The following is a 104462-nucleotide window of genomic DNA, read 5'->3' as shown; positions in this document are numbered from 1 at the left end:
CTACAGTATTCTTCCCCTGGAGAAGAAATCCAATAAAATGATAACAGCCCCCCCCCAAATCCAATTGGGGAATATTTCAATGAAGTTCCTCTACCTGTGGGCAAGACAAGCATGTGTGCAAAATGCAAACACTGCAACAAAGATATGCAATACCTGGTGACCCAAATGAAACAACATAATGAGAAGTGCTGTGATGAAAACGACAAAAGGAAAATGTTTGATCGGGCAGGATCTTCAGGCTGGACGGTAAACGTTTTGTCTTTATTATATTTCTTAAAGACTGTCTTGAGGAACTGTAATTTTTAGCAAAATTATATGTTACTGCATGATACTGTCATTTTGTTATATATTTTGTTATATATAACATGTGGACAACATTCAAATGTTTAATAAGTTTAATGTACAGTGGTGCCTCGCACGAGTGCCTCACAACGATAAATTCACACGACGATGGCTTTTTCTGAAAAATTTGCCACCTCACACAATGTTTCCTATGGGGAATATTCGCACAACAATTTTGGGACCATGCTTCACAGAACGATTGCATTTTGGGTCCCGTTTCACTTAACGATGTTTTCAAAAAAGAGCGGGAAAGGTGGCTGTTTGGCAATGCTAATTTGTTCTTCTAACTGCCTGTACCCAGGATGCATTGCGCCTGTGCAGGGAAGGGATAAAAAACCTTCCCCGTGCATCCTGGGTTTACTTTCCCACATGCAGTTCAAAGGTTGGCTTTGCCTCTTTGCTCTGTCTTGTGGGTGCTTTCTGTGCTGGAGAACTTTAAAGGTAAGCTTGCATTTCTTCTCCTGGGTGGGTGGTGGGTTTTACAGTGTATCTGTACTATATTGCAAAACTCTGATGATTTTTGCAAGGGGGAATTTGGGTCTGTCTGGCTTTGGTTATGGGGTTTTTTTCATTGGGGAAATTGCAGGGGGTTTTTTGGCTGGGGGTTTCTGTGGATTTGTGTGGAATTTGAATGCCCAAGTTCAAACCTGATTTTAATTTTTTTTCCTGCATGCTGCTTCTTGGTTGGGGGGGTTATGCTTTGTGTGTGTAGAATTCTGCAAGGAAATGGTTGCTGTTCTCTTGTGGCCATGCCTGCCTCTGGGATTTGGATGCCCAAGTTCAAATCTGATTTTAATTTTTTTTCCCTGCATGCTACTTCTTGGTTGGGGGGGTTATGCTTTGTGTGTGTGGAATTCTGCAAAGAAATGGTTGTTCTCTTGTGGCCATGCCTGCCTCTGGGATTTGGATGCCCAAGTTCAAATCTGATTTAAAAAATTTTTTAACTGCTGCCATGCTGCTTCTTGGTTGGGGGGCTCTATGCATCTCAATGGGGCAGAAATTTTTTTACCAAAAATTAACGAAGACTCAGAAACTGTTTTAAATGCTTGGACTCGTTAGTGCAGCTTGTGAAACCTTTGCAAACTTAATCTGGCTTTGTTCTGAGTCTTCGTTAATTTTTGGTGAATTTTTTTCTCCCCCATTGAGATGCCTTGAAGCCTACTCAATGCATTTGAATGGTGGATACATTGTTTCACACAACGATGTTTCCTATGGGGAATTTCGCTTAAGGATGGCAATCCGTTCCAATTGGAACGGATTACAGTGGACCCTCTACTTACGGAATTAATCCGTATTGGAACGGTGGCTGCAAGTCGAAAAGTCTGTAGGTCGAATCTCCATTGACCTACAATGCATCGAAAACCAATTAATCCCATAACTGGCAGTTTTTATTCTATTTTTGTTCCATTTTGTTTTTTTTCTGGTCTGTAAGTCGATTCTCCGGCTGCAACTCTAATCTAAATTTTGTGGCCAGAGAAGTCTGTAACTCGAAAAGTCTGTAAGTCGAGCCGTCTGTAAGTCGAGGGTACACTGTATCCGGTTTTCAATGCATCTCTATGGCAAATGGTGTTTCACAGAACGATGTTTTCACAGAACGTTTTTTTTTTTTTGGAACCACTTAACATCGTTGTGCGAGGCACCACTGTATTCGCGAAGGCAAAGTAAGTTTGGTCACTGACAATGCTGCAAATGTATCCAATATGAGAAGAAATGTAGAAAAGCAGCAAGGGAATACGGTTGCAGTGCTCATTTGCTGCACCTCCTAGCCAAAGACTTTAGTATTACAGAAATAAAAACTAAAGTTGTTGAAACTGCTAAATACTGTACAGTGGTGCCTCGCATTACGTTAATTCGTTCCAGCAAAATCGCTGTAGAACGAAAACGTCGTAAAGCAAAAATAAAAGAGCCATTGAAACGCATTAAAACCTGGCTAATGCGTTCCAATCGGCTAAGAACTCACCGTCCAGCAAAGATCCTCCATAGGGGCGGCCATTTTCGGGTGCCTGTGCAGCGAAAAATGGCTTCTAAACACAGCGGGGAGCCATTTTGAGCACCCAGCGGCCATTTTGAAAACCTGATGATCAGCTGTTTTGATTGTCAGGAAGCGAAAATCAGTTCCCGAAACAGGGAACCGATCATCATGCAGAGAAATTCTGCCATTCAAAACATCGTTTTGAGATCACTTGCGATCGCGAAAACCTCGTCGTAATGCGGATTAGTCGTTAAACGGAGTGCCCGTCTTGTGAGGCACCACTGTACTTCCGTAACAATCATTTTGCAGCACCATCTCTGAAAAGAATGGGTGGAACCAAGCTAACACTTCCACAAGAAGTTAAATGGAACTCTGTAGCGGACTATTCTCAGCCGGATATCAAGAACTGGCCTATTCTGATGATAGTTTGTGAACAAAAATCCAGGAGAAAATAGATGGTACTGTCATGGCCAAAATCCTCAACATGTGGCTTAAGAGAAATGTTGGACATGTTTAGCATCCTGAAACCCATTTTTTCCAAAAAAAGAGAGAAAAATAGATACATTATTGCTAATGGTGTTGAAATTTGGAAAGAATTGAGTGAACACTTAAAAACAGAACTACATACAGACAGATTTAACTTACAAGTATTCAAAAACCCAAATGGGACAAGCATTGTCTCCAGCTCATTTTTCTCACAAATATTGTCAACATCTGGTACCAGGGTCAAATCTTAAGTGCTGAGGAAGAACAATTAGCTATGGCAGGAGTATCCAGCAATCCATCCATCTGTAATACCAATTACAGTGGTGCCTCGCTTAACGATGTTAATTGGTTAAAAAAAAAAAAAACATCGCTATGGGAAAACATCGCTAAGCAAAACACCATTTCCCATAGGAATACACTGAAAACCGGTTAATCCGTTCCAATGGGAACGGATTACCGTCCTTAAGCGAAAATCGCCATAGGAAACATTGCTAAGCGAAACAATGTTTTCCCCATTGGAATGCATTGAAGCCTATTCAATGCATTCCAATGGTTTTGCGATGTCCGTTTTCGCTATTTTTGCACCCCAGGGGTGCAAACTTAATTTGGCTTTGTTCTGAGTCTTCGTTAATTCCCCCCCCCATTGGAATGCATTGAACTGCAGGCTTGCAAAGGTTTTATAAGGTGCACTAACGATCCCAAGCATTTAAAAGTTTTTGAACATTCTAAGACACTTTAAAAATAGCGAAAATGGACATTGTTAAGCGAAACAGGGGGACCTAAACTGTCATCACTAAGTGAGGCAAGGTCCCAAACATCGCTATGCGAAATTTCCCCATAGGGAACATCGCTAAACGGAGCGCAAAATCGCTCCAAAAACCTCATCGCTAAGCGAATACATCGGTAAACGAGGCAATCGCTAAGCGAGGCACCACTGTATAATAAACTTCAGAGCTAAAGGGGAACTATTCAAGAAATACACATTTGCTGCTGATGTTTTAAAGAAAGTCACACCAGTAAGCTGGTTGAAGTCACTTAAGCACTTGGTTTTAGAAATTGTTGATTTAACTTTTGATTTAACTTTTAACAGAAGTAGCTTCTTCTGCTGGCATAGAAACAGTATTCGCTTCCTTTGGACTCATTAATTCATTCTAAATTGAGAAGTCGTTTAGGATCTGATAAAGCAAGAAAGCTTGTTTTTCTTTTCCAAATTATGAACAAATGATGAAGATGAGTGAGCTACGGAGGACAGCATTTTAAGTTTTTCATTTGTGGACCAGGTTGATAGCCTACATTTTTTTAAAATGATGTTTTGTTTAACTACATCAGTTTACAAACATGGATTTTAAAGCAAATGCGATACATGTGCTATGTTATTGTTTTAGTTAAATAAAACTATTTAAGGTTGTTCAAATATGAATGCTTAACCTATTAAATTGGAGACAGTTCACCTTGCAATAATTTCATAATCGTCTACAATGTGTTTCTAATAGTACAACCAAATCAGTAAATTTTTGACATAACTGTAAACCTAATTTGATATTTAATATGTACCATCTTCATCTGGTGGCAAATATTAAGAATGTACGAGGAAGAATGAGTTTTTATGTAGAAACCATATTTAAATCTATTCTTACTGACTAGTGATTTAAACCAAATCTATTTAAATCACATCCACCCTCCTCTTAACTATACCCTCCTCTTCCTTCCACAAACCTCCAGAGCCTCAGTGGACTTATAGCAAACTATTCATTCATTCTCTTTCTGTATCTCTTAATGCAGGTATCCTTTTTGTGTGTGTGTTTAAATGAATCCTCTTTTACAATTTACAATTATTTTAGCATTCTTCTTATTGGGATTTGTTTGTTCTTACTCTGTAGAATACAGTGGTGCCCCGCATAGCGCCGTCAATCCGTTCTAAAAAAAACACCACTATCCGGATTCCTCGCTATGCGGGGCAAAAAACCTCATAGGAACGCTTTAAATCCCATTTAATGTGTTCCTATGGGGAAAAAACTCACCGTTCAGCGAAGATCCTCCATAGTGCAGCCATTTTGGCCGCCTGTTAAACGAGGAATCAGTCCCAGAAAACAGCGGGCGGCCATTTTGAAAACGCCAATCAGCTGTTAAAAAAAGCATTGCTTTGCCATGATCGGTTCCCCAAGCAGGGAACCGATCATGGCAAAGCACCACCAGCCAGCCAGCCAACCCCAGACGCCCGGTCTCCATGGCTGGGCGAGAGCGAGGGGGAGGGAGCGTGGCTGTCTCCAACCAGCGAGGGCTCGGAGGCAGGCAGCCGGAAGGGGTGTGCCACTGACCGCCAGCCAGCCCCGGACGCCCGGTCTCCATGGCCGGGCGAGAGCGAGGGGGAGGGAGCGCGGCTGTCTCCAGCCAGCGAGGGCTCGGAGGTAGGCAGCCGGGAAGGGGTGCGCCAGTGACCGCCAGCCAGCCAGGCAACCTCAGATGCCCGGTCTCCTTGGCGGGGCGCAGATGGGGCGAGGAGGAGGTCTCTGGCGCGCCACACACCCCCGTCCAGCCGCTGCCGCCCTGATTCCAGGCGGCTCCTCTGTAGCGCTCTGGCTCGGTGCCCGCCCGCCCCAAGAGTGCGGGCAGGGATCGGGGCCAAGCCCTTCGCCCCTCCTTCCCTCCCTTCCCCCCGAGGCGCCAATCACCCCCGCTTCCCCCCGCCTTTTTGAACAGCTGACTGTCGGGCCTCTGGGCTGCTCCCGGAGAAGTGCTTCGCCGCAAGCAGCCCAAAGGCCCGCCGGTCAACTGTTCCAAAAAGCGAGCCTTTGGGCTGCTCCCGGAGAAGCGCAAAGCCCGTTTTTTTGAACAGCTGACCAGTGGGGCCTTTGCGATAATTATGGGGGAGTGCTCCCCTGCGATCATCGCAAAGCGAATTTTCCCCATAGGGGTCATCGCAAAGCGATCGCTCTTGCGATGGTAAAAATCCATCACAAAGCGATTTCATCGCTAAACGGAGCGATCGTTATGCGAGGCACCACTGTATATTTATTTTAATTCTATTGCTGTACTCTTTACAGTCACCAAACTTCTCATAAAGACTTCAAGTCCTCTGCAATTCAAGACATTTGGAGTAGTTTTCTGCAAAGTTAAGATATTCAACGAAAGGTCACTATTCAACAACTACCTCTCCACTGAATCAAACAACCTCTCCTAACTGGCAAAGCAGCATTGGATAATACCTAGAAAAGTTTCCTTTGCCAAGAAGCACATTTACTTAAAATAATTCAACGTACTTGAAAGTATTACTTGAAATATTTTCTGCTTTGTATTCGCGAAGGCTTTCACGGCCGGGATCTAATGGTTGTGTGTTTTTCGGGCTCTGTGGCCATGTTCTGAAGGTTGCTCTTCCTAACGTTTCGCCAGTCTCTGTGGCCAGCATCTTCAGAGGACAGCACTTTGCAACTGGGAAGCGTTTGAGGCCCAGGTGCTGACATTAGGGTCATTCCATGTCAAATCAACCATGAGATGTTTAAAAATATTTTTTTCCAGATTTTTTGCTCCACCTGTTACTGAGATATTGTATTTTCAAAATTGCAAATAAAATAAAATAAAATAAAATCACTAGCTACCATAACTTCAAATGTCATTTAGACACCTATGACAGCTACAGAGCTGGGACAGGTGTCTTTTTAAAGCTTATGAATATGGCTTTCATTTCATAAACAACATGATACAATTTTACATTTTCAAAAAATGGACACATTTAAAAAATTTTAAAATTTGAGTTTTTAGGGAAAGGGAATTTTTTTAAAGTTTTCAAAAAATTCACTTAAAGATACATGTTGGATGCTTTTGTCATCTCGTGTGGTGATAGTCAGCCAAGAAAAAAAAGTCCTTAATCATTAGGTATAGAAATTTTGGTGTTTTCGGGGCTAAGTCAATTTAAATCCTTGTCACTGCCAACAAGAAAATGTAAGTTTTATATGATACCATTGATATACCAGCCTGAAATTTGGATTGACTGGCTACAAAACATGTATCTTTAAGTGTGAATTTTTAAAAAACTTTAAAAAAAATCTGTTTTCACAAAAACTAAATTTTAATTTTTTAAAGTATGTTCTACATGAAATGAAAGCCCTGTTCATCCAGGTCTGTAGCTATCATAGGTATCTATTAAATGACATTTGAAGTTATATCTCAGGAACAGGTGGACCAAAAAAATTTGGAAAAATATTTTTAAACATCTCATGTTAAGGTACAAATGTATTAAAAATAAACCACAAAGGTTTCATCATTAGTTGATTTTACATGGAATGACCCCTTACCAGATCATTCCACAGCCAGCTGGGAATCCATCTGCACTGGGATCCAGATACGGCCACTGGGAAGAGTTCTTAGTACTGCTGGAGGAAGCAGCCTGGGTTCACCAAGATGAGACGAGGCAGTAATGCTGGAAAACTAGCAACAGGCACACTGCTGATAAAAGCAACAGGGTCAAGCTGCCCCATCTCAAGGACCTCCTGGGTAGCACAGCAGACACCAATCAACTGGTCCTCCCATTTCTCTTCATGCCACTCCCCGCTGTGCAAAGACTTTGGCTGTGCCTCCAAGGAAGAGTGCCATACATGTGGGGCAGATGTCACTAGTGGGGACTACTGTGGTGTAGCTGGGGAGGGTGCCCAGGCTACTTTACTTCAGGGACAGCCGAGTGCTTCTATCCAGCATCCTTGTTGTGGCACTTCATGCCTTGCTCACCTACACTGGGTTCTAGAACTGGTGGTGGAGACGGGGCTACACTCCTCCCACTGAAGGCCTGTTGTGGACCAGTTCTGTTTGTTTGTACTGTTTGGGAGTGCAATCCACTCTCTGGTGCACTAAAAGTTTCAAAGTTTTATAGTTCAGCCATACTGACTTATGTTGGTCTTATAAAAGAGTTTGTTTCTGCAAACATTTGCTACGTCATGCTGGTGGTGCTCACAGCTTCACAATATAGAATTTTAAAACATCCATGACTCCTTTTCAAGGTCTGCCTTTGCAGTTACATGTGTGATCACTGACCTTACCAGCAGATTCCGACACCAGGGCAGTATTCCTTATTTGTGCTAAAACTCCTTACTTTATGGCTTGAGCATGACCCACAGGGGCTCTCATTCTTTTTTGGTCCTGGAATTAATCCTCAATTCCAAGCAAACAATCACTGCTTTTTTGCATAAGAATTTTTAAAAACCTGTTTTAAGATTACATTTATATGACAACTTTAGTACGTTCTCACAATTTTTTAATAAAATGTAGCCAAAAGTAACTATGTCCCTTCGAAGTTGAGAAACAATTAACAGCAATACAGCTATTCTTTTACTTATTAAGTAATAACATTTGGGCAGAATAACAATCCAAACAGATACATGAAGAGTTTGTGTTTATTTGTCTACATTCAGCATAACCCAGATGTGCTGTCTGAATGACCCAGACATAGAAAATCCAATCTTTCCCATGAGTTTTAAAATAAAATCCTCACTTATAAAACTGAAAAACACTAAAGCATTAAAATACAGAAAGCTTGTTTAAACTCACTTCACGAAAGCATTAGCAGAAAATATCCCTTATCTATTTAAAACCATGCTGTGTTTAACACCTGAATGCCATTTAAACAGAAAAGGGACAGTGAACTCATTCTATTTTGACAAAAAGTTGAAATGGTAAACTAACAAACCATTAAATACACCATTAAATGTCCAAAATACAGCTAAGTATGGAATTACAGGGTACTCAACCATTAGTGACTGATATCACGAAGAGCACTGCAACATGGAAACAGGGTTTACATGTTTACTGTGATGCAATAAAACTCAATATTCAAAGGGTATGCAAGTTTAGAAGATAAAAGCTTCACACCCACCACAAACAGAATGGTTTATCTATACTGATAGTTCATGCTGTGGTCATTTCTGCCATAGCCAGCTTGAGGGGCTTGGTAGGAATTGGGAGGTCCACTGTAATTCTGGTTGGCAGCTGGGGCATTGTAGTTTGACTGAGAGTATCCACCTATAGGGGAAAGGGGAAGAGAGGTAATTTAAGTCAGTATAGCTACTGTACTATCTTGCTTATACAATCCAACCTCTCATATCTACATATACGGGGATAACAAAACTGAATAAAGTGACCGAGACCGATGCTGCCTCTCCCAAGGTTAGTGAGTTGCAGTGATCTAGACATTTTTCACAGTGCAAGCTCCAATACTCAACCTCATCCACCCACCACCCACCCTCTGACATGCATAGGGGACTGAGAGTGGTACAGTCTATTACCAAATCAGACTTGGGATATGAAAAGTGAGGGTCTTCTCATTCTCTAAAGTCAAAAGTGAAGTAAGAGACTGAGTCCCCTCATTCTTTCATTTTATGCTGGTGAACCTACGCAGAAAATCAATATTGATACCACAGAAAATGGCTGGTTAGAAAGCCCAATTAAAAAGTGTTTGCTGCCAGATACCAGATCTTATTCACCAATGCAGAAACATGTAAATGTTGCATGTCTCACTCTATACTAACCTTGCTTACCTTGGTAAGATGACCCTCCACCCCCTGCTCCTCCCCCATAGCCACCGGCATTGTAGGAGGCACCTCCTGAACCATAGTTGTTTGCGCCGCCGCCTCCACGTCCACCGCCACCACCATAACCTGAAATTAAGACCACATGCTGAGATGTTCCACATCAGGCTTGCCTTCAGAATCAGCATTAATTTTATGACAACTGTCTTAAGAGAATATTAGTACATTGGATAACTAGGAATCAAAAATGAATCAAGATGCAGTTGTAAAAACTCCAGTTATTTACTTTATTTATATCCCACCTCTCTCCCAGGTAAAGAGATTCAAGATGCCCCCAAATAACTAGGTAACAGACAGCTTAGTTTATTAGTGCAGCTTCATCTACTACAAACCAGACTGCAATAGCAACTGTTGTTTAAGCAAAATTTCCTAACATAAAACTTCACTAGGTTTGTATCTAAAAATTCTTATCCAGTGAAGATCACCACTTATGACTACCACTGGCTGAAGTACTCTTCAAAACATAGCTTCCACTTGACTTAATTATGACAATAAACCTTTCACAACTCTTACCCGCCCGCCCAAGCCACCCTCCAGGAACTCACTGAATTTACTTTCATAGTTGTAGTCTGATCCTCCGCCACCGCCACCAGGAGAGTTGTATGAATTTGAGTAGGAAGCGTAGTTGCCTTGGTTATATCCCTTCTGCTTGCCTTGAGGTGGACCATAATTGCTATACTGGTTCTGATTATACGACTGCTGCTGCTGGCCTTGATGTGATTGATATCCTGAACCATAGGAAGGCTTCTGTTGTCCTCCATGTTGCTGTTTCTTCCCAGCATGTTTAGGAGGAGCAGGAGAGCTGTAGTCACCACCCTGGTAATATGAACCATAGCCGGAGGAGCCACCACCACCTCCTGCATTGCCGGAATGACCGCCATTACTATAGAACTGACCTAAAGAGAACATTCACAGAGTTAGACATCTGCAAAAGTGATAAAAAAATTCATATTACTTCAAGCTATTATGTACTAACTAAAATATGATGATGAAAGTTTAGCATACCTCATTGGGTTGCTCCCCATACTGTAGGCCAAGCCCACAGACTATGCAAACACAGTCTGAAACAACCTGCCTAAGGTCTGAAACCAGTTTACAGCCCTGGTGAGAAAAACTGTGTAGCCTAAAATGATTGACATGGCATTTGACATTTGCTATACATCCCACATGTGGACCTATTGTGGCCAACCACAAGTGTAGCCAAATTATGGTGACAGTTCAAAATGTGAGATGTTACATATGTAGGTTAAATTACATTACCCTCCTTAAACTCCTGCATTTAGCTAGAGAGGCATATCTAACACAGCAATTTCCTAATTTTGGTTTCTTCCACTCATCAATTTTTGATGTTGTAAAATCAATTATAATGGCTATATAGTTAAAGTGAAAAAATGTATTATTTTAAAGTTTGCTACAATACTAAAAGGACAGATCCTACTTTTAAAGAAAAACCTTCTGGTGTGCAAAATGAATCAATGATCCTGGAAGTAAAAGCAGGGAAGAGAATTTGGAGAAACCTACAATTGTATGTTACTAATTGTATGTAAAACAAGTTTACAGAGCAAGTTGCTTCATTCAAGTATCATTATTCAATCTGTAAAGACCCTGATTCCATAAGTGAAGTTTAACCCACATTTAAGAGTGGTTTAGTTTTTTACATCTGCCAGAAAACTGCAGGCTATGCTGGCTCAGACTATCAATACAGAAAAATTAAATCGGCTTGCTTCAGTATTCAGTCACTAAACTATTTTAGAACACAAGGCAGTCTTGAAAGCTGTTCAATATAGGCCAGACATTTCATCAATGCACTGCTGCGACAGATTCTTCTTAATAAAACACAATGTAAAACATAAGGTTCAAACATGATGTTTACATTCTCTAACATTATGCTTCAGTAACAAAGGTGTCATTTCCTATGCCTTGTTTCTATCCATAAAGAACAAAGCTTCATAGGAATTGTTGGTTCAGTAAAGCAACATATGCACGGAACATTTTTAAGAATTACAGCCGGTCTATACAACATAGTGCACTCTAGGGAAACACTTGTCTCAAAAACAGAGACTTGATTTTAATTCATCATTTCAACCAGCCTACCATTAAAACAAAGAACACTCACCACAGTTACTTTCATCATTATTGAACCCCAAAATGGTAATTTTCACTTAGTTTCGTCTCAAACCTCATTACAAGATGTTCTTTTGACATTCAGAGTCTCTCCAGCTAAACCATGACCCATTATCTTACATCCTTATCTACATTTACCAAGTTGAGAATACTAAGGTCACTCAGAAAGTAATAAAATTAAACACATTTAATACTACTGGAATAAAGAGGGCTGAACAATCAATTTATTAAAAATCTTAACTACTAGTTTATTCCCTGTGCCTTTCACTGTTTAGTAGTTTCCATTTCCTTTGACATTACATACATCTTCTGGGGACATGAGCTGCAAAAAAAGGAAAAAAAGCTACAACCTATAAGGATTGCAACCATCTTGCAAAGCACTTTAGGCCTTTTATCTTTAGCCCCCTCCCCCCAAAAAATAAAACCACTGGAGCTAATCAAACCATTTAAACTTTAGAAATAACACAATCCAACAACTCTGGCACAGGCCATAGGTCCTGTATGTTACACCAATACAATAAAAGCACAAAGGATGCAGAGATTAAAACCAACACATACTATTTCACAAACAATTGAATATTATGCATGCTTAAAACATTGGGTTTTGGCAGATTCTGAAATATTAAAATGTCTAAGCGGCATCAACCCACTTTTTGGGACTAAAAGGGCCAGGTTTTTTTTTACAAAGTATGTTGTAAGTTAAGACAAAAAGTTAACACACTTTTGCATGTTTTCTAAAAATAAAATGATGCTTTCTATAAAAAAGCAAACAGGGCCTTTTGCTTGTAAGCAGAACAGACTTGGCTTTTACTGTGCACAATGCACAAAGACATTCCTTGAATTTAGCTCCCCCATAATGTACATCAATATGACCAAAGGCAAGTCACAATAAAAACTGCCACTGCTTGTAGGCTAACAGTTTCAGACAAGCTGCGGTGAAAAGCCACTGTTGAGAAACCCAGTGAAGCACAGGGACACAGCACGAACACTTTGGGTTTGGAGTTCGAGAAAATTGGAGTAAAAAGCTGTTTTATGTGCAATACTTTTAGATGATCTAGGAAGACCCAAAATCATGATAGCCGTAGCAGTCTGTGAAAAAGTCACCTACAAAAGGGGGAGACAGAGCAGAGGAAAAAAAATTAGAATTTTTGAAGATGGCAAAATGTGCCACATTTTTAAAAAAATATTTTTTATTTCTCTGCTCCCGTCACCCCCTCCCAACAAAAGTCTCATAACAAAATTGTATTTTTAGGGAGATTGTTTTACAAGAATGGTGTATTGCTTCACTTGGCTTAAAGCAGAGAAATTTTAAAATAAATGATTCCTCATTTCATTACGCATCACTAAAGCTGAACTGAATTTTGCTCCCCCCAGGTGTTGTGCTCAGCTTTTTTTTCACAAACACTTACTATAGCCCGCAGTTGCAGAATTGCCACCATAGCCATAACTTCCATATCCTGCACCTGAAAGAAAATGCAAGAATTGTATCACAGAAAATGAATGATTTAGCAAACCAATTTTGTAAATTTGTACAATGGAGGCAACTATTTGCACAGAAAATGGATTCTAATAAGCCAATTCAGCATATGTGACTCACCAGCATTCATGTAACCCCCATGATTGGCACCACCAAATCCACCTCTGCCTCTACCACGGCCTCTGATATTTCCTCCTCTACCACGACCTCGCATGCTTGGAGGAGGTGGCACTTCAGTATGCATAGGGCCTCCCATACCATAGCCTGGATTATGCTGTGAAAAAGTGTACATTCAGTCATTACACAGATTCACTTATTTCCTTAACTTTTATGGTTGTTTCATCTACAATCATTCTGCATGACTGGCTCAATATGTATACAAATATGTGGAATTGCCAAAGCTTTAGCTATTGCCTCATCATCAGATTTTATGGACTGTGCTGAACAAGATAATCTTTTACCAGTGCCTTGTGGTTAGCAGACATCAAATATATGGGAAAGGGGGCTGCAGAAGGATTATTATGCTCTGTGTTTTATCAAGCTGCAGCACGCACACTGACCTTCATTGGAAATTTGGGTCCACCACGTGCTGGCATAGGGGCCCTTTTTTTCTTTTGTTCCATTGGAAGAGGAGCATCTGGGAAAAGCTTCTCTAATGCAGCCAATGCAGCATAGGCCTTTGCCACTTTTTTGTTTGAACCGGCTCCTTGAAACTTTTGGCCATCAACTTCAACCTTTGAAAGAAAAAATATCAGAAAAAGAGTTACAATTTTCTAACCTGTTGATTTATTGAAAAAGCAAAATTCTGAATGTAGTTCTATGTATTCGTCATCTCACCTCCATCACAAACCGCTTGTCATGACTACCACCAGTTTCTGAAATCAGCTCATATTTTAAACCACGCCGTTTCTCATTTAGCTCCATAACTGGGTTTTTTCCATGCTTTGTCAGTATTGGTCCCTGCTGTTTCACATTCTAGGAAGTTAAAAAATTACGGCATTGATGCATTCATATACTAAAGCAATGCAGGAAATAAAGGGATGGGGAAGAAGGCTTCAAGGACATTTCCAGCAATTATGGAAGATCCAAGCCCAAATGTTTTTCCAGCTAAGAATTCCAGAATCCACAAACTTCTCAATGTTTGACCAGGAGAAATCTTTGTCATGATTAATTAAAGCATGAACAAAAACTAGTCACTGTGCCCAGGAATAAAGGAAAGAGGCACTGACATTTTGACAGGCCATGTGAAATATTCAATGGGGGAGCAACACTCTGGCAATGCAAGACTCGTAACATGCATTAAAGAAAATAGAGAGGAAAAACTTCCAGGCAACCATGGAGATCATAACAGAAATTTACATTGGGAGAAGACAAAAAGGTCAATGATATAACATGTGCAGAACAGATAAAGGGGAAAGCATATAAGAGAAGACAGGCAGTAAGACAGATGCCTTCAAAATGTAGAAGCTTAGCAATTATGTACAACCCACAGAAAAGCAGTATCTGCAGTCAAAGATAGAGGTAGAAACAATATTCACCTCTGTTTGCTCTGAAGGAGAAGCTGCACTGGGTGTACAAACAGTTTCCACTACAGGAGGAGTAGTAACAGCTACTGGCTTCTGATCTGTTTCCTCTGCTGATTCATCACCCCTCTCTCTGCCTTCCACACCTGTAGGCAATCCCATATCTTGTAACACCTGAAAAAAGAAGAGCAGTTATATTCATCACAATGAACCCCATTCTGAAGCTTCTATAAAAATTCAATGATTACCAAGAAATGTTCAGGAACAAATTAGCCAAAGGACACAATTTATTGGTTGATGCACCAGACCAAGTACAGTTTCAATTTTCACTTTAGAACAGTATTGTGAGCTTCCAAATACAGACAAACCATGACTGAAAGAGTATGACTCCATTCTTGCCTGAACGGCACTCCAGCTTCTAGGTAAAGTAATTTCCCCAGGCAAAGCTATAACGGTAACTAGTTTGTTGGTCACACCAAACCACAGTGAGCACAACTGCACTAAGTAAAATCCACATGAAAGCACACTTCATTTTTGAATGATTCCTGGTTGATCACAATGTCTCATTGAATCACACTAAAATATGTTTAAGCTTCCCAGAACATGGTACGAGATTAATCATATTTTTATTGTTTAAGAATGCAGAAGTTTATGGCCACCATCTTACCTTTACTGCTACATGCAGCTTGGCTGTTTTTTTAGAGGGCCCTGAAGCTTCATATGTGATGCCATCAACTTCCACAGACATAGTAAATATAGGAGCATGAACTGGACCTGTCTGAGACACCAATTTGTACTGAAGTCCTGGTTTCAGTTGATTTAGCTTCATCAGAGCATTCATAGCTTGTGGAGGTTCTGATTTCTCTTCTGAAGAAAAGAAATTCTTGTCAGATACTGACAATACGACATAAGACCCTACACAACTGTGTTGTGCTGGTGAAGAGTCCTGAGCTTACACCAATCAAGCAAAACAGCCAGACCATAAAGATTTGCCATTTGTTTCCATGTCTGATAATCATCCAGTTACACAGCAACATGAATCCTAAATGATGTTTTAGGAAACACCTGAAAAACTAAGTATACCTACCTCTTGCCAGCTCAATACCTTTTTTCTGAATCTTCTTTTTCTTTTTGCTTGGAGACTTCTCTTCTCCATCTTCTTCCATAGGACGTTTCAATGGAGTGACAGCATATGTGGTGCTAGGGGGAATCTGAACTGTAAGCACAATTTTAAAGCATCAGTAGAAATGCCTATACATTTCCTGATAGAAACAAAGGAATTTTGACAGCATTAAACATTTACCTGTGTAGTCAACTGGGTTTTCATTTTTTGGTTTCTTCGGCATCTTTGATGGCAATGGGTCCATCCCCAAAACCTTGTGAAGCTGGCCAAAAGCAGCAAGTCTTAGAGCATGCTAGAAAGATAGATTGGGTTATTACTGAGGTGCCCAACTTCATCTCTACCTTCTCCCACATTCATGGTACATAAAACCCAGTCCCAGTTTTCCAAGCATAAAACTTCTGAAACCACCAGCATCAAAAAGTCTGTAATGTAATCTTTTAAAACCTGACACCTTGTATCTGACAGATCAACAAAAGCCTCCTACATTACTGAAATGGGACCCTTTTCCTGTTTCATATAAAAGTCAATCTTGTTGATATTACTAACTATCATTAAGAACTCATTTGGTTTGGTAACATCTGTAATCAAAACTATACCTGAGCACTCTGTGTGATATCTTCCCTTTGTTGTCTGTCTAGATGCCCAATAGCATCAGTGGCTTCTTTTTCACAAGGATCATAAATACCAGAACCATCTGAAGGCAGGAAACAAGGAAGATATGCAGAGAATTATCCTAAGGTCTCTATGTAGACTCAAATATTCCCTTAGCATCACCTAAGACTCAGCAATGTAAGCAGCCCATCTGAAGTTCTTGATCCAGTGGTCAACAATCTGTTTTAGTCTATAACATAGACCATTAAGGGAAGCAAAGCAGAAAGGCTGCCAGTCTTCAAGCACTCCAAAGGCAAACTTACAGCCTGTCACATCCCATTAAGGGAATTCAAATAATGAGTCCATAATTTTAAGAGCAACTTGTTCAATTTATTGTCCCTACACATCAAACCTTAAGTAAAATAAGAACAATATGATTATGTCTAACTTGCACTGGGGACACAAAGTTTTATTTTCTGTTATTTCCATTGGTTTTCAGCTGCAGTTACTTCCACTGAAATTTCTCAAGAATCAAGAACCATCTAACCTGGCATAACTATCCCTGATGCAAGGCATTCAAGAACTCTTCTCAAGGCCTCACCAGCACCCATTGGCCGATTGGCTGTTCCAATGGATTTCTCACACAGTAACTCAAGAGGCTGAAAAGACATTTCAGAAATTTTAAAACAGGTTTCAATGAATAATGCAGTTGCAGGTTAATAACATAATAACAAAATATCAAGTGACAAGAGTACATATCACTAATTTAACAATGATTCTGCCTTGGCTTGTGAGGCTGGCCTCCCATAAATGCCACCAATTCACTCAAATATATAATCCAGTGAAAACACAAAGACACACTAGAAAACTGAACTTAGACCTAGGAGATCACAATATAATCCTACACATACACACTCATTGGCCATAAAGCTTAACACCCTTTCTGTAAAATAGGAATCAGTAAATAAACATTTTAATATATCTCTGCATTGCCAGTACAACATAAAAAATAGAAATAACTAGCTCTTCCATAACACAAAACATCCTACTCACTGTTTAGTCTCCAGCAGACATGGGCCATTAGTATTTCTATCTCTAGGGATACAAATATGGCCCCCAAGCACCATAGGTGCTGCAGGGACCCCAATTCCCTCTCCAAGAACCGATCAATCCACTCACCATATAGTGCTGGGGTCCATTGTCATCAGCAACACACCAATCCAGAAAAGAGGCCAGCTGGCCCTTCCCCCCTCCAGCCAACTACTCATTGGCTGAGCAGGAAGACTCCCTGTCCCACCTCTATGCCAAAGTGGTTGGCTGCATGGGGGCGGTGGTGTCCTTCTGAGACTGGGGCACAGATAACGACGACAGACCCCAGCACCTTGTGGAGCCCGGTGAGTGAGCTGGCCGGTTCTGGGGGAAGGAATTGAGCACCCACAGCACCTGTGATGCCACGGGTCATATTCGTATCCCCAGAGACACAAATACAAATAGCCCATGTCTAGTCTTCAGAGACACAAAATTTTAATATAATAATCAGTAACTTGGTAAGGCACATATAAATATGTGCATAATCGAATGTTGCACGTGAGGTCTGTGGGCCTTAATGCTACAGATGATTTTACCCTCCTGAGTGAAATAAAAAAGTTCTCCATGTTGGCTCCAAAAGCCTGGACAGTAATATGGAAACTGACTGATAGTAGATGTGGTCAAATATCAGAATCAAGTTCTTCATCACCAAAAAAGCTGGACCTGAAGATTTATAGATCTTAGCTTAATTGCAAGGCTTTACCACACATCCTGTAGCCTTTCCATTCATTAGCAGATGAATTTCAATTTTGTTTTAATTATTTTTCAGTAAACTTTAGCTATCTCTCCTGAAATTCACATACAGTGGCAGAAACACTAGTTTCTAGATTCAGTTTCACATGGATCGTTTTCAAGCAAAACCAAAAGAAAGCAAAACAAAACACAGGTATTCTATGACAGAAGATTTTAATTGTCTACCAAAGTAGGTGACACTTCAGTGCTGTATGCAAAGCACAGGACATTAATTCTGACATTAAGTTTTTAAAACAGACCTCACTCAGGAGAGGAATGATGATACTGCAGGTTGGTAGAGTTAAACAAAAGATTTATAGCTACTCAAAATTTTACATTTCATAAAATTAATTATCCCACCAATCAAACAACCCCTACCCTATGCTATCCACAGAAGCTCACATTCCACTAATGCCGGTGGATACTAGCTATATTTAATTTTACTTAAGACCAACGTCCTATGCTATCTTGGATGGATGAGGTATTTTCTCTACTCATTTCTTTCAGATTTAATTTTTCTTTGTTAAAATAATTGCTATATACTGTATTTAGTCATGCTTTTAATTTGACACATCTGCATAATAAAAGGAAAATATCTCTCATGATTACCCATCCTCTAAGTGGAGCCCAAGTAGGAACACGAGTACACAGATCTCTCAGCACTCTGATGACTATGACACATGACTTCAAGCCATTTGCCCTGGCCTAGAACAAAGTAATAAGCAAGACATGTTCAGTAATAAATACCATTACCAAATAGAAACAAAATATAAATTATTGTAGTGCTACTTTGTCAAGGGTAAACTATGTATACATCTGAAAAGCTTTTTAATTTGGTAGGTTTTTTTTTACTGTGTATGAAAACTTACTCTTAACACAAAGCAGCAGCTAGGTATCTACTTCATTTCTTCTTTGAAAAATAAATTCATTCAAGTGCTTCTTTAGCAACTGTGCATTTAACAGATGCTAAATTCTGCACATCTACAGCTCAGTATTAAAACATCTTTATAAAGTTAGGTAATTACAACTTACAAGTTTTCTACTTAAAGACAAATATAAGAACAAAATGCAAACCTGGAACCACTTGGCGTGTCGGAGTGACGCCAAGGCAGCAAGGCATTTCTGCCTGTCCAGAACGTCCGGTGAGTCGTTGACTGATAGCGTTTCTATTCGTGGGTGGAATAAGAAGACAAGGTACAGTTTGACCAAGGGGGTTCTGTCGTGTGGAGAGGGGATGAGGCAGTTTCCTAAAGGGCAGGTGAGGCTCCCAGAATTCTGATCTATTGCCCTGCATCTGAAAGTATAGCCTTAATACACTTCACTTCTTCACCCTTACATAACTACATAAGGACAACAATATGAGGCCCTCCTACACAGGCAAAAAAATTAAAAAAATCAAATAAAATCCGACAGGGAAGGTCAGAAAACCCAGACTATTTTAACCAGACTACAAAAAGATATAGAACTACACTAATGAACAGAATGGAAGGATAAAATTAAGATTCCCACTCTATTGTCAGTAAAAGTGCATAACTAAGGACGTTTCTAGAAGGGAACCCCCTCCGCCCACAAGGCTCGACTGCCCTGGCCCCAGCCCATGACAGAGTGCGTCCTGTTGGTCAAAGGTCCAGCGTCCCTAAAATCGACAAACTAGAAGGCTTGGTAGATGTGGTCAGATATCAGAACCATAAAACAATCAGAGAACAAAATTACATCAAGTCTGTGCTGCAGCAAAAACTGAAGATAGGAACAAGTCAGGGTTTTAGATAAGGCTAGTTCAAACATCTAAAATAGATCCTTTCAGAATCTATATATGGTTCACCTGGCAAAATTACTGTAGTATCACTTATTAAAATATGATGGCGATAAGGGTGAATTCACACATACCAGATTACTGTGCATGCATGAAGACAACCCCCTATCCCAAAACACACACCTCTGAACAGATGATCTGTAGTATTTACCCTGAAATTAGGTGCAAATCACCAGTTTGAATTTCTGTTGTATAAATGCATTAATCGGCCCCCATACAATTCTAAATAAGAAAAAATGATTAACTTTATCCAAAACTCTGTTACTCTACAATTCAGCAAAACAAGCTGAACCCCCCCAAAAAACATTAAAAGCCACTAATCATTTTTGCTGCAACACAAACTGTTTTATGTAATACATCCAATTTTATGAACATGCAGAAGTCATTTCAATTAAGACTTCATTATTTTAAAAGACTTCAGGTCATAATGTTTGCACCCACCATTAAAATCAGATGAAAAAACACACAAGCAAACAAGTGCAATCATACAAGGGCTTAGGCCACACAAAAAGGCCTAAACACCTTTAAATTTGGAAAGCAGAACTCAGATTATAGTAGACTATAATAATCTACAACCACGATAGTGTATAGAGCTGTGATGTGTTGTTGGTTTGAATAAAAATGCTCTGACTAATAAGAAATTAAACATCACAATGAACAGCGAAGTCAGTCCGGAAATTCATTCTGTGGCTTTTAGTAGTTTCCAGTCTTCCATACCTCCAGCTAACATTTTTTCCATTTCTTCTCTGACAACAGGGGATGTCAAGTGGATTGTAAGTGTCAGTGGAGGCTCTTTTGTATTCTTTATGATAATTGCAGCATCACTGACAGACTGAATAATTTCGTATTTATCTTCAGTAATAGTCTGAAAAAACAAAGCAATATAACATAATTTCTCTAGATTCTTTCCTTCTTCAAACACCCTCATTATAAATTTGGAGTAACTGCATTTGTTCTCAGCATAGCTTACGTAGCCAAAAGTGATTGATTTCAGATCAATTACTTCAGGAATAGCCATCTTATCCAGCAGAAGCTCCATGGACAAGTTCCTAATGGAATGAACCCTAATGTACCACTTCTTCCTATGTTTCACACTGGCTAGAAGGACGCTTTCCCAATGAATGCCCTTATTTAGCAAAAAGAGTGATACAGACAAAATATAAAACAAATTCCAGTAGCACTACTGATGGGGGAAGAAGGTAATACCAATTTCAGGCTTCTGCTTATCCGTTGCTGTGGAAAATTAGCATGTGGACAGCAAGACAGTTTTAATTAGGAACAGACACATCCAAACTTCCAATACATCTACTAAAATTTTCAAACAGTAAGTAAGGTAACAACAGGTAATGAAATCATTAAAGATGGAATTTTCAGATTTTTTAGATTACAAAATAGCACAACTCAATTCTGGGAGTTCTAACTACCTAACAAGAATCTTTTAAAATAAATGTCAGTCACTTGGGAGAAAAGCCGAAATTAGAAGGCTTTGAGGCTTAGTCAAGCCAAGCTCCACCCAATCTTCCTGCTCAGAAAGAGTGCTCCCAGCTAGCAATGGAGCAGGAACAGGAAATTTCGCTTAAGTAAAAGTCTTCTAATTTAGGCCCTTCTTTTGGGTGCATCACATTCAGGTGTATGTAAGATGCCTGTAAGACAGGCAGAACTACCAGAGTGAAAAATTAAAGCATATATCATCCAAAACCCTAATCCCTAGAAATCATCCTAAGCATTTTCTCCTATATAGCTAGTAATGGCACACGCACAAGAATGTCTCAATAATATTCTTCTACTTAGCTTTTTTTGCATGGCCCTCCTGCTTAGCTTAAAATAACCTTGGATAACAAGGAACCCTTAATAACTACAAAGGGCACCAGAAACTTGATGCAAAGAACTGTCCAGTAGCAGGGAAAGTACAGTCATGGCCAGAAATATTGGCACCCTTGCAATTCTGCCAGCAAATGCAACCCTTCTCTTAGAAAACTGTTGCAGTTGCAAATGTTTTGGTACTCACATGTTCATTTCTTTGGTTTGCATTGGAACAATACAAAAAAAAAACCCAAGTCAAATCTGATCCAATCCCACACAGTAACCCAAAAATGTACTGGCCAAAATTATTGGTACCCTGTCTAAATTGTAAGAAATAATTGCTTGTCAAGCATGTGATGTCCCTTCAATTTGTATTTAGACACACCTGTCACAAGTAAGGTAAAGGTAAAGGTTCCCCTTGATAATTTGTCCAGTTGTGCCCAACTCTAGGCAGCGGTGCTCATCTCCGTTTCCAACCCATAGAGCTAGCGTTTGTCCACAGACAATCCTCCATGGTCACGTGGCTAGCATGACTAGACACAGAACGCCGTTTACCTTCCCACTGATGTGGTACCTATTTATCTACTCGCATTTTTTGCATTTTGCATGTTTTCGAACCGCTAGGTTGGCAGGACCTGGGACAAGCAACGGGGGCTCACTCCATGATGTGGGTTCGATCTTACGACTGCAAGTCTTTTGACCTTACAGCACAGAGGCTTCAAGAGGTTTAATCCGCAGCGCCAATATAGTAATCACACTTGCAATCAGTTAAGATGGAGAAAAATTCACTCAACCTTTGTGTTGTGCGTCACACAATGAAGTGTAAAGAGTTGTTTCTGGATCTGAGAGAAAAATTGTGGGAAAACATTGACAATTTCAAAGACTGTCAAAGTCCATCTCCAAAGATCTTAAGGTTCCTGTGTGCAATATCATTAAGAGGTTTACAGCCCATGGCACTCCCTGGATGTCGACAGAAGAGCAAAATTACTGAAAAATTACAACGAAGTGTTGTTCGAATGGTGGATACCGAACACAGATTAACTTCTAAATAAATTCAAGCTGATCTGCAGATACAGGGTACAACAATGTCAGCTCGCACTGAAAAGAGATGCTATGGTAGGAGACCCAGGAGGACACCACTGCTGACACAAAGGCATAAAAAAGCAAGACTGGAGTATGCTGAAACCTATGTGACAAAGCCACTATCCTTCTGGGAGAACGTACTGTGGACAGATGAGACAAAAGTAGAGCTTTTTGGTAAAGGATGTCATGGCACTGTTTACAGAAAAAGAAATGAGGCATTCCAAGAAAAGAACACAGTCCCTACAGTTAAACATGGTGGAGGTTCAAAGATGTTTTGGGGTTCCTTTGCTGCTTCTGGCACTGGATGCCTTGACTGTGTGAACAGTATCATGAAATCTGACGATTACCAAAGAATTTGGGGGCACAACATAGTGGCCAGTGTCAGAAAGCTGTGTCTCCACCAGAGATCCTCCAGCAAAATAATGACCCAAACCACACTTCAAAAAGCACTCAGAAATTGTTACAAACGAAGTGCTGGAGAGTTCTGAAATGGCCAGCAATGAGTCCACATCTGAATCCCACAGAACACTTGTGCAGAGATCTCAAAAGAGCAATTGGGAGAAGGCATCCTTCAAATCTGAAGGCCCTCGAGCAGTTTGCAAAAGAAGAGTGGTCCAAAATTCCAGTAGAGAGGTGGAAGAAACACATTCATGGTAACAGGAAGCAATTGATTTCCGTTATTTTTTCCAAAGGGGGTGCTACCAAATATGAAGTTAAGGGTGCCAATAATTTTGGCCAGTGCATTTTTAGGTTTCTGTGTGGGATTGGATCAGATTCGACTTGTTTGTGTGTGTTGTTCCAACGCAAACCAAAGAAATGAACATGTGAGTACCAAAACATTTGCAACTGTAACAATTTTCTGAGAGAAGGGCTGCATTATCTGACAGAATCGCAAGGGTGCCAATATTTTTGGCCATGACTGTATGTAGCAGATCCAGTACTACAGAACTGTGAGCCTGCCAATTATCCTACACGTGGGATGCTTTGAATACAAGACACCTTACTGGTTTGTAACATACACATTTGCAACCTATTTAACTGTTATAAATATGACCATAACAAGTATATTTAAAGGAGAGTGCCCACCTTGATTCCCTTTGTTATGTTGTTCACACAGTGCCAGGTCTGAAAAGCAGAGGTTCCTGCTATACAGATGTATGAACCCTAGGAAATCTGGGCCAGGGTCAGGCACTCCTTCCTTAAGTATCATCACAGCATCAGCATTTTTAACACTCAAATAAAGCCTGTTAAGGATGTATCATGCGGTCTAACCATTTCATGTGGCATTTTAAATTGGACCAGCTCTGTAGGCACAAAAGCATGCATTCCATCTAATCACTGGCATGGAACACCTCAACTCAGTAAATCAGGACTACAGTTGGAAAGTTATATGAAGTAAAAAAAAATTATCTATAACTGCCATCACATAAGCTTGACAACAATTGCTTTTCATACTCACAGCAAGCTGTGTGCCGAGATTGTCTGCTACTTTTTCCAAAAGACCAACAGTGGGCTTTTCCTTGCATAAAAGAACCAATTCAAGGTCCAGGTCTCCCTTGAGCAAGAGTCCCTTTGCTACAAGACCAACCCGCATCACTCCACGAAGTGTCCTAGTCAAATTCTCTGCAGTTTTCTGCTCACTGTGAAAAGTTGAACAAAATGTGTACTGATCAAGAGGAATATCCTTGAAGAGATTAATTTTTCCTTTAATGTATTAAGATTTTTTTAAAAATCAAAGTTTCAGGATAGAAGATAACATTGGGGTGGTATAAACAATTAGAATATGTATTGCATCTGATTACTGCCTTCTTTTTGTATCTGTATAACTTATTGTGTTAGCTTTCAAATATTGTGGTCCTTTTTTAAGAGAAAGGCAGGGTAAAAATATTTTAATTTAAAAAAAATCACCCTTCACATACACATTTTCTATTTCTCAAAGAAACAGCAAGAAACAGATGTCTAAGGCTAAACACCAAATAAAATTTTAATGTTGACTCTTTTTCAATCAGTATAACATCTAGGAAACTGAGTGTCCTCGAAACTCTGGAGAAAGGCAGTGTCACACTACTTTCTGCGCCATTCCAAGGCTTATCACAGGGACCTTTCCCCAGTCCTTTAACACTCAAAGAGCCCTCCACAAGACTGTATCCATTCCTGTCAAGGGAGGAACACATTCAATGGGGATCGCAAACTTTGGGCAATTATAAAGTTCCATCAATAACTGCAGAATTCTGGTTACAGGTAATCCTGGGGAAAATACACAAACACACCTATTTCCAATTACTGATCTGGGAGGAGGATTTCTATGACATGTCATATTTTTCCTGCAGCCTATGTTTGAACTTATACTGTAATTGTATTTGGATATGTTTATTAATCTGGTGAGAAAGGCCAAATTACTCATAAACATAACATATTTAAACTTGCTTATGGTTTTGAGTATGGTTTGCAGAGAAAGTGTGAAATGTCATAGAAATCCTCCCCTTAACTGATTACTGGCTATTGTACAATACAGAGCACAGTAAGCAAACTACATCTGCTCATAGCAGATTAAGGAAAACTGGCTTGAAACTTTTTTCAGAGGTGCCTTAGACCAGCTAAGTCAGCTGTCTTCGTGCTAGTCATCACCCACCATTCATGGCTCGTGACAAGAAAATACAAGTATTCTGCACCACTGCACAATGACAAATACAAAGACCCATTATTCTCTCTAATAAGTACCAGTCCTTCTTAAAGTGAACAGAAATATGAGAGCAGCCATTGTGGTTGCTATATTGGCAATACTGAATTTTCAACAGGTTGTACACATACCTGAACAAGTTTAAAGCTAGTCCAACATGGACCTGTTCAGCAGTTTGGCAGTATTTCCCCCCAAACTGGCAAGAGACTATGACTAGTTACATTAAAATGCGGTTCCACCTCCAATACAGTGGCCAAATCCTGCTGGAAAACAGTGCCTCCATCAGAGTTCCTACTCCTGTCCTATAGCTTATCCAGCTCAGGTGTAATCAGTTTCATTCTGTGATTCTTAGGACAGACGGAGGAACTAATTAACTACCAAAAATCTTCTGGTAGCAATGATATCATCACCATTAGGCAGATGTAACTTATGCAGCAGGATTTTGGCCACTATGTTTGTTGTGTCACTAAATCCTTGCTTCTTGTGTCATTGTAGAACTAGAACATTCTTTTCCTTACCAAACCAGCTGATAAGGAATTTTCTGGGCTTTTAGTAACACTGCCAATTTTGCAAGAAATACGTATTGTGCAGAATGCCTATTTTGCACAATACTGTACGATTCACAAAATGTACAAAACTAATAAGCCTGCTCCTTCATTTAAAGATTGGAAGCGCTAAATGGACTAATAGCACATTTCTTATCAGCCAGACTTTCTGTGGTTTGCGTGCTTTGCTACTCCGAAGTAAAAGACACTAAAGATATTTTACACCAATTACAGAGACCTTAAATGAAAAGGAAAAAAAATTAAGCTCTTTGCCTCACTCTCAGCTGGAGGTGAAGAACTTCAGAGCTTTAAAATTCCTGGTAGAGCTATTTTGTAAAGATAGCATACATTTAAAACAATGACAAAATCTGCAAGCAATCTTTCCATCCCTTGTTTGAATAAAGAGTTTCTGCTTTTAAAGTTAATAAATAGACAGAGAGGACACTTTTATGTAGTATATAATAGATTTCACATTGCAAAACAAGTGAAATTTCATACATCTCAACTGTTCTCAAAGCTCCAGTATTCTGTTCCAAACCACTGTCAGTATTTTCAATTATTTTACAGTTCTAATTCGCAACTGTGGAACATTTACAATATTTGACACTAGTAGAACTGGTTTAATTTCCCAAAGTAATTCACATATACAAGCTAGCTATAATAAGAATCATGTATTGCAAATCAAGATTACAATGCCCCATATTAGAGAGGGGGAAGCTGAGGATGAGAGGAAGTATCTTCATAGGCTATACAATACAGTGGACCCTCGGCTTACAGACAGCTCGAGTTACAGACTTCTCCGGCCGCAAAATTTAGGTTCGACTTGCAACCGGAGACTCAACCTACAGACCAGAAAAAACCCAAAATGGAACAAAAACAGCCAGTTACGGATTAATCGGTTTTTAATGCATTGTAGGTCAATGGAGACTCCACCTACAGACTTTTCGACCTGCAGCCACTGGTCCAATACAGATTAATTCTGTAAGTATTTTATGATTATTTATATTTTATATTGTCCTATTTTATGTTGTAAGCCGCCCCAAGCAGACATGGTCTAGAGGGGCGGGGTATATATTTAATAAATAAATAAATAAGTAGAGGGTCCACTGTAAGTTCCTGTCCAGGACTTCCTAATTTGCCGCTAATTATCTTAATCACTGTTACAATAATTACACCATATTTATCCTTGTCCTACTTACTGTCCCAGGAATTTTCATTTCTAACGAGATATAGGCTGAAATCCAGTAATGTAAAGTTAGATTGCAATGAATCTGATGATGGTCTCAACCACCACCATACTTTGGCAATTAGAAGTTTCCTTTCCGCCTCCAGAAGGTTTCTAGGCTCGCTCAGAATTCCATTTGATCCTGAGGAAGACTTTAGGGACTGCAAGTCTTAAATGTCTAAAATTCACCATCACCAGTCACTACGGCAGGACCTGTGGCATTTTCAAATATTTAAGACTCTCTCACATCCTGCTGTTGCCAAAGGCTTCCCCAGGACCAAAGGGATCCTAAAAACTTTGGAGGGGGGAGGAGGAAAGTTTTAATTACCAAAATACAGCCATGGATGATGACATCATTAGATTTACATGACATAAATTTACACTATTGGATTTCAGCCATTATTTTCCAGCATCAGTTAGTAATATAAATGTAGCAGATAAAATTAACTATAAATACTTTTTAGTTCCAAACATAAAATTTAATTATACTAGATCACACCCCATCCACTTAGAACACTAGATTTCTACCATCACCGTCACCACTCCGCTAAATTTCCTGAAAAACATTAAGTTTATAATACTACCATTATTGGAAGAGATTCTAGGCTCACTCCCTACATAGAATAAGAAAGCTGCCTCATCAAGAAGTACTGCATGTATTCTTAACTGTTTATAGATGTTGTGGTCATACTATTCCTGACACTCTATTCTTGACTTGAACAAACAGTGTACGCTATGAGAATGCTGAATAAAAATTTAATCTCATAATTCATGCTTTTAACTACAGTACAGTGGTGCTCCACTTGACGACAATAATCCATTCCAGGAAAATCGCTGTTGTTAAGTGAAATTGTCATCAAGTGAAAAAAAAACACCATTGGAATGCATTGAAAACCCGGCTAATGCGTTCCAATGGGGAAATACCTCATCGTCCAGCGAAGATTGCCCATAGAGAATCACCGATCAGCTGTTTAAAATTGCTGTCTTCTGAAGCAGGGGTCCAGAAGGCAGCCATTTTGCGAAGGGAGGGAAGCCATTTTGCGGAACCAGAAAAATAGTTGTTTTGCGAACAAACGGTTCGCGAAGCAGGCTCCTAATCAACGTCAAGCGAAAAAACCCCATTGGAACCATTGTTTTGCAATCGCAAAAAACTCATCGTAAAGCGATTTCATCGTCAAGCGGGGCACCACTGTAATATTAATTACATATACCTACACCTTGCCAATTACACTAACAATCTTAGGCTGCAATCCCATAACCAATTACTGAAAAATAAACTGCACTGAACTTAGCAGGACTTACTTTAAGCAGGCATGGAATTCAGGAATATCAGTAGCTTACTGGTCAAGGGAGCCAAGCATCCCCTCCAGTATGATATGCATGTCTCAATTTATCAGATGATGGAGAATGTAAGATTGGATAAAGAGCTTGCTCTTGCCTTATTTGTTTGTTTGTTTGATTAGTTATGTCCTACTAGTGAGATTCCAACAGACAACTGGTTAGCTATTGCATGATCTGAAGAGAATTCTGGACTAGTCAGGCCTTCAGTCTAATCCAGCATGTTCTTGTGACATGAATAGATCTAGGCAATATGGGATTCTGTGCAAATCCCTAGAAACTATTGCATGCATTGATGGAATGCTGTGGAACATTCATGAATATCCTATTTTGCTAAATTAAATAACCAGAACAGTGGGCAGCAGCACCACAGCCAGGCTTTACCTCTCCTTCACTATTACAACCAGAGGCACCTTCAGAGACACAAACAGAAGAAGAGGACGAGACAGAACGTTATGCCTTCCAATGAATTGGTAGTGGATTGCAATAGTCACCTTTGGTCTCCAGTACTTAGAAACTTGGTTAAGCGAATAACTTTTCAACATGAATGAAAACAGATAATCTACCACATTACTTACCTTCCTTCTTTGTTTTCTTCTTCAACTACTGTCTCCATGGTCTCAGGTTCTGGCTGTTGCTCACCGCTGCCTTTTTCTTGCTCATTAATCCAGTCAGACACAGCTTTCAGCGCACGTTCAGTATGAGAGACCATGTTCTGAACTGCTGTCAGTTCTTCTTGGGTCGGATAAACAGCAGAATGTTTTGCCATGACATGGCGGTCATCATTCACAAAAATACGCATTGGTCGCTGAAAGTAAAATCAAAAAATTAATGACCAATAAGTGATATTGGTTTTGACTTCCAAATGGCAAATTCTTACCATTTTTGCTTCGAAATCGTGGCTGATTCAAAAAATTTCCTTCTTCCAAGTTCTGCTGGTACTTCTATTTCTAGTATTCTGAAGATAAAAAGTTACCAATATGTATTACAACATTATCTAGATCTGCAATAACATAGCACAATATTAAGCATCTACGCTACAAGAGAAACTCCTTTAGTTTCATAGTTTTCAAGTACATACATATAATAGGAAAAAGTATGTTTATAACATTAAAATACAATTACACATTGTATACATTTTCAGAAAATTAAGAAATGAACTTTTGTATCACATAATGCTAGATTATTCATCCAGAGATATGAAATATGCTTATTCCTTACCCATGTCACTATTCGGAATCAGATGTAATAATATCAGAGTTCCATGAGAATTCTGCATTATGACATTCAAGCAGCATGCACTAGCAATGCACTACACTATATACTGCCTTATATAATGTAAATTTATATTTACATGTCATTTTATGTACAGTGGACCCTTGACTTACAGACAGCTTGACTTACAGACTTTTTGAGTTACAGACTTCTCTGGCCGCAAAATTTAGGTTTGACTTGCAGCCTGAGAATTGACTTACAGACCAGAAAAAAACCAAAATGGAACAAAAACGGCCTGTTACGGGATTAATCGGTTTTCAATGCACTGTAGGTCAATGGAGACTTAACTTACAGACTTTTTGACTTGAGAACCACCTTCCAATACGGATTAAGTTCTCAAGTCACGACCCCACTGTATGTATTTGGAAGCCCCCCACAAGACCAGATAGGTGGCATATAAATAAATAAATAAAAATCTCCTTCAGCTGACCAACTCATAAGTCTTTCCACTGATGAGCTGTGAATTGTGTATATGAACCAGAAACCCTGTCGCTCCCTGGGTAAGCCAGAGTTCGCAGTTCAAACATAATGATATACAAACCAAGGTGGAAGTCCATTCACTATGCAGGACCAGCCATCTGAGATTGCCCAGCATGTATGACCATGCTGTAATTCTGTATTATTTTTATATGTGCTGGTTACAAATGAAATATATGGAAACCATGAAATCAGAAGCGCTACCTGCTTTGGTCCACTTCTAGTGAAGCAATTTTGATACATTTTTTAAAATAACTTAACTGAAGCACAACCAGAAATTAATGTAGTATACTTGTGTATGTAAATATTAAAAAGAGGACTAATATATATATACTGTATAGTATAAAAGTTAACTGTGTCTAATATTTTAGCTAACTTTGAATATCAGAGCCACATATCTATAATACAATTTAACTTAGAGTTGCCTGCACCAGAGTGGATTTGATTTACACCACAAGTTAAATTTTACGAACCAGACATTTTTGGATGATTTAAAACAAAAAAAATATACATTTTTAACATTTAAATAATGATTTAAATAAGTTTGCTTTTTAAAAAACCAATGACTTTTATCCACCCTATTAGCTTGAGAATATACTGCTTTGCTTGGTAGAGACTGAGTGGAGTGGTAGAGCAATAGAATATAGTAGTGGTAATGTTCTTGCACTGGTGCTGTTGAAGCAACAAGAGCTATGGCTGCAACAATCCACAGTCACAATCTTAATCATCTCATAAATTAAACAGTACAAGACAGCCAGGTACAGCTTGTCTTATATTCAAGTATAAAACCAAGGACATAAAAAAGTCAACTTTAAGTCATTAAATTAAATTGTTCTGCATTTTATTAAACTAGTTAAGGTTGCGAAGCTGTCCAATGACAGTAAAAGCCTACATTCACTAGCCATCCCCAAAAATTGTTTGGTGGGCCTGATTTTATGTTCCCTTTGCTTCTTTACTATTGTTTTCTCGTTGAACTACATTTTTTCTTTTTGAGGGAAGGAATATTTCATTTTCATAACTGTGTTTTTCTTAGTACAAAAATACTAGTTTATAGCTTAGCTTTAATTGCTCAATGCATTATGCTATACAGTACTTTGTCCAGCACATCTAGTTCATGTACTATTCCATAACAATTTCTAACATTAGAAATCATTACATACAGTATATAATTACATTTTATAATTACATAATTTATTGTAATTATTCAATTCAACCACTAACTCTTTGACTTGGTGCCATTTTATGCCCTACAGAATATTTAAGTTATTCAACAATACCACTTCCTCCCACAGTGCCACTGTAAAACATACCAGACAAAAAAACGAAAATAAAATAAAACAAGACAAAAACTTTGTGGCATCATAATGATTAACTGCTATATTTTAGTAAGAGTTTTCATGGATCAAGTTCACCTTCTTGGACATAAGAGTGGGACTACATGGCAAAAAATTATACATGATCCAAAGATAGAGGGTTGTTGGTTAGCAAATACAAACTGCAAACTAAGAGTTAATGTGGCATTTCACACTTATTAATGATTTAAGATCCCTGTTTGATACATATTCAGTTTTTTCCTTTGATGCTTTGTTCAGTAAAATGGTTGGCAGGTAAAGGAATCCCAGGGTGCAGATAACAGCAAAAACAACATAATCATACCAGAGACATGATAATTAGTTGAGAATCCCTAACTTAGAAGTTTCTTCTGTAAAACTGGTTGGGAAGGAACTTGACTTTAGCATGGTACCTACAGAATGAGATTCCAAGTCAAAGTCCCTCTAACTCCAGTGGTCCCCAGATGTTTTTGAACTACAGCTCCCAGAAATCCTGGCCAGTATAGCTAGTGGTAGAAGCTTCTGGGAATTTTAGTCCAATAACATCTGGAGACTCAAGGCTGGGAACCACTGCTCTACACAAAAGCAAAGTCATAAATTTTTGTAATTCTATATAGTATCATTTTATATAAGTAGTAAGTGCATATATCAATAAGTCTGCATTAAAAAAAACTTATAAGATTACCGGTAATTCCCAACCAATGGGCTAGAGAAAGAACCTCTGCTCATCGGAATACACTTTTACTATGCATTCTGCTTAATAAAAGGCTACCAACTGCAAGAGAGGGAAGAGTTGATGGACTCTTGAGCAGTTTCGTATCTGCAGGAAAGTAACAGCGCACAAACTTGCCACGAGTTTCCTCACAAGAGAAATGTACCAACCCATGCTGCATTTTAAACCACGTGTAAGGGGCGCCGGGCCCCAGAAACTGCCTGGGAAAGCTTAGTTACCAACAGAAAGAAGGAACACATAAGGATTACACAATAATTTCTGGTGATGGGGTAAGTTTTTTTTTAAAACCCTGCTAGGCATGGCGAGGGGGGGGGGAGAAAGAAAATTAAGTAACGGGGGAGAGAAAGGAAAGGCCGAAATCGAGAGCGAAACAAAGGAGGAGCCTAGAAGGCCGATCGAAGGTCGGAAAGTGCCATGAGGAAGACATCAAAAATCCCCAAACCCAACATCCGCTTCCCCTCAAAAGGAGACCGGCCGCGAAGGCAGGCCAGCGAATAGAAAGGCAACCTTCTCCGAGTACCGGGAAGAGCACAGGCGGGAGCATCCCTCCTCCAGCCACGTGAACCGCAAGCACCCCAATGGGGCTGGGACCAGGAAAGGAAACAGACCGCAGGAACGCGGACACCTTCCCCTCCCCTCTACCCACCGCCCGTTTTCCGTCGAGCTGCCCGCGCGCCATTACCGTTCTCTTCTTTCCTTCTCCTCCCCCCCCCGCCCGCAGGCCCAGCCGCCGCCATTTTGTCTCCTCCACACAATGGAGCGCGCGGGAGACGGAGGAGCCGACGGAAACGACGCTTCTTCGCCTCTAGCAAAAGCGCTCCTTCCCCCTCCTCCCCCCCGTCTCCCTCACGAAACGGCTAACCTCTCTCGGCGCTGTCGTTTGAGAAGCGGCCTTGTCTCTCGTGATTCCTTCGCCCGCACGGGGCTCCTTGTTCACCGAGCGGGCTGAGCCCGTCGACGACGACTTGTTACCCACAATCCCCCCCCCCACACGAACTGGTGCCGGATGAAGCCACTCGAACCTCGGATTCCCGCGCAGAACCGGCACCCGCGCCCGCCTGGTCGAGCTCTAACTGCAGCGTGGGGGGGAGGGGCGGCACGAACGAGAAAGGAAGGGCGCCGGACCACGTGGTCCACGGCTGGTCGTTTCTTCCAATCAGCAACGAGAGAGGAGGTGCGGGCTGAACGTCTCGCGCGCCGGCGGATTGAAAGAGTGCGTATCTTCTCCCCGCCCTTGCTCCGGCCGCCATCTTGTTTTTCCTTCTGAGTCGCTGCGCGGATGCCATCGGGAAGGCGGGCCGGCGCTTCAAACGTGTTGCCGTCGCAGCTCCTGGCCCCCGGGTGTGTGTGTGTGTTTTCTTTGGGTGGCCGCTCAAAATTTTTCCCCCCTCATTGGGAACTATCAGTTTAGGTCGGAGAAAAATGATTACAGGAGAGGTAATAATTGCTTCTGTGTGGAAGGTAACGAGGCTAGAGTGAGTTTGCAGCGGGCGAGAGGCGCCGGGAGCCCTCCTGCTCACGTTCCCTTGGAAACAGATTCTGTTTTAGTCAGGGACGCTTACTCCCAGGGCAACGTACTGGCACGGGAGCAGTAAAATCTCGTCACTTCTCGACCCTCTTCACTTCGCTCCTAACTTCACATCTCTTGTCCCCAAGTGTTCGTATCGGACTTTTTGTACGATTCCTAAATTGCGCACTTCAGACTATCGTATCTGAATAACCCGCAGACTCAATGAAAAAGAGGTGAGAAGTTAAAATGCAAAGGCTTATGGGGTTTCAAGCGCTGCTGTACAGGAGGTATCGACTTATCTAGTACTGGGGGTTTTGCCCCTGCTAGCAACGCTGTTATGAAGTGGCCAGTATTAACAGAATGGTCGGTCAGTCCTTTCTGGACGCCGCGTCTCAGGTCTGTTTGCAAGGCTCGCCTCGCTTCCGAATCACGTGTACTTTATTGAGTGTAGCTGATCTTCGTCCAGCACTTCCATCTCTCGTCCACAGGAGTGTTGTATGCTGACGATAAGTTTGGTAGTCCTTAAGGGCCACATTGTTCGAAGACAAGCCCGGCATCTCTGGCCCGCTACTGGTGGCAGCGCCGCAGCCCGGCCGTGTTTGTCTTCTGGTTGTTTCCTGTTGCAATTCCTGGTACAGACGCGGAACGAACCCGCAGCGAGGGCAGGCACCAATCCAACAGGAAAACTACCCGGGAGCGTGCCACCCTGGTCATCAATGGGCAGAAGTCCCATTTTAGATATATTCTGTTTTATATCGTGGTAATTTTGAACGCAACATTCGTTGAAATACGTCTAATTTATTTTCTTTCTTTTTTTCCCCCATGTACTTTTGTTTCACTATGCTTTTAAATTATTGTGACTTTGGACTTGTATAAAAATTTTAAAAAATTATGTGCCTATGCATGGTATCACTGCCTTAAAAAAATGTAATTTACAAAAAGCAGATTAATAAAACGGAGTAAAAATATAGAGAAATTGGATGGAAGTGGAGTTGTCAAAAGCTCACATTGAAACACAAGTTAGTCTTTAAGGCGCCATAATGGTTTCGTCTTCTTTATTTTTCTTTTATTTTGCCTGATAGGCAGTAAGCCATTGAACTTCTGAGACATATTTTGGTATAATAAGTACTCTTTTGATTGTACAGTACTGAAGACCATAAGATGAGCTCTCTGAATCAGACTGAAATCTTATCTAGTCCTAGACTCAGTTTTCCACAGTGGCCGCCAGATGGCTTTGGCAAACCCACAGGCAGTTTCTCAGCAAGCTGTACTGAGTGTAGGGGAGATAACACAGGGCCATCTGACTGATATCTACTGTATTCATAATATGAAGTTTTAATGCTGAAGACAGGTAAAAGAGTCAAACAAAAAGAAATACTCTCTAGTTTCTGAACATCCATATGCAATTATTTTTGTCGTTCTTTAGTCGTTTAGTCGTGTCCGACTCTTCGTGACCCCATGGACCAGAGCACACCAGGCCCTCCTGTCTTCCACTGCCTCCCGGAGTTGGGTCAAATTCGTGTTGCTAGCTTTGATTACACTATCCAACCATCTCATCCTCTGTTGTCCCCTTCTCCAATTGCCCTCACACTTTCCCAACATTAGGGTCTTTTCCTGGGAGTCTTCTCTTCTCACGAGATGGCCAAAGTATTGGAGCCTCCGCTTCAGGATCTGTCCTTCCAGTGAGCACTCAGGGTTGATTTCCTTCAGAATGGATAGGTTTATTCTCTTTGCAGTCCAGGGGACTCTCAAGAGTCTCTTCCAGCAGCAATTTTTCGGCAGTCGGTCTTCTTTATGGTCCAGCTCTCACTTCCATACATCACTACTGGAAAAACCATAGCTTTGACTATGCGGACTTTTGTTGGCAAGGTGATGTCTCGATTTGTCATCACTTTCCTCCCAAGAAGCAGGCATCTTTTAATTTTGTGGCTTCTGTCACCATCATGGAGCCCAGGAAAGTAAAATGTCACTGCCTCCATATCTTCCCCTTCTGTTTGCCATGAGGTGATGAGACCAGTGGCCATGATCTTAGTTTTTTTGATGTTGAGCTTCAGACCATTTTTTGCACTCCTCTTTCACCCTCATTAAGAGGTTCCTTAATTCCTCCTCACTTTCTGCCATCAGAGTGGTATCATCTGCATATCGGAAGTTGTTGATATTTCTTCCAGCAATCTGAATTCCAGCTTGCGATTCATCCAGTCCTGCCTTTCGCATGATGTATTCTACATATAAGTTAAATAAGCAGGGGGACAATATACAACCTTGTCATGCTCCTTTCCCAATGTTGAACCAATCAGTTGTTCCATATCCAGTTCTAACTGTTGCTTCCTATCCCACATATAGATTTCTCAGGAGATACGATGGTCAGGCACTCCCATTTCTTTAAGAACTTGCCATAGTTTGCTGTCCACACAGTCAAAGGCTTTTGCATAGTCAACGAAGCATATTAGCTATTTGCTCTCTAGTTCCTCTGCTCCTTCGAAATCCAGCTTGTACTTCTGGGGGTTCTTGGTCCACATACTGCTGAAGCCTACCTTGTAGGATTTTGAGCATAACCTTGTTAGCGTGTGAAATGAGTGCAATCGTACAGTAGTTGGAGCATTCTTTGGCACTGCCCTTCTTTGGGATTGGGATGTAGACTGATCTTTTCCAATCCTCTGGCCACTGTTGGGTTTTCCAAACTTGCTGGCATTGATGTAGCACCTTAACAGTGTCATCTTTTAAGATTTTCAATAGATGCCCATCTCCTATTTGACCACATCCAGCTTGCCAAGATTCATAGAGCTTATATTTCAGGTTCCTATGCAGTATTTTTCTTTGCAGCATCAGATTTTCCTTTCACTTCCAGGCACGTCAGCAGATGAGCGTCCTTTCGGCTTTGGCCCAAGCACTTCATTAGCTCTGGAGCTACTTGTACTCGTCCTCCGTTCTTCCTCAGTAGCATGTTGGACGCCTTCCAACCTGAGGGGCTCATCTTCCAGCATCATATCTTTTAGCATTTTGTTTCTGTCCAGAGTTTTCTTGGCAAAGATACTGGAGTGGCATTGCCAATTCCTACTCCAGGTGGATTAAGTTTGGTCAGAATTCTCCACTATGACCTGTCTGTCTTGGGTGTCCCTGCACGGCATAGCCCATAGCTTCTCTGAATTTCTGAAGCCCCTTCGCCAAGACAAGGCAGCAATCCATGAAGGGGACGTGCAACTATAGTGTAACTTTAATAAAGTCAACTGATATATATTGTCTTCCCTATTAGTTTTTTGAAAGGATGTTAATCCAGAGAACTTCAGTTTAAGTAATAATCATGGTGATTATCAACAACATTCTACATTGGGACAATTTCTCAGTATCTCCACACAAGTCACAATGGTAATATACAGTAATCTTCATATCTGGGAGCACCCCAGTTAAAGGCAGAAAAGTTAGCCATTTGTGCTTCTAAGGGATGAACATCTTTTTTGAGGGTTGCTGAGAAAGGTTGCCCGTCCATGCGGGCAACCTTTGGAAAATGTTCAGAAACTTTGGCAGGTCCAGAAAGCTGCAGCTAGATTTCTGGGCACAATTCAAAGTACTGCTTTTAAGCTATAAAGCCAGCCCTAAACAGCTTGGGTCCAAGCTATCTCACAGACTGCATCTCCCTTTAGGAGCCTGCCAAGAAATTAAGATCATTGGAGGGGGCCTTTCTCTCAGTCTCATCCCCTTCACAAGAGTGTTTGGTGAGGACAGGGGAGAGCCATTCTCTGTTGCTGCTCCCAGACTCTGGAACTCCCTCCCATAAGAGCCAAGTTGGCCCCATCTTTGCTGACCTTCTGCAAGTGGGCAAAGTCCTTTCTCTTCAGGCAGGCTTTAGTGACTCGCTGGCTGTTTAAAAAGGGATTTTTGTTGCTTTTAATGTGTTTCTAAAGTAATGTTTTATCTACTATTTTATATTTGTCAATTCTTTTTTTAAAAAATTGTTATAATTTATTGTTTTTAGCTTTTAATATTGTTTTTAACCCTGTACACCACATGTAGTCCTTTTTAGGAGAAGGTGGGATATATTTTAATTCTCTTTTTTCTCTCTTCATAAGGATATCCCCATGCAAAGTATTATTTAAATTATTTTTACTCTTTTTCCTTCAAAGAACCCAAGGCAGCTTACATAACTAAAAGACAATAAAATATTAAAGCTAGCAACATTGAGTATACAGATATTTAAAAACGTCAAACAAATGTCATTGTCAGTAAGGTGGTAAGACTGCCTTCCCTTGAGTGAGCTGCCCTCCTCTTCCCCATCACATAAGGATATGAAACGTCCAGCTCAGCCATTGACGTTAGGCTATATGACTGGGGAATAGACTTCCCACCAGGGGCCCAAAGCCCTGGAGCAAGGAAGACACTGAGAGCCAGGAAGTTGGAAGAGGGAAGGACCAATGGGAGGAGAGGAGAAAGAATTAGAAAAGACTGGAGGGAGGGGAAGGGAGGGTAAAATAGGGGAGAGAATAGAAGGAAGGGGGTTGTTGGAGACCAAGGTTGAAGCGGAGTATGAAAAGGTTGAGCTAGAGGATCTTTGGCATGGAAAATGGGTTATGTTCAGAATATTGAAAGAAGAGGTGGAAATGACGAGGAAAAGGGGAGTTTCCTTGAAACCTTACTGGGGTGAGAAAGAATTGAGAACAAAAAGGTTGAAAAGAGAAGCTAGGACAAAGACCTGAGGACAAGTAACTAACTGAAAATGAACAGAAGTTGAGTCCAAGAAGGAGGTAAGTCCCAAGGAAGAGAAGTAAGAATCTACTCTGAAGGAGGAGCCAGTTATGGAAAGGGATTGGGCACATCATCCTTGCTGCAACAGTCTGTGTGAACCCTCTTCACCCTCCATCCGACCGGGAGCAGCTTTGGGGTGGCTAGCTGTTACATCAAGGTGTTTCGTTGATAACAGACCATGAGAGTACAAACAAATTTTGTTCCTTGATGTATGTTTGCAAACTGTTGAAAGTGCCAGTTGAGTAACCACTCTAGTTGTTAAATAAAAATGTTACTGTTAAATCTGAATCATCATCTGTGAGGATAATGGAGGGGATAAATTGGGGTGTCAGTCTAGAACTCAGTTACAAACATACAAAAAACCCTGCAAACAAATACAAAAGTAGAGATTTCCTTCCTGGGAATATGAATTTGCTTGTTTGGATTCCAGATAGAGGGATGGCTATGGCATGTACTTCTACAACAATCTGTTTCCCAGATACGTGGACTAGAATTTCAGTTAAGAAAAAGGAATATATGTATTTTAAAGGAAATCCTACCCAAGTTTAAATTTGGGACAATGACTATGCAATGCTTTGGTGAATTTCTAACAAAAATGCATTTGATAAATTTCACTATACAAGCTCAAACGGAAGAAAAATAAACAACATATGTACAAAACAAAATATTTAATATTTCAGTTATAAAATACTTCTGAGATACAAGGATGTACAGGAGACTATAGAATACAGAAAAGCAAAAAAAGTTAAAACTTCTGAAAGCAGGCTTTATCATTTTCTCTGTAGAAAGTTGCCATTATCTCATTGGTATATAACCAATTAATTTGGGACTTTTTACATTATCCCTGCTTTCTTCTTTTACTATCATGTCCTTGCATATATTAGGTTCTGTTTCATATCAAAGCTAATTTATACCTCACCCTTATTGGTTACAATTTTTTCCCAAACACACAACTTTTTCCCAAATAAAAAAAATGTAGACATTTCTTCAACTGAAAGCTGCCATAACAAATTTGGCTCATCTCCTCTGAAGAACTTAAGCTATTTCCCAGTTTTCTGCCATTAGCAGCCCCAAATGTGCATAACTAAAAATATTTTCTTACTAAGATTTTACTAATGACCCATAACCAAAACTAGGCTGCAAATGCTGACTGGCATGGAAGGACAACCTAGATATATTTTTTAAAATAAATAAAATAAAGTCTCTGTAAAGTCACCAGATTGTATTTTAACTCTTCCTTGAGTAACCTGAACTTTTAAGGCAGGAATGGGCCACATTTAGCATGTGAGCCACATGTGACCCTCAGGGCCGTTTTTGCAAGCCCCTCAAATATTTTTAGAAAGTTAATTTTTCTCAGAAAATCCCCTTGTGCCCTTTAAGAACATGGGGGGGGGGAGTATGTCATGTTTTGAGGGCTCCTTGAACCTCTGGTGCCCCCAGTCCCTCAAGAACTTACAAAAAAAAAAAAAAAGGGCCAGTAGAGGGGTCAAGATTGATTTGTTGTTGTTAAAAAGATTTTTTTAGTTAAATCAGGTTTTCAGTTAACAAAAAACTATGTAGCAAATTTTAAGGTAAATAACCACTGCATTAAAAATATAAAAGCAAAGTAACAAACATTTAAATGTGCAAATTAGTCATCTTAGCCCCACACCTTCTGGAGTGTAGTCCTCAGCAACATTGCTAGGAAATCTGAAGCATATTTTTTAGCCTTCTTGAGATAATCTATTCCTGCTTGAAGGTGTTCATCTGAAGTAGCCAAGAATTACATTGAAATAAGGGGTTCTCTATAAGAACAGAAGTTTTTGGAATACGTAGTTAACTAAATCAGTTCAGTTGCTATTGCGTTTTTTGTTTCGGCGGATTGCGCAGAACTGGCAGAATGTCTCCTGTCTGTATTAGTAGACAAGAAGTGTTACGCCAGCACATCAGACAGCTAATTATGAGCAGGATAGCATTGCTTGGTCAGAAACGGCACATTTTAATCCCACGTATCTTGCTCTTTAAAGAAAGGAAGTGATAAATTCAGACTGGTTTGTTTTCAATACATCTTTTGTATGCTCTCTATGAAGCACAGGCAAAGGAGGACAGTTATGCATCTGTTTGTTGTTTGTTTGTCTTCTTCAAGAGCTTTTGCAGGTTAGGTGACATGAAGTAAGGCTTTTCGGCAGAGCCGTCATTACGTTCCAAATCTTCCACTGCAAAGAGATACAAATCCCGCCCCAAGCAAAAAAAAAAGGGGTGAGAAACTTATGCCTTCGAACCACCAGGTGGCAGATATCCCAACAAGAACCAAGTACATAACTGTATATAGTATAGGCAATTAGAAACCCTGACAGCAAGATGCAGGGTTCAGAGTAGGAGGATTCAGAACCTACTGCTCCATCTTTACATGATTCCAAAACAAAAAAATGTTTGTCATCATGACAAAAAAAAAAAATTAAGGAGAGTTTTGTTAATTCTGTCTGGGGTAACAAATCGGGTCATTCAAGGCCATGACAGAAGTCGAATGATGATATACATACTGTATTAGGGAAAAATCTGACCTGGGCTATTAACAATCTTAAGTAGTAACATCACATCTTCCCTGGTTAAATCCAAAATTCTTACAGTGAAATTTTACTGCTGCAATGAGAACAAGGTAGTCATTTGAGCCTTACAATGAATGGTAAATAGATCTGTGTAAATTCTCAATAGCACCATTCCTCTGGCATTGCATTTAATTCTGGGTGGGGCAGCTGTGGTCTTTCAGATATTACTAAACTACAATTCCCATCAGCTTCACTCAAGGCCAGGCTAGCAGTGATTGACGGGAAGTAGAATTCCTCCTAATTTAACAACATGATTTTGGGAAATTTAGCAAAATACTTGAGACGGAACAGGCAGTTTTTGGATTTTTTGGGATGTTATTAGATAGCATCAGATATCTGGCAAAGTAATGAAGGGCATCAGGAGCTGCCATCCAACAATATCTGAAGTCACAATTTGTCCATCCCTGTCCAAAACAGATGAAGGACTAACAGTTCCTCACATCTGCCTTTAAGGAAACAGAAAAGCCTGAGAGAAGATCAAGGGTTCCATTTTCACCTTTGTAACACTGAATCACATTTTTTCTCTGGTTTCTCTTTATTTTGACAGAAATGGCAAGGAAGAAGATCTTTTCACACAGGAAAGCAGAGAAGTGGCAGATAACCAAAGTTAGCCTCTCTGTGCATGCACATTGACTGTAACACCAAAGGTAATGGTAGTCAATTATTTGTAGTTTTGCTTTGCTTTGCTTTTCCACTCTGCAAGCTATTATTTACCTATTTTACTTAATACTGAACTTATTCATGCATTATGTTTTTCTGCTAATAGTCCAAAATATTTGAATGACAGAAAAGATACTGGCTTCTTTGTTAGCCATCTTGGCATCCGCACATCTGTCCATCCCCTCTTTAAAAGATCTCTGTTTTTAAGTTGCAGTTTGAAACAAGAGTCTAGAGAGGGCATGGAAACCTGTGTTCTCCCAGTGATGCTAGATTAGAGAGCCTATAGCCCTAGCAAGCACCACTGATTGTGAAGGATGGCCACACATTCTTCCCTGTGTAGATTTTCAGGGTTCGATGGCAGTCTGAAAGACGACACAGTGCTTACAACATTCACACTCAAGATTCATCTGATAAACAGATTGCAAATGCATGTAAACATGTTTGGCCAGAAGCACCAGTGGGAGAAAAGAATTGTGTGCTTGTTATGGGAACCAAAACCTTTCAGATTTTCTTAAACATTTTCGAACGTCAGGCTTGATTAAGCACAGACATCGTTAGGCAGAGCCACTGGTCTCCTGATAACACAAGGACACATGGAATAGGGTCAGTATTTGAAATCCTGAGAATGACCAACGTGTCTGCAGGACACCTGTGTCCAAAGTAAGAATAAAAATAAGTGGGACAACAAGTGATTAATAAAATGTTTACAGATAATAAAATGTTTTTGCTATTTCAAATTGTTCAAGGTAATCAAAATTTACTCAGATAATGTTCCTTCTGATGCCCAGACAGCATGCAGCTGGGAATCTCTTTAATAAGGCACTGACTTTCCTAAGACAAGATGTTTTAACATTGCCTAGTGCGAAATACAGAGCATATTAAGCATTCTCAAAAAAATTGTCTAATACATTAGACCCATAGTATGGCTCCCTTTTCTTTTTGCCTGCCAGGCTCCATCATGACACTTTGCCATTAGAATTCCCTATGGTTCAGAAGGGTGCTAAAGTGTCCTTCTCCATTACACTGCCCTGCAAACTGCCAGGCCTGGGTGACTCCTTCCCTTACAGAAAGGGAAGAGGAAAAAGGCCTCCCCCTCCCATCCTGCATAGATGAGTATTAGCAGTATGCTTCCATTGGCAATGGAAGCAGCAGCAAATAGGCACCACAAAATGGCGGGGGTCCTCTGCAAGGCCTGTGTAGCCCCCCCCCGAGGCAAAAAGCTCAGCTCCAGAATTAGGCTGAGATGTTTGTGTCCAACCTGCACATACAATTCATATTCAGTGTAGAATTAATCAATGTAAATTCTGTAGTTCTCTGTCCTGGGAATTAACATGTTCCAGAGTATAGGCTAAGCTAACAGACAACAGTAAAGGCATCCTTTAAACAAGTGTTAGCAGGAGAACTTTCTTTGCATCAAGACAAGCTTTATAAAAGTTATGAAGAAGCAAATGTAACTGTATCTCAGTCAGATTATTCTGTAAGCATCAATACTCTGTGACATGCCAGAAGTTCAGAGTAGTTCATTAAAAGAATAGTTAGCTTCGAAGTTGCACAGAATGCTGCTTTACATCAAAATAAGAAAGTGTAAATGAACATAAATAGGCTTCATAAATTGCAATTTATTGAGAGATATGGCCCCTGGGTGCATAAATTGTTATGTCTGTATAGAAAAAGTTCCAAAAAGTTGAAGCTGGAACTTTAGGATTAGTAATAATTATAATAATGATAATAACAATAACAACAACAATACACTGATTTTTAACTGATACTTTTTTTGGGTTAAAACTTGTATCTGTTATATAATACCAGTCAAAGGCTGTCTTGTAGTAGTAGTAGTAGTTTACTGGGTTTTCTAGGTAGGTAATACTCAGAAGTGTTTCACCTTTCCCTTCTTCTGAGGTCACCCTGGGACTGCACTACTTGCCCATGGTTACATAGACTGGCTTTTCTTTCAGGAGGCACAGTGGGGAAATCAAACTCCCAACTTTGGCTCCACGGCCAGCTACCTAAACCACTGAACCGGCCAGCTTGGGCAGAAATCTGAATCCCTCCGTGCCTGCTTCTCGAGATAGAATTTCTCCCCCCCACCAACACAAACTTATTTTGATCTGAAGAAGAATTTTGTGCAACACAAAGCTTCCCACTTAACCCCTCTCAGCTTATCCCAAACAAACATCCACAAAACCACACCAACACACCACACCAGCAGCTCCTGTTTCTCTTTGGAATCCCAAAGCAATCACATCTGAAATTCACAGAGACGAGAGAACTCCTCTGTCCCACTTCTGCCTAATAAAGAGAAAAGGAGCTAGGAAGTGGACAATATGTAAATGCCTGCAGCATTCTGTCTGTACTGTATGCATGTGTGTCGTTCCTACTTTTATAAATCTGTTTGAACATCCAACCTTGCTATCAAGATGACATCTTGAGGAGAGCAGAAAACACTACATGGCGCAAAGGTGGGGACACTTGGCACTTTTCACCATTAAATGCCAGCTACCCTTCTCTGGTGCAGTAATCTCTGCTGAATAGAGGCTGCCTACAACAGACCACAGTCTTCCACTTGCCCGGTGTAACCATTGCAAGTGTCTACAGTTTCCCAAAACATCCAGATCAGAAGGTCTGCACCCACACTCAAGGGAGCCATGAAGGAACAGACCCTTCCTGTGGATTAGACAGGTGCACATAACGCTGGCAGTGGGAGACCTACATGGTTTGCCCTTCCCAGTTGGTGCCCTTGTCCCTATTCTTGGCTCTCCGCACTTTTTGAAGATTCTAGGCTTGCTTTCAGCAGGATTTCACGCAGTGCAGGGGACATGTAATAAGGCCGCTCAGGAGATCCATCGTTTCTTTCCAGATCTTCACCTTTTGGAATCCCAAGAACAGCAACAGAGAAAGCGGCCATAGAAGGAAGACGAAGAGAAGCAAAGCAAAGCAAAGCAAAAATAAAGACAAGGGCAAAGGGGTACAAAGCAAAAGGGAAGAGAAAAGAGGGAAATTTGAAGTTAGTTTGCAATTAGATTCCTCCACCCAGAAAAGAACAAGACAGATCAGACAGTTACGTCCTTTATGCTATTATAGAGTATTCTTGCCACTACAGCAGAGGCAAAAGAGTTTCTAGATGAATGAATGATAGACATGAAGAACAAAAAGTTAATGGCTACAAAATCATTTGAAGAATTAATTCTTACTCTCATGCTGTAAGAAAGCTAAATGTACGTCACCTCTTAGCTAAGGAAAACTGCAGTTACATAGCCACTGACGGCCAAGCTGATAATACTTTTACATTTATCCCAGACATCTCTTGCGCGTGCCCCCTCGGGAGGCTACATCCAGCCATCTGAGAAACACTGATTTAATTACATGATATTAAGATATCTCACCCACATGGAAGCTCCCTGTCACCGAGAAAGCAAAGCAGAAGAGAGGAGGACCTTTACCTCGTCTTCAACAAGGTGAAGGGAAAAGGACCCCGTGCTAAGAAAGATATCGCTTAATCTTTTGACAGCTGCTTCAAACACATCCTTTACAGGGAGGGTGGCCTCAGGGTGCCGATGTGGTCCATAACATCTTCATACCTCCTCCAAAAATGTAATTCATTTTAAAAATAATCTTTTGCCAAAAGATTCCCTTGGCCCTACAGATGGCACGAAGGCCACTTTGGTCATGTTTTGAGAGTTCTCCTAGCACTTCTCTCCCCTCCACTGACCCCCCACTCATTTTCAAAATATTTGGTCGATAGAGGATACAAGTGTGGTTCCCCGTGTGGTGATCGACTAGGACTCTGGAGAACAGGGTTCAAATCCCTGCTTAGCCATGGAAACTGACTGGGGGAGTGAAACTGTTAAACCACGCCTTAAAATACCTCACTTGCCTTGAAAGCCCTGTTACGGTCACTCCAAGTCGTTTCCAACTTGACAGCATGTATCAAGAACAACAGAGGATACGAGGGGATTCCTCCAGTACCCCCAACATTTATACAGTGGGGTCTTGACTTAAGAACGGCTCGAGTTAAGAACATTTTGACTTAAGAACCGCTCTCATAGGAAAATATTGACTTGACTTACATACTTAGATTTGAGTTACGAACTGAAAAAAAACCACGTGGGAGGCAGGGAAAGTGCAAAATTTGAACTTTCAGTTAACTGTTGGCCAGTGAAAAAGGTGCCTGTCTGCTTCCTCACTCCTCCCAGTGTTTAGAGAGTGGATTGGGAGACAGTCTTCAGACTGCCTGGACTGTATTTTCTCTGCCTTCCCTGAACCTTTCTTGACCTAAGAAAAAAAGAAACAAAATATCCCCCTCTAGTGGTCGAAGGCAGAATAGCAGCTTCCCATTAGTTTCTATGGACGGAAAAGAGCCGATACGGATCAAATGGTTTTCAATGCATTCCTATGGGAAATGCAGATTTGACCTGAGAACTTTTTGACTTGAGAACTGCCTTCCAGTACAGATTAAGTTCTCAAGTCAAGACCCCACTGTAGGAACAACCTCGTGGCGCAGTGGTTAAAATGCTGTACTGCAGCTAAAACTGTGCTCACGACCTGGGGTTCAAATCCCAGGTAGCCGGCTCAAGGTTGACTCAGCCTTCCATCCTTCCGAGGTCAGTAAAATGAGTACCCAGCTTGCTGGGGGGGGGGCAATGTGCAGCATGCATAATTAAATTGTAAACCTCCCGGAGAGTGCTTGTAGCGCTATGGGGCGGTATATAAGTCCAATAAATAAATAAATAAATAAATAAATAAATAAATAAATAAATAAATAAATAAATAAATAAATAAATAAATAAATAAATAAATAAATAAATAAATAAATAAATAAATAAATAAACAAACTAACTTGGGGAGATGTGAGAGAAGGTATGAATGTCCAGACTGAATGGATGCATGAACCCCCTTGGCCCTCCAAGGACCACCTCTTATACATTGTTTAAGAAGACTTGTGGCACAGTGGTTAAAATGCAGTATTGCAGTGAAAACCTCTGCTCGTGACATGAGTTTGATCTTGGGCTCAGGTAGCTGGCTCAGGGTTGACTCAGCCTTCTATCCTTCCAAGGTTGGTAAATTGAGTGCCCAGCTCACAGAGGCAGGGCAATGTGTAACCTGAATAATTAAATTGTAAACCGCCCAGAGAGAACTTTAAGCGCTATGGGGCAGTATATAAGCAGCACACTTTGCTTTTGCTATTTGCTACTTCATCCAGCATCCCCTTGCACAATAGACTTACAACACTGGGTTGATTTTATTTTAAGGAGATGCTATAAGAGTCATGGGAGCAGAATGTTAGCATTAGAATATGCCCATTCCTCCTTTAACACCTCAGAACAACACCTCTGTTAAGGTTTGTATAACTTGCAAATTGTTTTTGATTAACTGGTTGATTAAGCAACAGTGAATTCAAACCGTTCTGAATATGCAAGTATACCAGGGTTGGTCTGCACATTGTAAATTACTACTTTTTATTAATGCATCTTTAGTGATTCCTGTTGTATCAAGATAACAAAATAGAGAGTAGCCAAAAAATAAATAGATGTATCCCTGGCTCTCAGATGCACTGATTAAAATTTCACTTATCTTCAGTTGATGAATTTTGGAATGAAAACTTGTATAACTACTGAACAACATATGAGCACTAGGAAAGCAGAACAGGGGCAGAAATGACACAATAAGTGGGTTGAGAGTCATTTTACAATATAAGCAACTCTGGTCAGAATGCCCTGCTCCATATATAGCTATTGACACTGTAGGCTCCCTGTCCCCTTTTGCATCTGCCCAGGTGTTCCAGGAAACAAATTACTAGGAAAAGTTCACCAGTGCGAGAAGAATGACACAGGGTACCCATCATGGCATGGCCACAATAAAACTGTAAGTCTTTAGAGATGCACTGTATGGACCTTGTTCTGAAACACATTCACATGTCTACCACTATGGAACAAAGCAGAACTAGTGCTCTGTTTTTTGGCAAAAGCAGGGCCAACTCAGGACCACCCTTCTCCAGTCTGAATCTTGTCCTCTGAGGCCCCTACTGGCCATACCTTTAAATAAACAGAGAAGATATAGGAGGCACCGGGGAACAAAATAGCTGACTAGAGTTGACATATAGATACTCTTTGCAGTCTAGTCACATGGGTTGGACAAATAAGCTCACTTCATAAGACCGTCACCTCAGCTGGATACTTACAAAAGCAGAGAAAGAGTGTGTCAACACACATGGCATACACACTGAAGAATCCATGTGCAATGAGATAGGAGCCAACAATCACAGTCTACAATAAACAAAACAAAAAACAACAAAAAACAATGTATTATCTCAGTGCTGTAGCCTTGTTAGCTTGCAATTGTGAACAGGGACTGGTAGTCAAATAGCACCCTCTCTGAGTTAGCAAGAATAGAACAGTGAATTCATACAACCCAGTAGTTGACCTTGGACATCTTTCTTTTTCCCCCCCTGTAACTCTCAGCTTAGGCTATCTCAGAAAGGGATGTCGAAATAACATGGTTAATAGAGAATACAGTGCACACCACCTCAAGCTCCTTCAAGGAAAAGCAGGATGCAACTCTTAAGGAAAGAATAAACAAGTCACATTTAACATTTAGCTACTAGGAGTTACTAACCAGAATGGGGACCCAGTAATAGTTGAGAGGTGGTGCTGTATCTTGAATCACTTTTATTCTCTGGGTGAAAAAGAAGAAGGCAAGTATACCTAAAGAAGAAAGGTAAAATTTGTCATTTCAAACTTTTCTGGTTGACTTCCAGTTAAAATTTCTGAAACCACTACATTCCTCCTCCTCCAAAGCAGTTCTGTCTTGGCCCAACCCATTCCTTCAATCTGATCCCGACTTCCCTTCCCCTTCTCATTTCCAACACTGTTGAGTCACACACCCCCATGTTATTACTGGAATGTGTGGTGAGAAAAGAAAGTCAAAGATGAACAAAAATGGAAGGTATAGATCAACCTTCTCAAATTTAGTACCTTCCCAGTTAGTTGGATTACAATTCCTGCTGCCCTAGCAGCAGTGTTATAGCCAGGATGGGAAAGGCTGCCTTTAGTCCCTTCACATCTGCTTCAAATCCATCCTTTGAAAGAGGTACAATGGTATCAAATGCAAGTGTGTCTACTAGGTGTTCTGTGAGGGTGCTTTCAACTGATGAAGCGGCCAAAAAAATGATCAACAATTTAAATTGGATGAAATCCAAACACAGAGGCCAGCACAAGGACCTATAAATAAAGCAGACGTGAGAACAGGGTAATAACAACATGAAGATCTTACCAACACTTCCTACAATAAGGAGTTTGCCAAGGAAAAGCAGGAAATCGGTGACTTTATCCAGAACAGCCACTCTGAAAAGAGAGAGAAACAGTAATTTCCCCATATCCTCACAGCTGGAGGAGTATGTCAGAAAATGTTCCAGCCATGCCCTCAAAAAGGCCGAGCCCTTGGACATTTGAGCGGCACCAGCCCTTCTTACTTGCTGGGCAGAACTAACAGGCTTTTGCCCCCGCTGGCATCCTCTGCACATTCGTCCCCATGCCCACCTGTAATGCTGGGCTTCGCCCTAGCTACTTCCCTCAAGGAATCACACTTCTTCGAAACATGTCTCATTTAAAACAGGGGGCCCAAATGGATTTGCTTCACTTGAAACCACCAGATTTGCATGACACAGATTCATGCCTGTGCTGAACCTTCTCGGTACAAAGAAAGAGGGCCAATCAAAACCAAGATGCCTCCTGTTTTCCTTATGCTACGATGGCACAATTGGCACTCCACAGGCCACATTCCTGCATCCTTTTTCAGAGGGTGCTGCTTGGGCCTTTTCCAGTACTAAGGCAGAGAGAGGATATGGCCATGCCCTCTTGACCGAGGGGCTTCCTGGCATTTTAAACTTGGTATCTGACGGGTTGGAAGCTGTTCCTTTGGCATCAAAGGGATACTTCAATCTAGGGTTTTGGGCAAGACTCTCATCGAGACACTTGGGTACTGGTGGTTGCTGAACATTATAGCCAGAGGTAACTCACTCTCAGGGCGCAATGCCAGGGAAGATCCAGCTGTTCCCCGGCCTAATAACGCGGTGTGTCCCCATATTAAAGCCTCCAAACTAGAATAACAGCAACCTAATGACAAATAATTGCCCAGCTTCTCACCTGATGATGTTTCGCATGAGCAGTAAAAAGGCATTCCTCGCAGAAGTGCAGAAGTTGGTGCCGTAGATGGCAATCTGGGGGTTGAATCACAGAAGAGGAACACAGCCATTATGTCAGGTCTTGAGGGTAATACTAGTAGCTTCTGATCACATGTCCCAGTCCACTTCCATGTAAAGCAAGGGTGCATATGCTTCAGATGTCCGGCATGGGGCCAGTTCTTCTTGCCCTGGACACCGCAGGCCACATGGGAAGGTCAACTCCATTGCAGGGGAGGTAGGGAAACAACAGGTTTTTTTTTTTACAAAGCAATGTGATGGGCATGCCTTGTTTTGGGGAAGAACAGCATCTCCTGCAGGTACAATTCCCCAGGGAGGTGGGGCTTAGGGGCCATAAAATAATCCTGTGTGGCTTGTGCATGGCCATCTTATATCAATGCCTAACTTGGAGCCAAAAAGACAATTGTCCAGGTGGACAATTCTCCTTCCCCTTCCTTAAGGGGGTGAAAGTTAAAGGAGGGATTGTGGCCTCATCCCAAAGCTCTGTTCATCAAATGGATGGGCCAAATTTGCCTCACAGGCTGGCTGATGTAGCCAAATGGCTTGGAAATAATCACCGGGGGAGGGTGTATCTAAAAATCTGTTTCAGTTCTACAGGTGAACGAGAAAAGGTTGATTTCCTTACCATAATGTATGCATTCCTGTTCAAGAACTTGATGAACTTCTCCAGGCACCAAAAGCAGCATTTGAGACAAGTCAAGAGGAACTTGGCAAACCTGTTCTCTGCAGCTAATATAAGAAGAGCAATATAGGAAAGGAAGTTGTTTATCTCTCCATTTGTCAGAGCGGATAAAGCCACATCTACATAATTTGTTTACAGGCACAGAACTTTGAATGAACTTTACAGTCAGGGAAACACAACTCTGCAGAACTGACTTTATGCACAAAGGAAAACAACAACGTTCAGACTCTCATCATTAAAAAAAAATCCACACCTACAAATATGAAAGTTATTACTTTGATCCAAAGTTAAGTGATAAGGTGTCCCTGAACAGTGAGGGCAATAGGGGCAATTCTTACTTGTTTGAAACACACAGAAATTAACAAAACAAAACAAAAACCAGAATCCCCCAGAGAAATCTCAGAGTCTCAAGAGCAGCCTGCAAAAATGACTTTGTTTGGATTAAAGCTTCAAGAATGTCCCGATCAACATGGCTCTCCCGAAGTAACCCCTCCAAGCTCCCGTAGAGAGGCTGGGGCACTCATCTCTTGGGGAACTTTCTGTAGTACTTTCCCTTTTGACCTGCAGGTCTGTTACTCTCCCTGGCTTTGTTTTTGCTCATATTCTGAATACAGGCAAAAAGAAGCATAGAGCATGAGAAACATACCTACAGGTTCTTGGCGAAAGGTTTCCCGACATTACAAAAATTCACGCTTCAAGATGTTGATTTGAGCAAGTGGGTATTAGAAACACATCTACATCACTGAATTGCAGAATTAACTTTTTTTGGCACAACTATGGTTCTGTTGGGTGAAACTTCTAGCCAGTAACCTAACCAATGTCTTGAACTAGGCATTTCCTCCAGCAGGAACCCAGGATTCAAAAATCTTTCTGTGAAATTATAAGATGGGTGGTTTAATAATCAAAAAGGAGCCCTAGGGCTTTGCAGTTACTTTGCCAGTGGCAAAAACCTAGTCCAGGAAAAACTTTTGAAGATGGATGACTGGGCCAGGTCACGTCAGGATGACATCCAACCTGACCAACGCATGGCCACTCCTCCCTCTCAGCATGCCTACTGCACCACCTGTCCCCATCCAGTACCTTTCAACCTATGATCCAAGTATTCCAGAAGGACACGAATGATCTGGACAACAGCAAGAATCAGAGATCCAAAGGCCAGCGAGCCAGTATGATACCTGCCAGGGAAAATTATGGGCAGAGAAAATGCATTAATGGAGGTTTCATAATAACTCAGAATTCCTGCCAGGGATCCAGATTTTCCACAAAACCATTCTCTCTTCTTCCAGAGATCGAGGCTACTGGCTGTCCACAATAAACACGTGCCCCCCTCCCCTTCTTTTAGGCTCCTTTATTACCTGAGTGCACGGCCAAAGGAGGAAAAAAGAGGGAAGGCCGGCATATCATCAGGTTTCTTGAAGGCCCAGTAGTAGGAGGCAAAGGCTCCAGCCAACGTGACTTGGCCCAAGGCAATGACAAAATTGGCTAGCCAGAAGAACATGAAGGCATTGTAGATCTGGAAGATGATGAGGTACTTGTGATAGGCTGTCTCACCGCCATAGAAGGCAAACTGGCAACGAGCATCTCGGCACTGCTTGGTGATGTTGGAAGTATTGAAAGTCTGAAAGGAGGGAAGAAAGAGTAACTTTCTAAACTCTGCCTGGCCCAGGCAGTGATAGACCCAATCAGGCACGCTCCTTGGGAAGGAACGATCACATGTGGCTCTTTGTTTCACCTCAGAAACAGGCATGGGCATTTGGATGCCTCTTGCTGGAGAGGAGGACAATGGGGCAAAAGCCACCGTTTGTTAATTCGGGGCTTCTGGGTGTTGCAAAAATAACAGGAACCGACAGACTTCACCCAGTATAAACAGAGGAATAAAAGACTCAACTCCATTGTCCAGTTATCCTTCACTTCAAGATTTCTTCCTCCTCCTGCCATTTACAATGTTAAAAAAATATGGGACCATGATTTTATCATGCCGTCTACTGTGGGGAAACTCAGGAAGGGCCATGGGGCTTCTCTCCTTTTATCCATGGAACAGCCCTGACAGGCAAAGTAAGGCTGAGTGCAAACTAATTTGTCCAAAGTAACCCTTACATGTTTTGCAAATTTACAGGGATCAGAACTCATTTTTGCACTACAACTGTACACAGAGCTTCCATCATTTCATACCCCACATGGAAAAGTTTCCCTTTTGGACTGCAACTCCCTGATTTTTAGTCCAAATAGGTAAACTTGTCTCAAAACATGGTGTAAGATTTAATATCTTAGAGTAATGAAGACAGTTTTAAGCACACAGCTAAAATATAAAGCCACATCTAAAACTTGCCCATTAAACAATAGTGAACACATTACCGATCTTCCACAGAAAGATCATGCAAATGCAACGCCTTTAAAACCTCTGTTCTCAGAATCTATATACAACTGTGGATAGATTGGCAGGATGCAGGGAACGTTTTGAACGTCTCTGCTCCAAATCCATCAGAGTACCGTGAGCCAGAATCTATATTACCCAGGAGGTTAGAGGAAATGAAGGTGGGATGGGCAGCCCATAGATGCTTCCAGCAGCTCAGATTCAATAGGTGGCTCACTGCTCCATTCTACACACAGTTGTGGCTTCTGAACTATCTTCCAGGAGCAGTACCATGAAGAAAGCATGGCAGTAATTCTGGAAACATCTCCCCTGTCCCATTAGGTGGTTGAAACTGTTCCATTAGTAACAATTTTAGATTGCTTTCACCTCTGGATTGCACGTCTCTCCAGCATATTTGCATTCTGTCTCGTTAAACACCTTGTAGACAGCTTCATTGGAGGTAGACAAGAAACTGGAAGCAGTCAAGGAGCTCTGCTTTATAGAGTTTTACAGCCCACTCCCACCTGGCTCGCTGAGCCTCTAAGAAACAGTCAGCTTGCTAGGATTGCCCCAGTCATCTGTTTGCCAAGACCAGAGTGTGGGGCAAGGGAGCGGAAGAAGGATACACAGCTGTGCTGGCCCAGTAAGCAATGCAAAGACACACGAGGAAGAAAGTGCAGAGGGGAAACAGCAAGGACGTCATGATGTGACCAATGGCCCTGCCAAAGAGATCAGAAAGAGGGGAGTCAATTTCAAGGCCTCACTTATAACAAAGCCTACTGCATACTTTACCAGGTGTGGCCTGGCTTCTTGACACACCTATACCCCAAATCATTTTTCAATTCCAGCTAACATGCTACTATCTTGTTTGTGTACTGTTGCTACTCCCATGTCACAATTCTGTAATAAAGGGATGTCTTGCAATCCTTTGCAAATAAAAGTAGCACTTTGTATTTGAAATAGGCACTTTATCTAATTGTTTCTAGACAAGAGAAGAAAAGTACGTCTAGAGCCATTTCATTTATCTTTTAATGCTTGGTGGTCATGCCAGATTTTCCACTGGTAAAGGATCAGAGGCAACAACTGATCCTGAGGAACTGAAAGCATGTGTGTGGGGGGTGTAGGGTGTGTGTGTGTGTGTGTTTGTGTGTAAAAGCCAAGCCTTTGAAGAAAATCCATGTGGCCCATCCTCATGTTAACCTCACCTGCTGGCTTCCTTGATCAATGCAATGGCAATGAGGATCCTCTTGCGCAAAAAGATCAGCAGTAGGATGATGACAACTTCCAGAATACAGAGGATGATCACTGGATGAGAAAACAGAGTGAGGTGTGCGGGGAAGGAAACTCTTGAAGAAGAGGTGCCGTGCAAAACCTAATGAACACTAGTTCCACTGTGAAGAGGGAAAACCAGAAACTGCCAACTCTGAAGGACTTTTGAAACAACTGAGTCAATCAAGGTGAGCAACTGTGGTCCTGCTTTGCAGCTCCCATTAGCCTGCTGTATGGGACCGCAGGTGTTCTAGTCTAATAACATCTCAAGGGTTACAGCGGCATACCCATACATGGAGGCTAAGGAAATCCTCCTTCTCTTCTCCCTTCTGGTCTTTCAGAACCACATAGGAGTGCTTATCTTACAAAAAAGGCACTAAGGGAGACAGAACAGGAGACTTACTGAAAGCTAGCCAGGTTTGCTTCAGATGGAGATAGACACGGAGATCTGTCTGGAACCCAAGCTCCATCAAGGAAACATCAGACCCCGCTTGTCCTTTCAGCTGGGCGTACTCCATGTAACAATGGAAGATCCCTGCAAGAGGAAGGCAGCAGTAAGAGTGAAACAACTGGGGACAGGGCTGTTAGCCTAAATCCACTTGTTAGATCCAACTAAAATGAATCACTTAATTACAATTTGGCAAGTTAACACTTACATCAGTGTTACTGATTCAATGGATCTACTCTAGTTAGGACTAACAAATGGATTTAGGGTGTATGTCTACCAGCTGGGTGGCAGTGAACAAGCTCTCCACTGTCATAAGAGGAGGGGGACACTTCAACACCAAGGGTTTGCAAGTTACAGATGGAGGTAGAAATGTAGCTTCGGGATCTAATACTGATGAGAGGCTGTGAGGTTCCATTAGGTGTCCACTTTACATGCCAGATTCCTGGCTTAATCAAACTCACCGTATCCAAGCACCAGGATCACCAGCACAATCATCACCCAGACCATGATCCCTGCCAGGAACCGAAGCAAGACAATAAAGATGAGACTGACCACCATAGAAATCACCAGGCCTCTGCAGAGAGAAAACCACAAAGAAGTTCTCAGCTAACTTTTCAGCAAAAAACATTACTGGTCTCCATGTTCAGTTATCTTACATGCCACAAAGAAGCAGGATGGTGGAGTAAGAGGTGCAGGAAGTAATGGGTGCTTACTACCACACTCACTATTATATAGTTATATGCAACATATCTGTGAAGATTCTCAGTCATCCAGGTATGGTTATCTGGAAGTTGAGTCATGGCAACTGGACTTCTTTCTTGTTAGGCTGAAATGTTTCGCTACTCATCCAAGTAGTTTCTTCAGTCTGAGGAGAGTTGGCAGCAGACTCCTGAATTTCTTCTCCTTCCATAATCTTATTGAATAGTAATCTCAATTTCAGTATTAACATCTTTTTAAAATTTTATAGTGCTCCAGTCCCAACCTATCCATTCCTGGTGTTTTTCCTATCCTTAAATTCTTAATGTCTTCTATTTCTTCTTCTTTCGCTAACTATTCCATCAAATTTCTATCACTCTCTTGAAGTTTTGTTTCTAATTTTTTTTCTATGTATGTTTTAACCTTAATCAGTGACTTGCCACTGTTCCTTCTAACCCTAATAGATTTCAAATTCTGCAGTATCTATAGAAGCAAAATCAGGTAAGTTAATGAAGCAAAGCTATTCCAAGTAGGGATGTATAGATGAACTACGTATATGAAGCTCATGATTTAATATGACTCCACATATGCTTGATCAATCTGCCCACTTTGGCAGGACAAAACAAGACCCACCAGCTTAAATCAAACCAGTCAAAATGTATCTACTCCTGGCTCACTAGAAAGTCAGCTGACACCCCAGATCTAATTGTACACAGGTCAATACCTGCACAAACACACTCGCCGCTCTGTCAGATTGATGTAGAACCCTTTCCTCCCAATGCTAAGCAAGTCCTCATCTTCATGCTTTAATGCAAGCCTGGCTCATATCAATTCACCTTCTTTAAGAAGCTGATCACAACAAGCCTATTGAAGGCTCCCGGACCTCAAGCAAGAGAGCAAAAACTAGCACATGCTACAGAAGCAGGCACTGGGAGAACAGGACCTCTTTTATTGCACTCCTTAACTTTTTCCCCCCTGATTCTGCCTTTGGGAAAGCCCAGGCACTGATTAATTCTGCAATCTGTACATCAGCTTTGCTTACATTATTATCCAGTACCAGGAAACGGTGTAATCTTCAAAAATCTTCATAGCCACTTGTCTTGCTTCCAGAACCACATTTGCCTTTCTGAAAATGAAAACAGGCAGAAGTAAGCAAAAGGGAGGTACATTTCCATTCCGCCTGATATAGTGGCTCACAAGAGCATGAAGTGGACTCTCCAAATAGAAGCATGCACTTTGCCTTTTCCCAGGCCAGGCTTTGCACCTTTGGCTATGCCCTGCTCTTCTGCTGCAGGCCGGCAGAAAGCTTTGTTCCTTGTCTAGGCCACCCACGCCTCTAACTTCTATGTTACTCTAAGCTACTTTTTAGCTGTCACCTAGAGGAGGGCTAGGGAACCTGTGGTTCTCCAGATATATTTGAACAACTCACATCAGCCTGACCAATAGTCACGGGAGATGGGGGAGATGGGATGCTCCAAATTGTAGTTTTTGTTTGTGGCCCTCCAGGCATTACTGTACTGCAGTTTTCAGTATTTTGCATCACTGGCTAGGGTCACTAGGGCTGCTGCAGGTTGCAGTCCAACATCTGCAGAGCCACTGTTATCTGCCCCTGGCTTACAGGCTCCACTGTACCTGACCCAGTGCTTTTTGCAAACTATGAAATGATTGCTCTAATATTCTCGAAGGCTTGCTCTAGTATTCTTGACTGCTCTAGTACTTAGTTTGTTTTATGCTGACTTAAAACAGTGGAGTTGGAATGAGAGCAAGCAGCACTAGCTAAGTCAACCATCTTGATTTTGTTTTCCTTTATTCTCGGGAAGCCTTAATTTCTGTTACATATTCTTGGCCTGACAGAAATGTACCTGATGATCCACAGATCATTGAAGAAAGTTGCAGAGTTCAAATGCAGGCCTTCTATGCCCAAAACATAGCCTGCTCGCCTCTCCCAATACTGCATCCCACTATGTTTCTTACTCTCACCCTGCTTTTTGAACACTTTCACTGCCTCCACACATCACGTATTGCACAGTAATTCAAACACAAGATGCCAAATTAAATGGAAGAAGCTCTTGCAGATTTGGATACTCTCCCAGTCTAAGCAAACTAAGTTTGTAGTTCCCACAGAACATTCCAGTTAGAAGGACAGACAATTTTCACAGCTCCAAGCATCTTTTAAGCAGGGTGGAAACTGAGAACATTTTTCCATAATACACCAATTCTATACATATGTGACTTGTGATAACTGTCAACATACAATTTTTCACTTGGTATGAGGGATAGGAAAATGAAAAAAGGACCTCAATGCTAAATTTAGGCATCACTTAGAATGTTAGGTCAAAATTAATTAGTCAAAGGTAATGTTGATTTTTTAAAAAATAATTACCCCATAGCCCCAAATCCAAAATTAAAACTCTAAAATACTTATGGCACTTCTCCAGGTGTCTGGACTATACTGCAAGTTAAAAACGATTGTTCTAAGAACAATTTAGCCACTGCTAGGGTGTGACTATATAGCAAAGGAAATGAAAATTCACTTGCATTCACTTGAGAAGTCACATCAGGGAATTTAGGTCTATGTGATTTAAGTGGCCACACAGAAAGCAGAAAGGATCTGTTTTTTAAGAAGTCCAAGTCCAAGCAGCAGAGACGGAAACTACAGATCCTGGGTGGGGGGAACGACTCCAGTCTAATTTGTGTCATGTGCTCAATGGGGGAAAAAAGTGAATCAGACTGCCCCAACCCCCTACTCTTTCCCACTTTTTTTTTATTAATGTGGTCATAAGCCCTAGTTACACTTCCCTCCTTCCAGACACAAACCTTGGCATAATGACGGGAGTTCAGTGTGCCTGGGAAGCTGACAGCAATGCCAATCATGATTGCAGATTTCGTTACAAGTCTGGACTGCTAACAAAGTCACTCAAGGCATGAGCTAACAGGGTCACCCAAAGCTGAGACATCGGACTAAGATCATCCACCCTCTTCAGGATTAACAACCACATGAACGGAAGAGAATTGGTAATTGCAGTGGTAATGGAACATAGAAATTCCTGAAGGGCAGCTACTGGGCAGAAACAGCAGCAGAAGGTGACACTGGTGGAAGATCTTTTGCAGACAACAGCAGAGAAACTCAAGCTAACTCTTGTTCGTACTGTGCAGAACAAGACAATGATAAACCACTTTCGAACATGTTATAATTTGAAAACTTGTTAAGTCAATCCATTCCATATTTAATTTCTCTCTTTTCTGGTTGCCTTCATCTTTCTTCAGCATTGTTTTCTTCCTACTATTATTGTCTTTTGTAGTGAAGCCTAATGTGCCCAAAGTATGATAGCCTTAGATGAATCATTTTTGCTTCTACAGAGGTCCTAATAGGCAGCTTTTAAAACTAACTTTTTAAAAGCTGGCTACCTGCTGTAATTGTATAGAGAGCTTTCCTCAGCCCGTTTCCTAACTGCCTACTGTTACAATTTTTCCATCTATGACTCTCTCACCCAAAAAGTTTCACCAAAAAGTTCTGGGGACAAACAACATAAATAAGAACAACGTAAAGAAATGGAAAAAGAACAAGGAAACCCTGCAAAACGTATTCTTCTGGAATAATTTGGCACTCCTAAATCCTCATCGGATCCCGTCCCCAGAAAACAAACTTACTAACAACTCACCTGGCACCTTCCACAAGATCTGTCACATTTCTTGTCTTTCCACCTCCACTTCCATCATCGAAGGTAGTCTCATTTCCAACCATGATAACTCCTTTCTTGGCGCTGATTGCAGGTAAACATCTACGAGCCACTATGAATCACAACCCCGAGAGAGAGAGATCTGAGCAGCTGGGGAGACTGACATCCCTGCCGCACTCTGCCAAGGAAGCTCCCTACGGCCAAGAGGATAAGAGGAAAGCCACAGCTGCCACACGGCCTGGCAGAGAAAGAGTTCTGCTGGGCAAATAAAGAAGCAATGCAAGGGGGCAGGCCTCTTTGTTTGTGGTATCTTTGGCTGAAAGGTAAGGGAAGTCTGTATCTAGGTTGAACAGGAAGCAATCAAGCACTTTCCTAAGTCAGTTCTTTTAGGACAGGGGTCTAAAAATGCCTTCAGGCTATGCACTCCATCAGGGCTGGGCTTGAGTATCTGATGTAACCACTGGGAGCTGAGAGTCAGGCCTGCAACAGGTAGGAAGTACAAGTTGGATGTGATTGATCTAGGATGAGGAAAGTTTAAGTGATTGTGCTGAGCTTTTTATGTACATTACCAGGCTGGAAGGGGCTTTGGCGCTTGTCTTTGTCCAGCACTGAGTTACTCCCTCAGCTGACATACTAGTGTAAGCCTTGGTGCCAGGGTGGAGAAACAGGGAGAGATAAGAGGCAGCATAGATGAACCATGTCCGCCTATTCAATGTTAATAACTTGTGGACCTCTCAAGCACCATATAAAGCCATTAAGCATGTCTAATAGTGTGATCAATTGATAATGCATCTGACTTTCATTAATTAACTACAGATTGGACCACGGGAAGTACCCTGTCTATTGCTATTCAGAAGGCCATTCCAAGGCCATTTTTTTGCCACCTTGCCTATCTTAGTCAAACAAAAGTGACTACTGGGTAGGGGTAGCGGACATACAAACCCTAATGTTCAGCATGAAGCAATGTCTGAAATGGCGCATGGAAACTGAGCTCAGTGACGTAGCACCCTAATGGAGTACGGCTTACACATTGGTTTTTATTTTTTAAAAAACAATGGGAACTACCTATCTGTCCTTTATTACCGCAAATGTATTAACTTCACACACCAATACACAATTCTGGTAACTTCCCCAGGAATTAAACTAATTAAAAAAAAAAAAAACTAGACCAGTTTTGACCACTAGGTGAGCTGGGAACCTCCATGTCAGTTCATTACCCCCATGACAACTAGAGGTATCATTTCAGATGATAAGTGACCAAAATACACACAAGGCAAGGCATGTACTGCACCCTGAGGTTTTGCACTAGTCTGGAAGAGGCTGGCTGATACTTCAGGGAATTTCTGCAAGTTCAAACTCCAGTGATCTCTATGTAGGCAAAAACCAGAAAACTAATCCATTCTGAGAGATCCAAATGGAATCTCTAAACATTTGGAGAGACTTCTCAAGAACGCAGTTGGGTACGATGCCGTTGGAAAGATAATGAAAGCAACCAAGCTAAGTTACCAAATAGGGAGCAAAACTGCAAACTCAAATCCAGCCAAAGCAAAAAGCATCCCTGCAGAGCCACAGCAATGGGAGTCTCTGTGTGGAAAACCCAGATTTTGTCCAATTGTGGAAGTGGGTGCCAACTGCAGTGGTTGTTTGTTTGCAAAACAAGAATCAAGTCCTCAGGCCTTCTCCCCTGGCTTACTTTCCCAGACAGACTTACCGGGCCTGCTTGGAGTGAGCATGGCAGGACAGTCACCGTCTCTCAAAACTTCAGTTGCGCTCTGGAACAGATTGAGGGATTAAAAGAGAGAAGGTAGCAATAGTTAATTCCTTGCCCAAGAGAGAGATTCTACACACAGAGAGTTGGACTTGATGGCCGTTTAGGCCCCTTCCTACTCCAATATTCTACAATCCTTCCGAGAGGGACAAAAACAAAATGAAAATACAGCTCCACATTTCAACTAGGTTCCTTGTCATCTTGCTCATCATATGGCACACTCACCTTCTTCAAATCTTTAAATCCTGGAACACAAAACTGCAGATAGTATTCCTTGAGGTCCTTGGATAATATTTCACTGGTTGAAACTTGTAGGTAGGTGAGATATTGGTTGGGGCACTGGCTGACACAGATCTGAAAGAGGCCAAAGAAGTCCCACAGTGTCTCAATGTAAACCTTGTTTATCTAGTAGGCATCAGCTGGAGTGAATTTACAGCATGGGGGAAAATTCCTTTAGCTGGTAAACATACAGCCCTTTTATAAAATGTGCAGTACAAATTCCTACGAATACCCCCATCTCTAGTTACAATGCTGAACTAATTTGTTTGTTATATTGGTTTAAAAAATTCTAATCCACTAAAAAGGCAGATGTTTTAGAAATGCCACTGTGCTACAAGTACATAATTATGCTACAATTATAGCGGGGAAATACAGACTTTAGCACAATCTTTGAAAAGGCGCTCTTACATCCCCAGTGAATATCCGGCAATATTAAAACAATATGTTGGTTGTTGTGGGTTTTCAGGACAAAGTAGAACTGAAAATGTTAACAGATTTAGCATGTTTGGTTTAAATGTTATATTCCAGGCTTTATGTAGAAATTCTTTTATTGGGATATTTGTAATGATGAAAAGAGAACAGCTTAACTTCCCTTATATCTAAGAAGCTCCTGTAGGGGACAGTGTAATGAAACATGGGGCATCCAAACAAGAAGTAAAAATTTCTGTTTACTTGAAAATTATGCAAAAACTCTAAGCATGCAGACTATATTATAAATAATAGATTCTCATTCTTAACGTGCATAGATTTTTCATGAAGATTTTCTGGAAACAGACTTCTGAATGAATAAAGTTGCTTTACCAAAATAAAAATACCCAACACAGAAGAAGCCATGTTGACTGATAAAGTCCAAAATTCATCTGTTATGAGGATCATCCTACCATTGGTAACACTGGCCAAAATCCTGTTGCACAACTAGCAGTAACTATGAAACTACTGAGGCATCCCTGCCGCACTTATCCCTGTGCTTATCCCTGAAGCATTTCTGTCAGTGCATTGTGTAATTGGTTGTGCTGGGGATGTGCAACTGATTGTGCAATCACATGGCACAATTCCTTGTAGCCAGACATAACACCTGGCACATTTATGCTGGCGTGACTTTACATTATGCCATTCTATGAATGGAATACTGGCCGTTATGCCTGTGGATAGGATACTGGCCTTCGAAGCTTGTTACATCGTCCAAAAAACCAGATGTCCATAGTACGATACACCTTATTAATCATACCAAATTTTTTTTTAAAGGATAGGTCTAATTACTTTGGAGTTGGCATGGAGAAAATAATGAGTGCTCAGCGACAGAGCACTTGGATAACTAACACAGTGGTTCCAGCACAGCTGATGATGGAGGCTTCTGGGAACTGCAGTCCAAGAAAACTTTGGTTACCCAAGGTTGGGAACCACTGAACTATCACATCTGCCCACAAACACACATAAGGCTGTTGTGGGTTTTTCGGGCTCTTGGGCCGTGTTCTGAAGGTTGTTCTTCCTAACGTTTCGTCAGTCTCTGTGGCCGGCATCTTCAGAGGACAGCACTCTGTCCTCATAAGGCTCCTCTTGCTGTCATGATGGAGGAGGCAGGTAATCTGGGAGTGTATCAGACCACTCATTAATCAGATTCTGGACCTCAATACAGTGTAATTATGATTTAACTCCATTTGGATTATAAAAGTCTAAAGTGTTCAAATAAAAGCGGCACCTCAATGAAATAAATTTTAATCATTTCACTTCTTAAGCAAGATTTCTAAAGCAAGAAGCATACTGTCTGTTAAATGCTGTACATGTGTGCCAAAGAAGGAATCCTCTTAAAAGAGCATCAGACTTCCTTTGTTAACCAGGTCAGAGTTTTCAAGGCTGTTGGGTACCCCCTGCCATGGGCTCTCCAGCACTATTGCACCCCATCTTTCTTCTAGTGAAAGCATCTCTCAACCTCCCCAACACTTTAGATATTAGGTATCGGATGACACTGCACATTGGCCTGCCTATGTTCAGGAATCATTGAAAGAAAGAAAGCTCTCATCTTCTTTGTTGTTCCTAAAGTTACCAAGTGCAAATGTCTTGAAACTGTGACCTATCTGGAGGGAGAACATAAAAGGCTATGCCCAAATGGAACTGTACCTGCGTTGTGGGACACTGAAATTCCAGCAGCACCAAAGGGCTGGCACACTTCATGATGTTGAAATAGAATAAGTAGGGTTTGTTCCTGAAAGCAGAGGAAAGATCTATAAGAACATCTTATTGCACGTATAAGATGTTCAGTGCAGGTGCAAATTGACTCATGGAGTATAAAACAGTACAGATGCTATTCTCTCCTCTCATCCACCCAATACGTGTTTAATGCTATCTCTTGTGACAGCAAAAGGTCCTGGAAGTGCTTTAAACAAATGAGGAATGCCCTCTGACCAGTGATAATATTTAGCCAAGCAACGGCCATAGAATTCTGATGTGGTTTTCCCATGGTGAGTAAAATGCACTCTGCACATGATCAGAGACCTACCATACCATCATTTACTCATGTACATTTACATTACTTGAATTTGTTGTCCTGGTGCCCATTTCAACTGCATTGGAAAGGCTGATGAGGTGAGTAAAGAGAAAGTTGAAGAGCCCAACAGGTTGTCAGCACGGACCTATTTCATCCCTGCCAAGTTTGGCCCAAAGTACCATCCACAGCAGACCATGGCTGAGAAGAGAGGAAAGGAATGTCTCTCTGCCTAAATTAGAGTTAGTTTCCTGACTTCATTTTGGCACATGGCATGAACAGCCACAACTGCCCATGCTAACTAACCACAAACATGCAGGGGGAGTGTGGGGGGAGAGTGCTTTACCAGCCCTGCAAAATCTTGCAAATGTAGAGATCAAGGAACATTCCAGAATATCACATAGTGGTGTTACCGTTTCATTTGATGAGCTTAATGAGCTACCTCAAGAGTAAGACAAGCAGGATATTAGGTTTTGCTATTTTGGCACTAGGACCAGCATCAATCCATACCAAGAAAACAAAGTTAACTCTTCCCTACCCAGAAGAGAAAGCAGAAAGATAAGGATAAATGGAAAGACGCAATCACAAAATGCCCCGTTCTGACTTCATACCAAGTGGCCAGAGCCCTATTATTTACATACACTGGCGTAAGTGCAGGGTGTAAACTGCAGCGACAAACTGCTGCTATTTAAGGGTCACCCCTTTTCGTACCCCAGTGGCAAGACTTGGTGCCCAATGAGGAATACAAGCGTACAACTGATGGCAATCTGCTGCAGCAATTTATACCATTATACCTACACTGGAACCTATAAAAGAGGAGGATTCTGGCCAGTGTTTAATTCACCATGCAAGGAGCCATACAGATAATGAGAGGATTTCTACTAGATACTTACTCATTGATGGTTCCCTTCTGGCCACAGAACTGCCCACGACTATCTGTTGGATAGATCACCTTCCGGGGATCTCCTTGAGTCCATGCTAAAGAAAAGAAAGAAAACCACTGTCTGACTTGCAGTGCCACCTGTGTTCCCAGCCACTACTCTGAATTGTTAAGATGCATTTTAACCCTCAGAACAAACTCATAAAGTGAGGCATGATTCTATCCCAGGCCACCCAGTGAAATCAACACTATTTAAACCCAACTTAAAGTCTTTGTTCATTCCGTTACACTAGCTCTCTGTCAACCTCCTTTTCCATCATTATGCAATGATTCACCAAAATTAGAGGAGCTGCTTGTATCATCCCATGTACCCCCTATTTTGGTTTGAAAGATAAAACAGGATCATGCACAACATCACAACAATTAACTTGCATTATAAATTAGAACCCTCCCACAGAAGAGAATGCAAGGGGAGATAATAAGAATATATTTCATGCATGTTTCATATTTATAGAAAATATGCATTCCTTACATTTACAGTAGACTTTATTAAATAAAGGAAGTCATTCTCCGTCATGGCTGTGGATATATGCTATACACACAAATACACCCACCTGCTCGCACTCAAAAATATAAGAAAGACCACCTTTAAGGGGCTTCTCTCAGGAGGCGCACAGGACCCCCCTTGCCATTCATCTTTCAGCCTTCAGTCCAATTCCCTATATGCCCTTTAATAGGTCCAGGCTGTTTACTCTGCCAAAATGTCTCAGTCACTGCCTAAATTTCAGTTGGACACTTTAGACAATTCTGCCACCACCATCACCATCAGGCACTGGTGGAGTAGCTGAAAGCAGAGCAATTCAAACTGACTGAATGCCATTTTTCAGATTTGCTGGTAGACGAAGGGGTGCCCTTCCAAGACAGAGATTTTAAATGAAGAATGCCCATTGCAATGTTTGTATAAGGGCCACATGGAGCAAACTAAAGTTACTCTTCTCTGCACAGAAGACACAAAATGGAGGGACACGGGTAATTTAAGTGAAAAATAAAAATACAGTGGTCAGATACTGGGAAGGTTGTTGCAACGGATTTTTGTTATGTGAAAAATGGACCTAACCATTCATTTAAATTGAAAAAGCCCCCTCTGCCTTCTATTCTGCAGAAAAATAGATTTATTTTTTTAAAAAGGAGGGCATTGCAGGGGCTGCATTCTGGTGGCCCCTCAAAACATTGCAAACATTGCCCCCAACCACTTTTAATATTTGGCATGACTGGGGACCCAGAGATGCAATGGGCTCATAAAAATGGCATGGAAGGGTTGCATGTGGGCCACAAATAGCATGCTGTCCACTCCTGAACTAAAGAAAGAAGAGTCTTTTAAACACCTTATCTACTTTTGATTGGTTTTGCATGTTTTTTACAGCCATGCACATTAGTGCCTGTTGAAAGCTTACACTTCTCCACCCTACCATGAAATAGTCACTCTTCAGCAAAATGGCTGTTTCCTAAAAGCCACCGAATGAACAAGAGCTGCAGCATACATACCCACGACGCCCACGGCAACATAGCCCACGATGGCAACCAGGAGCAGGATGCAGCAGATGATATCCGTGCAGCCCCTGAGCAGAAAATGAAACAGCCATTAGGAACTGCCCCAGAATCCCAATTTCCTATTCCTCTGAACCCAAGCGAGAACTGGTCAGTAGCTTGGGGAGGAGGTCATAATTCCTTCTCCACAGGGCAGATTTGCAGCTTTTAAAAAATGATACCCTCAACCAAACAGAATTAGGCACTAACTGAAAAGATCGGGAAGAGATCCTGCACCTCCTTTTTATGACAACCTTTCAAATATTTGAAAAGGGCTATCTTATCTCCCCTCAGTCTTATTTTCTCAAGGCTGAACAGCTCTAGTTCTTTCAGTCTTTTCTCAAAACGCTTGGTTTCCAGTCTCCTGATCATCCTTGTTGGCCTCCTCTGAATTTGTTCCAATTTGTTAACATCCTTCTTAAGGTCCAGAACTGGACACAATACTCTAACGGAGGCCTAACCAGTGCTGAATAGAGGGGGATTAGTATCTCGAGGTATTAGGAGACTATACTTCTGTTTATACACCCTAAAGTCACATTTGCCTTTTTTGCAGCCACACTGCATTGTCAGCTCATATTAAGCTTGTGATTTATTTATTTATTTATTTATTTATTTATTTATTTATTTATTTATTTATTTATTTATTTATTTATTTATTTGATTTATACCCCGCCCATCTGGTCTAAAAGACCACTCTACAATAATTCCAAGATCTTTTGCATTCATAGTATTACTGAACAAAGTATCCCCCATCTTGTAACTATGTGTTCCACTCCATGGGTGTAGATGTTTGCACTTATCCCTGCTAAATTTCATTTTATTGTTTTCAGCCCAGTGCTCAAGCCTATCCAAAGCATTTTGTAATTGTATCTCACATACAATTCAATTGCTTAATTTAAATTTTAAAAAAAGAGTCCATCTGCAGCACAGGTAATGAGTGGGAGAAAACAACTCTATACCCAAAATGGTGGCAAATCCACCCATCCACTGTAAAAAGCAAAGCAAAGCGTGCTGCTTATATACCGCCCCATAGTGCTTCAAGCACTCTCTGGGCGGTTTACAAGTTAATTATGCAGGCTACACATTGCCCCCCCCCAGCAAGCTGGGTACTCATTTTACCGACCTTGGAAGGATAGAAGGCTGAGTCAACCTTGAGCCGCTACCTGGGATTGAACCCCAGGTCGTGAGCACAGTTTTGGCTGCAGTACAGCGGTTTAACCACTGCGCCACGAGGCTTTTTTTTTAAAAGTGCAAAATGCAAAGCAATAATTTCCAGAGCACGGAAATAATTATTTTCTAGACTACAACTTTCAGAATGCCACACCAGCATGGCCAATTAATAGTCCAAAACAACCCAGAATATTTCCAAGCTCTGGGGAGGATGCACAGTTTTCATTTATAGGTATGTCTGTAAACATTCTATGTTTCTGATTTATAATTCCAGTTTTCAAACAGAGTGTGGTATTTTTGCACTCTTAAGTACTAGAACCCAACAACTTTTTAAAATTTTAGTCAGAATCAGAAGGAAATTCCTTGAAACTCCTTAGTTTCATCAGGGCTGTCATGACAAGATAGGGCACTAAATTCATATTTTACCATTCCCATTAGACAAAGGAAGTGACTCTAGTTTGTTTTTTGTTTTGTTTCTGCTTTGATCTCTTCCAGAAATTGTGTCTGAACCATGTGTTCAAGCCATCTGTAGCTTATTTGTTCTCATAATTCTCACCTGCATCTGTAGCAGTCTTAGACAGGGAGTTAATTAGTGGACAGTTTTTTTCCTTCTGAGTACTTTGATTCCATTCCATATATTACAAATACATATTTTACACCACCGTTCATTCATATTTGAAAAACAAAACAGAAGTCTGTCTCTTAAAATCATGGTTATTTTAAAATAACATCTGTGTGAAACAGCAACACTACTAACCTTTGGTAATTGGTTTGGAAAGCCACAGAAATCCAGCAAAAAGTTACAGATAGAACAGGTCCTTTGAACCAGTGGGGATGTCATGAGTTAACTCCTCTTTTAAGTTCCATGGATTACCTTTTCTAGTTGTGACTTACTACTAGGTTTCAGCCACCATTTTGGTAACAAAGGTGATGAAACAGATATGCACCCCATGAAGGAACACTTAAAAGGAAACAATAAATAATTTATTTATCTATTACTGGCAAAATTTGAATTTAAATATTTTCAATCTTCTGTGGCATATACTACCCTGTGCTGATAAAATTTTTACCTCTTACAGCTATGCCGGATTTCTGGGCAATTCCGGGAGCTATAGGGCAGGATCCAATCCAATATTTATACCTGCAAAAGTTCAATGGCATAACTCGAAGCAGGGAACAGCCAGCAACTAGTCCCCAGCCAAACTGCTAGTAAAGTGCCAAGTCTGGCTTGGGGACTAGGAATTTGACTAGGATTTGTCAGTTAGTGGCTATTAGAGAGGGGAATAGCCACTAACACAACAGTTATACCATTATTCTTTACACCACAGGTGTAAACGTTAAACTGGATTTACATAATCCGGCCACTATCTTTAGAAGCTCCTTTCCCAGCCCCTGATTATTTGTGTGCGTACCTTTGCAAGAAGGTAGGGGCAATATGCCAAGGAACATCCTACCAGGGACATGGTAAAAAAGACAAAACTCTGGCTACTGGGCTTCATGGAAGTTGAGGTGCAGCAAGGTGCTGCTGACATGTGAACTCTGAGGGACCCACTCATTTTTCCCTGGAAGATCCTCCACAGGGGAGAGTTTGGTTGTTTGTGTGGAACTCAAATAGAGCTTAGCACTTAAAGATATAAAGATTCATCTGGATATCTTTGTATAAATGCTTCACACCTCTTCCAGACAGAACAATAAGTTATGTGTCACTCTTGGGGAGACATTTTGCTTTTGTCTGTGGAGAGGAATGTTTGCCATGGAAGAATGGGCTTTCTTCTAATTCCTCAGAGTTCACAAGCCAGCAGGTTGCATGGGAGTGCTAAAGAAGTGGTAAAGGGTTGGAACTGCAACATGACACCACAAAGGCATTCAAACACCCTGATGAGGAAGAAGTGTTTGGGTGCAAGGATCAGCATTTTCAGAAGCTTAACTTGCCCAAAAGCAGGGCTAAGAGTGGAGATCTCCCTTGGTAAAGGGCTGCTTCCTCCTGACACATTATAGGGAAGATAGCTATACCAACACGAGAACATTCACTGTAGTATCACCAGCAGATTACTTGCTTTATGTATACATTTATTGATCCAATTCATATCCCATGTTTCTCCTAGAACAAAGGCTGAAGGTAACTCACAACAAGATTAAAAACATGTATAGTTTAAAAACTAAGGATAAAATACCATGAAACAAATTATAATATTAAAATACTGTTGAATTAAAATGCATTGTAAACAAACAATTATGTTTAAAAAGCACAGCATGATACTAAAAGCCCTTCTCAGAAGCTGCCCAACTGCTCACAGCTTACCTATCATAAATAGGGCCTTTGAAACTTGGGTCATATTTTTGAGGTGTCCCTAGGAAAGAAGGAAAAGAAAATATTGAGTTCAACATTTCAGATGGCAAGAAATTGGAAACTGGGTGATACATTGGGAACCAAGCAAAAGGTTCCTGGCAGATTATGCCTTCTTTCCCCCTGTTCCAGAATGCATGGAGGTGAACAGACAGCGGCATTATATTATAGGTTAAGAGCAGTAACATCTGGCCAGCACTGCACTTTAGCAGACATGACAAGCATCCTTTGCATCAGCTAGGCAAATAACTTCTTTATTCTCCTGGTCTCTTCAGAGAGTGGATGAACTACAAAGGCTGTACCTGTTAAATGTTTCTTCAATGTGCATTTTTAGATGCTCAGGTATCTCCAGTCAGACTGTTTTCTGGTATTTTTATCCAAGAAACATGGAAACCATGGCCAAATGTACAGGAGGGGGAACTCTGCACTATAAATAGTTGCATCAGATAGGACATTTCCACAGGTATGATAAGTGGCATCACAGAGATGTAGAGATGAGAGAAACTACTGCCGCCATCTTCAAAATCCATCTCATCTGTGAGGCTTATTTATGATCCTCCTTTATAAGTTTCGCTAAATCCAAAGGCCAAGCCACAGGAGACCAGCCCCTAAAACTCTTAGCATTAGTACACACCTTTGCTCGCAGTCATACCTTCGTCCTTGAACCACTCCTATACTTTCCTTCTCTGTTGCCGCTTTGTGACTCACCCCACCCCCAGGTCTACCGTGCAAAAGTCTGGAGTTTTAAGACACAAGCCTCCCACACCAAGCTATTCCATGATATCTAGTTTCCTTCTTGCATAAATTTCATATTTGAGTGCAAACTCTTCAGCTTTTTATATGCTAAAGGCTCAAAGTCACCAATGGGCTCCCCTTCCTTTCCTCCCCCATGTACACAAATTGATTCTGAATACTCAGAAGTGGTTCTTCTGGGAACAACCCTGGGACTGTGCAGCTTGCCCAATGCTACACAAGCTGGCCTCTTCTCCTACAAGGCACAAGGGGGAATCAAACTCCGGATTCCTGGCTCTGCAGCCAGATGCTCCATCTCACTGAGCAATCCAGCAGATAAATTATTTAATACTGGTGCAGATGATTAGAGGAGTTATACAAGCTATAACAAGAAATGGCAAACAAGTAATTGTTCTGGAGATATTTATTTGGTATGCTGGGAACTAGGTAGATATGTAGAAAGGAGCAAAATATTTTAGCAATTTTCCTGCCCCGACCAAGGAGCAAGTAAGAGGGGTAAGACACCCAAGACACCTTCCCCCACTGAGCAGAAAAAGGCTCCCTTTTCTTCCTCTCTAGCTTTTAAACAGCAAGATAAGAAGCCAAGTTGCAGAACAAGTTCTGTGCTCATGCTTCTAGGCTCCTGCTAGAAATATTCAGAGACAAGAGAAATACACACACATTGTCTCACTGGAAATAATCTGGAGAGAGGAGCCTGTATCTAACCCGAGTTCTATTTCATCCTATTGTGCTTAGCCAGCAGCCTCTTTTCAATATCTGTTCTCAATCTGGAACCCAATTTTATTTGTATGTTTAAGTGTATAGCCCACATTCTACAGTGATGGGGGCAAGTAACAAATGAAATAACAGTACAGAAGACAGCATCTCTGAACATGTGCAAAATAAATTTTCTACACATTGAAGGGGGGAAAAAGCCGCTTATGCCCAAGATTAAGGGAAATCAAAGCAGATCTCATTTTTAAAAATTGCAGCAAAGCTCCTATCGAACATCCCAAGCAAGTTTCAGCATACATAACAAAAAGAAACCAAAAACAAATGTATTTCAGCACCATTAAGACTAACAAATTTACTTTAGTGTGAATATCAGCTGATTTCTACTGCAGGGTAGACATCTTACAGAATATTAAACCAGGACTTCCAAGGAAACCCAGAAATGTTAAACTGTTTTTGAGGACAATCTGGAAGAAATAAGCCAGCTGATGATAAAGGAAATTTTCCAGTAGACATTTATTTTGCTCCACCAACTGGCAAGACATACAGGAAGGGATAGGCCCTCTCTGACAACAATACTATTATTCCCTCTTTGCAAGGGCCCAGATGCTGTTACACCTTAGCTACAAATAAAGACAGATTCTTGTTAGCGTAATTTTACCCTTACTGAAATAATATCCTCTTCTGAAAGGGAGAAATCCCCAGCAAACTGAAGGCCATAATCTGAGATCTGCAACTCTGAAATCACTTTTGTATGCTGGGAAAGAACGCAAGCATGACATTTTTCCTCCTGAACATCTTTCAGGGATTATTTTGCGATTCTACCCATCTAACATTAATTATAATCAAGCCTCATGAAAGGCTGATATCATTTCTTTCAGAATGCTTTTTATTTGTAAATGTGTTAATTTTATACAAATTTTATTTCTACATCTTCTAGGTTCCATATAAAAATGTAAAATCCAAAAGTATTAAAGACATGTGACTTTTATGAAGTCACAGTCATGTCACTTTATCTTGCAAATATCATCCTTACAGCTAAGAAAAAAGGGGTACTGTAGGTTCAAAAGCTTAAAAATATGAAAAGTGAACTTAGGTTGTCCTTGAATATAAAACATAAGAGTGCTGAAATAAAGGAGCTAAACACTGTCAAAAATAGAGGAACGTAAGTGCAGTAAAATATTAAAAAGAATGTTTAAGTCACACTCCGAAAGACAGGAGCATATCTATCAAGAATACAAACTCCTTCAATAGTAAAAAGGAACAGTAAGGGCTTATAGCCTAAGAAGGCAAAGAATACAGTGGTGCCTTGCTAGACGATAATACGTTCCACTGAAATCGCTGTTTAGCGAAATCATTGTCTAGCGAAAAGCATTTCCCCATTGGAATACATTGAAACCTGTTTAATGTGTTCCAATGGGGAAGAATCGTCGTTGTCTAGTGAAGATCGGCCATAGGAAAGCCGCTTTGCGAACCGCTGATCAGCTGTTTAAATCACTGTCTTGCGAAGCTTAGATCCCGAAAACACCAATTTTGCGAGTGCAGAGGGAGCTGTCAAAATTGTCGTCTAGCGAAAATCGGTTTGCGAAGCAGAGACCAAACATTGTCCAGTGAAATTCCCCCATAGGAATCACTGTTTTGTAAATCGCTATAGCGATCGCAAAAAGTCAATGTCTAGCGAAAAAAACTGTCATGCGGGGTAACTGTCTAGCGAGCCGCCACTGTACATCTCTAGAAGGCATTGAAGTTCTTAAGAATAAAATTGTTACAAGCCTTATTTCAGCCTGTCAGCATCTTTACATGTGTGCGCGTACACACACACACACACACAAACAAACTTATTTCTAAAAAGAGAAAAACTAATCCAACCTTGGCCACTTAAAAAAATCTAAGGAGGAAATTCATCCAGGGTGATTACATTTCAGCTACTCTAAGTACATCTGGCTGACATCAGTTCCATCATGTCTCATACTCTCCACGTCCTCTTTGGAGCTGGAAGGGATCCTATGGATCACAGGATCCAGCCTCTACCAAGGAAGCACAACAGGGAATTGAATCCCAACCTCTGGCTCCACAGCCAGAGATCTAAACCACCGAGCTTTCCAGCAGTTCTTTGAAAGTGCTGTCATCAAAATAAAACCAAGGCTAAAACAGAGCAGAAGTGGTGCTGAAGTTTCAGAAACAAGAGAGTAAAACATGCCTCAATGTCTTTGAAGAACTGTCCTGATTTATGTTGAAACATGACCTGGTTAGACATCCTCTAACTTCGTCAGCCAGGTTTAATATGCGCTCTCTCATTCTCACTCTCTCATTTCCATCTGCTGCTCCTCTGTCTGCACATGGAAAGAAATGGCTTTGTTTTGGAGATGCAATATGATTCATGTATTTTTCTGAAACAAGACCCACACTGTCTCTGTTTTTAGATGACAAACCCACGTGTCACAGCAGGTATCATCCTAGAAGTAACCCTTCTGTGCGTGCAAAGTGAGAGAATGCCTCTTTTCCAATGGTGCTTTCCATCTGCATATCTGTTATGCCACCTGCTTCATCCGCCAACTTAAGAGAGTTGTAACTGTTTGGGTGATTATGATTAATCAAATCATTACACACCATTGCTCCAAATAACACTCAGCATTTGTAACTAACTCCCTGTTGCCATGTTTTCCTAGAGAATGCACTCAGAACAGTTCTGCTCTTACTATTTTAGGACGCTACCGTGTTTCCCCAAAAATAAGACAGGGTCTTATATTAATTTTTGTTCCAAAAAACTGCATTAGGGCTTATTTTCAGGGGATGTTGTTTGTTTGTTTTTTCATGTACAACAATCTACATTTATTCAAATACAGTCATGTCATCTTCCGGTTGCTGCACAATGGTGAAGGGCGGGGTTTCGAATTAACTGGGACTTATTTTTGGGTTAGGGCTTATATTAGAAGCATCCTGAAAATTAATACTAGGTTTGGTCTTATTTTTGAAGAAACGGTATATTCTATCTTAAAGGGCAACTCCTGCTTGAGTGGTTAATTCTCTGCCAGGTTGTTTTGTACTGAGAACCCTTACCAACTGGCCTGGGCAGTAACTGCACTGCGAGGAAGAGGGGGAGGAGGAGGACATAGGGCTAAAGAGTGTATACAGTAAATGGCACGTCCTTCCCCCACAGTAGAAGGGTTGCAGCTAATAGCTCATCGGCACCTCCCAGGGAAGCACATTCCTCCAGCTGGTTATCCTCCCAATAGCTCACTCCCTGCAGCCAGACCTTTCCTGATTCATCCCACTTTGATGGGCCTGGGGAAAACATCGCCCCCCCCTCCCCGTTGGCTGAGAAGTAAACTCTTCCTATGGTTTCTGCTAAAAAATTTATTTCCTTGTTTAGCTCTGCGGATGTTTTAGTCAACAGTGTATTTCCCATTATTCCAGCCCCTTCCCCCGAACTACTGTAGTGTTTTTAGTCTCTATATACAGTATTTGTTTTCGTCATCTTTTCGCCCCAAGAGCTCACAATCCGTTTTGAGGCGCCACAGAATTTAAATTATGTACAGTATATGGCTCTGGCACTCCCAAGTTTTTTTCTCCTTCCACGTTTATTTTTAGCTCGCGTGCTCCCTTTGGGTGCCTTCCCGCTGGGCCTACAAGCGGCGGCTCCCTTCCGTGGGCATCCGAAGGGTTTCCTTTCACGGAGCCGGAGCCTCTCTCTCAGCTGTTGCTGGCTGAAGAGTCCAAGAGTTTGGGAGAAACTCTTGCAAGGCACCTGCAAGCCAGGCCGGAGCAGGGCGGGCAGCTCGGGTCCAATAACACCCGTATCCTTTGTGCCTCAAGTGCTGTACACGTACGGAAGGCAAAGGCAGCGCGGCACTGGAAGCATGTGGGCGACGACCCGCCTTGGGGCCGCGCCCCGCCGGCAACGGTCGGGAGGGCCGCTCCGACACCGCCTGGCCCGCCCGCCGCGAAGCTTTTCTCTTTTTGGAGCTTTTCGTGTTCGTTACCGCGGAGCCATTAAAATGAATCGCCTCTCAGGATCAGCGAGAATGACGCACAGAGAGCACACGTGATGCATCTCGTACAAGTTTTGTGTGTGCAGAGTTCCAGTCTCCGGCGGCAAATCAGGAAGGCGCCCCCGGACTGAGCCAGGCTGGCCGAGCAGGGCGTCCCCGGGCGCGCCTCGCGCTTGGAGGGAGTCCCTCGGCGACGGGCGGCCAAGCCGGAGCTCCCTTTCTGGACCAGGAGCAGGGAGGCCGCGCCCGCTCCAGCCGAGCCCCGCCTCGCCGAGTTTCCGCTGAAGCCCCCCCCCCCGCCGGGCCCCTCTCCCTGCTCCTGTCCCGGGGGCGACGGAGACAGCAGGGCTTCAAAGGCTCAGCGCCGACCACCTACCGTGTTTGCCGTAATACGTCTCCTCTTCCCTCGCCATCCCCGCCGAGATTCCCTCTCTCGGTCGGTCAGTCAGTCGCTCGCTCGGCTTATTAGCGGGCGGGCGGGCCTGCCTGCCTCCTTCCCTCGCTCGCTTCTTTTTTCTTTCTTTCTTTCTCCCTTTCTCTCCTCCCTCCTTCCCCAGTCAGCTGCCGAGGGGCCGCCCAATGAGGCGCCTCGCGTCCGCCTTCGCCTCGGGGGCTGAACCGGCCAAACCTGTGTAAAAGGGCTTTTTCTGCGGGAGGCGGCGGCGGCTTTCCGCCACCACCCCCCAAGCCGGCTCCGGAAGCGGCTCCTCTCGCTGCTGCCTGCCCGACGCTCAAGAGGCGCCGGGGCCAGCCCGCCACGCGGACCGCCGGGGGACACAACCCGCGGCCGAAGGCGCCGCCTGGGGCCGTCAGGAGACCCAGGCGCTGGACCGCGGGCGCAACTCTGGGCTTTCTTTCGCACGAGCGGGGTTTTGCACGTGCGGCGCCCTGCGCGAGAAGCAACCGGGCCGGGCCGGGCCGGGCCAATCCTGCTGTCCGAAGAGAAGAAGGGTTTTCCCTAGGAGTCCCTGCCGTGGGAGCCAATCTGCCAGGGTGGATGAGGGCTTGAGACCGGGACCTTGGGTTCACAGATAAGTTGAAGCTCGCCGGGCGGCATTCAACGTCACCTCCTGCAGGCGCGGGTTTTCAGGCAGCCGTGTCTCACTTTTGTGGCACTAAATCCCCATTGTGATGGGCTTAAGGCGCAATCCAACTGAGGCAAAGCGTTTCCCTCTTGAGGCAGACAGAAGCTGATCTTCCGCTTTCTTCTCTTTCCACCCTAAGTGACCCTCAAGGCCTCGCACAGTTTTTCAGAATTTACTACCCATACTCTTAGGGAATAGGCGTCATTTTTAAATAGGGTCTTCATGTCTGGCATTTGCTGCTTCTTAAATGGTTCCCCAGCCCATCGCTGGAAGTGAGGGCATCCTTGGCATTGTCTTTGCACAAATACACACACCAGTTAGACTGGACTGCTAAGGTTGCATAACTACAGATAAGAATTGCACTGCCAAACTGCTGTTTGGACCTGTTGATACTACTAAAGCCTGTGTTATGTTTCAGCTCTTCCACATCACTAGTGATGTGCTATGTAGGGTGGCTGGTGGGATTATGTGGTAATGTTTACTTAGGGTGGATGATAAAGCCATCTTTGGATTTTGAGGGTTTGTTCTTTTGTCAGATTTTCTTTTATTTGGGTGCTTTAGTTCCAATCATAATTTCCTGCTTTAATGTGATTTTTCCCCCACTTTGGATTTTTTGGCAATCAAAAAAGCCCTTCGTAGTTAATTGCAATAAAGGACAGGCTACACCCACAAAGTTATAGTAAAAGAAACAAACAGTGTGATTTACCAAAACAAGGACATTTGCATAATTAACACAGTGAAACACCCAACAGTAAAATATCTCATTAAAATTCTAAAATAATAATAAAAGAACAGCAGCAGAATTAACAGGAAAGCTAGTACTGTAAGCCCAAATGCCTTTGAATGTCAATAAAAGGCAGCGTATTGGAATTTTCTTCCTGGAAAGGTCCCCATCTCATATCGAACTTACTGCTTTGAGAAAGAAAGGAAATAGAACAAAGAATTATTTTCTCACCTGGATGGAAAATTTGTCACCCTCCAGATGCTGCTGAACTCCATGCATCCCTTATAACTAGCCACACTGGCTACGGGTTATAAGAATTAGACTTTAAGATGATCTGGGAGAGCCAACAGATTTCCCAACGCTTTCATAGTGTACGGAAACTACGAGAGGTGATGACACTCAGGCCTTATTGGCATCCCACAGCTAGCTAGCAGTGTTTTGCCTTATGCGATGCTATCAAAGCAACTAGACTCATGGGGGGGGGGAAGAGTAAAAGGCTTCCCCAAATACCCAACTATTCTTTCTGTATTCGTGCTTTCCTGATCTTTGAGCGTAACTCCCATGAGACTCATCCAGCCTAACTAACAGTTAACTCTGATGAGGGTAATGGGGGAGGGGGAGGGAGGGAGAGAGACTTGGCTGCTCTTTTCTAGACTTAGATGATTGACTAGTGTAACCAAACCAGTGCAACTAAGGTTCTTTCATCTCTGAGTCTGACCTGAAACCTTATTGATAGGGACCTGGAAATTTCATATCGATGAACACTCTTTACAGCTCCCTGTCAGATTAAAGGGGTGGGTTGTTTTCACAGTCCAGGGGACTGAGCTTCCCTCTAGAACTGAGATGTTACTCTGTGTCACCACAGAAGAAGGTCTGGTAGCCTGGTAGTTTATTTATTTATTTAAAATATGTTATTCCGCTTTTCTCCTTAAAAGGAAACCGAGGCAGGTTTTAATTTCTAGCAACAGCGATCATTCAGTAAGGATTCAGACAGGGTTTTAGACTGCATTTTCAGATGTGGAGTTTTCTGCTGTATTTTCCAGCGACCAGATGATGTGTATAAGATCAAGAACCAGCCGAACCCTCCTCCATGCCCAGTCCAGACCTTTTTGGTCAAGCAACTCAGCTGCTCTCTTTCTTTTCTGGACCGGTATGACCAAGACCACTTTAAAAGGTCCCTTTGGAAGCATCTCTTGATCCAATGTGAACATTATGTCATGTGATGGCATCCTTAGTCAGGGATCTGGCTGCAACCCAACACACCCTCAAGCAAGGTCTTTTGTTGGTTTAGTTTTAGGAGAGGTAGCGCCACCTTAGTCTGTCAGGCAAAAATGAAACCAATTGAAAAATATATATTTCCTTACTAACTACCGACTGCCACCTCACAAACCCCATCAGAGATTATGATACTCATTACTACCTTGCTCCTCTTTATTATCTACAGTCTGGGATTAATTAAGCCACCAATCATGATCATTGATTACTGAACAATGCTTCCTAGGAAGAGAACAGAATACCAGTTTGGGGGGGTGTCTTAATGATCATTGCCAGGAGTGAAATGCCACATCCTCAACTACTTGTGTCCAGAAAACAAACAGTCTCTTTGTTTTGGGGCCAGTATAACTGTATCAATATTTGTCATACAGTCCCCACTCTCATGTCTGAAGAAGTGGACTTGCCTGGAAAAGCTCACATTCAAATATTGCAGTTAGTCTTTAAGGTGCCACCATGTTTTTGCCTTCTTTTTTTTAATTTTTGTTTTGTTTTTACCTAACATGGTTTTAAAGTGACACCCAAAAGCTAATGAAAACCTACAGTTTAAACATTAGACATACAGTATTTTTTCCTTCTCTGCGCCCCTCTTTTAAATTTGCTTTAACATTTTGACAGATGAAGAGTTCTGAATAGCTCAAAAGCTTGCACAATATTTTGAGACTTTTCATTGGCCTAATATTTTATTAATATTTAATTTTAGCATTTTTATGACATGTTACTTCTTTGAAAATGAATAACAGACTGTTGTTTTTATCACCCTATATATGTTAATTAATATGACTACCATTCATAACAATTTTGTGAATTGCAACTAATCTAGTATGGTATGGTGGTTAAAGTGTCAGACTAGGACTAAGTAGACCCGGGTTCTAGTTTGCATGAGCTGACCTTGGCCAATCACTATCTTTTAACTTAAACTACATCAGGAGGCTATTATAGGGCCAAAGTGTGGAGGAAGAGACACATGTAAATTGCCTTAGGATAACAGGCAAAAAGTCAATATATAAATGTAACAAATACATAAATGAATCTTTTAAGGCGATCACCACTATCTGTACTTTTCACATTTCATTTCTTTCTAGTGTTACTGTTATATTTCCCACGTTCTCACCCATATGTATAAAACCCTGCCAACTAAAGTATCACTCCATGCATCTGATGAAGTCAGCTCTGGTCTATGAATGCTTACGTCACATTACATTTGTTTCTGTTTGAGAGATCACAGGAATCTTTTGCTGCAACAGACTAACAGAATTATCCTGCAGGAAATATTACAGGGAGTGAGTATGTACTAAGAATACTTAGTTACACCAATGCAGTCTGGCAGCCTGTACAGTTTCTCTGAGATGATGTAATTATTTAATGAGTTTCTCTTGATAAGGTGGAGAAAATCAGGGGGCTAAAAAGAAAGCTAGCTTGGGTACAAAAAGTGCCCCTGACAAAAAAAAAACCCAGTTTCCCCAAATATATCTCATATTAAATGACTATGAAGATTTGACACAATGGCCAAGAATTATTTATAAGTATTTTGTTTATCAAGGGACGAGAGCAAAACCAGTCCAGAAGTTGCGGCAGGAACACTAAGGTTAAAAAGAGAGGGCTAGGAGGACCCACCTGTCCAAATGTATCAGGATTCAAATCAGTTAAAAATGGGGAAGAGACATCAAAGAAGGCATGAATAAGCCTGGTCCGTGGCGGAAAATTTACACTGAAATATCTACAATTAGGAAGAAATAGAAAAAGAAATTAACCCAAGGGTAAGGGGATTGCTGGCAGCACAGAAGATGAGCTGCCTGCCTTCAATCCCCCCACGCCCGCCCGGAGAATGCTGGCCGGGGGGGGGGTCCAAGAGCAGGGGATGAAATGCACAAAGCAGGTCTGGAGGAGGGCCTGTCGGTGGGGCTAAAACAGGGTGGGAAAGAAGGTTCAGGACTTCCAGTTTTGCAACACCTCATGAGGGGTCAAAAGAGGAGGAGGAGACCCTGGGGCTCAGGGGCAGAAGAGCTGGAGCCCCTCTTCTGCATGATGGGTGAGCTGGGACTGGGCGGATGACCCTGTCAGGAGTCAGCAAGTAGCTTCTCTATGTTAAGGGGTTCAGGCTGAGGAAGAGAGACTTCCACCACACCAACCTCTTGCTCCGCCAGCTCTGTGGTACCCAAGATACCTGATGGCACCTAAGGCATCAACCTCAACCCAGCTGAGGCACTGGCAGTGCAAACGCAGGAGGGGGTGCAGGGAGGGCAGTGGCAGGGAACCACTGTGGAAAACATCTGGCCCAATAAAGAATAACATTGCCAACAACTTGGAACTGATGGAGTTCTTGGCATTAAGGGGGCATCAAGGCCACTGGTGCTGTCAGGGGTGAGGGCAGCAGGCCTTACACCAAGAATGTCCCCCATGCTCCCATTATCATAACATATCCCATACTTGATCCTATCAATGATGAACAATATGCGGAAAGGAAAGGAAAGGGGGCTTTTGGCAATGAGAAATTTCTGTGAAAAGAAAATGTCTCCCACAACAGCAAAATCACAGGAAGCATATGGGGAAATGTGAATTCCATAAGATGACAACGTGCGATTAAAAACATGAAGAAATGTGCTTCTATTTTATTGCAACATAGGAAGAACAATATATAATGATTTACATTAAAAGTCTATTCGCATAGAACTGCTAGATAACTCAGTGGTTAGATATTTGGCTGCAGAGCCAAAGGCTGGGAGTTTGATTTCCCACTGTGCCTTCTTGAAGGGCTGGACTTGATGATATATAGAGCCCTTTCCAGCTCTGCAGTTCTATAACAACAACAGCAACAACAATAATAATAATAATATTTAATTGTTGTTGTTGTTGTTGTTGTTGTTGTTGTTATTGTTATTGTTATTGTTATTGTTATTGTTATTGTTATTATATTTAATTGACAATTACAATCTCCTCCATTTTGTTTTCATAGTCTATATTTTCTTTATTGATAATAATAATAAATTTTAAACGGCATGTAGGCTATGTCAATAACAAGCAGAGGCCTGGAACGGCAGAAAATACAGTCCCTCTAGCAGCAGCCACTACCACTGCACATTTTTATTTCTTTTGCTTGCTTGCTCCAAACATCATAATACTAACAAAACTTTCCGTTGACAGGTAAAGACGTCACATAGCTCAAGGAGGTCTAGGTTTGGAGAAGACACAACTACAGTCCAGATGATAATAGAGACAAAGTTGAGAAGAGCTTGCTTACATTTTAACTTACTGACACTCAGAACAAAACATGCAAAGCGATTCAGCCATGGGGCTTGAGGAGAAAGGGCCCACAAACAGAGGATACTAGTTTCTGATTACCCACAAACCAGGCAAAACTGTTATAATAGTTACAGTTATCCATGAATGCTCACACGGAAGTAAACCTGTTAATCCTTAAGGTGCACAATACTTATATTGTATTTTGAGAAAATTAGGCAATCATCTGTCAGATATGCTTTGATTTGGATTCCTACATTGAGCAGGGGGTTGAACTTGATGGCTTCATAGGCCCCTTCCAACGTTACTATTTTATGATTGATTTTAATTTGTGTTCCATTTTTGTTAGGTGTGCTGTAACACACTAACATGGTTACCTCTTTGATACTGTATCGTTTTTTAACTTGCATTATGTGCATTAAAATGACAATGATCTTGGAACTACAAAGCTGGAAGGGACCCTATGGAGTCCAGCCCCTCTCAACGAGGCACAGTGAGGGATGGAACTCCTAACCTCTAGCTCCACAGCCAGGGACCTCAGCCACTGAGCTATCCATCAATAATTTTTCTCTTTAACTTTGCTCTCCATCATTGACTCTTATGGGCACAGAATAGATGTACGTCGTCGTTGTTTAGTCGTTTAGTCATGTCCGACTCTTCGTGACCCCATGAACCAGAGCACGCCAGGCCCTCCTATCCTCCACTGCCTCCCGGAGTTGTGTCAGTGAATAGATGTACAGGCTTGTTTAAAGCTGCTAGTATGGCAAAAGTCAGCATCAAAACCAAAGTGGCAACATCTGGAGAAATTAGATCAGAGCACCCGCAATTACAGAAAGTGATTTGGGAACCATGTCCCCACAAAGCAACTTTCCTCACGATTATAAATAAGGATCTCTAGCTCAGACTGACAACCTCTTTGCAATTCTAACGTAGCTCCTAATTCTTAATGCAAGCATCAAGTGGAGATGTACAGGATAGGAAGGGAAGGGAAGGTCAATCTGCAGCTTAGCTTTCAGCTACTGAAAAAGGAAACAATTCTGCTATGCAAATAATTTTATTGCCAGAGAATCCAGAGCTTCACTGGAAATTTCCAGCAGCCCCAGAGCAGATAATACAGGAATTCCTTCCAACTGTAACTTGTTCCAATTCACACCACGTAACAGCCCAGTTTTCCCTGGTGAATGTGAAGCCTCAATGCCTTGTGGCAGTGCTTCAGTGCCCCTGGAACATTTACGATAGTGGTAAGGGAACACAGAGACCTTCAGATGCTGTGAAACTGTAACTCCCACCTGTCCCAGTAATACCCCAGCTCTGATTTTACATGTGCTATCTGTAGCTTGGCCAACATTCACAACCCCAGGGTGGCCCCAGAAGAAAGGAATGGTAAGTCATCTCTGAAGAGCACAGAGTGCTGTCCTCTGAAGATTCCGGCCACAGAGACTGGCGAAACGTTAGGAAGAACAACCTTCAGAACATGGCCAAAGAGCCCGAAAAACCCACAACAACCATCTCTGAAGAGTCTATACCTAGAAAACCCTGGAAGGTTTGCCATAATTTTGAGGTAATTTAACCAGATGCAATTCTTAATCTGTCTCATTGCAGCCACTTAATTTGCACACACAACTTCCCACTAACTCTTATTCCCATACTGTCAAAAGCTTCATTGCTGTAGGACACTAAATTGTTGAAAAGGGCTCAAAAACAAGCCAGATACCTTCCCCTTGTCTTATCACATAACAATTTCTGGCCTACCCATCTTGTGGGGAAAATGCAGTTCAAACACGGGTCTTCACACTGTCGGTGTACCTTCTCTTACTGGTGCAGGTGGGGGTAGAATGGCTTCATCCAAGAGCTTCGCAAGCCAACACAAAGTCTTGTATGATCAAACCCTCCCCTCAAGGTCTGTTTTCAGGAGGACTAGTTGCTTGCTCACTTACCACACTTGGGTGGCTTCTCGGGAAGTCAATTGACTTGGGCTTCGACTGGATGCCAAATCCATAAAATCAACAGATTCATACATCTTTTATTACCTCTTAAATGTTACTCACTGCATGCCAGCAATTTAGAATGCTTTGAATTTTAACATTAGCAATGTGAAATCTGCTGAAACTCCCAGGATGCCTTGCATTGCATTACACTGCACAATACTCATGGTGCATTGCCCAAAAATTTTCAGATAGGTCTTGCATAAGCACAAATGGACAAAGGAGGGGTGAATCATCCTCCACTATTAGCTATGGATTATGGCACTTAGAAGTATTCAAATCTGAGCTTTAGAAAGTTGATTGTAATATTTATTGGCCAGAATCTTCAAGGAGACCTGTCACATGAGGTTTGTGTAACTTATCCTAGCTAACTGTGGCTAACTCATGAGTTGCAGGATTGCATGCTCAGCTGTGCAACCAAGATGCACCCTGGTACCTCATCAGTAAGTGATAACGAGCTGCAACAAGTTATGCAAACCTTACATGAAAACCAATACAGTTCTGGCTTTGACCAAAGATAAAGCTCAAGACTTCAAAGAGTTAAGACTAGTCAAGCATATTTTCTTGCAGTTTCTTTTACTAACATGTGGTAGAACACTTCCTAACTTTTTCACACAAGAGTGCTCCGTAGGATGCTTTACAGTGTTTACTGCATTCTTTTAGCAAGAATTAGCCTCATTTTACTGCCTGGAACACTGAAGCCAAAAGGCAGTGGATTGCAGAGGACCATTCACCCAATGCACAGTAATTCATATTTGGCTCTTATAGCATCATGTATTACCATCTGTGGTGGACTGGTAGGGTATTAGCAGCCTTCCAGGTATTGCTGCGTTCCAGCTCTCATCAGTCACAGCTAACATGGCCAGATATCAGGGCCGATGGGAGCTGCAGACCTACGATGTTTCAGGATGTTATTAAGGGCAATAATTTTTATTTGAATGACATAGACGCCAGAAGGCAGAACGGAAATGCTGTGATCCATCAGACGGAAGGGGAACAAGTGTAATAAGCATGGCGGAAGAATGGATAGGATTTGTTCTTGAAAACTAAGCATTCTCATAGCCATCATTGTCTCTGTGAAGTGGGGGGGGGGGAGTGGAAGAAAAACAGATGGTGGCCTCTCTCTTGCAGAAGTATCTGGCCTGAGGCCAGATGAGTCAATCCACCACTGACATTCAGTGGTCAGAAACCTCAGATGGGATAGAACAACACTGGGAATTCAGGGCAGAAAACACATGACCAAAACCTCTCAGGAAGTCATGTTCCCACCAACCTTGTATGGGTCTGCCTGCTGACATGAACATCCTCCTCACTGCTGTGTCATACCGCCTTCAGCATCTGCTCCACCAGATAAGGTGCAGCTACCTTTCCTGACTATTCTTGCTTTCCCCTCCCCTGTTCCCAAAAGATCCCTGCTGGGTCAACCCACAAAAGACTGTTAAGGTCCTACCCAATCACCTTTGCTCCTGCTCTTAAAGATCCTTCAGCTGGTGTGTTAAATACATACTCTGAGCTACAATCCTTGCAGGTTTCAGACTTCCTAAGCCCAGTCCTCCAGCCTACCTTGTAGCCTCATCTGGCACATCCTCACCCTGTTGGATGTGTCTCTCTGTGAGGAACTAGCAAGGAAGGGGTTAATTTGTTCGCCTGTGCCAAGCTGAAATGAATTGGATGGGAGGAAGAATGCACCTTCTAATTAGTGAACCCACAAAAATGTTGCAGCTTTGAAGGGTAAGGAGTATCCTTAAGTCTGTTTGAATTCTCACAGTATGCTAATTGGTAGCAGCTGTTTTATCTTACAGACAGTACCCCTGAGCTAGTTGAGGAAGTTCCTCAACGTGGTTGCAAGTGTTGAGCCATCCAGGGAGGGGTGGATGGGATATAAGGGAAGCCAGAATGGTTTAGTTGAGCAGCAGCTTCTTACATATGATGCCTATGTGATTGCTTCCATAGGTAACCCAAGTCTATTATTCTACTGAACGCTACATCTGCAGGACAGCCATGTTATTCTGTAAGTATAGAATTAGATAGCTGGTTTTTGTTTATTTTCTGTCACTCTGACTTTTAACTGCCCAAGTCTCAGAATGCGTTTTATTTTGCTTTCACCATGGAACTGCTTCACATTATTATTATTCTTTCAGAAACTTTGAGCTTACTTGTAAACATGCATGTTCTTTTGAAACACCTTCAATAAAAATAATAAAAACTTAATAGCTGCATTTTCACTCAGATAGGCCAAGGCATTGGTGTTACTAAAGAATATACGGTACTTGGAAGTTTTGAGCAATGATACATCCTACCTTGCAAGGTTGATTTGCAGTCACAAGCAACAACCTGATGGCTTCTGTTTCTCCCTTGAGCACCAAAAGAGCAAGCTGGCTCAAAGGAGTTGGGAGTTGCACTGAACCCACCTGGCAAGCACAAGCACCAAGGTAAGCAATGCTAGTGTGGCTAAATGGTCAGTGGATCCTCTCTGGGGTGACCTTTTACATTCTCAGTGAAGGAAACTGAGAATAATAGGAAAGTAATAGGAGGAGCAAGTAAGAGGCATCCCAGCAGACATATGTGTCAAGAGAAGGCGCTTGCTTCCTTGAATGCTAGATTTGTTATGTCTTTAAATGTACACAAGTTAAAAAAAAACCCTACAATCTGGTCATAGGTATCAACAGATGTTGTCCCCCCCTTGTTAAGGGGGCCTCAGGAACAATTTTAGCCATCACAGCTGATAACACAGAGGAAGGTATATAGAGACTCACAGCTGAAATGCCCAATTAGATGTGTTGATTGCATGCCTGAACTCAGGCCAGCTGGATGGGCAACAACAAGCGTGGGTGGGTGGCTTATATTCTCTCTGCACACATGGAAACACTGGTTTTTAAAAGCCCTGTCTTCCTAGTAGATGCTACTTTGGTTCATTAAAAGTCAGTTTCCCGGCTCTGGGCCAAGAAAAGGAGTTGGCTTTCCCATCCCTCCTACCATACTTTGCTTTAAACTTCTGTCTACTCATCCACTCTTGCTTTGTGAGAATTCTGTAGCAGCCCAGCAGGGATACATAGCTTTGCCTTGGGCCTGAATATGTATGCAGCTTCAAAGACTGCAGGCAGTGTAGTCTGTCCTGTAATGGAAACTCCTCTTATATTCCTGTTTTGCTGAGGGGAGGTGTGTACAAATGAGATAGCTTTTAACCAATCACAAATTGCAGAAGTCTCATTAAAACATTTTAAGGAAAAGCCAACCAGCACACACATACGGAAAACTTCTATTTTGGTATCTGGAAGCGGAATATAAATTTCTGGCAGGCAGATGTTGAAAAAGCTGGATTGTTTTCTAACATTCTGAAGCTTTTTGGTCCAACACCATGACTGATGAAAGAGATAGCTTTCACCAGCGTTATTCGTCATGAGGCTGACAAATAAAATGGGAAGCTTAATGGAAGATGACTTAGCTGATTAAAAGGAACAAAAGTGCTCCTAGACAGCTTTTATCAACTCAAAAGAGCTGTCAGTGGCTTGAAAAAGGGCTTTAATGGGTGCCAACAACTTCTTAGACCAAATTTCAGAAAAATGCTCTGTCATATCATTGAAGGTGAAGAGCAAAGATTTTTACAGACTCCGAGGGCCAAAAGAATATCCAGTATGATGTCATTCTCCGAGGGCCAAAAGAATATCCAGTATGATGTCATTGACCTGTGACTCGATGTCCTGGAGTTTTTTCGAAACAATAGTATCACCACAGATTGGTATAGTGACCTAGGCCCTAAATCAGCTTTTGGATGCCTGTTTTGGTTTTTTAAACAACCCTTTCCCCAGCTGTCCTGTTCTGATTTAAACTACCTTTCCCACAAATGTCTGTTTTTATACTCCAGGATGTTCAGTTACATTTTTCCTATTCTACCCAGTCTTAAGAGTGTTATAGCTTGTGGACACTGGCATATAAATACAGCATATGGATCACATGGTTTGGATTTTTTTTAAAAAGACCTTGCCCTCAAGTGTTTCTACTTCGAACGATCCAGCCTTCTCCTTTAAGAGCTGTTGTGCACCATTTTGGCTCAGCAGTAGGACATGCATTCTTTTTGGCATGCCTGTCTAGGCAGGAGATAGCAGCCTCCACTACCACTGCCATTATGACTGCAGATTCTGAGGGAGAACAAGGGGAGGGATGAGAATCGGGGAGGGGGGAACGGAGAAGATGGAACAGCACCAACAGAGTGAGAGAGGAGCGATGTAAATAAATACTTTAGCTTCCTCTGACCCTTCACAGAGAATCAGGGGAAGTGCTTAACTGACAGCTGGTCTGTCTACAAGAAGTCATTTGTTGTTGTTTGGATGAGAGGAGCACACCAAATGGCACATTGCTTCTTCCTTCTGACCTCAACAGACCCTTTGCAGCCGAATCCACTCCACATGCAAATGGCCAGTCTGGACAAGCCCTGATATTATGCTCCCCTTTCCCCTCCAAATTTTTTTAAAAAAAGTGTCAGAGCAGTCCCTCCAACATCATTTCTAGCAGGTTTGCTATGATTAGTTCTGGACAAGGCTCTCACACAGAGGAAATGGTTTTCTTCTCCAGGAATTGGGGGTTCTGTAAAATTTAGCAACCGGATTAAAAACAGTCAAAAAGGTGTAGTGGGCAATGTATTGGACTACAGACTCGGGGAAGTCCTTCCTGAAGTCTCCATTCAACCATGAAACTCACTTGTGGGGGGGGGTGACCTTGGAGCAGTAACTCACTCTTATTCATACCTCTCTCAGAAGGTTGTCCTGAGGATAGAGATAAGAAGAGCCATGTATGTTACCTTGAGCTCTTTGAAGAAATGGTGAAAAATGAATAAAACCATCTGCAGAGGAGCCAGGTGTCTGTGTGAAAATATTTTCCTTTATTGACTCACAGGATGGGATGTCACAGAGGGTCAGATGTAATTGCGAGGGGCGTACAGTGGGGCATTAACTAGCTGACAGACTGCCCACCCCATCTGGTACCATTGTGGATTCTCTTTTCAGTGTCAGCAGCCACTGGTCACCTCCCAGCACTTGTACACCATCTGGCCCTTCCATTTGTTGCTGATGAGTAGACTGCAGAGTGGCAAAGCACATGCATTGCATGCAGAAGATCCCAAATGCAATCTCTAACAGTCTCTCTAGGGGAGACTAGCAAAGTCTTGTGTATGGATCCCTGGAGAGCCATTGACACTGAGCACAGAAAATGCTGGCCCAAATGCATGCATTGTCTGACACAGTGTCAGGCTGGTTTCCAGCTCAGTGGCTCACCTTTCTAAGGAAAAGCACCACGGATGCCAACTCTTGCCTGAAATGAATGTGACAAAGCAAGCAAAACTGAACAAGGTTCTGGACTGGTAAGGTGACCATGTTTTTTCAAGCAGGGCTTCTGTGCTCTTCTGAACACCCAAGCCTTCGGACCCTGAACAGCAGCCTTATGGGAAACAGGTGAGCCATAAAACTACCCCACCCTGTTAACTTTTTTGTTGACTGTTTTGTTTTTGTTTTTTGCTTAGAGTCAGCCTCTGAAACAACTCTGAACAATGCTACTATATACCTCATCTATGCCAAGTATCAGGCAAATGCCCATGGCTTTGAGAACAGGAGTTTGACTGGGAGGCTAGGGAAGCCATGAGGAGCTAAATCAGCTCTGAGCCCCGCCTGAGGATGGGCAGCAAAAGGGCAGTATGGAAGCCTGCAGCCATTTCAATCGTCTGTAGCACTTAGAGATGGAAGGCAATGAAAATCCACCCCAGTCTTTTCTATGTAGCACCTCAGTAATAGGGCTGGACAGAAATATATACTAAAGCTTGCCCCTGACAAGCTCTAGATGGCCATAGGCTGCTAATCATCTCCAGGGTGAAAGTTAAGAACTTGGAATATCTGGAGTATGTATATATGTGTGATATTATGGCAACCAGCTATCACACTAAGGAAGGCAATGGAAAAATCACTATCTCCCAAATATACTCGGCATGTTGGTTTTTTTTCAAAAAAGAAAGAAAACAAACTCCCCCCCCCCTTTCCAGGCTCTTCAGCCATTCTTTCCTATGAGCTGAGGAGTCCTCTTCTTTCCTGGGAAGATTATATCCCTCACAAAATATCCAACTGGCTTGTGGTCTCTTTTCTGTGTCGCTAGCTGCTTTGTATCTATTTCCAAGTTACTGTACTTGAAAAAAAAAAATTTTTGGCAAAGGAAAACAGGAGAATTGCCACGTCTATGTTTTTAGATGGTGTCATGAAGAAGAATCAAGGGGACTCCTGCACTGTATAGCTCAAGGAAAGTCAAACCACTAGCCTATTTGAAAAGAAATGGATCAATAGGTGAATTATAGGCAGTTCAGGCAGCTCACCTTTTCCATAATTCTTCTTGATTCTCCTAAAACTGGTAGTTTAACCGTCCCTTGGGCACATGTTTTCCAATATCCCATCTGCTCCGAACCATGGAAAACTGCCTCTTCTGAATTCCTTCACCTTTCTCTGTGAACACTGGCTACCTAGCAGCGCTCAGAGATAAGAACCAGATACATTAGAGACACCATTTTTGGACTTCAGTTCCCAGAATACAACAACCAGTATGGACCCTCTCCTGGGAATTCTGGGATTTGCAGTCAAAAAGTGTTCTGCTCTTTGTCAGGAACACTGAAAGCAACCTTATCTCAGGCCAAAACTGCTCATGCATCTAGCCAACCAGACTGGTGGGAGCTCTCTTGAAAGTTTTGAGCAGAGAGACAGCTTTCCCAGCATCTGCAACCTGATTCTAAAATAAAAGCAGCAAAAAAAAAAAAAAAAAAAAAAAACTGAACAAAACAAAAACAAAAAAAATCCAAATATGCCAGGTATTAAAGCTCTGTTGATTGATGGTGGTGGTTGCTTTCTAGAATACAACTCACAGCCTGGGATCCTCCTATGGGACTACTTACATCTGTGTGTTTGACTCCCCAAACCAAAAGATAACATTTCTGAAAAGATGACAACGTGTGACAGATACTATTGCAAAATGGCTTCCACGTGTTTGTGTGTGCTAGGATGCCTTTTCACAAAATAGCTATGGCAGTGGACACAGCCTGTCGAATTCACCCATCTCATGGACAGGCACACAGGCTCGAAGACAAGTCACTAGCCCAAGATCCTGAATACAAGGTAAAAGGTAAAGGTAAAGGTTCCCCTTGACAATTTTTTTTGTCCAGTCGGGTTCGACTCTAGGGGGTGGTGCTCATCCCCTTTTCCAAGCCATAGAGCCAGTGTTTTGTCTGAAGACAATCTTCCATGGTCACATGGCCAGTGCGACTTTGACACGGAACGCTGTTACCTTCCCACCGAAGTGATCCCTATTCATCTACTCACACTTGCATGCTTTTGAACCGCTAGGTTGGTGGGAGCTGGGACAAGTGACGGGAGCTCACTCTGTCGCGTGGATTCGATTTTATGACTGCTTGGTCTTCTGACCCTGCAGCACAGGCTTCTGCGGTTTAGCCCACAGCACCACCACTTCAGGGTAGATACATGGAATCAGTCCAAAATACCACTCTTGAGCCCACAGTTCATGCTTTCAAAATACCTCCCCTCCCACACAAATTTTCACTCTTTCTTCCTGTCATCTCATTCTGGAAAAATACATACAAAGACGACCAGATGAACAACCTCTTTCTCTTAAGGACTCTCTCCTCCCCTCACATTCATCTATCATTCCAGTATACATCTAACTATCCCTTTTCCAACCTGCAACCCCACCCTGGTGTCTTTCCCAGACTCCTGGTCACCCATCAGTCTTTTCTTGTACCTCCCAGCTTGCCTAACCGTTTACTCTGTTGACTGCCCAAGTTGCCCCATAAACCTTCAAAATCCTCTCCAACATCATTTATTGCTTTGAAGATCTCCAAATATTGAAAAGGTATATTCCTCACCCTCACCACATCTCTTTGGGTGGAAAAGATGTTGTCTGTATTCCACCTGATGCATGACAAATCTCATCCCTTAATTATATATTTTTTTCTGAGTACATTCTCGGAAAAGGCAATCAAGATGAGCGAGAACTACAATGCAAGTCAGATGCAAAGAGCAACTAAAATAAATTAGTTGGGAGGGATGGAAAATTTGGGCAGATGCCAAAGGAAGTATTTATGGACACATTGGCGCCCACATGCAATACACCTGGAGCTTTAGCCCTTCGTCTTCTAACCGGTTAGGGTTAACTTAGCCCCACAAACAGCCTCCTGCCCTGAAAGGTAGAAGTTAGTGTTTACAGGAAATGTGTTAAGGAAAGCTTAGGAACAGCACAGGGCAAAGCAAAAAACCATCTTCCTACATACAGCTGTGGTGCAGATATTCTCAGGGTACAGAGATGGCTATTCAATGTGGAGAGGCTTCTGACTGTTCAGGAGGGGCCAGGGTTGATCATTTACCCTGTTCTTTTTGCCACCTCACGTGAAAACTCCCTCACCCACTGTGGCTGTCAGTTCAGCCTCCTCACAGCAGCGCTACTTGGGTGTGCTACCGATGCTGACCCAGCACAGTTTTGGGGAAAAGAAAGAGTGACAAACAGCATGATTAGAAAAACAGACGATATGCTAGAAGTGGCGGAGAGTGTGGGGGCACACAAGCATACCATTCAGAAGCTTCCTGTCACTCAGTGACCGTAGGAGGGTAGGCCAAAAAAAGAAACCATTTCCTTCAAGGCACGTGCAAGTCACATTCCATCCCCACACACTCCTCCGCATGTGAGAACCTGAGTAATGATTACACCCAAATATTGAACCTTCAGTAGTCTAAAACTACTCATTTGAGAGATGGACAAGGAGGTGGCTGGAAATGATCCTTGAATCCTTCACTGGAAACACTACCCTTCCTTTTTGGATAAATGACAAGGAGTCCTGTGGTACCTTGAAGACTAACATGCTTCTAGCCCAGTGGTTTAAGTATCGGGCTGTGGAGCCAGAAGTTGGGAGTTTGATTCCCCTCTGTGCCTTCTTGACAGGATTTAGACCTGCCGATCCATAGGGTCCCTTCTACCTCCACTGTTCTAAGATGATGATGATTTGGCAGAAATTTCTGTGAACTTTAGCTCGCTGTATCTGACTCTCTGCTGCAAAAGACAGGCAACAGCTAAGTCTCCCCCCCACACACACACCTGTATTTTTTTAATTTATTTTTTTAAGGGTGGCACCTTGGCAGCCATATTTCAACTTACAGGCAGTTGGATTTTGCACAAATGTCTTGGGTTGCTTGGCCTTGCTGTGAGAGCACATAAATTTACCAATTTAGTCTTGAAGCAGAAGCTTGGGCCTGATCCCTTCCTGCATCCACATGCGGCAGTTTGCAGAGGCCTCATTCAGTGAAGCTGACAGAGAAGAGGTTGTCAGTTGCTCTTCTTGAGTAGGAACTGAACACTTTCAAGCCAGGCACATCCCACATCCCTTCCAAGAAAACCATGAACCACATTCAAAAGCTACTCCTGTCACACAAAGGGAGGTTTCACAACTCATCCCATCCTGCCTGTTTCCTGTTTAGAGAGGTTCACAAGACGGAGATCTACCTATTGTCTTTTGCAGTAACAACATATATCAGCAAAACCAGGAGTAGGGTGGGGTGGGGGAGGCTGGGTAGGTGGGACACCCATATACAGTATATATGCTAGAGCCTATATATAAAAGGCTGCACATTAAAATAGGTTTACAGCCCCAGAGGTCCCGTCCCGTCTCAGGAGTGCACGAAAGCGAGCCAGAGCTGAGCAATAGCCTCTGGCTTCTCACGGTCTGGCAACACACGTGTAAACGGCGCCTCGCTTCAACGGCGCACCTGGAGCCATTCAGTGCACACGCGTTTCTTTGTGAGGGCAGACTCGCAAAGGGCGGGAGGGGAGGCCGCGAGGGGTCCACGAAAGCCACGCCAGGGACAAAACTCCTCCACGACTCTTTTGTTCTCCTGAGTAGCGGGGGAAACGCAGGCGGCGCCGGCTCGCTGCCCTGGCCTGGGGTTAAGAAACCAGACGGGCCCTCCCCACCGCGCAGGCCGAAAGGGGGCTTCCCCCGAAGGCCTCCCTCCCGTTGTCCACACACACGACCCTCCGGCGAGGGTCAGCCCGCGAGGGAGGCGCCCTCACAACATCCCACCCCACGCCACCCACCGGGCCAGCGTTTCCATCCCTGGGACAGGGCGAGGCGACGGCGCCCACCGGAGTCTAAAGGCCCGGCGGCCGTGGGGTCTCCGCGACGAAGCGCCATCTCAAGACGCACCCCCCCCCGCCTGCCCAGAGCATCCCGCGCCCTGCCACGGGCTCCTGCAAGGATCGCGTTCCTGCAGCCCGCCCGTCTTAAGGCGCCACAGCGAAGCGCTTTTACCATGAGGAGAACTGTCGGCAGCATCGGGCTCCTTGTTGCTCGGCTCGCCGTCCATCGCCGCCGAACTCGGCTGCCGCCACCCGCGAAGGGCGGGCAGGAAGCGCCGCTAAGGCGCGGCTCCCGGGGGACCGCGAGGAGGCGGGCGAGGCAAGGAGGTCGCCTGAGAGCAAGAGCAGGCCGGCGGCTGCTTGGCTGATTTGCTGCCGCGGTCCGCAGCTCGAGAAGGAGGAGGGACACCGAGGGACGGATGCTTGGAGACTGGGGAACCAAGTGATGAAGGCAGGGAAGGCCACTCTCGCAGGGCACGTGTTGAAAATTAGCTCTTCTCTTAAAAAAAAAAATACAAATGAGGAAACGCGAGAGGAAGCTGGGGCGTTTGGTGCCTGCCTTTTTTTAGTTCCAGAAAACGCCATTTTTAACGACCCTTCATTCTCCCAGCCAGGGCACTTCTTAGGTCACAGGCAAGCTCTTGGAGGGAGCAGAGGGCACCCCAGGCCACAAGCCAGAAGGGGCCCATCTCCCCCACTCCAAGGTTTCCCTTGAGTAAATGGCTGCGCTAGCAATCAAACCGACCAAGAGGCTGCTGAGACCCTAAAGGCTAATACATCTCTTAAGGCCTGAAGTGCGTTGGTGTCTGTTGTTTTGCGTTTTGCCTGTCAGGACAGGGCCTCTCTTTCCCTCCTGACCCATATCAAGGGTGTTTGCCACAGGAAGAGGAAGAGGGAAGGGTGCTGGCATGACTTTCAGAGAGAGCGGAGACCCCCCCCCCGACATGTTGGGCTGTTCCTCAAAACTTTGGAAATGTCAAAGAACAACTTGCTCACAACTGCAATCTTTCCAAAACTGAAAGAATTCTTGTACTAAGTTGGGAAGAGGGGCGATGATTCGGCCATCCTCCCTCTTCAAAGCCTGCCTGCCCGGAATGAACTCATTGGCGGCTTGGTCCATGTAGCTCAGATAACTCTCCCTTTCTATCACAATTCTGGACCACCGACTGGACAGTCATGCTGGAGTTCTAATAGGAAATCTGTGCTGGATTATCTGGTAGCAATGGTTCCCCACCTCTTAATAAGTAATCTAATTAAAAGAGGTGTGGACAATTATGCTGCCGCCACAGACCACCCCCACCACCCCAGGTAGTCTGTGACTCAAACGGCCATGACTCCTTATGTTGTTTAGGGACAATGGGAGCCACACAGTTCATCACCCCCTGGAAGACCACTGGGGCTAACTCTGATCTAGAGTATTTTAAATATACTGCATGAAGCTTCACTAGCTGTTCTCTTGTTAGTCTGTTGCAAGCATATCAGGCCAAATCCAAAGAAATAAAGCAAGAGACAAAAACGTTGGTGCACCTTAAAAACTAACTGTCCATGAGAGCTTACATTAAAATACTGTATCATAGTCTTTACAGTGTGACATGTTTTTGTCTTTTACTGTATTTAGTTTTGTTTCTTTGGATTTGGCCTGATAGCTGTTATCTGTGCAGCAGCATCAGTTATACCAGGATGTTATGAAGCACGCATGAAAATCATGTCTGAGTGTTCACACGGAGCCAGAGCAGCCCACAAGTGTGCTCCAAGCCATGATGAAAACTGGAGAGGGAGGCTGAGCCAATACCTGTTTAGACAGAGGCTTCATGCCAGAACACCATCTCATCTTCCCTGTGTACAGTATCTACTGTAGCCAAGACCAGCAGACTGAACTCCACCCCAAATAGCTTTCTGGGAGATGTTCACGGCTGTTGCAAAATAGTCCCTTGGCCAGGTGAGCTCTTCTTCCATTTGGCAGGTACCTGCTGGACTGAAGAGGCCGTGGGCCTGACCATTGAACCGTGCTGTGCCAAAGGACATTGGGAAAGTTACTTTTTGGACTATACCCCCAAGAATCCTCTGAAACAGCATAATTCTGGGATTTATAATCCATTTTTTCCAAGCTCTGATACTCTGTCATACTTCTCCAACTGCTATGTATTGGTAAAAAAAAACCAGAGAGCTTACCATGAGTTGGACCAGTTCTTCGTTGGATCCACAAAAGCCTTCAAGCAAAGTTGCACCTTTTCCCCACCTTGTCTGCCTAAAGCCAAAGCCACTGGGACCCCAGGGGTACTTGTTGCCCTGTTGTACCCTGACAGGCTGATAAAACTGCAAGCTCCTTCAACCTTTGTATCTTGCAAGTGTGTTGGACTACAATTCTCATCACGCATTGAGGCAATCATACTCCAAATACATCTGGATAGGAACAGGAAAGAGAGGGATGGATGAGGGAGTAAGTGAGGAAGCAGTGAGAAGAAACCATTTTTTGTGAACTCTGAGGGCTGACAGGCTCTGATAAACATTCCCAGCAACTTCAAAATGTACATGACTGGAAGGACAGCTAGAATCTTCTGAACTTTGTGTTCTGCAAGATGCCATGATTAGCACTCACTTACAAATCATTCCCAAATGTTATTGTCTTTTTAAAAAGTGAAAGAAACCAGAGTATTTTGTCCATTAAGAAAGCATACTCTCCAGCATTAGGTACATATTTTGAACCGTGGCACAGCATAACATATTTCTAAATAGCCTCAACACATTCCGTGAGAGGTTTTTTAAAAAATTCATACTGCAGGAGACTCAATGTATCCATTTCAACTTGCGGTAAGGAAGGAGTTGGGCCTGTGGCCAACCTCTGAGAGCCATTCTTGAATCTGAAGGAGGAAATTACAGGCCAATTTTCTGTAGTAATATGATGTTGAGGTTGAGCCTTCTTGTAGTTCACAGTCCTGAATTGTAAAGCAAACATCCAAAAGCAGGTTAAAAACACACGTTTCAGTTTCAGTATTACTTTCGGTTTTGCCAACATTTTGAAAACACCTCTTTCCCTCAGCTATGTTCTACATTCTTCAGACGGCATCACTTTTGTCTGCTGTCTGCCAGTGTAAATGCCTGATCCAGTGCAAAAGGGCACCAATGAGGATGTCAATCTTCCTCAATAGTTTACGCATTGTTTGTTTGTTTTTCTAACAAAAAAGCAAAAACAAAACAGTTTCAACTCAGCACTGGAATACAGAGTTGCTAGGCTACTTAGGAGAACTCAATGTTTACCAAGAGAGTGTGGTGGAAATTGCCATTTAGCACCTTGTTAACACCTTAAGGCAGCTTCTGCTGTTGGAGCTCTGTGCAGATGGAGCTCTCTTAATGTGCAACTCTCCTGGGTTTTCCTACCCCTTTCTTCTGTCTTTTGTGTTACTGAAAATATGGAGTAGCTGCACAATATATTTTGACTCATGGCATTAGGAGCCACTCAACTGGACCACCTGTCACTAGGGTTTCGCTACTAAAGGAAGTTTAACCTACCAGTACTGGACTTGCTATCACTGGGGCAGTGCAAGGCACTGCCACTGGATGATGTGAAAATGCCAGTGGAAAGATATTTAGGTTCTTCCAGCCCACCAAATCCTGTTATGGTTGCCCATCTGGATTGGTAAAAGAAATCTCAAATGTTTAATTAGGATTTGATTAGTTGAGCAGCTTTCAGATAAGCCTTCAGACAGAAAGAGTCTAGGCTGGATCTGCGCTCCCCTTTCCCCAGCAAATTTTGAAAGCCGTGTTTCACAGTCAGGGATCCTCTGGTGTGTGGCCTCTGCCTCCAGATCTTGCAAAACCTGCCAAATCTCCTCCTCCTCCTCCTCCTCCTCCTCGTCCTCTTTCTCCTCCTCCTCCTCCACTAACACTCCTCAGATTCAAGACTCCTGGTACTCTGTGACCTAGAGACCATTGTCACAGAATCTGTGAAGGTTTGAGGAAAGTGCACAGGTTCATCTTGCGACAAGCTGCAGAATGTGGAAAGCCTCCAACAGGAGGACAAGATAGGGTAGAAGGGCAGGCTGTTGGGATCCCTCCAATGCCCACCTCACAAATAGGAGGCTAATTGCTTGTTGTTTCTGACACAAATGGGGTTGGGGGGAGGGAAGCATGCAGTCTTGCTAACCCTAAGGCTACCGTTTCCATCCAGGTAACCACATTAGTCTGTTTGAACATGTAGAACAAAAATAAAAGGAAGCAGATGGTATCAGTTTGTTTTTAAGGTGCTACAACTCTTTTGTTTTCCTTTTTGCTATACAAACTACATACTCAGTGCCCTGGGGAAATTTCATTTGTTTGGTAGAAGTGGTAGAAAAGAGGGACTTTCTCTCTGCACTTCCCTCAGACTTCCAAGCAAGCAGGAGACAAGCACGGATGGATTTATATCAGATTTCCACATAGCAAACAATGCCATCTATGGGGAAGGTTTTTTAATTTTATTAAAACAGTACAGTACAGAGAAGTTGAGTTGCATAAAGATCAGATTATGTTAAGCCAATTAAAAATACACAAAATTCAGAAGAAGAAAAATTGACAAAGTCATGTAGCCTGAACAAAATACCTGCTTGAGTAAAAGGACTTCTAAGCAGAGCAAATACCTTCTCATCCTAGACCATCCAGCAGAGCAATGTGATGCACTGTGAATGACACCAGGCCCCAGAGATTTCAGTCTTTTCCATTTATATATTGTAAAGCTTAATCACAAAATAGATACCAGGTGTTAACCAGGACACAGCTAAGACAGAACCTCAATGGTAACATTCCTTTTGCTTCACAGTAGAAGTGTAAGGATCCACAGAGGCGAATAGCTACAAGTTCCCCAGAATCCATCCCTTTCATATTCACTGGCATTTAAAATCTCAATAATTCACATTGAGACATTTGTAGGAGAAATAATAAAAAATATTTACTTACAGTAGCTTTAAATTCAGAATCATGCTGCTTTCTTTACTGCACATACTTAGCAACCAACTGAACAGAACAACAGCAAGCAAGCAAACAATACCAACCAAGGAAAGAGGGAAAGTGCAACACTCAGCAGAGAGAGAAGGCTCACTTTGAATTCAAAGACTGGAAGGAATAATTGGTTAATGCTGGATAGACAATCACCCCAGCACAGAAAAATCCCTCCCAGACAGCATGCGGGGCTGCAAATAAAACTCCAACAAAATATGCTGCCCAATGGCTCCCACTTGAAAGTACGACCACAGTTCATCTCCCAACAATCCAAGCAAAAAATAAAAAACAAACAACAGCAACAAAAATATGTATTGTTTTTGGTTTGTTTCTCTGATCTGCCTTAGGAGAAACAAACTAGCTGGGGGGAAACTAGTCACCTGCATGCAGCTGACACACTAAACAAGCCATAGAGCAAAGGTACAAAGATGATAAGATTTATCATGACATAAACTTGTACTATCCTTGTAAAAAGTTTTTTGTTCCCTGCGGCTGTGGTAATGGTGTTGGGATGTTATATTTGGGGGGGGGGGAATTGATGGTACTGAATGTTAGAAATTGAAAGATGAATTTGTTATGGTCTAAACATGAAAACATTTAATTTTTTGAACAAACACTAATAATTTGCTAACTAAATTATTAGTTTAAAATAAACAGTAAGCTACACAGTGAATGGTATGACCAAGCTCCACCAATGACCAAGTTTCATATTTCTTCCAAAATACTCTTATTTTTACTTGGGAATTGCCTTCTTACCTGCATATTTTCCCAGATTAATTACAAACCCTATATATTCGTGCCCCGCTGGACGATTACCCCGCTCTACGACAAATCTGCATTACGTTGACGTTTTTGCGATCGCTTTTGCAATCGCAAAACAATGGTTTAAATGGGGGAATTTCGCTTAGTGATGATCGGTTCCCTGCTTCGGGAACTGATTTTCGCTTTACGACGATCAGCAAACAGCTGATCGTCGGGTTTCAAAATGGCGTTGGCTGAAGAAAATGCCCCCCCCCCCGGTGTTTTCTAGGACTGATTCCTCGCTTTACAGGCACCGAAAATCGCCGACATATGCAGGATCTTCACTGGATTAGCCCATTGGAATGCAATGGTTTTCTATGTGTTTCAATGGGTTTTTTTGTTTCGTTTGACGATGTTTTTGCTCTACAGCAATTTCACTGGAATGAATTAACATCATCAAGCGAGGCACCACTTACTATCATTATTATTTAGGGATGCTGGTTCCAATGTGCATACATGTGAAGTATTAGGCTGGAAAGGACATGTATCCTAACACAAGATCTTATATCTTCACCACAGAAGTACATACACTTATGTGCATCCAGAAAACTAACTTCTTCAGCAGAACCCTGTAGAACAGTGGTCCCCAACCTTGGGCCTCCAGATGTTCTTGGACTTCAACTCCCAGAAATCCTGGCCAGCAGAGGTGGTGGAGAAGGCTTCTGGGAGTTGCAGTCCAAGAACATCTGGAGGCCCATGGTTGGGGACTGCTGCTGTAGAAGCTTTGCATTGTACAGTGTTAATAAAAGACTGCTCAGACCCCTGCAGCCCCGCACTCCCCATATTACAATGATACATTCCTAGCTCCCCAATCACTTCTGTTGGTTCAGTTCATACAACTGAAAACTGCTGACGTTCAGTCTCCCATGGATACTATAGCATTGAAAACATGTTTAAGGTTTTAATTTAAAGCCAAACAATTCAGTAGAGAAGCAAGCTGGTATGATTTGGGTGGTCCCTCCACTAAACATCTCTGTGCAAAGGTAGCTGTTGCAGCAGTCTTCCTGCACTAAAACCAGATTCCTTTAGCACTCTTTAAAACAAGTTTATGAATGTGTACACTTGAGGTTTGTGTTATATTATCTTGAGCTGAAATGTGCTCTAATTCACGGCGCTAAATTAACATTTGAGAGGTTGTAGTCCTATGTACAGTTATCAGATAGTACATTTGGATATATATGAGACACAATTCTTTCATGAACGGCTCCTCTTGCCTTGGAAATTATTTTTTTTCCTGTCATGCTTCCAAATAGTTTCAAAAATTGTTTTAATGCACTACTTCTGCTTGTTTTAACATAACTTTTATTTCTATAACTTATTGATAAAATAGGGGCAGGATAGACAGAGTGACCCATTTCTGCTGTGGCTTGCTTCAATGCTTTCCTGCTGAGGAGGAGGAAAACAAGATGGTGGCTCATATAGAAGCCCCAGTTTCAGAAATTAGTCATACTGTATGACTTTTCCACTCTTCCTCTTGAAACTACACTTCCTCATCATCCCCTTGGTTTACTTTACATTCGGGTAAGCCTCTGCTGGACCTGGACCTAACCTTATCCTGGGTACAGGATACCAGCTCATTCACTTCTCCACATAGTAATTTTTCCTCCAAATGCAAACTTGATCAAACTATATCATTTAGGGGAGACTGGAAAACAGTACTCAGTTACGTGAATGTCCCATGGACACCCCCATCCAGCAATGGGTGTAGTAAGAATTGAGCACTGCACTCTGTATAGCTTGAGAGATACTATGGTTTGGGGAAGCTCAGCAGCCTTTTGCTAAGATTAGGCTTTCAGACAAAGGCTTTATAGAATTCTGGTAGAAAAATTAATTTGAGATTAGTCAAAGAACCATCAAGGTTTTTCTAAACCAGTGGTTCCCAGCTGAGGGATTCCTGAGATACAAGTCTAGCTGATAATTTATATATGCTAGCCTGAGTTAATGTAAATTTAAGTGACAAATTGTTGTTAATTAAGAAATCAACACTTGTACTGTATTCCTTACCATATATCAAATCCTGTGACTGGGTGTGTGACATGAACATATCTCCTCTGGCTGACAACAGCTGTTGAAAAGGGTTTCTAGTGTTGAGTCAAACTGGGATTTTTTTACAGATAACAATAGCAAGTGTAGTGAAGTTAATTGCTATTTCTTCTGTGGGTGTCATTTGTTCCCCCAGCTTGAAAACAGTGTTTCCTGCCTATGAGGCTGATCCAGCAGTTTAAAATCTGAGGCCTCTCATGTATCAAAAAGAAAATTTTAAAGTTAACAATCTGAAAGAACCCTTTTATATTTAAAGATTCGTTCTACCGACTGCAAATATACTTAAAAATTCCAGGACATATAAGGCATTATTTTATTATTTTAAATGGAATGCTCAGTGAATTTAGTAGATGTTCAGAGCATTTTACAACCCTCTGCTAGTTAATGCACTATGACGTCCACAAAATGTTTAACAATTTGCATTTCAATCACTGCTGGCATTGAATGTAAATTGATTTTTTTCCCATACAAATATGAATTTAAATAAAATCTGCCTATCACAATGTCAGATTGCACACATTTAATGATATTTGACAAATATTAAAATAAACCAAGACTGAAGTTCTATGCACATAAATTCGACAAAACTTTCAAGGAATCATGGGAAAGACTCTATATTACCTCATAATGGTACAAGCAAGCACCTTTTTAAAGGGAATTGATGCCTTTGGCACACATGCCAAATCTACAGGCTCATTTCATTATTTGAAATCTAAACACCAAATATTTTGTGACTGGATCGGGCGAAAATCTAACAATACTGGTATTGTTAAAAGGGTAGGAATGTTATTTAGACTAAACTGGTTTATTGTGTACGGACAATGAACAATCTGAAATACTTCCTTACGCTTCTCAACACGAGTGGGCCACAGAATTTGTTTCTCAACCCTAAATCGGCTTCAGTTGTGCTGTAACACAGCCACTTGATGGTCAACAGGTTGCCGATACTAGAAGGATTACTATTAAGTCTGCTTTGACCGGTGGACAGAAGCACATTTTATTTACTGTATTCAGAGGAAATGCACACTAAACTTCATATGCCTTTAACAAAGTGTAGGAGATTAAGTCCTTCCATGGGATCAAGAGCATTCTCTGCATTCCAAGACAATATTGCCAAATAAACTCTTCTACTTTCAGCAGTTAATGATATTTGACAAACAAAATTAAAATAATAATAATAATATTAAACCAAGACAGCAGTTCTATACACACAAATTCAAAACAACTTTCAAAGAATCATGGGGCATTCTTCTGATGTTTCTATTTACATATTTGTTCTCAACAACACCATTTATTACTACTCTTGATACATGCTATGGTGTTATTTAATGTTCTTATTAGAATATATGTAAATATTTTGCCAGCTTGATTTTAAAGGCATATCAAATTATATAATTCAAAACAGCATAATCTATCCTCGTAAATTAAGATCATTATTCTCATCTCCTTTTGTCTGTCTTGAATTAAGGGCGCCTGAGCTCATATGGATAAATAAAACCAGAGAGAGGAGGTGGAAGGTAGTAAAATTCATCTGGGATTAAGAAACTGTCTCAACTTCAGGGTCAAAATGCCTTGAGTCAGCAGTGAGTTCAAGTCATTACCCCACAAGTTGAGTCAGTTCCTCATGATTGGAGATGGGCACGAATTAAAAAATAAATCACTAAATTTGTTTTAAAAAATTCCTAATGCCCCTGATGAATCACAAATGGATGGATTTTTAGCAATGTTTGATTCATTTGGCTATAAAATGCCCCCCCCCCAAGCACCCAGAGACACCAAAACTGCAGGTAAGCTTCCTCTGACTCTCCTCTACAATCCCTCCACGTTTGGTGAAGACTGGATTTAAGATGTCTGGGTTATACTTCCACAAAGATCCCCCACTAAAGTTCTCCCCAGGCACCTAGAGACACCAAAATAGCTTCCTCTGACTCTCTTCTACAAGTCTGGTGAAGTTTGGTGATTGGGTTTCCCCAATCCTGCTGCTAACGGGCACTTTCCTGGGGGGACCCACTTTGCCAATGTATAACTTGGATGACTGGAATCCAATCTTCACCAAACCTGAAGGGTACAGTATTGTTCTGGAAGCCTGTGAGGCATTTGATTATAGTCCAGGTCATTCATTCAGTTTCACAGCCAGGTGCACAACAGACAGGCAAAAATAAAAAAGTAAAAAAATAAAAGAATAATATAATATACAATTTTCTTTACATATGCTGTATGTCACAATATGATTCTGGCCAATCATGATGTTTCTCAAACCAAATTGCACTTAAAGTTATTGTTTGACATGAGGATTCCCAACAAAGGAGCTTGAATCACTTAGTGTAATTTTCTGTGGCAAGGTATTCCTGGGGGAGACGCTTTGCAAAAGTCTTTTTAAAAGGTAAGTGTATTCCCAGCACTTGTCAAAGTACGTATTCCAAACCGAATCCACTGTTGTTACCCACTACAATGTTCAAAAAGTAACTTGTGTTACTAATTTTGTTGCTAGTCACTTTTTTGACACTTAAAAAACATGCTTAAGATTTATCACGCCTATCACAGGACCTCCCTCTCTCTGAGCTTTTTCCTAGTGGATCCTCCAGAGACCAGCATTTTCTTCCTCAAAGTGGTGCAGCCTTTGAAAAGGGTTCTGGACTTGGACGTGCACCCACTGAGGCTCCAGAGGAGGGGCTGCCCCTTTTGTTAGAGCTTCTACCATCCCCCGATGAAGCAAAACACACAAAATTAACTCTTAACATGCTTCAGAAGCATATCTTGGTGGTCATGGTTAAAAACTGGGCAAGGCTACAAGATTTAGTTGACCAGTGGTTCTCTTAAAAGCACTCTCCAGACCAGAAAGTCTTTCAAAAAGTTTCATTAAAAAAGAAAGAAAGAACAGCAAGGTAAAAACAAAATGGAAAATCATACCTGCCAAGGCCACAAACGGAATGGTTTGTAGGGTTAGGTTAAATCAGTTACAAAATCAAAGAACAGACTTTAAAACAGTGACAAAAAGTTTACAAGCAATGAATTTAGGCAAAGCTTAGCACACTAAGGAAG

At 42.0% G+C, this 104462-nt stretch overlaps 2 protein-coding genes and 1 long non-coding RNA gene across 21 annotated transcripts; 1 reads left to right on the top strand and 2 right to left on the bottom strand.

The window, feature by feature from the left end:
* Positions 1 to 8166: 8166 nt before the first annotated feature.
* ILF3 (interleukin enhancer binding factor 3) lies at positions 8167 to 33435 on the bottom strand. 13 transcript variants are annotated; one of them, XR_013542334.1, is made up of 20 exons: positions 33200 to 33435; positions 29402 to 29479; positions 29100 to 29329; positions 24193 to 24373; positions 20565 to 20712; positions 19109 to 19200; positions 18644 to 18739; positions 16761 to 16872; positions 16219 to 16316; positions 15803 to 15914; positions 15587 to 15715; positions 15167 to 15366; positions 14515 to 14673; positions 13814 to 13951; positions 13537 to 13710; positions 13097 to 13250; positions 12909 to 12962; positions 9921 to 12603; positions 9325 to 9444; positions 8167 to 8809 (listed from the first exon to the last, which is right to left on the bottom strand). XR_013542334.1 is itself a non-coding variant. In XM_020791566.3 (20 exons), the coding sequence occupies exons 2-20, from the start codon at positions 29402 to 29404 to the stop codon at positions 8679 to 8681; spliced, it is 2691 nt and encodes an 896-aa protein (XP_020647225.1). In that variant the 5' UTR covers positions 29405 to 29479; positions 33200 to 33435; the 3' UTR covers positions 8167 to 8678. The 13 variants fall into 13 exon arrangements, 8 of the variants coding, with proteins under 8 accessions (XP_020647225.1, XP_020647226.1, XP_020647227.1 ...); XR_013542335.1 differs by having other exon boundaries at positions 9316 to 9444; positions 9930 to 12603; XR_013542336.1 differs by having other exon boundaries at positions 9930 to 12603.
* LOC110077952 (uncharacterized) lies at positions 32476 to 44782 on the top strand. Of its 4 annotated transcripts, none has more exons than XR_002300380.3 (3): positions 32476 to 32606; positions 41723 to 41822; positions 44693 to 44782. It is a non-coding gene; the product is annotated as an uncharacterized LOC110077952 (long non-coding RNA). The 4 variants fall into 4 exon arrangements; XR_013542340.1 differs by lacking the exon at positions 32476 to 32606 and adding an exon at positions 33418 to 33550; XR_013542339.1 differs by lacking the exon at positions 32476 to 32606 and adding an exon at positions 33598 to 33678.
* On the bottom strand, positions 39241 to 93940 carry SLC44A2 (solute carrier family 44 member 2 (CTL2 blood group)). Of its 4 annotated transcripts, none has more exons than XM_020791574.3 (23): positions 93775 to 93940; positions 69629 to 69677; positions 66115 to 66188; positions 64583 to 64667; positions 63326 to 63410; positions 61154 to 61282; positions 60872 to 60932; positions 59143 to 59272; positions 56523 to 56606; positions 55246 to 55358; positions 54740 to 54871; positions 54273 to 54372; positions 53694 to 53786; positions 53455 to 53539; positions 52070 to 52332; positions 51795 to 51889; positions 50658 to 50761; positions 49977 to 50050; positions 49105 to 49175; positions 48448 to 48536; positions 48014 to 48098; positions 44546 to 44700; positions 39241 to 40782 (listed from the first exon to the last, which is right to left on the bottom strand). In XM_020791574.3, exons 1-22 carry the CDS (start codon positions 93827 to 93829, stop codon positions 44579 to 44581), a joined length of 2178 nt encoding a protein of 725 aa, XP_020647233.3. In that variant the 5' UTR covers positions 93830 to 93940; the 3' UTR covers positions 39241 to 40782; positions 44546 to 44578. The 4 variants fall into 4 exon arrangements, with proteins under 4 accessions (XP_020647233.3, XP_072847745.2, XP_020647234.3 ...); XM_072991644.2 differs by lacking the exon at positions 93775 to 93940 and adding an exon at positions 75506 to 75690; XM_020791575.3 differs by lacking the exon at positions 44546 to 44700.
* Positions 93941 to 104462: the final 10522 nt, after the last annotated feature.

This window comes from Pogona vitticeps, chromosome 2 (genome assembly GCF_051106095.1).
Source record: "Pogona vitticeps strain Pit_001003342236 chromosome 2, PviZW2.1, whole genome shotgun sequence".
NCBI lineage: Eukaryota > Metazoa > Chordata > Lepidosauria > Squamata > Agamidae > Pogona > Pogona vitticeps.
Note: the sequence above shows the minus strand (reverse complement) of the source record. Positions and strands in the feature narration are given on the sequence as shown.

Excerpts from the sequence above, each read along its gene's own strand:
- ILF3 (XM_020791566.3), bottom strand. Across the intron at positions 14,674-15,166 it reads AGCTGCATGTAGCAGTAAAG|GTGTTACAAGATATGGGATT; the intron begins GTAAGATGGTGG and ends TTCTTTTTTCAG. Across the intron at positions 13,952-14,514 it reads CTCCTTCAGAGCAAACAGAG|AATGTGAAACAGCAGGGACC; the intron begins GTGAATATTGTT and ends TTAACTTCCTAG.
- SLC44A2 (XM_020791574.3), bottom strand. The coding sequence starts at position 93,829 with ATGGACGGCGAGCCGAGCAACAAGGAGCCCGATGCTGCCGACAGTTCT. Across the intron at positions 64,668-66,114 it reads TGTTGCCGTGGGCGTCGTGG|CATGGACTCAAGGAGATCCC; the intron begins GTATGTATGCTG and ends TCTTTTCTTTAG. Across the intron at positions 52,333-53,454 it reads GAGAGACGTGCAATCCAGAG|ACTTTCAATACTTCCAACAT; the intron begins GTGAAAGCAATC and ends CCCTCCTTTCAG.